Below are 144,179 nucleotides of genomic sequence, written 5' to 3'. Positions count from 1 at the left end.
CGGAAGGTACCCCAAATAATCCCGAAATAGTCCCGAAATGGCCCTGATTGGATCCCGGACGGATCCCGCAAACCATCTAGCAATGATGCCGGAAGCTACCCCAAATGATCCCGTATTAGTCGAGAAAAAGTCCAGAAATGACCCCGACGGGATCCCGAACGGATCCCGAAAACCATACAGAAATGATGCCGGAAAGGTCCCTAAATGATCCGGTATTAGTCGAGAAAAAGTCCCGAAATGACCGCGACGGGATGCCGGACGAATCCCAAAAACCATCCAGAAATTATGCCGGAAGGGACCCCAAATGATCCCGAAAAAGTCCCGCAATTATTCCGACGGGATCCTGAACGGATACCGAAAACCATGCAGAAGTGATGCCGGAAAGGTCCTCAAATGATCACCTAATAGTCCCAAAATGATTCTGACGGCATCCCGGACAGATCCCGAAATCCATCCAGAAATGATCTTGGGCTGGTCCCAAAATGATCCCGAAATAGTCTCGAAAAAGTCCAGAAATTACCCTGACGGGATCCCGGACGAATCCTGAAAACCAATCTTAAATGTTGCCGAAAAAGTCCCGAAATGACCCTGATAGGACCCCGAAAGGATCCCGAAAACTATCCAGAAATGATGCCGGAAAGGTGCTCAAAAGATCTCCTAATAGTTCCGAAAAGACCCTGACGGGATCCCGAACGGATCCCGACAACTATCCAGAAATGATACCGAAAGGGCCCGCAAATTATCCCGTATTAGTCGAGAAAAAGTCCCAAAATGGCCCCGACGGGATGCCGGACGAATCCCAAAAACCATCCATAAATGATGCCGGAAGGGACCCCAAATGATCCCGAAAAAGTCCCGCAATTATTCCGACGGGATCCTGAACGGACACCGAAAACCATCCAGAAGTGATGCCGGAAAGATCCTCAAATGATCACCTAATAGTCCCAAAATGACCCTGACGGCATCCCGGACCGATCCCGAAATCCATCCAGAAATGATCTTGGGAAGGTCCCAAAATGATCCCGAAATAGTCTCGGAAAAGTCCAGAAATTACCCTGACGGGTTCCCGGGCGAATCCTGAACGCCATCCTTAAATGATCCGAAAAAGTCCCAAAATGACCCTGACGGGATCCCGAAAGGATTCCGAAAACAATCCAGAAATGATGCCGGAAAGGTCCTCAAATGATCTCCTAATAGTCCCGAAATGACCGTGACGGGATCCCGACAACTATCCATTCCGAAAGGGTCCGCAAATGATCCCGTATTAGTCGAGAAAAAGTCCCGAAATGACCACGACGGGATCCCGGACGAATCCCAAAAACCATCCAGAAATGATGCCGGTAGGTATCCCAAATGATCCCGAAATAGTCCCGAAATGACCTCGTCGGCATCCCGGACGGATCCCGAAAATTATCCAGAAATGATGCCGGAAAGGTTCCCAAATGATCCCCTAATAGTCCCGAAATTACCCTGATGGGATCCCGGACGGATCCCGAAAACCATCCAGAAATGATGCCGAAAGGGTTCCCAAATGATCCCGTATTAGTCGCGAAAAAGTCCCGAAAAGACCCCGACGGGATCCTGGACGGATCCCGAAAACCACCCAGAAATGATGCCGAAAGGGATCCCAAATGATCCCGTATTAGTTGCGTAAAAGTCCCGAAATGACTCCAACGGGATCCCGGACGGATCCCGAAAACCATCCAGAAATGATGCCGGAAGAGCCCCAAAATGATCCCGAAAAAGTCTCCAAATGACCCCGACGAGATCCCGGACGGATCCCGAAAACCATCCAGAAATGATGCCGGAAGAGCCCCCAAATGATCCCGAAAAAGTCCCCAAATGACCCCGACGGATCCCGAAAACCATCCAGAAATGATGCCGGAAGAGCCCCCAAATGATCCCGAAAAAGCCCCCAAATGATCCCGAAAAAGTCCCCAAATGACCCCGACGAGATCCCGGACGGATCCCGAAACACATCCAGAAATGATGCCGGAAGAGCCCCCAAATGATCCCGAAAAAGTCCCAAAATTAACCCGACGAGATCCCGGACGGATCCCGAAAACCATCCAGAAATGATGCCGGAAGGGTCCCCAAATGATCGCGAAATAGTCCCGAAATGATTCCGGAATAGTCCCGAAAATGTCCCAAAATAACCCCGACGGGATCCCGGACGGATCCCGAGAACTATACAGAAATGATCCCGGAAGGGTCCCAAAATGATCCCGAAATAGTCCGGAAAAAGTCCCGAAATTACCCCGGCGTAATCCCGGACCGATCCCGAAAACCATCCGGAAATGATCCCGGAAGGGTCTCGATATGACCCTTACGGGATTACAAATAAGGTGAAGCTAATTATAAAACCATGTTAATAAGGCAGCAGGCGCATTGGAGCGAATAAAAAGTTACATAGAAACATACAGGTAAAGCTAATAAAAGCGTGCTAATAAAAGCAATTGATGGAGGGCGGATGGCGGGAGTAGAGGAGAGGACCACTGATCGTTCCTCCAAGATTGTCTAGATCTCGTTCTGTATGTACCAGATACCAAAAACTATTGATTTAGGAGAAAATTTATATTGAGTTATAACAATTTATAGATTTTACACCAGAGGGGGAGATAAAGGGGGCGGGCGGAGGGTGTCACTGCTTACTTTGTAAGCCCTCGACTTATTTGACCCCTTGAGTCTGTGATATTGGTGAAGGCCAGTATACGTAAAGTTATAATGTGTAAAAATTATTGAAAAATAATTTCTCGAAGGGGTCATGGGACCCCCACCCCTCTTTCCATGTTCGAAAAAAATTTCGCTAGTAGACTACTGTCCGTGTCCCAAATTTCATCAAAATCCGTGTAGCCATTCTGGAGTGACTCAGTCGCAAAGACGAAAAAATATAATAATTAAATTATAACTGTTCCTAGGGGGCGGAGACCACGCCCCTTTTGAAAAATATATAGCTAGTAGATCCTTCTAGACTATTAGCTATATGTGTGCAAAATTTCATCCAAATCGGTCCAGCCGTTCTTGCGTGATTGAGTCACAAAGACAAACGTCTGGACAAACATCCAAACATCCAAACATCTAAACATCCAAACATCTTCACATCCAAACTTTGCCATTTATAATATATATATTAGATATTAGATAAGATATTCTTCAAGACAAGAAATAATGCGAATACTGCTTGTAAGCGAAGATGTCCCCAACCATTTCTCCACCTTAGACTTCACAGAAAATACAAATCCAACCATTAGACAATACAAAGGTTGTGAACTATTTCCGCCCCAGGTAAGTGAAACTCTCTTGGTATATATATGTACCTGGATATGTCTTCAACATCACGTACCGTATCGTATTTTAATATATTGTAACGAATTTATTTGCAAATCCTCTTATTTGCAATCTTCTGTTGAGTTCGAATCACTAAACTGTTGAAAAAATAACTCCAATATTGAATAATGGAAAAATGGCCTTTATTAAAGTACTTCACAATAACACTCAAACTTTGCAACGAATAACTTGCTTAATAACCAAACTGATTGAAACTCTACTATCAAAATAATACTGCTATTGCTCGCTAGATATCGCTTAATCGAAACTGCTTGACAGCTCAAATCAAACTGAATTACTTCTTACTCGCCTGCCCCGCTTTTATAGTTTACGCTGCATACTTCTAGGCTCTTCCATTTCCAGAACTTACCAACTATATTCGTGTGTGTATAGTTCTCATATAGTTTCTACTTGTTTACAATTGTCTACTTTCTAGCGCTTCTCAGATGTACATATGTGAGTTTGTAGTTTACAGTCTCCCGCACACACGTAAGCGTATAAGTAAATTAATCTGTGTGTGACATCTCATCTCTCGCTGCCTTGTATGTAAATGTTGCTCGTCGGAATGTGTACATATGTGTAGACGCAATTGTTGATTCGTTTATGTAGATACATAATGATTGAATTATTGATGTGAATTCACGTCACTGCTTAGCATCGGCCTGGAGATGGCAGCACTCCTTAGTTTTGCTAATATTCGTAACACTGCCCTCCACCTAAGTCTGATCGTCCCGATCAGACAAATCTCCCAATCTAAACGCCGCTAGCATCCCCAAATGTACCACCCTTCTAATCCGTGGTTTCCCAGTGGTTTGTATGCGGTATATTGTATCACTGATCTTCTTCACAACTTTGTACGGGCCTTCCCAACTGCACCGAAATTGGGCTGGAACACCTTTCCGCCGGTGAGGGTTGTTTAACAGTACCAAATCTCCATTCCGGAAACCTTCCGAATTATTTTCCCTGTCGTACCTGTGTTCCATCTTACTACTCATTATTCTGGATCGTTCTCTCGCACTCTGTTGCTTGGCCAATGAAGAACTACTTTGTAGAGCTTGCTCTTGACGGAATGGCTTCACATACTCAGTATCGTTCCGACGTTTCCCAACAAAAGTGCGCGCTGGCTTGAAGCCATCCTTGCATTCTTTCTGAAAAATTCTTTCAGTCATTTTAGTGCGTCCATTAGGGTTTGTTGATGCCGGTCTTTTCCTCGCAGGTACTTTTAATTTCGCTTTATTTGGCACATTCGATCCATCAACCTTTGCTCGATCTACTTTCCTTGACTTTCGTGGTCTCTGTCGAATCTCCTCCACCAGCACTCGCTTACTGCTGAACCCTTTTTCCAAACTGAAGTTAAGTGGCACATCTTGGTTCTCATAATGCATCACCCTTCTCTGCATATCGATCTTGATGTCATGGTCAACCAAGAAATCCACTCCCAATATAACTTCATCAACGATCTCCGCCACAACGAATTTGTGTAGAACCATGACCTTCCCAATTAGGACTTCACATATTACTTCTCCCTGGACTTGGTTATATTCGCCTGTGACCGTACGCAACCTCGCTCCAGGTAATGACTTTACTCTCTTGTAGACCAAATCAGATCGAATCAAGCAATGAGATGCGCCCGTATCTACAGTCAGTACACGCTCCTTGCCATCCACATTCCCTCTGACGGTAAGACTGCTTGATTTCCTTCCAATTTGCGACACAGATATCACAGGACATTCAATAGCCGGGGCAAGTTTTCGTTCTTTATCTCTTACTCGCTCTTGCTCATCTCCTCCAGCTTTGCGTTTACGGCCACCCACATTGTTGGAACTATTAGGACCAAGATCGCAATGACGTGCAATGTGACCGGACTTCCCGTATTTGAAGCATTTGATAACTTTTTCACTCCGCTTTTGCGATCCTTTCAGCACCTCCAATATTGCGTCTACCCACTCTGGCCTTTCTACTTCCACACGGCGTGCTTTGAAAACTGGCTTACACAGAAGCGACGCTGTTTCCTGCATCAGAGCTTGTGACACCGTTTCTGCGAATGTTGGCTTTGGGTTTGCGTATGTACCTCGCTTCGTTTCCACGTCTCGTATGCCATTTATAAAACTCTGGATTTTTACCCTCTCGGTGTATTCCACGGGTGCGTCCGCATTTGCGAGATGAGCCAACCTTTCAACATCTGAAGCAAACTCCTGCAAAGTCTCGTTAGCTTTTTGGTAGCGGTTTTGCAATTCTATTTGAAATATCTGTTTTCTGTGTTCGCTTCCGTATCGCCTCTCTAGAGCGCTCATCAATGTTTCGTAGTTGTTCCGCTCTCCCTCGGGAATAGTCTGTAGGATTTCAGCAGCAGATCCTTTCAATGCCACGAATAGTGCATCAACTTTATCTTCCGCACTCCAGTTGTTCACTGCTGCGGTCTTCTCAAACTGAATCTTAAACACCTGGAAAGGAACAGAGCCGTCAAAAGTTGGAGTTTTTACCTGCGTATTGCTTGCTGAAACAACTGGGCGAATTAGTTGCAATTCCTGTATACGACCTCTCAAAGCATCCACCTCTGCCTCGAATTTTTCTTCAAACTGCGTTATTTTCTCGTCCATACGCGCTTCGAGTTTTGATGATATACGTGCCTCTTGCTCTTTCAGTTGTGTTTCCATCTTTGATGTAATCTGTGTCGACATTTCTGAAATACGTGTGTCATGTGATTCCAGCTGGGATGCCATATATATCTTCTGCTCTTCCAGTTGAGATGACATTTGCGACGACATTTCGGATATACGTGTCTCCTGTGCTTCCATCTTGGATGTTATACGTGTCTCCTGCGATTCCAATTGTGATGACATATACGTTTTCTGTTCTTCTAGTTGTGATGACATATTTGTGGATATTTGTGATGACATTTCTGTTATACGTGCCTCTTGTGCTTCCAGTTGGGATGCCAATTGCGACGACATTGATGCTACTGTCGATGTTTGTGCAGATATTGCAGCCAATATCATGTTCAAGTCTGTGCTCGTAACTGTCTGCGATGTTTCGTTTTTCTCTTCAATTTTTGTTGTTGTTTCGTCCTCATCAGGATAAAAAACATACTCGTCCACATCAATTCCTTCTGCTTCCATTGCCTCTCGTAGCCGTGCCTGAAGTTCGAGTTTAACGCCGCTTGTATTCAATCCACGGGCTTCCAACTCCTTCTTTAGTTGCTGGATCTTCAATTCACTGAACTTTTCCATGTCCTTGTTGTCCTCTGGAATTTATTCAACAACTCCTCTTCTGACACCAATTGTAACGAATTTATTTGCAAATCCTCTTATTTGCAATCTTCTGTTGAGTTCGAATCACTAAACTGTTGAATAAATAACTCCAATATTGAATAATGGAAAAATGGCCTTTATTAAAGTACTTCACAATAACACTCAAACTTTGCAACGAATAACTTGCTTAATAACCAAACTGATTGAAACTCTACTATCTAAATAATACTGCTATTGCTCGCTAGATATCGCTTAATCGAAACTGCTTGACAGCTCAAATCAAACTGAATTACTTCTTACTCGCCTGCCCCGCTTTTATAGTTTACGCTGCATACTTCTAGGCTCTTCCATTTCCAGAACTTACCAACTATATTCGTGTGTGTATAGTTCTCATATAGTTTCTACTTGTTTACAATTGTCTACTTTTTAGCGCTTCTCAGATGTACATATGTGAGTTTGTAGTTTACAGTCTCCCGCACACACGTAAGCGTATAAGTAAATTCATCTGTGTGTGACATCTCATCTCTCGCTGCCTTGTATGTAAATGTTGCTCGTCGGAATGTGTACATATGTGTAGACGCAATTATTGATTCGTTTATGTAGATACATAATGATTGAATTATTGATGTGAATTCACGTCACTGCTTAGCATCGGCCTGGAGATGGCAGCACTCCTTAGTTTTGCTAATATTCGTAACAATATTGACGATCACAGCTGATGTTGAATGTTGTAGTCGCAGGTGTATATCGGTCAAGTTTGTTTGCGATTTACCTGTGGTTCAAATAGCTCACTTCCGCATGCTTTCCTCACCTGATGAAATAAGATTACTATGAAGTATCTTATTTTGAATGAGATATGAAGAATAAATGCATCATAATCGCATTCAAGAATGATTCAGAAATCCCAATCAAAACGATTGAAATATGATTAGAAAATGACTCTGAAAAGCATTCAAATATTACTCTAAAACAATTAAAGCTCAATTTTACAATGATGTCAAATATGACCAAAAAGCGTTTCGAAATATGAATCATAAATGATTATTCAAGAATAATCACATTTACTTACTTACTTAATTGGCGCTTAACCGTCTAAACGGTTATGGCCGTCCAACAAGGCGCGCCAGTCGCTCCTTTGCTCCGCCAACCGGCGCCAATTGGTCACACCAAGGGAGTTTAAATCGTTTTCCACCTGGTCCTTCCAGCGGAGTGAGGGCCGCCCTCTACCTCTGCTTCCATAGGCGGGTTCCGATTAGAAACACTTTCTTGGCCGGAGCATCATCTTTCATTCGCATAACATGGCTTAGCCAGCGCAGCCGCTGAAGAAGAACTTTTCTCTCGAATACTCCCAAAATATAATAATCACATTTATGTTACATTTTTTCTCCCGACGATACATTAATTTTCGAACAGAAAATGCTTTTAAATTTGAACGTTTTTAATCATCTTGGGGTATGATATTTGAATATTTTTTGATCAAAATTTTCAAAAAATGCTTGCTGGGCTACATTTGTATTTGAAAAATATTTCAGCAACAGAAAAAAGCAAAGCAAACAAAAATTTTTTTTTTTTTCATTTTACTCCAAAGCTGGTCCGATAGCCAGACAAAATTCTCGTTTGTTGAAATTGAGCCATGTACATTGAAATGCCATGCTTTGGTCCCGGAAAGAACCCCGAATGACTCCAGTACATATACCAACTACCGGTGGAAGTGCAGACTTTGTACGTACGTATTTGTCTTTTTTTTCAGTAGAAGCATGTGTATATATTGTAACGAATTTTCTTGCAAATCCTCTTATTTGCAACCCTCTGCTAAGTTCGTATCGCTAAACTGTTGAATAAATAACTCCAATATGTAATAATGCAAAATGGCCTTTATTCAAGTACTTCACAATAACACTTATACTTTGCAACGAATATCTTGCTTATTAACCAAACTGATTTACAGCTCAAATGAAACTCTACTATTCAAAATAATACTGCTATAGCTCGCTAGATATCGTCTTACTCGTAACTGCTTGACAATTCAAATCAAACTGAATTACTTCTTACTCGCCTGCACTGCTTTTATAGTTTACGCTGCATACTTCTAGGCTCTTCGATTTCCAGAAGTTACTAGTTGTTTCGGCTACAAAATCGCCAGCCACAACTACGTGCACAAATTATTGCTCTCTCTTGTGACAACTCAGATAAGGTATATGCATGTGTTTGTAGTTTACAGTCTCCCGCACACACATAAGCGTATAAGTAAATTCATCGGTGTGTGACATCTCATCTCTCGCTGCCTTGTATGTAAATGTTGCTCGTCGGAATGTGTACATATGTGTAGACGCAATTATTGATTCGTTTATGTAGATACATAATGATTGAATTATTGATGTGCATTCACGTCACTGCTTAGATCGGCTTAGAGCTGGCAGCACTCCTTAGTTTTGCTAATATTCGTAACACTGCCCTCCACCTAAGTCTGATCGTCCCGATCAGACAAATCTCCCAATCTAAACGCCGCTAGCATCTCCAAATGTACCACCCTTCTAATCCGTGGTTTCCCAGTGGTTTGTATGCGGTAGATGGTATCACTGATCTTCTTCACAACTTTGTACGGGCCTTCCCAACTGCACCGAAATTGGGCTGGGACACCTTTCCGCCGGTGAGGGTTGTTTAACAGTACCAAATCTCCATTCCGGAAACCTTCCGAATTATTTTCCCTGTCGTACCTGTGTTCCATCTTACTACTCATTATTCTGGATCGTTCTCTCGCACTCTGTTGCTTGGCCAATGAAGAACTGCTTTGTAGAGCTTGTTCTTGACGGATTGGCTTCACATACTCAGTATCGTTCCGACATTTCCCAACAAAAGTGCGCGCTGGCTTGAAATCATCCTTGCATTCTTTCTGAAAAATTCTTTCAGTGAATTTAGTGCGTCCATTAGAGTTTGTTGATGCCGGTCTTTTCCTCGCAGGTACTTTTAATTTCGCTTTATTTGGCACATTCGATCCATCAACCTTTGCTCGATCTACTTTCCTTGACTTTCTGAACCCTTTTTCCAAACTGAAGTTAAGTGGCACATCTTGGTTCTCATAATGCATCACCCTTCTCTGCATATCGATCTTGATGTCATGGTCAACCAAGAAATCCACTCCCAATATAACTTCATCAACGATCTCCGCCACAACGAATTTGTGTAGAACCATGACCTTCCCAATTAGGACTTCACATATTACTTCTCCCTGAACTTGGTTATATTCGCCTGTGACCGTACGCAACCTCGCTCCAGGTAATGACTTTATTCCCCTGTAGACCAAATCAGATCGAATCAAGGAATGAGATGCCCCCGTATCTACAGTCAGTACACGCTCTTTACCATCCACATTCCCTCTGATGGTAAGACTGCTTGATTTCCTTCCAATCTGCGACACAGATATCACAGGACATTCAACAGCCGGGGCAAGTTTTCGTTCTTTACTTTCGACACGCTCTTGCTCATTTCCGCCAGCTTTGCGTTTACGGCCACCCACATTGTTGGAACTATTAGGACCAAGATCGCAATGACGTGCAATGTGACCTGGGTTGCCGCACTTGAAACATTTAATAACTCCGGCATTCTTCTGTTGAGATCCCCTTAGTGCTTCCAAAATTGTGTCTACCCACTCCGGCCTTTCTACTTCCACACGATGAGCTTTGTATGCTGGTTTACTCAATAATGACGCCGTTTCCTGAGTCAATGCATGGGATACCGTTTCAGAAAATGTTTGCTTTGGGTTCGCGTATGTGGCTCGCTTCGTTTCGACGTCCCGTATGCCATTTATAAAGCTTTGAATCTTCACTCTTTCCGTGTATTCCACGGGTGCGTCCGCATTTGCAAGATGAGCCAATCTTTCAATATCTGAAGCAAACTCCTGCAATGTCTCATTTGCTTTTTGGTAGCGGTTTTGCAACTCAATTTGGAATATCTGTTTCCTATGCTCGCTTCCGTAACGTCTCTCGACAGCGGCCATCAATGCTTCATAGTTGTTCCGCTCTCCTTCGGGAATCGTCTGTAGGATTTCGGCTGCTGGCCCCTTCAATGCCACGAACAGTGCAGCAACTTTATCTTCAGCATTCCATTGGTTCACTGCTGCGGTCTTCTCAAACTGTAGCTTAAAGACCTGAAAAGGAACAGAACCGTCAAAGGATGGTGTTTTTACCTTTGGATTACTTGCTGAAACAGCTGGGCGATTTAGTTGTAACTGCTCCATACGACCCTTCAAATCATCGACTTCTGCCTGAAATTGCGCGATTTTTGTATCCTGTGCTTCCAGCTTTGATGATATACGGACTTCCTGCTCTTCAAGTTGTGTAGAGATCTGAGATGATATCTGCGCTGAAATTTGTGCCGAGATTTCTGAAATACGCGTTTCTTGTGCTTCAATCTTTGATGTTATTTCTGACGACATTTCTGCAATATGTGTCTTCTGTTCTTCCAGTTGATTTTCCATCTTGGATGTTATACGTGTCTCCTGTGATTCTAATTGTGATGACATGTTGGTAGATATTTGTGATGACATTTCGGACATTTGTGCCGATATTGCAGCCAATATCATGTTCAGGTCTGTGTTCGCCATTGTCTGCGGTGTTTCATTTTTCTCTTCAATTTTTGCTGTTGTCTCCTCCTCATCAGGATAAAATACATACTCGTCCACATCAATTCCTTCTGCTTCCATTGCCTCTCGTAGCCGTGCCTGAAGTTCAAGTTTAACGCCGCTTGTATTCAATCCACGGCTCTCCAACTCCCTCTTCAGTTGCTGGATCTTCAATTCACTGAACTTTGCCATGTCCTTGTTGTCCTCTGGAATTTATTCAACAATTCCTCTTCTGACACCAATTGTAACGAATTTTCTTGCAAATCCTCTTATTTGCAACCCTCTGCTAAGTTCGTATCGCTAAACTGTTGAATAAATAACTCCAATATGTAATAATGCAAAATGGCCTTTATTCAAGTACTTCACAATAACACTTATACTTTGCAACGAATATCTTGCTTATTAACCAAACTGATTTACAGCTCAAATGAAACTCTACTATTCAAAATAATACTGCTATAGCTCGCTAGATATCGTCTTACTCGTAACTGCTTGACAATTCAAATCAAACTGAATTACTTCTTACTCGCCTGCACTGCTTTTATAGTTTACGCTGCATACTTCTAGGCTCTTCGATTTCCAGAAGTTACTAGTTGTTTCGGCTACAAAACCGCCAGCCACAGCTACGTGCACAAATTATTGCTCTCTCTTGTGACAACTCAGATAAGGTATATGCATGTGTTTGTAGTTTACAGTCTCCCGCACACACATAAGCGTATAAGTAAATTCATCGGTGTGTGACATCTCATCTCTCGCTGCCTTGTATGTAAATGTTGCTCGTCGGAATGTGTACATATGTGTAGACGCAATTATTGATTCGTTTATGTAGATACATAATGATTGAATTATTGATGTGCATTCACGTCACTGCTTAGATCGGCTTAGAGCTGGCAGCACTCCTTAGTTTTGCTAATATTCGTAACAATATGTTTGTCGGGTGTTAAAACAATATAAAAACAAGAAATACCTACTCGTAGATGAAGTCTATTACGATCAATACATCGTACAATTGTTTGTATGTTCCTTTGAAAATCAAATATTTCTGCTGAAATAGTAAACAAAATTTACTTTTACTTATTTTCAGCAAGTAATTCCAAACCAGAATTTCGGCTATTAAAAACTGAAAAATGTTTACTTAAAAATAATTCATCATGAAATACTTATAGCCATGGTATAAATATTACAAGGTAAACCCATGAACCAATAAACAGATCCCGCATTAAAAAATGAGAGAGCACAAAATCATAGTTAGCTGTGAAATAAATTTTCTCGTCGTGACGTCACGCTTTTGACAACATGTTTTATTGCTGACCCAGTGTTCAGAATTTATTCCAATCGGAGTATTTTGCTCCGCTCTTACCTCCTACTAAATTTTTTATCTCAAAGGTTTATTTGGGTCGAGTTGAAAACTAAATAGTATTTCTACCTAATTTCTTTTGGTTGAAGTTTTTATTATATACGTATGAAAAGCTGATTGTTTACAAGTGACGATTGGATGAAATGACGTGAATTCATTTTTCGTGTCTTAAGACATGTTTCTTTACATTCTACTCACAGTTTTTGTACTTTTTTTCGTACGGAATGAGAATAGAAGGAGTAAAATGTAAGCAAAAAATGTGTCCGAGCGCGATCTGTAAATCCTGCCAAAATTCAACGTGCTGTATGTTCTTGAAGTTTTATATAAAAATTAAGTACGTTGAGTCAGTGAGGCCAGATAACCCAGTTTTGCGATAACAGTCGCTAATTGGGGGCACCAAGCGAGGTCAAATCATCCTCCAACTACCTCTCCCAACTCAGTGAAGGTCTTCTCTTTCCTCTGTTTACAAACTGCCGGAGCGCGTTCGTTCATCCGCATAACATGCCCCAACTAACGAAGCCTTTGGATTTTCAGTCGCTGCACTATCGTCATGTCTGCGTAAAGATCATATAGCTCATCATTATACCTCCTTCGATACTCGCCGTCGACATCACACATAGGACTATAAACCTTCAGGAGAACTTTTCTCTCGAATACTCCAAGAGCCGTCTCATCTTCTCTCGACACCTTCCATGATTCCGAGCCATACATCAGGACAGGTATGATGAGTGACTTGTAGAGCGAGAATTTTGTTCGTCGAGAGAGGACTTTACTTTTCAATTGCCTAAAGAAGCACTTGTTGGCAAGAGTTATTCTCCGTTTGATTTCTAGGCCGACATTGTTTTTCCTTTTGATGCTGCTTCCAAAATGAACGAAATCCTTCACAACTCGAATTTATATCCGTTAACAGTGAGCTACAAAGGCCGCAATGACAGCAAGTACTTCATCTTGTCCAAATTTACTGCAAGACCCACTTTTTTTTGCTCCTTTTTCTTACACCAACTCTTCGCCTCCCTGTTTGAACAGCCCGGCGGGTATCCCGCCATTACTTGGCACCTTGTGATTTTTTAGCCGTGATATTGGATGCCGGGAAGTGTTTTTCATGATCGGCGATCAGGGTATCGGGTTCGTCTTCCCCCACACTCGGTACATCAGTTACCAGGTCGCCATTGTCGTTCCTACAGGAATCTGACCCGGTCTTCAAACCCTAGGTCATTAAAATAGCATGAAATATGTATGCTAAACCGAAAATATAATAATAATATTTTTTCGCGATAAATATCCGGGGGGATAGAATGTGGTGTGTTAATGGGAGCATTAATTGGTCCTCCTACACGTTTTAGGCCGACTCCATGTGCATCTGATAAGGCAGATAACTTTTTTGCTGAGATACATTTCATGGCAAAAATTCGAAAGGTTTGCCAAGCCACCAAATCAATTTGATGTTAGTTGTTCGCCCGCTTTCAAAAAGGAAGAAAAAATATACTCCGAAAATTAAATTTTTACTCCGGCGTAGTCGTTTACTCAGGTAACAGTTTTAAATACTCCGAACACTGGTAGCGAAACATGAGAGAAATGTAATAAATCGAAAAATTTCAAAAGCGCTACGTCATCAAACTTTTTTTTCAAATTCGATTACAAATACAACAATTCCGGAATGCGGGATCTTAGCTCATTCGATTATGAGGTAAACCGGTGAGAGCCGAAATGACGTTTAAAAAAATTTTAAAGTTCTCACTGCTCTCACATTTTTATTTTTTATTTTGTGTTTTGTTATGGAAAACAAAATAACAAATTGTAACATATTTGGTAATTCTATACTACAGCATGACACTCTTAATACACGTACATATCAAGAGGGGTATCAAAAGACGCGTTTTGGATCCAGGATCGCGAATCCGAAAGTGGAGGTAAAAAATTTTGGGTCTGTCAAGAGATATTTGCAAAAGAAACTTTGAAAATTTTCATGTGGTTGTTGTAATTTTGATGATTTTATGGTACCCACAAAAAAAAATTGTGAACATAAGTGTTTTCCGCGGATATAGTTTTGGTCTCCAAACCGGTGTTGGACCCGCCCAAGGTAATTTTTAAGAAGCGCGGGCAATGGCCCCCAATGCAGAAATGTGTTCTGTGCAAAAATACTATGGATCCCACCCTCGGTTTCGGAGCACTCCGGGGTCATTTTTCGGTTTTTCGTTAATATCCTTTGAAGGGTCTAAAATTTTTATTTTCCACCTCGGATTATTGTTGTCGAGGTCAATACGAGTCTTTTGAAACCTCTCTCGGTATTTTTGGACGCGTATTACCAGTGTCATGCTATCGTATAGAATTACCATATATTTTCGCGTTCTAACATTAATATTGTAACGAATTTACTTGCAAATCCTCTTATTTGCCCTTTTGCTAAGTTCGAATCACTAAACTGTTGAATAAATAACTTCAATATGTAATAATGCAAAATGGCCTTTATTAAAGTACTTCACAATAACACTCAAACTGTGCAACGAATAGCTTGCTTAATAACCAACTGATTGATAGCTCAAATGAAACTCTACTATTTAAAATAATACTGCTCTTGCTCGCTAGATAGCGTCTTAATCGAAATCTCAAATCAAACTGAATTCCAGCGCCTCTACAATTGCCGCCTTTTATACTCTTTGATTTCAACCTTCGCATCTTCTAGGCGCTTCCAGAATCTACTAGTCCAGCAGCTCTCAAACTTCTCAGCTGTAAATACAATTGCACAATTTTATAGTTTTTCTCATTGCATTCTTAAAGGAGTATCTCCGATATATGCATGTGTTTGTGAATTGACTCTCCGCTGCTCGTATACGTACATGGTACATATGTGTAGACGCAATTATTGTTTCGTTTATGTAGATACATAATGATTGATCTATGGATGTGAATTCACGTCACTGCTTAGCATCGGCTTAGAGACTATAGCATCGCTCAGTGCCGCCAACATTCGTTACACTACCCTCCACCTAAGTCTGATCGTCCCGATCAGACAAATCTCTCGATCTATACGCTGCCAGCCTTTCCAAATGAACCACTCTTCTAATCCGTGGTTTCCCAGTGGTTTGTATGCGATGGATGGTATCACTGATCTTCTTCACAACTTTGTACGGGCCTTCTCAACTGCACCGAATCTTGGATGGAACACCTTTCCGCCGGTGAGGGTTGTATAACAGTACCAAATCTCTCTCCAAGAAACCTTCCGAATTTTTGTTCTCATTTGTGACGCAAACTCCTGCAAAGTCTCATTTGCTTTTTGGTAGCGGTTTTGCAACTCAATTTGGAATATCTGTTTTCTATGCTCGCTTCCATAACGTCGTTCTACAGCAGCCATCAATGCTTCATAACTGTTCCGTTCGTACTCTGGAATCGTCTGTAAGATTTCGGCAGCTGGTCCTTTCAATGCTACGTAGAGTGCAGCAACTTTATCTTCAGCATTCCAGTTGTTCACTGTTGCGGTCTTCTCAAATTGTAGCTTAAAGACCTGGAAAGGAACAGAACCGTCAAAGGATGGTGTTTTTACCTTTGGATTACTCGCTGAAACTGCTGGACGATTTAGTTGTAACTGCTCGATACGTCCTCTCAAAGCATCCACCTCGGCCTCGATTTTATCCTGTCGACCACTGAAGCCTTCATGAAACTGGGTTAGTTTTTCTTCCATATTCGCTTCCAGTTTAGATGATATACGGACTTCCTGCTCTTCTAGTTGTGTGGAGATCTGAGATGATATCTGTGCTGAAATTTGTGCCGCCATTTCTGAAATACGCGTTTCTTGTGCTTCAATCTTTGATGTTATACGTGTCTCTTGGGATTCCATCTGCGATGTAATCTGTGTCGACATTTCTGACATACGCGTTTCTTGTGCTTCTAGTTGTGATGCTATATATGTCTTCTGCTCTTCCAGTTGAGATGACACTGTCGATGTTTGAGCAGATATTGGAGCTAAAATCATGTTCAAGTCTGTGCTGGTAACCGTCTGCGATGTTTCGTTTTTCTCTTCAATTTTTGTTGTCTCCTCGCCATCAAGATGAAAGACATACTCTTCCACATCAATTCCTTCTGCTTCCATTGCCTCACGTGGCCGTGCCTGAAGTTCAAGTTTAACGCCGCTTGTATTCAATCCACGGCTCTCCAACTCCTTCTTTAGTTGCTGGATCTTCAATTCACTGAACTTTGCCATGTCCTTGTTGTCCTCTGGAATTTATTCATCAATTCCTCTTCTGACACCAATTGTAACGAATTTACTTGCAAATCCTCTTATTTGCCCTTTTGCTAAGTTCGAATCACTAAACTGTTGAATAAATAACTCCAATATTGAATAATGGAAAAATGGCCTTTATTAAAGTACTTCACAATAACACTCAAACTGTGCAACGAATAGCTTGCTTAATAACCAACTGATTGATAGCTCAAATGAAACTCTATTATTTAAAATAATACTGCTCTTGCTCGCTAGATAGCGTCTTAATCGAAATCTCAAATCAAACTGAATTCCAGCGCCTCTACAATTGCCGCCTTTTATACTCTTTGATTTCAACCTTCGCATCTTCTAGGCGCTTCTAGAATCTACTAGTCCAGCAGCTCTCAAACTTCTCAGCTGTAAATACAATTGCACAATTTTATAGTTTTTCTCATTGCATACTTATAGGAGTATCGCCGATATATGCATGTGTTTGTGCATTGACTCACCGCTGCTCGTATACGTACATGGTACATATGTGTAGACGCAATTGTTTCGTTTATGTAGATACATAATGATTGATCTATGGATGTGAATTCACGTCACTGCTTAGCATCGGCTTGGAGACGATAGCATCGCTCAGTGCCGCTAACATTCGTTACAATATTATGATATTTTATCCAAAACCGAATTTTTTATTGGTGGAAATAAGTTTTTTGGTGGGAAAGAAATCTCAACGGTCAACCGCATTCCAGAATTTTCAATTCAAGAATAGTATTGTGGTTTCCCGCAAAAGGAAGCATCAGGCCACGATCCTCTTCTGAGGAATTTTCTTCAACAAATTGTTTAGAAATTTATCTGCGTCTGCGCGACGGAAAGAAAAACCCGACTTACCGCCGAGTTGTACAGAAGAGATACATATCTACTAATAATAACAATTTGGTGTGATATATATCTGAGGAGATTAAGGTCTAGCTTTCCATCCAATTCGAAGGCTACGTATCGTGTATTCGTTTTTCTACGAACTGACTCACCTAAATACATGTTTTATGCCGACCCAAAAATTTATCTGCTAATTCGGACGAACGTTTGGTGCCAAGGAAATGCCGAGGGACAATCAATACCATTTATAAAAATTTTCGTAAATAGTTTTGATGGATAGGCCAACACACTAGCTCTACACCACGGCGGCAAACTTTGACGTGCAGCCGGTAAATTCAGCCTCCACGAACTATCATACTCCAACTGGACGATGATGTTTAGCTAAGCTGCGAAGATCTACAGCGTTTTTGCTGGCGTGTGCAAGTTATGGGAAGATCTCCACTGGGTTCGGAGAATCAGGTGGGGGAAGACTTTGATCTATCTTGGTGCCCCCTGTTGGCGTCAGTTGTCGCGAAACAGGGTTAGCTGGAGTGACTTGTTACGCAACGCCCAGCATCTCCTAAACGGTTAAGCGCCAATTAAAAAATGTAGCTTCCAACCGCGAGGAAAGGGACCAAAACAAACCAAAGAATACCTCCAAGATCATTTTTTTCCACAGTAGCGAGGACACTTGAGATTGGTGATCTCTTATAAAGTAAAGTTTCAGCATATTTTAGGGTTAAAGAAGTATCAACCAAGTAAAGAAGGATGAATGAAAAATCAGTAGGGGTGGTCTCCAACATTCGCTTCTTAATTAGAAGAGGTTAAGAAGCAAGGCATTTTCTTTTGTCCCTTTGCAAAAATAGGACGTGTTGAGGCATCCATTATATTGCTAACTCATTTTTTTGTCATATATGTACATAAAAACCGATTTAAAAAATATTTGAAATATTTTTTCACTTATTTCATAAGCATTTTATTTTTCTGGCATTTAAAAAAAGTGAAAAATGTCAAACCAACAATTTTTTTGTGTTTACTTTGGTTTGGCATTTCCACAAAGTTTAAGAGAGTGATTTTAAAATTTTTTTAAAAATCAAAAAACCAATATGGCCGCCAAGAAGAGTAAATGGTTTTACCTGGTAATATTTATACCATGCTTATAGCTTCAAAGCACAGTAAAATATTCAAGTTTTTTTTCTGCTGACGACGACAGCTCGCATTCATTCAAGTTACATCTGAAGTAAAATGACAAAAAAAAAAAATTGTTTGCTTTGCTTTTTTCTGTTGCTGAAATATTTTCCAAATTTAAATTCAAGCAATTTTGTAATACTGAAAATTAGCTCCACATTTTCAAATCCTGATTTGAACGTTTGAAATCATCAGGGTTAGGATTTTAAGGTATTTGCCTATTTTGTCTGCTTGGTCCTATCTGTAAATGAAATCAAGAATTACGCGTTTGACATGTTTTTTATTAAAAATATAAATTTTTATTTTGCCTTTTTATATTCACCATGCATTGTCTTACGGACTATTTATACAAAATCGTTTTTAATTCAATATTTTCAAGTGCAGAACACATTTTTATTTCATGACGATTTTAAATTACTTAAAAGTTGGATTTTAGAACGTAGATTTATACCGATTTTCTCCTTTAAATAAAAAATGCATTTTTTTACCTTTTTTGAAAACTCATTTTGCCTATTTGCAAATTTTTGTTGCCTTTAAATCCTAACCCTGGTAATCATCTTGGGGTATGATATATGAATATTTTTTGATCAAAATTTTCAAAAAATGCTGGCTGGGATGTATATCGACTGCTGAGTGGAATATCACCCTATCTCGGTTGCCGACTCAGAAATTAGGGTACTTAGGAAATTTTTCGAAACCAAAAAAAGAGGCACAACTTCCCGAAAAGAGCCTGAAGCACAATATTATGGACCAAAATACCGTAAGAAAAACGGAGCAGGCGAATGTAGATGCGGAGATCGCAATATCATTGATACCACAGGAAGAACAGGAGAATGCAAGACACATGTGCACGGAAATCATAAAAAGGAGGTGAAAGCACAGGAAGGACAAAAATCTAATACAGAGGAGAAAACAATAAAGAATCTACGGCATAAACTAAGGAAAAACAATATTGTCACAACGAAAGCGGACAAAGGAAACACCACTGTGCTAATCGAAAAAGAGAAATATATATCCAAAACAGAAGATCTCATAGAGGAAATGAAATGTCGTAGAATAAGAGAGGATCCCACAGATGAATACCAAAAACAAATCAAAGTTGCTATAAAAAATGCAACAAGCATAGTAGATTCCAACATGGCACATATATTGGTCCAAATGAACCCTTCGGCTCCTCCACTGATTCCGCTACCAAAAATTCACGAGCCGGACACGCTAATGACGCCCATCATTAATTTTAAATCGGCACCATGTTACAAACTGTCCGAATATTTAAAAACGATATTGAAAGATACTCTGGAGCTAAGGAACGAATATGCAATAGCTAACACAACAGAGCTAATAGAGAAACTTGAGACCGTAGAGCTAACAAAGAACAGCAAATTGGTATCTTTTGACCTAAAAGATTTATACCCATCAATACCACTATCGGAGACTTTGGACATAGTTAGCCCAATAATAGTAAAGTGAAAAGTATGCAAATCACAAATACGCTAAGAACTACTTTGCGTCAAAACTATTTTCAATTCAACAATAAAATATATAGACAAACAAACAGTCTTGGAGTGGGAAGCCCCACATCCCCAATTCTTATGGAAGTGTTCATGTAAAATCTGGAAGAAAAGTACATACAGGAGATGAAGTCCAAATTAGGCGTGTCATTTTATGCTAGATACGTGGATGACATAATATGCGGATATGTGGATGACATAATATGCGTTTTAACTACTAATAACGAAGAGCTTGTACTGGAGTACCTCAACAAGCAGCACGGAAATATAAAATTTACAATGGAAACCGAAAAAAACGGAGGAATCAACTATCTAGACCTCACGATAAATATTGATAAAGAAGCCAAAAGATTTAACTGTGACATACATAGAAAGCCAACGGCCACCGACACAATAATACATAATACCTCAAATCACCCCCAACATCATAAAAGTGCAGCATTAAGGCACTTGGTACATAGACTTGAAAGAACACCTCTTACACACGAGGCATATAAGAGAGAACTTGACGTCACATATAATATCGCTGCAAACAACGGATATAAAATAGCACTAGTAGATAAGCTCAGAAGGACAAATGGAGAACCAAAAAGAAATAATGAAAAGGAAAATAAGAACTGGACGACTATGACATATACTGGAAAAGCAAAATATAATTGGCAAACTTCTTTAAAAAATACAACTTTAACACAGCATTCAAAACATCGAACAATCTAGGGCGAAAACTAAGAACTAACACTAACTCAGAGGATCCTTTTAGCAGCCACGGCGTATACAAGCTTACCTGCGGATGCCAACGTAGTTACACAGGACAAACAGGACGGCAAATAACAACGAGGTTCAGAGAACCTATTAGAGATTACCGAGTCTAAAGGGCCCATTACTGATACTTAGCATAGACTTGACTTGACTTGAGAACTGTCACTTACAGTTCTGTTCAATGAACATTGCATATTAGTGATTACTCAAAACTTAGCAACACTTAACTTGACTTAGAAGTCTGTTGAATTTTGATTTGCTATGTAAGTTCTAAGTGACGTTTGCATTTTGAGATGCCATTTGGTTGTTTCCCTTTCATTTTGACATTTTGTCATACAAATTGACATTTATTGATTATGAGGCCTGATTGTATGCGCTAAGTGGAGTATAATCGTGGCTAAGTTGCCAAGTTTACGCCAAGTTAAGTCAAGTCTATGCTAAGTATCAGTACTGGGCCCTTAACTTCGCGAATCACATAGCCAAGGATGAATGTTCCACAGCCAACATCAATAAAACAGTTAGGGTTCTTCTCATACAAGCAAAAGGCCGACGTTTCAACGTACTAGAAAACTTGGAAATCTACAAACTGAAAACATTCGACAGTAGAATAATAAACAAACAGATAAACACAATTTCTCACACAATATTCGAGCCTTTAAAACCTGTTTACAAGAAACAAAGTAATCACACAGGTACAACAGACAAACACACAGCAACAAATAAACACAAAACAATTAACGCACCAAAACAACAAACCCACAAAGAAGGTCAATCGACTAAAATTACGGATTTTTACCTGCCACACAAATCGATCAGTAAAAACCACCCTCGGTTCTGAATGAACACACAGCACATACACATAACTAAATATACACAAGCATCAATTCTGACAATACCTGCTCATGTACCTACGAACTATAGATACAGGACAAACGATAACAGATCCGAACGAAAATCGACACTGCTGATGGCACAACGCCGAAACCGGTTTGCCTCAAACCCAAATTTGACAAGGGATGATGGAAAATCGTTCCAATATACATCAAGAAAGAGACCTTTAATTCCGAAACATGGTTCAGCTGATGATTTTCATGATATATGATACATACTCCTTCCTCGTAATGATGCCAGATGAATTGCTGCAAGCTTTAACCTGGGATTCTCATTAAGTTTCCAAAACATATTTCTATCAAATATCATCCAAGGTTTTATATCATTTTTATCAGGATTATTGACCGCGCTGGCCGCATAAAATAAATTTCTTTTTAAGCCTAAATAATTTTTATTTACATACCACACGTGGGTTCTAGTCCCAGGCAAGGCAGCAACGAAAATTAGGGAACAAGTTTTTGTTCAATTACAAAAGTAACTCTAAGCAGGGCATTTGGCAAACACTCGAAGCGCATTTCTGCCATGAGAAGCTTCTCATTGAAAGATCAACTGCCCAGCAGATGCCTTTCGGCATAAAACATGTAGTTCCCGTCCTAGTGGGACGCAAATTGCAAGAGAAGCTCGGCCTTAATTTTTTCGGAGGTAAATCGTGACAAGTATTTATTTTATTTATGTTTGCCTTCCCTTTTTTATCATTGGATCGTCTTACCTCGCTTATTTATTTGAAGCTAACTGTGCCATTTATGCTAAAGAAGAGCAGGATTTTTACCCAGGTTGGGGGGGGGCAAGGACGTGGAAATATCGAAAGATTGGATACACATACACGCCGATGGTACAGTAGGGCCTCTAGTATAGTGTGCCGATACGGCTAAAGTGCCTTTCAGACTCAGTCTTGACCAAAGTATCAGAGATGCTGGAAGAAAACTACGTAAACTGCAGGTGCTTTAGCTTTTATATAGTCATTAAGACGATAATATCGCATAACAACTCAACTTCTGGTAACATTCAGTGATTGAGGTTCTTACGGACCAGTTAGTTCAACCACACCTAACTTCAAGGCAGTTCAATTTTATTCACATAAAAACGATACTAATGCGGCAGTTACTCACGAACGTACGTACCAAAAACGTGTCAGCTGACACGACCTATCTTATGAGTGTGCAATGTAAACGAAAATTCACCGACGTGCAACGCCCGTACGTACGTAGCCCGGAACGTAGAAATCATTGTTTACTATATAGTTTGGCAGCTTAAGTAGAGGTTATGTTGCGAATAGAGTGGAAGGCAGTGGACTAGGCAGTCGAATGTCATATAATGAAGGAATGGTGTTCGGAGTTTTGTCAAAGTTAAAAAAACACAATGATAAAAGCTTTAATATAAATAAAACTATTGTTTTAATAACAGCAAAAACGCCATATATATTCTGTATACATAAATTTGTAAGGATTATCTCACTTTAAAATTTGAATTAAATTATCTAAAGTTTTTTTTTTGAAACTGAGTCGAGAACTGTGCGTGTGAATGTGCGAATTTTCACCGATCAGCTGTTAGTTGCGCTACTTGGTAAAATTTACAATGGTAGAAATCAAAACTATTTTGATTTTTCCCGTAAGAACGTGTCAGCTGATCGCTCTCTCACTAGACAGAGTTGCCTAGTAAACTTTTGTACGCTAATTTTTGACCGTTTGCAATTTTATGCAAAAACGCCTAATTAAAGTTTGAAAAATTGTGAAAATAATTCGAAATAATTATGTAAAAGTGCTGATTATAAATATTTTATCTATTTATACTTATTTAATATGTATTCCGGCCTTTTACAATATCAAAAATTAAATTGGAAAAAGTTGATGTTTCCATAAGCATACATGCAAAATGGTCAATGGCAACAGTGCTTATCTGTTAACAAAACACACACAAATATGTTATGTACATGTACACAGACGCACACATTGATTCCTACGGGCTTGAGAGTTCGGTCAAACGTGCTTCGTACGACAAACGTCCTTACGTACGGCACGACTGTCCTACACCCCAAAATCTTGGGTGTGCCGTTTGATCAGGATCTACATTTTAGTGAGCACGCAGCCGCAATTGTTCCGAGAATTCAGAGCCGTAACAAAATCCTGAAATCCCTCGCTGGCAGTACCTGGGGAAAAGATAAAGAAACGCTCATGACTACATACAAAGCAATTAGCCAGCCGATTACGTGCTACGCCTCACCCATATGGTCGCCAAGCCTAAAAACTACCCACTGGAAGAAACTACAGGCCTGCCAAAATACTGCTCTCAGAATCGCCACGGGCTGTCTTCTTATGTCCCCAGAACACCATGTGCATAATGAGGCGAGAATACTCTCCAACAGGGAGAGAAATGAGATGCTGACCAAACAGTTCCTGTTGAATACCCAGAAACCTGGGCATCCCAACAGACATCTGATTGATAAACCAGCACCGCCTAGGGGCTTAAGGAGTCATCTCCGTAAGCATTTTGAGGAAATACGGCACCTGAGAACCCAGTCGTATGAAGTGAAAAAAAACAAGCAGGTCCTTGGTGAACTCCATAAACAGGCGTCGGACCTTTATGCCGGGAATTGCCCGGTGAATCCAGTACTTAAAGAAAATTATCCAAAACTCGCGGAAGAGGAACGCATACTCCCTAGGGAAACGCGTGTCACTCTTGCTCAACTTCGATCTGGATACTGTAACAGGTTAAACTCTTACCTATCCAGAATCAACCCCGACATACTAAATGTATGCCCCGCTTGCAATGTGTCCCCACATGACACCAACCATCTCTTTAATTGTAGTGTGGAACCAACGCCTCTAACACCCCTTTCCTTATGGTCCACCCCTGTTGAAACGGCAAGTTTCCTTGGACTGCCGTTAGAGGATATTGATGACAATTTGTGATCGGTCGCGGCAATTAGGTGGGGCGAGCATTGCTACAACAACAACAACAACATCACACTTTGTCCTCTTACAAGGAGTTTGCGTCTTTCCAAGAGAGGTTTTTGACTGATTTGTTATTACAGTAGGTAGAGGTTTTTCGACCAATTTAATAGCATGCAGGTGACCGCGTCCGCCTAAAGGAGGGTAATTTGTTCTAAAAGTTTTACTTAAAACATGGTGCACGAAAAAGAAGAAGAGAAGTTTCTCTGTGTAAAAAACATATTGTTACGAATATTAGCAAAACTAAGGAGTGCTGCCAGCTCTAAGCCGATCTAAGCAGTGACGTGAATGCACATCAATAATTCAATCATTATGTATCTACATAAACGAATAAATAATTGCGTCTACACATATGTACACATTCCGACGAGCAACATTTACATACAAGGCAGCAAGAGATGAGATGTCACACACCGATGAATTTACTTATACGCTTATGTGTGTGCGGGAGACTGTAAACTACAAACACATGCATATACCTTATCTGAGTTGTCACAAGAGAGAGCAATAATTTGTGCACGTAGTTGTGGCTGGCGATTTTGTAGCCGAAACAACTAGTAACTTCCGGAAATCGAAGAGCCTAGAAGTATGCAGCGTAAACTATAAAAGCGGCGCCAGCGAGTAAGAAGTAATTCAGTTTGATTTGAATTGTCAAGCAGTTACGAGTAAGACGATATCTAGCGAGCAATAGCACTATTATTTTGAAAGTCAGTTTCCTTTAAGATATCAGTTTGGTTATTAAGCTATTCGTTGCACAGTTTGAGTGTTATTGTGAAGTACTTAATAAAGGCCATTTTTCCATCATTCAATATTGGAGTTATTTATTCAACAGTTTAGTGATTCGAACTTAGCAGAGGATTGCAAATAAGAGGATTTGCAAGTAAATTCGTTACAATTGGTGTCAGAAGAGGAATTGTTGAATAAATTCCGAAGATTGGGAATACAACTTGGACATGGCAAAGTTCAGTGAATTGAAGATCCAGCAACTGAAAAAGGAGTTGGAAAACCGGGGATTAAATACAACTGGAATAAGATCGAACTTCAAGCACGGCTACGAGAGGTAATGGAATCGCAAGGAATTGATGTGGACGAGTTTGTCTTTTATCCTGATGGGGACGAAACAACAACAAAAATTGAAGAGAAAAACGAAACATCGCAGACAGTTACGAGCACAGACTTGAACATGATATTGGCTGCAATAACTGCTCAAACATCGACAGTGGCATCTCAGCTGGAATCGCAGGAGACACGTTTAACATCCAAGATGGAAGAACAGAAAACGTATATGTCATCTCAACTAGAAGAACAGAAAACGTATATGTCATCTCAACTAGAAGAACAGAAAACGTATATGTCATCACAGATGAAATCCCAAGAGACACGAATAACATCGAAGATTGAAGCACAGGAAACACAAATTTCTTCACAACTTGACGAACAGAAGACGTATATGGTATCCCAACTGGAATCGCAGGAAACCCGTATAACATCACAATTGGAAGAACAGAAGACACATTTGGCGTCTCAACTGGAAGCGCAAGAGGCACGTATATCTGCAATGTCGGCACAAATTTCGGAACAGGTATCATCGCAGCTCTTTGTGAAACTGGAAGAACAGGATGCAAAAATTTTACAACTCGAGGACAAAATTGATGCCGAAATAGAAGCGTTAAAAGGTCGTATGGAGCAGTTACAACTAAACCGCCCAGCTGTTTCAGCGAGTAATCCAAAGGTAAAGACACCATCCTTTGACGGTTCTGTTCCTTTTCAGGTCTTTAAGCTACAGTTTGAGAAGACCGCAGCAGTGAACCAATGGAATGCTGAAGATAAAGTTGCAGCTCTGTTCGTGGCACTGAAAGGGCCTGCCGCGGAAATCTTACAGACCATCCCAGAGTACGAGCGGAACCACTACGAAACATTGATGAGCGCTTTAGAGAGACGTTACGGAAGCGAGCATAGGAAACAGATATTCCAAATTGAGTTGCAAAACCGCTACCAAAAAGCAAATGAGACATTGCAGGAGTTTGCTTCAGATATTGAAAGATTGGCTCATCTTGCAAATGCAGACGCACCCGTGGAATACACTGAAAGGGTAAAAATCCAGAGTTTCATAAATGGCATACGAGATGTGGAAACGAAGCGGGCTACATATGCGAATCCAAAACTAACGTTTGCTGAAACGGTATCGCATGCACTGACTCAGGAAACAGCCTCACTTTTGAGTAAGCCAGCGTACAAAGCTCATCGCGTGGAAGTGGAAAAGCCAGACTGGGTAGACGCAATTTTGGAAGCATTGAAGGGTACGCAGCAGAAGAATAATGATGCAGTCAAATGCTTCAAGTGCGGCAACCCAGGTCACATTGCACGTCATTGCGATCTTGGTCCTAATAGTTCCAACAATGTGGGTGGCCGTAAACGCAAAGCTGGCGGAAATGAGCAAGTGCGTGTCGAAAGTAAAGAACGAAAACTTGCCCCGGCTGTTGAATGTCCTGTGATATCTGTATCGCAGATTGGAAGGAAATCAAGCAGTCTTACCATCAGAGGGAATGTGGATGGTAAAGAGCGTGTACTGACTGTAGATACGGGGGCATCTCATTCCTTGATTCGATCTGATTTGGTCTACAGGGGAATAAAGTCATTACCTGGAGCGAGGTTGCGTACGGTCACAGGCGAATATAACCAAGTTCAGGGAGAAGTAATATGTGAAGTCCTAATTGGGAAGGTCATGGTTCTACACAAATTCGTTGTGGCGGAGATCGTTGATGAAGTTATATTGGGAGTGGATTTCTTGGTTGACCATGACATCAAGATCGATATGCAGAGAAGGGTGATGCATTATGAGAACCAAGATGTGCCACTTAACTTCAGTTTGGAAAAAGGGTTCAGCAGTAAGCGAGTGCTGGTCGAGGAGATTCGACAGAGACCACGAAAGTCAAGGAAAGTAGATCGAGCAAAGGTTGATGGATCGAATGTGCCAAATAAAGCGAAATTAAAAGTACCTGCGAGGAAAAGACCGGCATCAACAAACCCTAATGGACGCACTAAATTCACTGAAAGAATTTTTCAGAAAGAATGCAAGGATGATTTCAAGCCAGCGCGCACTTTTGTTGGGAAACGTCGGAACGATACTGAGTATGTGAAGCCAATCGGTCAAGAACAAGCTCTACAAAGTAGTTCTTCATTGGCCAAGCAACAGAGTGCGAGAGAACGATCCAGAATAATGAGTAGTAAGATGGAACACAGGTACGACAGGGAAAATAATTCGGAAGGTTTCCGGAATGGAGATTTGGTACTGTTAAACAACCCTCACCGGCGGAAAGGTGTCCCAGCCCAATTTCGGTGCAGTTGGGAAGGCCCGTACAAGATTGTGAAGAAGCTCAGTGATACCATCTACCGCATACAAAGCATTGAGAAACCACGGAGTAGAAGAGTGGTACATTTGGCGATGCTAGCAGCGTTTAGATCGAGAGATTTGTCTGATCGGGACGATCAGACTTAGGTGGAGGGCAGTGTTACGAATATTAGCAAAACTAAGGAGTGCTGCCAGCTCTAAGCCGATCTAAGCAGTGACGTGAATGCACATCAATAATTCAATCATTATGTATCTACATAAACGAATAAATAATTGCGTCTACACATATGTACACATTCCGACGAGCAACATTTGCATACAAGGCAGCAAGAGATGAGATGTCACACACCGATGAATTTACTTATACGCTTATGTGTGTGCGGGAGACTGTAAACTACAAACACATGCATATACCTTATCTGAGTTGTCACAAGAGAGAGCAATAATTTGTGCACGTAGTTGTGGCTGGCGATTTTGTAGCCGAAACAACTAGTAACTTCTGGAAATCGAAGAGCCTAGAAGTATGCAGCGTAAACTATAAAAGCGGCGCCAGCGAGTAAGAAGTAATTCAGTTTGATTTGAATTGTCAAGCAGTTACGAGTAAGACGATATCTAGCGAGCAATAGCACTATTATTTTGAAAGTCAGTTTCCTTTAAGATATCAGTTTGGTTATTAAGCTATTCGTTGCACAGTTTGAGTGTTATTGTGAAGTACTTAATAAAGGCCATTTTTCCATCATTCAATATTGGAGTTATTTATTCAACAGTTTAGTGATTCGAACTTAGCAGAGGATTGCATATAAGAGGATTTGCAAGTAAATTCGTTACAATATATTTTTATCTGATCACCTAAGCGTGCTTGTGTAAATCACCCCATTTGAACGCAATTTATGTACATATATTAAAAAATTTATTTACAGCTTTCAAAAAATCGTATCTACTAACGGCTCATTTACGTGTCCATTCAGGGGAGCGGCCATATGTGTGTCCCGAATGCGGTAAAGCATTCAAAACAGCAGAGTACTTATATACATTTAAAATATCATTAATTGCACAGAAAAAGTTTATATATTTATTATCTAATTGTCTTTGTATTAAATACAGCCAAATGAGAGCGCATCATTTGCGTCACAGTGGCGTTAAGGCTTACGAATGTCCCCATTGTCCGTTAAAATTCCGTAGCAGCGGCGATGTTAGCAAACACAAGGTAATACATAGAGCAATCAAACGACATGTTTGCGATTTATGTGGTGATCGTTTTGCGAAGTCAAATCAATTAACGGTACACAAAATTTCATAACGGTGAAAAGCCATTTAAATGCGATTATTTTGAAATGCGGTAAGTATCTTTAAGGCACTCATCCTTGAATATTATTTATTTTATTTTAATTACTCGTCCCCGATATATTCAAAACAAAAGTTTTGTTCGTAGTGGCGCTCTGCAACGCCACGTACGCACCCACACAGGTGAAAAACCCTATAAATGTAAATACTGCACACGCGCCTTCGCTCAAAGTAACGATCATGTAAAACATCTACGTATTCATGTCGGTGACAATGTCTATAGATGCGAATTATGCCCTTCGGCTTTTCGTTTAGCAACAGAACTGCGCGAACACATTGTTGTACGTAAAAACGGGGACGAGGAAACACGTGAGCGAAACATAAAGGCATTAAAGGAAGAACTGGCAAAATTGGAATTCAAATTGACCGGAAAGCAGGTGTCAGTGTAGTTGTGACTAGAAAAAATTTAGAAGAAATTCACAACAAAAGAATTGGATTGAAAAAGGGGATACAGTCAGAAACGATAAAATACGATTTAAACCAATTCAAACTCCATCTACTAAGGATGCTGATAAGCTAAATTAATTTAAGAAAAATGAAACCATTTTCCTATTGAGCCTAACGCAACAACAGATTCGTCTCTTTCAAACCCGGATTGGGTTCGTAAACAACCACGTACGCACCTCCTCTATAAAACATGCCCATAACAACAAATCTATCCCAAGATAAACAGCATTCTTACTTCACCTACCGTTAGTTGGTCATACTTCCACTTAAAAGGTGTAAAAGTGCGATGTTAAATACTGAAACAACAAGGAAGTTAAGAATAAACCAAGAATGTGTATCATTTAAAAAACAAAAAGATGAAGAACGGCTGTAAATTAATTTAAGTTAAAACAAGTTAAGGTACAACCAAAGTACGTATGATCCTAAATAATAGGGGATTAGCCTTCGTCATGCAAACGGTGCAAGAATAAGGTTAGGCTATGTTGAAAGGTCTCACATAGGCTGAATCTTTCCATGTTGTTGTTGTTGTAGCAGTGCTTCGCTCCATCCAATAGGTGCGACCGATCACAAATTGTCATCAATGTCCTAACGGGAGACCAAGGAAACTTGCTGTTTCAACAGGGGTGGACCATAATGAGAGGGGTGTTAGAGGCGTTGGTTCCACATTACAATTAAAGCAAGCGGGGCATACATTTTGTTACAGTATCCAGATCGAAGTTGAGCTAGACTAACTCGTGTTTCCCTAGGGAGTGTGCGTTCCTCTTCCGCAAGTTTTGCGTACTGTTCTTTGAGTACTGGATTCACCGGGCAATTCCCGGCATAAAGGTCCGGCGCCTGTTTGTGGAGTTCACTGAGAACCTGCTTGTATTTTTTGGCTTCATACGGCTGAGTTCTCAGGTGCCGTATTTCCTCATAATGCTTACGGAGATGACTCCTTAAGCCCCTGGGCGGTGTTGGCTCATCAATCACATACCTGTTGGGATGCCCAGGTTTCTGGGTATACAACAGGAACTGTTTGGTTAGAATCTCATTTCTCTCCCTGATAGGGAGTATTCTCACCTCATTATGAAGGTGGTGTTCTGGGGACATAAGAAGACAGCCTGTGGCGATTCTGAGATCAGTATTTTGGCAGGCCTGTAGCTTGAGCAGTGAGTAGTTTAGAGGCTTGGTGACCATATAGGGGACGCGTAGCTTGCAATCGGCTGGCACATTGCTTTGTAAGTAGTAATGAGCGTTTCTTTATCTTTTCCCCAAGTACTGCCAGCAAGAGATTTGAGGATTTTATTACTGCTCTGGATTTAGGGTACAATTGCGGCTGCATGCTCACCAAAACGTAGATCTTGATCAAACGTCACACCCAAGTTTTTGGGGTGTAGGACAGTCGGTAGGGTAGTGCCAACGACGTGGATGTTGGAAATGATCGACATTTGGGACGTCCATGTTGCAAGTAAGGTCGCGGATGATTTAGTCGGTGATGATGCCAGGTTTCGCGAGGCGAAAAAACTGGAGAGATCAGGGAGATAGCTGTTTATTCTGTTGCAAAGCTCATAGATCTGTGGGCCCGGGACTGTGGCCTTTATTGTGCAGTCATCGGCGTAAGAAACGATAGTAACTCCTTCTGGTGGCGAAGGTAGTTTTTATATGTAGAAATTAAACAAAATTAGGGATAGGACACCACCCTGTTATACCCCTTGCTTAATTCTTCTTGGCTTTGATGTTTCGTTTCTGAATTGTACCGATACTGAATCTTTCCATAGTGTTTGTTTGTTTGACGACCAAAGGCAAAACCCCCAATTAGGTACCAGGACTTATGTTATAAAAAACTCCGTATTTTTATACTCCTAGTAAAGGACCTAGCTAATTGCTGCGTCGAGATCTGGCAACTCTACTCCCCTAGTAGCTGCAGGTTTACTTATTATTTGTTATATTTAATGTAATTAAATTTATTAGTCATGACTAGCACTGTAAAGTAATTTGTCAAATTGTTCTAGGAAAAAATTTTCAAATAAATACAAATACCGCAGCAACAAACACATAACCAGAGTTTCCATCCTTGCAAAACTACACAATTCAATTGTGTAGTATTCAAATTTAAGATGCATCCTTCCAAACAAAAAATAATCAAATATTTGGCGAAGCTCGAGTTTTTTTTGTACCAATTCCAAAAAAAAATTTATTTATTGAGCGATTTTCTTGAATTTTGGTACATAGGTAGCTTTTCGCTTAGGTTTAAAACAGAAAACTTTTTTCCTAGAAGTGGATAGGAGCCGACATATTCCAAAAACAAATAAAAGTTTATTGAGCGATTTGCTTCAAATTCGGTACACAGGTAGCTTATTGCCTAGATTAATATTAAGGAAATTTTTTTTCGGATAGTGGACCGACCTATTCCATAAAATTTTGCCTGCAATCTGCCTAAGCCATCTAAACCAAAATTCTAGCGCTGTTGGCCGTGTCCAATGAAATGTCTCATGTTCATGAGTTTTGTTACAAAAGCGAACATCATCACAGTCTGGCTAAGTCATGTTATGCGAATGGATGAAGAATGGGAGACCTCCACTAAGTTGGGCAGGTGAATTCAGTACGGGTTTCACGAATTTAGGTATGGATTCGCCTTGCAAGGCGGCTAAACGCCAAGTAATGATGACTGTTGATCATAAAATCTCGATATAGTTTCGTGGTCGCAAGTGCTATCACCTCTAAGAGTCAGAAGCTATAGGTCCTTGGGCCGTATATATCCATACCTTATGCGGCAGTTACTCACGAACGTGTCAGCTCACACGACCTATCTTATGAGTGTGCAATGTAAACGAAAAATCACCGACGTGCAACGCCCGTACGTACGTAGCCCGGAACGTATAAATCAAAACAATTTTGATTTTTTCCGTAAGAACGTGTCAGCTGATCGCTCTCTCACTAGACAGAGTTGCCTAGTAAACTTTTGTGCGCTAATTTTTGACCGTTTGCAGTTTTATGCAAAAACACCTAATTAAAGTTTGCAAAATTGTGAAAATAATTCCAAATAATTATGTAAAAGTGCAGATTATAAATATGTAATCTATTTATATTTATTTAATATTAATTCCAGCCTTTTACAACATCAAAAACTAAATTGGAAAAAGTTGATGTTGTATGCATGCAAACTGGTTGTTGTTGTTGTTGTAGCAATGCTTCGCCCCACCTAATAGCCGCGACCGATCACAAATTGTCATCAATATCCTCTAACGGGAGTCCAAGGAAACTTGCCGTTTCGACAGGGGTGGACCATAAGGAAAGGGGTGTTAGAGGCGTTGGTTCCACATTACAATTAAAGAGATGGGTGGTGTCATGTGGGGACACATTGCAAGCGGGGCATACATTTTGTATGTCGGGGTTGATTCTGGATAGGTAAGAGTTTAACCTGTTACCGTATCCAGAACGAAGTTGAGCAAGAGTGACACGCGTTTCCCTGGGGAGTATTTCCTCTTCCGCGAGTTTTGGATACTTTTCTTTAAGTACTGGATTCACCGGGCAATTCCCGGCATAAAGGTCCGACGCCTGTTTATGGAGTTCACCAAGGACCTGCTTGTGTTTTTTCGCTTCATACGGCTGTGTTCTCAGGTGCCGTATTTCCTCAAAATGCTTACGGAGATGACTCCTTAAGCCCCTAGGCGGTGCTGGTTCATCAATCAGATGTCTGTTGGGATGCCCAGGTTTCTGGGTATTCAACAGGAACTGTTTGCTCAGCATCTCATTTCTCTCCCTGATGAGGAGTATTCTCGCCTCATTATGCAGATGGTGTTCTGGGGACATAAGAAGACACCCGTGTCGATTCTGAGAGCAGTATTTTGGCAGGCCTGTAGTTTCTTCCAGTGGGTATTTTTTAGGCTTGGCGACGTAATCGGCTGGCCTAGCACGTAATCGGCTGGCTGATTGCTTTGTATGTAGTCATGAGCGTTTCTTTATCTTTTCCCCAGGTACTGCCAGCGAGGGATTTGAGGATTTTGTTACGGCTCTGAATTCTCGGAACAATTGCGGCTGCGTGCTCACCAAAATGTAGATCCTGATCAAACGTCACACCCAAGATTTTGGGGTTTAGGACAGTCGGTAGCGTAGTGCCATCGACGTGGATGTTCAAAATGGTCGACATTTGGGACGTCCATGTTGTAAATAAGGTCGCGGAAGATTTAGTCGGTGATAATGCCAGGTTTCGCGAGGCGAAAAAACTGGAGAGATCAGGGAGGTAGCCGTTTATTTTATTGCATAGCGCATCGATCTTTGGGCCTGGGCCTGTGGCCATTATTGTGCAGTCATCGGCGTAGGAAACGATTGTGACTCCTTCCGGTGGTGAAGGTAGCTTAGATATGTAGAAATTAAACAAAAGTGGGGATAGGACACCACCCTGTGGCACCCCTTGTTTAATTCTCCTTGGTTTTGATGTTTCGTTTCTAAATTGCACCGATGCCTGCCGACCACCCAGATAATTTGCGGTCCACCTTTTAAGACATTGGGGAAGGGTAGACCCTTCCAGGTCTTGCAGTAACGAGCCATGGTTGACCGTATCAAAAGCTTTTGATAGGTCTAGCGCTACGAGTACTGTTCTATGGGGGGGGGGGGGGGGGGGGGGGGGGTGTATTGATTTAAACCGCAATTTATCTGGGTGCTAATGGCATTTAGCGCGGTGGTAGTGCTATGGAGTTTTCTGAAGCCATGCTGATGAGAGGCTAGCTGCAAATTTGCTTGGAAATAAGGGAGCAAAATGGCTTCAAGCGTCTTTGCCACTGGCGATAGGAGAGATATCGAACGATACGACTCACCTATGTTAGCTGGTTTCCCAGGCTTTAGTAGCGGGACCACCTTGGCCATTTTCCATTTCTCCGGTATGACAAAGGTGGAAAGAGACAGGTTGAAGACATGCGCTAAATATTTGAAACCCTCTTTCCCTAGGATTTTAAGCATCGGCATGGCTACGCCGTCTGGGCCCACTGCTTTGGATGGTTTAGCGCGACCAATGGCGTCCTCAACCTCTTTACCGGTGATGGTGATTGGTGACGCGCTGAATTTGTGTTTATGCGGGTGTCTATTGGCTCTCCGTCTATATTTGTCGACCGTAGGATGCATTATATATTGTCGACAGAAAGCGCTTGCGCATTTTTCGCATCCGACAGCCCTTTGTCGCCAAAGGCGATGGAAACTTTTTCTTTGTGCTTAGTCGGATTCGATAGGGACTTTACGGTGGACCAAAGTTTACCCACACCGGTAGAGAGGTTACAACCTCTTAGGTGCTCCTCCCATTTCGCCCGCTTGTGTTCGTCCACAAGCAATCTGATGCGTTGGTTTATATCCCTTATTTGGGGGTCGCCTGGATCAAGCTGTCTTATAAGGTCACGTTCTCTCGCTAACTTTGCGGCCTCCGCCGGGAAGTGGGGCCGGATTTCGGGAATTCTCCCGGCGGGGAATGAAACGTACCGAGGCGGATTCAATGACCTTACGGAAGGCACGCTCCCCTTGGCGGGCATCAGTCGGGATAGGGAGGGCAGCAAAGCGGTTGTCTGTAAAAGATTTATATTCTTCCACTTTCCTTTTTTTGAAGTTTATGAAAGTGCTTTTTTCGGTGACGATGACGCGGTACGCTCGAGCGAAATAAGTATGGGCAGGTGGTCGGATGCCAATGTTACCATCGGCTGCCAGTTGACGTAGTTTACGAGTTCTGCGCTCACGATTGAGATATCTGGCGAACTGTGACAGCTTCCTACCATACGTGTGGGGGTGTCTCCGTTTATTGTGCAGAACTTCGTTTCTTCTATTTGATCTGCCAACATCTCACCCCTACTGTCCGCCCGCAAGTTTGAATGCCATAGATCATGATGTGCATTGAAATCGCCTAAGATAATGCGATTGTTGCCAGTTGCCAGTGAGTAAGGCTGTGATATTAGGGCGGTATCCACTGGGGCAACAGGTGGCAGGAAGGATGTAGATGTTGATTATTTCTAGGTTTGCATCGCCTGACCGGACAGATAGGCCTTGACGTTCTAAGACATTGTCCCTGCGGTCGATGCCAGGATCAAATATATAATATTGCACAGAGTGGTGTATGATAAACGCGAGGCCGCCTCCATTTCCGCTCTCGCGGTACCCGGATGATTTGGGTTTGCGACCTGGCAACATGGCGCGATGAAACCCGTCGGGGTTGCCGTCGCGGAGACCAGAACATCTAGGAAAGTGGCACCACCCAAGGCAGGAGCTGCATTGGGCGGATGTCGCAAACCTATATATTCTGTGCTGGCAAACGGTGCAAACGGAGGTAGGGACTAAGAGTCTGTTTCCCTGACCTGCACGATTGCTGCCGGAAAAGAGGGGGGGGGGGGGGGGGAGAAGACGGGGGCAGGGGCTGATGCTCAGCATTGCTACCGACTCTACTACGAAGGTAGTAGTTATGAGTGGTAGCAGCTGTTTGAGTTCCCTGCAAAAATCGTTGGATCATATGGTCCACTGGAGTACTTACCTTTATAATCCTCTGTAATGCAGCAATGGACCAACTCATGTTTCTACACGAACACATTGTAAGCCGATCATTGCTCGTTTTTAACGATTGTTATCACTACACGCTGTTTATTGGACTGTGGGTACTCCATGGATTACTCTGATGTAATGCGGAGCTGGAGTATATGGTCCAGTCCTAGGACATCGCAATGTTAATTGGACCATATTTTTTGTATGAATTGTGGTTAATTTTGGAGTACTCGGTTGGTCCATAGCGAGTACTCCATACATGCATGCATGGAGTACTCGCGATTTTTGCAGGGTTGTTGGCGTCGTGGGGCGCGAGCAGCAGCGGGATCTACATTTTGGTGAGCACGCAGCCGCAATTGTTCCGAGAATTCAAAGCCGTAACAAAATCCTCAAATCCCTCGCTGGCATTACCTGGGGAAAAGATAAAGAAACGCTCATGACTACATACAAAGCAATTAGCCAGCCGATTACGTGCTACGCGTCACCCATATGGTCGCCAAGCCTAAAAATTACCCACTGGAAGAAACTACAGGCCTGCCAAAATACTGCTCTCAGAATCGCCACGGGCTGTCTTCTTATGTCCCCAGAACACCATCTGCATAATGAGGCGAGAATACTCCCCATCAGGGAGAGAAATGAGATGCTGACCAAACAGTTCCTGTTGAATACCCAAAAACCTGGGCATCACAACAGACATCTGATTGATGAACATCACCGCCTAGGGGCTTAAGGAGTCACCTCCGTAAGCATTTTTGAGGAAATACGGCACCCGAGAACCCAGCCGTATGAAGTGAAAAAATACAAGCAGGTCCTTGGTGAGCTCCATAAACAGGCGTCGGACCTTTATGCCGGGAATTGCCCGGTGAATCCAGTACTTAAAGAAAAGTATCCAAAACTCGCGAAAGAGGAACGCATACTCCCCAGGGAAACGCGTGTCACTCTTGCTCAACTTCGTTTTGGATACTGTAACAGGTTAAACTCTTACCTATCCACAATCAACCCCGACATACAAAATGTATGCCCCGCTTGCAATGTGGTCCCCACATGACACCAACCATCTCTTTAATTGTAATGTGGAACCAACGCCTCTAACACCCCTTTCCTTATGGTCCACCCCTGTTGAAACGGCAAGTTTCCTTGGACTCCCGTTAGAGGATATTGATGACAATTTGTGATCGGTCGCGGCTATTAGGTGGGGCAAGCATTGCTACAACAACAACAACAAGCAGCAGCGGGTACTTGTTGTGGCTCGCTGAGCAGCGGGGCTGCTGGAAGGTAGTGGGGGCGCTTAGGCGTAGACTACGGGGACGCCCTTGGGCGTGAACAGCAAGGAGCCACAAAAGATTTATAAAAGTTACGTGGACGTCGGGTTTTGGGATTAAGCCCAGAACAACCTTTCCGATGCAACCATCCCTTGCACGAGACACACTGAACAGAGTATGACCGTCCTAAAAAGATTCTTTTCTGGCAGATGCAGCAAAACCATTTCTCAGGACCGGGGTCAGGAGACGGACCCGGATTGGATTCGATGCCTTCCCGGAGTAAGAGAATATGGAGCAGTCCTGCTGCAAGGAGCTGCTGGGAGGATGACAATTTGTGGGAGGGACGCAACAAATTAAATGGGGTCACACTGAAATGACAGTCCTTGGTCGGGAAAAATCCCGAGTCGCTCCGGTACATAGAACCGACTGCCCTGGGAAGCGTACAAGCGCATGCAAACTGGTCAATGCAACAGTTCTTATCTGTAAACTATACACACACAAATATGTTATGTACATGTAGACAGACGCACACATTGATTCCTACGGGCTCGAGGGTTCGGTCAAACGTGTTTCGTACGACAAAGGTCCGTACGTACGGCACACGTCGTTGGGTAATTGCCGCTTTAGAGCTGGATTCGATTCGATTTTTTGGAGAATCGTTTCTTTCGATTCGATTCTCAAAAAAAATCGATTTAATCGATTAATTCGAGCTGAAAATAGTTGAATGCTGCTCAATTGTTTACCAAGGTTGTACCGCTAAAAAAGCTTGCCAATTTCTTTCTCGTTTCGTTGACTGAGGCTCCTTGGCAACATCAAGGAGTACCACAGGGTTATTCACTTGTTCCTTCCATCGGAGTGAGATTTATAGTGTATTCGATACCTAAATATCATTCTTTCTGTGTTTTTTCCAGATACATATTCCAATTTTGTGCGCAGTTAGTTCTGCCTTCTTAGCAATGTTAGCTTAGAAATTACAGGAGCAACTTTTGGCTATAACACTCAATTAATATCTCATCATAGCTGCGGTATCGAGAGTCGATGGCATGGCCCTTTGAAGAGAAAAGTCATGCCGATGAATTATGGTCATCTCCGTCGAACCAGCCGATAGGTCTTGTAATGGCAGTTCATGAAAAAGTTTCGGCACAGCAAGTGTTCCTATCGGCATCCGTATTTGGAAACAGACGAAGCGGAAGACCTCAGCCAAGAAGACTTGATCTCCCTTGGTGCTCGCAATTGGTGTCAGTTATGTTGAAGCCGGGTTAGCTAGGCTGACCCGGTGCCACCATCATAAGGGCGTATTGTCATAGTTCATGGTTTAAAAAAAAGTCGTTTTTTGAAAATTTCAACACTATTTTACTTGGTCTGTGAATACGCGCCAATAAAGCTAAATTTATAAAAAATTAAAACAAAAAAAATTGAACGATTCTAAAAATAAAATCGATTCATTTCTTAAAAAAATATCGATTAAAAATCGATTCGAAATCCAACTCTACCATACCTGTTATCATTGTTTAAGATTTACAACGCCTGTTATTTGTATTTGTAGTAAATCAATTGTAATAAATTGTACTTTTAACCGCTCAATTTAGCATAATGAATAGATCCAGTGAGCAAGTTTTCGATTCCATGTGTCGGACTTGTATGCATGACGTAGTTGAAGTGCTGTCATATGACCCCAACAGTGGCCCTCAGAAACAGTGGTGCTCTATTTTGAACACAATTGAGGAATATGGATCTTTACGTATCGATGAACTGCTGTCCAGAGCAGTGCCGCAAATAGAAATATGTGGAGTTGACGACCTGCCAAAGAAGATTTGTAGCAAATGTCTGCAACAGTTGCAGAATGTTTATCGGTTCCAACAAATGTGCGTACAATCCGACCAACAGATGCGTAAATTAATTTCTAGAACAAATTATGTTATAAAAAAAGACTTAACAGATGCAGAAGGGGAACATAAAATAAGCGAAACAACTATTTTTCTGCCAGAACCCTCTTCCGTGGGAGGCAAAGAGCAGATAATTGAATTTGAGTCTGTAAACACTTTACCGGAAGCAATAATGACTGGTGCTATTGATCCTTTAAAAGGCAATGGCGAAGTTAAAGTTGACATTTTTCCATATTCAGAAGCTGACTGTGAATCGAATGTTGAATACAGCGATAGTGAAACAGGGCTGTTAACGGTCACAGTTAAATATGAAGAAGAAAAAGAAGGGCAACAAAAAGAATGTTCGTAAGTGTGGTTATTTTAAAGTTACGATTTTAAACTGAATTTTACGCTTTCTAGAATGTCCACAAATTCCTGCAAGTCTTTTAAAAATGCACGGTACTTGGAATATCATTTGCAACGTAATAAACAATGGCATGGAGCAAAGGAAATGACAAAAGAACATTATTCCTTCAAATGTGATCGTTCATTCCATAAGCCTGAAGCTCTACAAAACCATCGTTTGACTAATGATACGAAAGCTGATAAAAATGTACGAGTCTATACATGTGAACCATGTAATAAGACATGGAGATCACGGAACTCATTTCGACTTCATAAACAGTGTTTACATTCAGAAAACTCAAAGAAACCCCTTAAACAATATCCATGTGACATTTGCGGCAGGAGTATGTTAAATCGGTTCGAAATGGACATATGACATAAACGAAATGGAATTATTTATTTACAGATTTTAAAACTTCTAATGCGCTTAAAGAGCATCTATCCACGCATACGGGTAAACGACCACACCTATGTCCAGATTGTGGCAAATCATTCAACAGGTTAAGGTACTCAAAGATGGTGCGTACAAGAGTACAGACAAAAGTTCGCTAAAAAAAAAAACCGATTGGTAAAAAGCACTAAATCTCGGTATAATTCAGGAACATAACATCCAAACCAAGAAGAATTAAACAAGGGATTCCACAGGGTGGTATCCTATCCCCACTTTTGTTTCACTTCTACATAGCAAAGCTACCTTCACCACCAGGAGTCACTATCGTTTCCTACGACGATGACTGTTCAATAATGGCCACAGGCCCAGGCCCACAGATCGACGAGCTTTGTAACAAAATAAACAGTTATCCGAGTTTCTTCGCCATGTGAAACCTGACATTGTCACCGACTAAATCATCGGCGACCTTATTTACATGGACGCACCAAATGTCGACCATATTGAACATCCACGTCGATGGCACCACGCTACCGACTGTCTTACACCCCAAAATCTTGGGTGTGACGTTGGATAAGCATCTACATTTTTGAGAGCATGCAGCCGCAATTGTACCGAAAATCCAGAGCCGTAATAAAATCCTCAAATCTCCAGCCGGCAGTACTTGGGGAAAGGATAAAGAAACGCTCTTTACCACATTCAAAGCAATCGGCTAGCCGATTGAATGCTGCTCGTCCCCGATATGGTCGCCAAGCCAAAAGGCTACTCACTAGAAGAAATTACAGGCCTGTCAAAATTCCGCCCTCAGAACACCATCTACATAATGAGGCGAGAATATTCCCCATTAGGGAGAGAAATGAAATGCTAACCAAGCAGTTTATTTTGAATACCCAGAAATCTGGGAATCCCAACAGACATCTGATTGATGAGGTTACACCGCCCAGGGGCTTAAGGGGTCACCTCCGTACACATTATGAGGAAATACGGCACCTGAGAACACAGCCGTGTGAAGCTTAAAAGCACAAGCAGCTCCCCAGTGATATCCACAAACAGGCGTCGGAGCTCTATGCATGGAATTGCCCGGCGAATCCAGTACTTAAAGAACAATACCCAAACCTAGTAGAGGAGGAACGCAATCTCCCTAGGAAAAACACGCGTCAATCTACACAACTTTGATCTGGGTACTGTAACAGGTTAAACTCTTACCTATCCAGAATCCACCCGGACATACAAAACGTATGTCCTACCTGTAATGTGTCGCCACATGACACCAACCATCTCTTTAACTGTATTGTGGAACCAACGCCTCTAACACCCCTCTCCTTATGGTCCACCCCTGTTGAAACAGCAAGTTTCCTTGGACTACCGGTAGAGGGACATTGATGATAATTTGTGATTGGTCGCACCTAACAACAACAACTAAATCTCCTTACCAACGCAAACTGAAAAGCGTTACAAAGTTTTCTCCGGCTTCGTTGAAAGTAAAACTACTACAAATATCCAATGACTACGAAATTTACTATAGTAGTTCAGATTATTACTAAGTGTGTGCCAAGATTTCATTCAGTATATTTTTTTCTGTACACGAGTTTCGCGGAGGTCAGCAAAACCTTCAACCGATGATAGCTGATAAAATATATTTAATGATCTGGAATACACGGAAAATCGAGTGAATGTGCCGCACAAACTTTAACATAGACAAAAAAAATGTGTGTATATACATATCTGATATTTTCCCCCTTGAATTTCAAAATGGGCAAGTTAGCAAATTCAGTAACGGGCCATTATCTATGGATAGTTTGTACCTAAGTGATTGCTTCAAAAGTAGTTGTTGTTGTTGTAGCGAAAAAGATACCCCCGAAAGCTTTGGGGAGTGTTATCTATCTTGAAGGTGCAGCCTTTTCTTTGTTTTGTTTTAATTCAGTAGCAAGGGTGAGACATTTGATGAAACTAGTATTGAACTTGATAAGCATCATGTCAAGATTTTAAAGTCGAAAAATTAGATATGTTTTTTTTCTAACCAGCTTAACGAACTTTTGTCAGTCTTCTGGTACTACTTCCCCTAAAAAACAGTTACACATATAAATTTCTTGTCTCGGAATAATCCGTAGCAACCTAACACAGCATCGTTTTCGCCACAGTGATATTTTGGCGTTTGAGTGTCCCCATTGTCCCAAAAAGTTCCGCACCAAGAATGATGTGTCTAAACACAAAGTAATACATCAAGAAATTAAAAAACACGTTTGTGACTTATGTGGTGATCGCTTTGTCAAAAACGCACCAGTTAACGGTACATAAAAGGCGTCATAATGGTGTTAAGCCTCATAAATGCGATTATTGTGATATGCGGTAATTAATTGTTAAAACACTGAAATAAGTATGAAAATGGCATACTGATTTCTCAAACACTTTGCTGAAATACTGTTTACAGCTTCTTGAATAGGAATGGCAAACGTACCCACATGCGCACGCATACCGGAGAAAAGCCATACAAATGCAAATACTGTGAACGCGCCTTCTCCCAAAGTGGGGATCATATCAAACACTTACGCACTCACATTGGTGAAAATGTTTATAGATGCGAACTGTGCCCGTCTGCGTTTCGTTTAGCGTCAGAGTTACGTGTGCACTTCGCAACGCATAAAAACGATGATGAAGAGACATGTGAGCGAAATATGAAAGCTTTGAAGAAAGAAGAGGCTGAATGGCAAATACAATTGGCTCAAAAAGCAGACACCGGTAAAGTCATCGTCGTAGAGAGTATACAGGAAACACAGAACTAAAGAATATCCTTTTGAAGTTAATTTAAGTGTAAGTCTGGAGGTCCACACCAAAACTAAACATATTTATATGAAGATCATATACAAATGTTTCGATTTGTTGTGGACCACCACAACTCCTAAATAACTTTCATACGAAAAGGCTGAAAGGTCTTTAAAGCTACCAAAAATTTTGTTGAAAAGAAAAATTGTAAAGCTTATGTTTAGTCATAAGGATTACCTTAATTACACAATTTTGAATATAATAAAGAGAACCGAGTCGAAACCAGACTCGTTAAATAATGATTACCAATGGTAATGATCATTGTTTTGATCGATTATTTTCTTGGGGAACCATTTAATGTTTACTTGCCACTACTTTCCATTTTTAATGACTACCATTAATCAAAAATAATCAAAACCGCCTTGCTTGATTCATTTTGATAATTTTTAATTTTTTTTAATATTTGGCCGCTTTGTTGGAAGGAACATTACTGTGGATAAGTACGTACCCACAAACAAATCACTCTTTTAAACTGTGTAAAATTTATTCATTTCCCTTTAACCCTAGTGAGATAACGTACGTCTGTGAGACGTACGTCATTTTAATTTTGCTCTCAGTCTCCTACAATCGTAAAGAGAGAACATTCGCATTCTCAGTTACCATTACCAGCTTGTAAGTGGGGAGAGGGTGTTTTTCAATACTAACTTTTTTGTTTGCTGAAATATATAAGATTGTTTTTCAAACATACGTCTAAGAGACGTATCGTTATCTTTTACGTGACTACAAATTTTATATGTAATTTTTGCCTAAAATGGCAATTTTAGCTAATATTTTTTTAAGTATAGTTTAAAACAGTTAATTCATTCAATTGAAGTACCAAAAAATGTATTTATTGTAGTTTTTTGTATTTTATTTTAATGTATTTTATTTTAATTTACGAGTGAATATATATCAAATAAATGATTAAAAAAACAAAAAAAAAAATTTAAGTTTTTTTTATATCTTTGGGGTCCTTAAAATTGAACACGTCCCTCAGACGTACGTTATCGTTCTAGGGTAAAAAAATAACGTTATCTTTCTAGGGTTAACAGTGTCGGGTGACCCCCGAACTGTCCGCTGTTGCTCGCGCCAAATGGCGCTTGCACCGAACGCGGCCGCTGCAACTCATCACTACAATCTACGTAGCATGGACAGTAGCAATGCCGAGCACCAGCTTTTACCACCGTCCCTCATCTCCTTTTACGACACACGCACTCGGGTAAGGAGTCATCAACTCATAGGCCCCACACCGTGTGTTCCGTATGCCAGCTTAGAATAATTACGATCGCGACATCGGTCCAACATGCCTTGCCACCTTCATAGATGCTCTGGGCTTGAAAACGGCAACCGTCCGACCAGTACATTCGTGGCACCTTGCTGCCAAAACACTAATACCAACTTATCGACACCAGGTAATCCAGCAGCAGTGGGACAGAACACTCGACAAAACCTATGGACACGAGTGTCTCATGCAGCATTTTGGCTTTCTTGCTTTGATAAGCTCTGTTTTAGGCCACCAATTTTTGTTTCCGATGCGGTCAAACGCAAATATAATGGCGGGACTCCGAGACGGCGAAATGGCTCGGGAGTCCCGATACTCGCTGTCTTAGTTTTGAAACCGTCTTCGGTTTTCCAAGGAAAAATCGCAATAAGCAATGTTGTTGTTGTTGAATCAGCTAAGAAATCGATAATGTTAATTTCGATTACTTAATTCGATTCGAGATTAATGCGATTAAGAGCCATATCACCATCACTATTGCTTTCAGTTTATAGAATTTATGTATGTATACAAAAAAATTTAAATGAGAAAACAGCAAAAATGGACACAAAAACAAATGATAAATTTGGTAATAGTCTAGTTGAGGGGTCGACTGCTAATACGCTACCAAAAATATCGAGAGAGGTGTCAAACGACGCGTCTTGACATCAGTATTAATAATCCGATGGGGGAAAATAAAAATTTTAACGCGTTCAAAAGATATTAACGAAAAACCGAAAAAAGACCCACGGGTACCTCCGAAACCGGGGGTCGGATCCATAGTATTTTTGCGCAGAACACCTTTCTGCGTTGGCGGCCTTCGGCCGCGCTTATAAAAAATAACCCTGGGCTACGCCATGCCAAGTCCGGGTGTGTGGTATAACCGTGGCTACCGCCACGGTGATACACAATTTTTTTTGTGGGTATGAACACAACAACAACAACATGGAAATCGCCAACTTCAACTGCAAATATCTTCGGACAGGGATAAAATTTTTCTTTTCCGCCTTCGGATTATTGTTCTCGAGATTAATACGCGTCTTTTGACACCACACTCGATATTTTTGGAGCGTATTAGCAGTCGACCCCTCAACTAGACTATTACCAAATATCGAGTGTGGTGTCAAAAGACGAGTATTAATCTCGAGAACAATAATCCGAAGGCGGAAAAGAAAAATTTTATCCCTGTCCGGATATATTTGCAGTTGAAGTTGGCGATTTCCATGTTGTTGTTGTTGTGTTCATACCCACAAAAAAAATTGTATACCACACACCCGGACTTGGCATGGCGTAGCCCAGGGTTATTTTTTATAAGCGCGGCCGAAGGCCGCCAACGCAGAAAGGTGTTCTGCGCAAAAATACTATGGATCCGACCCCCGGTTTCGGAGGTACCCGTGGGTCTTTTTTCGGTTTTTCGTTAATATCTTTTGAACGCGTTAAAATTTTTATTTTCCCCCATCGGATTATTAATACTGATGTCAAGACGCGTCGTTTGACACCTCTCTCGATATTTTTGGTAGCGTATTAGCAGTCGACCCCTCAACTAGACTATTACCATAAATTTTATTATTTTTTGTGCCGTACTTGTATGCATGAAGTGTTTTCAGATGACGCAGACTCTGAGCCACAGAAAGATTGGCATTCTATGTTTGAAAAAATTGAAGAATGTGAATTTTTATCTATTGCTGTTCATCACGGTACCCGAAATAGAAGTGCATTTAAATGACGAGTTACCAAAGAAAATTTATCCCAAATGTTTGGAACATGTGCAAAGCATTTTTCGGTTTCAACAGATGTGCCTTCAATCCGACCAAAAGATGCGTAAACTAATCACTATTAATGCAAATTTAGATGTGAAAGTAACAATATCTGAAAAGTCGTTGGAACATGGAATTAAAGCGAACGACTTTTCAGAACAAGACTGTTTATCAGAAGCAACAGAACAGAGAATTGATATGGAAGCCGTTAACGATATGTCGGCAGCAATAATTTCGGATACTGCTACTGATCCTGGTCAAAGTATAGACGTCCAAGCTGATGTTAGCATGGATGAAATTAGCGAACCATTCGATGCGCAGCGTAGGCATAAAAAGATGATACATTGCACAGAAAAAAAAAGAAGAAAACCCCAAAAAGAAATCTGAAAATAAAACAAAGAAACCACCAAGAAGACATATATGCGAAATCTGCGATAAAAGTACGATTTTATAATCGAAACAAAATATTGAGTACTTATGTAAAATGAGCTTTTTTTAGTTAAAACGAGTATCTTTTATTTTTGCAGCTTTTACGAGGCCTTATGCGCTCAGAGAACACCTACTCACACATACAAACAGAGAACGGTCGTTCTTATGTTCTGAGTGTGGTAAATCATTTGCCAAAGAAATGTACGTAGAATTAGAGAGTGATTAGTGATAAGAACACAAATTATAGTAATCGTAACTGAGCTTTTTTTAGTTAAAACGAGTATCTTTTATTTTTGCAGCTTTTACGAGGCACATACAAACAGAGAACGGTCGTTCTTATGTTCTGAGTGTGGTAAATCATTTGCCAAAGAAATGTACGTAGAATTAGAGAGTGATTAGTGATAAGAACACAAATAATAGTAATCGTAACTGAGCTATTTTTAGTTAAAACGAGTATCTTTTATTTTTGCAGATTTTACGAGGCCTTATGCGCTCAGAGAACACCTACTCACACATACAAACAGAGAACGGTCGTTCTTATGTTCTGAGTGTGGTAAATCATTTGCCAAAGAAATGTACGTAGAATTAGAGAGTGATTAGTGATAAGAACACAAATTATAGTAATCGTAACCTTTTTTAATACGTTGTGGGTGATGTCTTCCATCCAATGTACTAAACCACTAAATAATTGTCATTGAAATCCTCTAGCAGAAAATATAATTTGTACCATTTGCGGACAGCCTCGGGCTTCCACTAGCTCTGTTTACGGATATGTCCCTTATTCGCCTGGATATGGGCGTTTCCATCAACCAAGAACAAAAAAGTAAGCAAAAGCTTAGGATCATTTCAACGATGTCAGCCGAAAGCCGCACATGTTGCCCTCTACGACACAAAATATTGTTCCAATTATTTTTCGAATATAGAAGATATTAAAGGTTAATCAAATATAATTAGTAATGAAATGAAATATGTAACACTAAAGTTATGTATATTACGAACCGCAATAAAATGTACGGGTTAAAGCTGAGATGGTTATCAAAATACGTATATTTTTGCAAGCGTAGGAAATGTCCTCTTATTTTTTTTATAAATTTCTTTGGACCAATTTTTTCCGTATTTGATGTGTGAAGTTGAAAATTAATTTTGCAAGAATTAATGCAATTTTGGATATAAATTTGAACATTTACAATGAAGTATGAACATGACATTTACTGCATTTAAATTCGCTGCAGATATAAAAAAAAGTTATGCTATTATAATCCTTGTGAATATACATTTATTATTTATTTACCATTCACACAACATTTTACAGCACAACCCATTTCGCTAAATTCTAAGAAAATATTACAATTCCTAAAATATAAGATACGTTTCGGAACTTCCAAACAGCAAAATTAGGTCGCTATAAAGTAGCTGTCTATCGCTTATGAAAAATATTTTTAATTGATTTAGATAGATGTCTATGAATGTCGTTTATAACCAATAATAATTTACTGATCCTATGCTTTTATGCCCAAAAGAGTGTGCCAGGATGCAACGCCCGTAACGTTGGAAACACCCATATCCAATCGTATCTGCTCTCGGAAAAAGCAAGATCAAAATACTTGGAAAAAGCATTTCTAATCGGGGTCGCCCCGACGGTATGCCAAAAACTCCAAGTGTATTTCAATTGTTTTCTTCTTTTTTTTCATGAAAATCTTCCCAGAAATACATCTGCCTTGCCTTGCGTTGGTATACAAAATATAGGTCCTGCCCCGGCAATACACGGGACACATTTAGCCTGGGTGAGGTCTTTATTAAACGGCCAGTTCAACTCGCCAAATGGAAGAAAAGCTTTGCCTGAATTTTATCACATCATAACATGTGCATCAGAGCCCTAAGTGCATGAGTGATTACTCGTTGTAGTAAATATATAGAAATTCGAATAAGTAATGATTGATTTGCAAATTGAAACATTTGATATTACAATTAAAATCATCGTAGATGCAACCACATTTATGTACATGTAATACGTTGCATTTACAATTCCTTTATAGTAATTTGAAATGTTTGTGTATAGCCCGGCTTCGTATTTGTATCAATTTAATTCACAAATTGTTATATATGTTGTAGCCACCTCAAGAATCATTGCTTGCGTCACAGTGATGGCATGGCTTTTGAATGTCTTCATTGTCCGAAGAAGTTCCGTACACAGAACGATGTAACTAAACACAAAGTAATACATCAAGAAATTAAAAAACACGTTTGTGACATATGTGGTGATCGGTTTGTCAAAACGCATCAGCTAACGGTACATAAAAGATATCATACCGGTTTAAAGCCATTTAAATGCGACTATTGTGAGATGCGGTAAGTCAATAAAATTCAAATTACATAACTTTCTAAATACTTTCTTGCTACACAAACTAAACAGCTTTGTATCAAAATATAACAATCGCATACATATGCGCACCCACACAGGCGAAAAACCATACAAATGCAAATATTGTGAATATGCCTTTGCCCAAAGTAACGATCACATGAATCATTTACGCACTCACATCGGCGATAATGTTTATAGGTGTGAATTGTGTCCGTCGAAATTTCGTTTAGCGTCAGAGCTACGGGCACACTTTGCTTCGCACAAAACCGAGGATGAGGAGACACGTAAACAAAATATGAAAGCGTTAAAGGAAGCAGAGAGTAAATTGCAATTGACATTGAATGCAAAGCATCAGAATAACGGGAGTATAATCGGTTCTAAAAAATAGGACCAGTAACGTAGGGCGCCAAATTATCAAAAAGATACACTTGATTCGAAAGTGATTATTTACTGACTATTTGAATATGAAACATGCACAAATAGGCGAAGCTGAAATAATGGTGACTTAGCCATAAACATAATGTAATGGTCATATTAACTCGTTCCCGAGATGTTCGGGCTAGTAACTTAAAGGTGTTTGTTACTGGAACCTACCGGATCTATATCCAGCAAAATAAGATAACACTCCTCATTGCTACAACATCAACAATAGATATAAATAAAGTAAAGTTAGGCTGCATTGCGGAAACATACAACATGACACCATGGTGAAATACATACAGACAAACATAAACATTCCATTTATTTTGCTTTTGGAAGTCTATGATCTGAAGTCAATTCATTCATTTTCCTGCATGGTGATTTTCCTTTATTTTGTCTCCAAAGCTCTCAGCTGAGTATGAAATGTTCGGTTACACCCGAACTTAGCCTCCCTTACTTGTTTTGCTTTTGGAAGTCTATGATCTGATGTCAAAATCGTACTTCGCCAGAAGTTGATACCATCAGAAATCAGATACGTATTTGGTTCCGTCCGTTAGCCTGTTAAAATTATAAATAAAAGTCCAGGACAGCGGTCGACTGTTAATACCGTCCGAAAATGTCGGGAGGGGTGCCAAGAGACGCGTTTTAACCTCAGTATCAATTATTTGAACGTGGAGAAAATGTATTTCTTTCACGAGAAATTTGCAAAAAAAAATTGCAAATTTCCATGTGGTTCTTATAATTTAGATAAGTTTTTAGTATACACACATGCGAAAGGAATGACATAGAAACCACACCAGCAGTACAGTACCTGGGGATTATGATACCCAGAATATCCTAACAAAAAGGTATTAACAACCGTAGAGTCCTTATCGAGGATAATATTAAGTTAAAGAGGGCCAAAGCAACGACGGTTGCTCTATTCTTCAAACAAAAGGTGTCACGAAAGCACGGGGCAATGCTTCAAGGAGTATCTCCACCGTTTCAAACACGAGAATAATAATATATGGGACCATTGTGGAGGTGAAGCAGCAGAAGATGTTTACTCTGTATATAATGAATGCCTAAGGTCCCAAAACCATAGATGGAGACTTTGTAGGATATTTGGTAAAAATTACACTCCTGAGACGTTCGTGGGCTTAAAAGTAAAAAAGATAAAATGACGATATCAGTACGTAAAACAAATAACCTCAGAAATATTAATTGGGTTCCAACCAGGTGTCAATACAATAATCAAGACACACACCAAAGAGTTACCCTCAGCGGGTTAGGGGGCTTACAATATACCCGCGACAGGTATGCCTGTCGGAAGAGGCGACATAAATTCTCAAACGATTTAAGTTGTGTAGCGCAACCACTTCAAAGGGTTGTCAGCGCAATTTATAGCTCCTCCAACCCAATTGTGAAGACTCTGACTACCCCAAGTCCTTCATGGAACTAGGGGGTGAGAGGCGGGAAGCCCTAGAAGGTTCAATGTTGTCACATTAAATCGTTTCCGATATGGTCGGGCTGGTATCTTAATGGCGCTTGTTATGGGAACGTACTGGGTCTATATCCGGCAAAGGACCATCGCCATCGATAGCACTTCTCAAAACCGTCGGGGAGTATCTTTATTGCTACTGTAGGGTTATATTTATATTCAACTTTAAATGTACCTACTTTAAATAAATTGAATTTTTTTGTTCTTGTTAATTTTTATTTTTCAATTGTAAAATATTGTCTTTCAAAAATTTTCATTCGGTTGAAATATTTAAAAACGTTTTGTAACATACTTTTAGGAGCGGTTAAATAAAAATATTTTATAAAAATAAATAGTGCTTATTATTAAATAGTGATTTATATATTAAATACCACATTGGCGATCTAGCCAGCCAAACATAAAAACCGTCCTTCAAAAACAACGAATCAAATTTTAATTCTTGTATGCTGTATGAAATAATAACGCCACCAGTTGATGTTCAGCAAAAATCGATTTATTCTCTTCCTAGTTATATATTATGCGAGTGGAAACCATATTGACTTCCGAAAACGATACCATAGTTCTGTTTACTATATCCAACTTATTACGTTTTTATCAGCAAATTCTTAAACAAATTGTTAAAGGTGGTGCACTTGAACAAACTTTAATTGATTTACAAAAGACCAGCGAAGAGATTTATTTAAATTCACTTTCAAATAAAGTGCGTAACATCTTGCAACGTCCAGCTCTAACTCGCTAAAAGTTTTGTAATTCGTACCTTTAAACTAGTATGAAGTGTCCTCACTACTCGAAGAATTATCTGAAAAACAAGTTGAAAATATATACCAAATATATCGTGAACATCACAAGAGCCCTCTCTAACGCGTATTTGACGTAGACGTGGTGGTCCAAAAACTAGATTCACTTCTATAAAATTAGTTTATTTTCAACTGTACGACGTCGTCTTCGTCGTATTTTTGGATTGTCATTATTTCAGACGTTACCGCTGCATCATTAACATCAGCCTTTCAATCAAACATTGCAAGAGCAACAACAACAAAAGCTACAACTACAAAACAATTAAAGCCATTGCACAATACATTGTCTAATTTCATCAATCAATTTTAAAGCCATTGCACAATACATTATCCAATTTCATCAATCAATTTTAAAGCCATTGCACAATACATTGTCTAAATTCATCAATCAATTTTAAAACCATTGCGACAAATATTTGGTGAGCTGTATCTAGTATTAATATTATTTATATGTATCTGTATATGTATCAAAATAGATTAATAATTTGGGTTTTGTAAACGCTCCTTTCCGGACATTTTTATTTCTTCCTATAATATAATTTTTGTAGTTATTTCTATTAACAATGTTTCATTCACCATCAAATAATATACGTACATCTACACCACGAAATCAAGTAAACGATTCACTTATTGATTTGGATAATGAAAATTATCAAAATGATTTACCAAATCCATATGTGAATCAAAATAATGAAATTTTTGCTACATCGGTAAAACTTCCCCAATTTTGGACTAATTGCCCTGAAGCATGGTTCATCCATGCTGAAATGCAATTTAGTCGAAAGAACATTACTCAGGAAGGGACAAAATATGAATATGTCATAACTGCACTTCCACAGGATGTAATTATGACAATTCTTGATTTTATTCAAAATCCTCCTGAAAATGACAAATTTTCTGCATTAAAGAAAATTTTAATTGAACGGCACTCATTAAGTGAGAATGCCAAATTAGATCGAGTGTTATCCGATTCAGAAATGGGAGATCGTAAACCTTCTGAGTTTTATCGGTCTCTAGTACTACTCTCTGGAAACAATTTTAGCAAAGAAATTCTTAAAAAGCTTTGGATAAGGAAGTTGCCCAAAAATTTAAGTATTGTTCTTACTAGTTCGAATTTGAATGAAATAAGTGAATTAGTTAAATTAGCCGATAATATTTTGGGAAGTTTATAATAAAAATGAAATAGCCTCAGTTAGTAATTTTCCAAATTCTAAAAGCGAAAATGCAATTATTTCAAATTTGGTTCAAACAACTAACATGATGTGCAAAAATTTTGAAAAATTGTCATTAGAGATCAGTGAAATTAAAAATCAGATGAGTCAAAATTATTCAAGGTCCCGATCTTTTAGTAGGAATCGTTTTAGAAGTCCTTCTAGATATCGATCAAAGTCTCAAGACAACCCAAATTGGCTCTGTAGGTATCATTATAAGTTTGGTAATCAGGCTTTGAAGTGCGAACAACCATGCGCTTTTAAAAATAATAGTTCGTCAAACTAAAGTTATCCGTTGTTACGGCGACAAACAACGGACATTTAGACACCTTTACACGTCGCTTATTTATTTTTGATAAAACAAACAAACTTAATTTTTTAATAGATAGTGGAGCAGAAATTTCAGTGCTTCCGGTTTCAAAATCTTCAAGTTCGAAAAAGTCATCAGATATTATTTTAACTGCAGCTAACGGTTCAACGATTTCGACATACGGTAAAAAACTTTTAAATATTAATTTAGGACTGCGTCGCGAATTTCCGTTCACGTTTTTAATAGCGGATATAGCTAAACCAATTATCGGTGCTGATTTTTTATGTAAATATGGTCTCTTAGTTGATGTTAAACGCAAATGCTTAGTAGATCCGATAACAAGTCTTTCAGTTAACACAATTTCATGTGTTTGTAATGTTTCGCTACCAAAAGTTTTCGCTGTTGATAACAAATTTACAAAGTTACTAAAAGAATTTCCTTCTTTATTTTCTGAACCAGATTATTCACAACCAGTTAGACATACAACAGTTCACAGATTAGTCACTGAAGGAAATTTGCCATTTTCTAAACCAAGACGTTTAGACCCCATTAAATTCAAAGTAGCTAAAACTGAATTCGATTTTTTAGTAAAGACAGGGATATGTAGACCTTCTAATTCAGCAGTAGCATCTCCTTTACATCTTGTACCCAAGAAGGAGTTAAATGACTGGCGTCCTTGTGGAGATTTTAGAAGATTAAATGTCGTAACAGTTCCTGACCGTTATCCTTTGCCCCATGTTCATGACTTCAACATGAATCTAAGAAATAAGAAAATATTTTCAAAATTAGATTTGGTAAGAGCTTATCATCAAATTCCAATGGCAGAAGGGGATATCTATAAAACTGCAATCACTACGCCTTTTTGCATGTTTGAATTTGTACGAATGCCTTTCGGGCTTAGGAACTCCGCGCAAACTTTTCAACGATTTATTAATGAAGTAGTTAATGATTTAGACTTTGTTTTTACATATATTGATGATCTCTTAGTGGCAAGCGAAAATGAGGAACAACATTTCAAAGATCTTCGCGTACTATGTCAGCGCCTAACGGAGTACGGTTTAAATATAAAACCAAGTAAATGTACTTTTGGCGTAACAAATGTTGACTTTTTAGGACATAATATTTCTGAAACGGGAATTAGACCCTCAGAAGAAAAAGTTTTAGCCATTCGAAATTTTGATCGTCCAAAATCTATTAAGCAGGCACAAAAATTTATTGGTATGGTTAATTATTACCATCGATATATACCAAAATTAGCAGAGTTTACGACAGTTATCTATGATTTAATTAATAGAACAAATAAGAAGCGAGACAAGATTTTAATTTGGGACGATACATCTAATATACCTTTCGAATGCATTAAAGAAAAGTTTGCATCTGCGATATTGTTAAATCATTTTAACAAAGATGCAAAACTTTCTTTAAATGTAGATGCATCCAATACGGCAATAGGTGGTGTCATACATCAAACGTTTAATAATAAGTCAGAACCACTTGCATTCTTTTCAAAGAAATTGTCTCCATCCGAAATTAAATATAGTGCATTTGATAGGGAACTATTAGCTATTTATTTGAACATTAAACATTTTCGTTACCTTTTAGAAGGACGTTAATTTACAGTTTTCACAGATCACAAGCCTCTTGTATTTGCTTTAAATTCAAAAACAGAACGCAGTCCAAGACAGACTAGACATATGGAATTCATTGCTCAGTTTACGAATGACATTAGGTATATTAAAGGACAAGAAAAAGTTGTAGCTGATACATTATCTCGTGCGTTTGAAGTAGAAGCGATTAATAATTCGGACATTAATTTAAAAATTTTACAAAGTGAACAACAACAAGACAGTGAATTAAGCAAACTTACCTCAGAGCAAACATTTTTAAATTTGAAACTAATAAAAATTCCTGTTCTTAACTTTAATATATGGTGCGAAGTGTCAGGAGAAAAAAATAGGTCTTTCATTCCAAACAATTTAAGAAAAATAATATTTGATATGTTACATGGGATTTCACATCCTGGTAGTAGAGCTACACGTCGTTTGATAATTAAGAAATATTTTTGGCCTAAAATGAATAAAGATATTAATACTTGGTCTAAAGAATGTATAAGTTGTCAAAAATCGAAAGTACATCGTCATACAAAATCTCCAGTTATGAAAATCTAGATTTGAATACATTCACTTAGATATTGTTGGACCCTTACCTGTTTCAAAAGGATATCGTTACATATTAACTATAGTTGATAGATTTACACGTTGGCCAGAGGCATTCGCACTAAGAGATATTTCTGCAGTTACGGTTGTAAATACATTTTTTAAAGAATATATTTCACGTTTTGGAGTTCCATTAGAAATAACAACATATCAGGGATCTCAATTTACTTCAAACTTGTTTTCAGAATTAACGAAACTTCTTGGAAGTCATCAAATAACAACTTCTCCTTATCATCCCCAAGCTAATGGAATGATAGAACGTTTTCATAGACAGCTTAAATCTTCAATAATGGCTAGAAATGGATCCAGAGATTGGTATGAAGAGTTACCAATAGTACTTATGGGTTTGCGATCGATTTTTAAAGAAGATGTTTCAGCAACACCGGCTGAAATGGTTTATGGACAAAATTTAAGATTACCTGGTGAATTATTTGTTTCAACTACAGAGAATATAACTTCAACGGATGTTTTAAGTAGTTTGCGTGAACATTTTAAAAATTTTAAATCAAATTTGGAACATCATCACAATTCTAGTGGTATTTTTGTTCCAAAAGATTTAAAAGATTGTCATTTTGTTTTTGTACGTGTAATAAACAAACATTCCTTGCATTATCCGTATGAAGGTCCTTATAGAGTTATTGAAAAAGATATTAAAAACTTTAAAATTGAAATAAACAATGAAATTAAATCTATTCCTATTGATCGTTTAAAACCAGCAATGATTGATAAAATACAGACACCTAACACAAAAACAAAAAAGAAAGTTACTTTTAATTTATTTAACATTAAATCTCCGGAAGGGGGAGTATTGTAGGGTTATATTTATATTCAACTTTAAATGTACCTACTTTAAATAAATTGAATTTTTTTGTTCTTGTTAATTTTTATTTTTCAATTGTAAAATATTGTCTTTCAAAAATTTTCATTCGGTTGAAATATTTAAAAACGTTTTGTAACATACTTTTAGGAGCGGTTAAATAAAAATATTTTATAAAAATAAATAGTGCTTATTATTAAATAGTGATTTATATATTAAATACCACAGCTACAACAACATAAAGAGTAAAACTAGCATCTAAAGAACCACTCATGGTACAAAACATAATCTAAATTATTAACTTCTAACAGGCAGAAAAAAATCAATGCCCAAGTCACACTCGGCCTGTATCGAATCACATGATTTTTCGCTACCAATCAGAAAAGGCTAAATCGTAAATTTTTATTGTTAAAAAACATACCATCAACATAATGTAACAAAATATCAAAATACAATCTGCGTTATGTTTTTTTATTTTTTCATTTATCCTTCGCCTCCTTTGATCGTCCATTTCAGCTGCTGCTGCCGTTGTCGTCGTCGATGGTTTCTGTTTCTGCACGCTTTGCTGAAATGCTTCAGGCATCTCCAGTCCCATAACGTGATGATGAAATCCCAAGAAGAGGATATTTTTGCCGGCGTTTACGTCCCTGTTCCATGAGATATTCAGCCCTATTCTTGAATCCATCGTAGAAAATCTACGAATACAACCCTCCGCTACGAATACGAAGAATTTGCTATCACTGAACTCATGTGAAACCGAAAAAAGTGCTGCCAACATATAATGTCAAATTTTGGTTATTCGAAGTCAGCTGAGCGATTGTAAATAAAAAATTTCAATTTAAATTTTAGTTTAAAATTGCATTATATCATTTAAAAAAAAGTTTAGTGCTTAAAATGGATTCTATATCATTTGCAGCTTTGTTAGAAGAAAATGAGCAAGAAAGGCGTGATTTAAAAATTGCGAGGAGTCTTGGAATTAGAAGAGGCTATGTATGTGAAACGATCCGTGTTTTAATGAACTTATAAAGGTTTAAAAAAAATTGTGTTTTATAAAAACTTTCCGCCTAAACAAGGCTGCGGTGGGTCATGTTCAATGAGTTCTATAATTCGCTTAGCATCGGTAAAACTTTTTTTTTGCGGAAGGTAGCTATCAGCACGGAGTTGGAAAAGATTTTGACTTTTCGATGTGTCAGACCACATTTTCCAAAGTTTTGAAAGATGCCTTACTAATTTTCCAAACGCGGCTATGTCCACAATAGATATACTTAGATATGACGAACGAAGAGAAACGTAGCGTAAAAAGGGAGTTCTACGAAAAATATAGGTTTCAGGGTGTAATCATATTTTATAGTTTTTGCAATAATTGTCATTATTATAAGACCCTTAAAAATTAAAATAAATATTTTAGTAATTTAATTTTAATTTAATTCTTTTTCCAAATCTGTGAAGCTAAGTTGCCGATATGCATACGTATTACAAAAGCATTACTTTTTTCCAGATAGTTGCATCTTTTGTTGGTGGCGCAATACTATTTGCAATGTTTTCCCAAAATTTGTTAACCTCCTCCGTTGGGCACTTTGTAAACCCTAGCGCCATTTCAGGGTGCTGCTGCAATAGGTCAAGTAAGCAGGAACATTGTTGGCGAGTTGTAACAATTTTTGACCTATTATAACAATACATTGTAATTAAATTAGTATACATATCACTTTTAATAATATACTTATATTTTATTTGTTTAATATCCCTTTTTATTCTGATTTTTTAATGATTTTACTTTTTCCCGCAAACTGATACGCGTCGTAGAAAATGTGTACGAAACTCTACGATTTTAACGTTCGAGTGTGTTCAGTGAAGGCTTTCTACGAATTTCGAACTTACGATGAATTCAGTAAACGTACTTTCGTAGAATTTACGAAAATCGAGTATACGATGGATTCAAGAATAGGGCTGATTACATTTTTGGCAAAACTGATATCGGTGTGGAGAGAGACTTGTTTTGGCTTCGCAGTGACATCGACTTGTGCAGTCGATACGGCGGTACGAAATTCCCCGATTCGCAGTACATCCCCACCAATCGATCGTAAATGTTTGACGATCGTTCGATTGGGTGTTCGAACGTAACCTTTAACAGGTGAATTTCGATTTATTTCCGTGTCTCCAATTAGAATCATTGTACGATGTTTGTGTTTGTGTTTACGATGAGCTGGGCTGCTACTGCTGCTAGTATTATAAATAATCATTTCGGAAACTTTTCGGGCAGCTTTCTCACGACACACGTACGTTTTTCAATCGAGTCACCTTGCGCTGTTCGAAAACGCGCATGTTTCGTCTCAAAATGGCGTAATCGATGCTCCGTGTATTCAATGTACTGAGGTGGTTCCAGTTGCAAAATATTGTCATCCACCACACACTTTTTCCATTTTTGTAATTTTTTTTGTCGCGTATTGAAACCAGCCAGATGATGATACTGTTTACTTGAAATTTTAATCATTCTCGTTGAACCGTCAGCAGTGAGATCTTTAGCATAGCCACCCATGACCAAACGTGCACCCGGATCCAGACCGATCAATTGAGTGTACTTGTTTTGCGACTGTCCGAGACGCAGAGTAATTAAATCTCGAGCTTTCGCTGTAGATTTGGTTTCATTGATCTTTTGCTTTTTCGATTTCGTCGGTGGTTCATCCGCCACTGTCGGTTCATTAGTCCCTGTCGGATGACGAATAAATTCACTGAGAGAAAAAGAGACTGCCACTCCATCGGTTTGCATCGAGTAGCCAAACTTTTTACGTCTAGTCTCCAGTGGTCGTATAGCGAACCTTTTGTACCATTCCTCGTTTGGCATATCGCGCACATGTCCCTTGTACAGTTTCATCGAAGTAAGCAATTGATGCAATGCAAACGAATCGTAATGAACGTGATGCTGACCGTGTTTGAGAAGAGGCACTAGTCGAAAATTTTTCTTTCCATTAGCGTGATTGAAGCGTTGCAAAAGAAAAAACAGTTTGATGTATTTGGCATACTTTGATTTATTTTCAAGGTCGTAGAAATTCAAGCGACCGTCGCAATCGAGATAGAGCTGCATTTGAGACAGTAACATTTCGTTTGCTTGATATTTGCTGCATCGGGTGAATAGAACATCCAGTGTCTGATAGATTAAACGACCATCGGTGGTAAAGTGTTGAAAAAATCTACGTAATCTCGTGTAGGCATGCATAAATAAATTGTTGTGAAACAAAGTGGCATACTGAGCTGCCTGTTTTACGAATAAATTTGATCGAGCTGCTTTGTCGTAAAGACGGCTAGTGTAATGAGTGGCACGAAGACGTCTGTAATCCTGATCCATGTCATATTTTACTTTACTTTTATCGAGTAGTTCGTAAAAGTATGGTAAAAACTCAATGTTTCCTTCACCGCTGTCGTAAAAATGTCCGCTGTTCCATCGTTTATACAGAGAATAATTGATATAGACACTCGCTTCGACAAATAAAGCTGGAGACATTGGTGCTTTATCGGTAACCGTATCGGTAACCTTTTAACAGCTGATTCGACCAACCTTATGAGAATCAATGCAATCGATTATTGGTGCCGCTAAGGTCGTAACCGTATCGTAGCCAACCAATTGGGTTTTGGTTCACCGTCGTAACGATAAACAGCTAATTACGTTAGGGATACGACTACAGCGATACGACAAACGGCACCAATGACTCCAGCTTAAAGCAGACATTTCACATAACATCCGATTGAATTTTCTCGAAAACTCGTTCGTCCAGACAATGTTCATGCAATGCAAATTTTTTGTTGAAATTTTTTCTTCTTCCTCTTTGGATGTAAGGGTTTCTGTTTCAGTTCCTCCTGCTCTTCCACGCTTTCTTCGAGGCGGCAAATAATTGGCACATTTTTTGCTACTCTTACGTGTATGTGTATCCAAACCACACGACTTACAGCAAACGGTTGAGGAGATAGTATCAATGGGATTACTTGCCATCGTCGTTGTCGTAACAATACTAAATGATCGGTATACACAATTAATCCTTTATATAGTATGTTATTGCTCATGTAGCATTATATTTGACGGCAGTGTTCAGTTTACTGTGCATTTGACATTGGAGATACGATGAATGTTCGCGTAAAATACATATAATAGCACAATACACAAACGTAATGAAAAAAAAAAAAACACTTTGTAAAAAGTATAAAAAGAGAAAGAGAAAGATATTTATTGACTGGTGCGTTTAAACTTTGAACGGGGATTACCCATATTAGAATTAGTTGAATTGTGGTTTTCTTGTTATCGACATAAAGTAGCGGTGAGATTGCGACGATAAATTTTGATATTCAGCAACATGGCTACCGACCCTGAAAAAATTGTTGGATTACGTGTTCCATTTTCTTCATGTTGGAGTACTCTAACAATACTCCTTTGTAATGCGTTTGCGGTCCACCATCAGCCAATCACTGCTCGTTTTTTAACGACAGTGATCACGACACGATGACGATCGAACAGAGTTGCCAAAAGTAAAATATTGCATGCAAATAACTAATAATAAAATTTTACTTTGGCAACTCTGATAAAATGCAACAGCGCACTGGCTTTATGTATACATATTATATTAGTTTCTTTATTCACGTATGCGTATTATATTAGTTTCTTTATTCACGCAAATGCTAAATAACATAAGAATATTCGTAGTATAAAATATAAAAGTTGTATTGCCCCTCTTCATTTACTTTCATTTTAAATTAAATTCACTTCGATAATTCTTTCCGACACAATTCCTCTTTAGTACTTTGGCATATGATCCTCTGTGGGTGCTCCATGGAGTACTACAGTGAAAGTACTTTGGAAAGTACTCTAACGTACATATGTACTCTATGGATACTCACAAACAAAGCGAGAGTGGGATCACCTACTCCTCTCCTAGGACATCGCAATGTTAATTGGAGAACATTTTTGGTATGAATACAGGTTAGATTTGGAGCAGTCCTATACTCCCAAAGGAGCATTCCTTACATTATTTATAGAGTACTCGCGTTTTTTGAAGGGGACGTATAAAAACGACGACGATGAAACGCGTGAACGTAATATGAAAGCAATAGCTATCATCCGGTGGCAAAATCCTGAGCCAGATAAATAATTTACACTCGCAAGTATATCGCCGAAGAAGCAACATCGTGTTTTTAAAAATGTCCGTGTAATTATTACATTTTCGTTTTATGTAGTATTGTCGTGCTAAAAAAATATGTTTTGTGGCACTTAAAAGAATTATGTTTTAGATAAATAAACTTTCGTTTAAGAATAAAAAAATGTTGTAATTATATGAAATATTAAAATCAAATTTACTCTAAAGCTATTATCATAATCGTATGATAAAATGGAGATACAAAGCGGTAAAATTATCATAAGTACATGATATAACGGAGCTATAAAACTTTTGTTGTAAAAATTGTGCAAAGTGTGCAAAAAAGTTCTATTGCTATCGGACAAAAACATTAAAATAAAAATACGCAGTTTGTTCAAAAATACATTAATTGCTATCGGGCAAATCAATTTAACATTATAAAGTTTAATACATTCATCATAGAAATTTAATAAAAATTACAAGAAATAAAAGCATATACGTAAAACTTTCGTTTTACACATATACATAACTGTTATGAAATCTAAGTGCAAGTAACGGGGTAGAGATTACCTCATATATAATTTACAAAAATACATATAACACTACTGAGGACAAATAACGGGATGGAAAACATCTTCATATTTTAATGTACAGTCATGTACACATGACGAGTGAATATAAACTCTTTGAAATATTACACTAAATACAAAGACTAATTGAAATTATGTGAAAGATTATACCTTACATATAAATTGTGATAACATACATATAACTCCACAAAGGACAAAAAAATGAATATAAATTCATTAAATTATGAAAATTCATTTAAAAAAAATAAAATTATGTAAATATTAGCAAATAAGCATAGCATAACAACTATAACAAGCGTATTACAATACCTTGTCTAACCTGGTTTCAACTTTACAATTAAACAAATTTCTACAATTGGAATTACAACTTTACAATTAAAAAATTAATAATCTACATAAAGAAAACAAGTCACCACTGGGAATTACCCAAAAAGCTGAATTATTTAACAAATCAACGAAACATGATGACTAAATTAATATTTCTATTACAATGGGAGGATGTCTGAGGCCACTGGCTTGGGCATGATGGGGGTACCACTTGCGGGATGGGAGTGAAATTATAATACCGACATAAAAATATAATTCATGAAGAATTACAAATATTGAAAAAGCACATGGCGACAAGCCATATATTTAAAAATTACAAGGAAAAAATTTGTGCTACGGGTTTTTATTTTGCGACGTGTTAGCTGCTTAGGCACGTATAAATGTTGCAAGTATATTACCCTTATACGTTTGTTAACCTGGCGATTTAAGAGGCAATTTAAGGGTCCTCTTGCCATTTATTGGAATTGAAAGATTCAATTCCCAAAACAGGAAAAAAAAAAGATAAATAATTTTGCATGTAAATGCAACAACAACGATTTGAGCCAGATAAATCCAGATAGAAGTCTGGTCCAATTTGTGAGCCAGATAATTTGTTAATTACTTCTTTTTAGGTTGGCAACGCGGCCTTTAATATACCTACTTTTTCAAAAATAGATGTCGCTGCTTAGCTTTTCGCCGTATGAGTTAAATGAAAAACAGCAGCGACATCTGCCTATCACATTTCACGTGTGCGAAAATTTCACGACATCTGTTTCTCAAGTCTCTCAATGATCCAGAGCATTCCCGTGAGAATTGAGCGTGAGCCGGAGCTATAAAACTCACTGAAAGACGGCAATTATTGGACGAGGAAACAAAAATAGCATTAAAATTCTCCTCAAACAAAACACATTTGCTATCATTGGATCAAACACTGAAGGAAGGGGAGTCGAATGTAATAGTATTTAAAGATTAATTTAAAACTTGTATGTCACTATAAAATAAATGGAAACGTAACATATAGCTTGAGATGTAGAAAATTTAGCGACAATGGGGTATAGGCATAAAATTAGTTAAATCTTTTTTTGATAGTTATCACTTAAAATAAAAATTGCATTAAAATTTCAAGTGATTACCCTGAAAAAAACGCTAACTAGTTGTATGCAATATCCGGTAAGCTTAATAAAAAAAAATAGTGAGAAAAAATGGTAATAGTCTAGTTGAGGGGTCGACTGCTAATACGCTACCAAAAATATCGAGAGAGGTGTCAAAAGACGCGTCTTGACATCAGTATTAATAATCCGAAGGCGGAAAATAAAAATATTAACGCGTTCAAAAGATATTAACGAAAAACCGCCACGGTGATGCACAATTTTTTTGGTGGGTACAAACACAACAACAACCACATGGAAATCGCCAACTTCAACTGCAAATATCTCCGGACAGAGATAAAATTTTTCTTTTCCGCCTTCAGATTATTGTTCTCGAGGTTAATACGCGTCTTTTGACACCTCTCTCGATATTTTTGGTAGCGTATTAGCAGTCGACCCCTCAACTAGACTATTACCGAAAAAATAATAAAATTAATAAAAAAGAATTACTAAAAACAAAATCGGGAAACTGGAAAAACTTCACACATCACAACGCAAACATAAACACTAATGGAAGATCGGCTACCTTCTCGGTCAAAGTCAGTTATAGCAAATCGAAACACATTCATTCGACTACGCACAGAACACATGATTATTACGTGTGAGCAATTTCTTACGGAATGGGCGTGACACAGTGCCCCTTCTGTAACATAGAAACAAACTCTGCGAATCATATTCACGATAGATGTTAACAATTCGCTACAACCAGACCAAACCTGTATGAGAAAATGAGGCCCACCAGCTTGTTAAAAACATCCGGGGTTTCCTTACGCTAACATATCTTTAGAAATTAATCTAGAGTTTATTATCTATAATCTTGAAGTTAATCTAAGTTCCTTTCGAGTATTATTAACTAAAAAAAGAAAGCTAACCGAGGGATTCAAAGGGTTGTGTAGCGAAATATATAGCTTCTCCAACCCCATTGTCAACCTCACCTTCGAGCGGCGAATCCCGTTTCACTAACATACGAGGCTCTGGCGACCCCAAGCTCCTCATGGAACTTGGGCGTGGGGGTGACCTGATGGTTTAATGTGGCCATATAAATCGTTCCCGAGATGGTCGGGCCAGCACCTTAATGGTGCTGTGTTACCGGAGCGTGCCGGATCTGTATCCGGCAAACGACCATCACATCGATAACACTCCCCAAAGCCTTCGGCGAGTAACCTAATCGCTACAACAACAACAACAAAGCTAACCGAAGGTGTTCTTACTAGTGCTTTTTATATTTCGTAAAGAAGGAATCGCCTCTCGCGAAATTTTTTGACGCATATTAGCAGTGAAGCTCTTCTAGACTAATACCATTTAATGCACTATAATTTTAATATTGGACCCATAATTATGACATTTTTTCGGTAACGTTTTACCAACGTTTTACACCACCTAATTTTTATCGGAAATTATCAAAGGTTGTATCAAAAGACGCGCCTTGACCTCCGTTTTTAGAATCCAGAAGCGAAAATTAAAATTTTTATTTCTGTCAAAAGATATAAGCAAAAAATCGGTTCTAATTTTCGTGTGGTTTTGTTGTTTGTCAGATTTGTTGTACACACACACACACTAATGCAGAAAGGTGTTCTGCGCGCATTTAGTTTTGATCACCAAACCGGTGTCGGACCCACCCAGGGTAACGTGTTATAGGCGCGGCCAACGGCCGCCAACGCAGAAAGGTGTTCTATGCAAAAAAAACTAAGGGTAATAGTCTAGTTGAGGGGTCGACTGCTAATACGCTACCAAAAATATCGAGAGAGGTGTCAAAAGACGCGTCTTGACATCAGTATTAATAATCCGAAGGCGGAAAATAAAAATATTAACGCGTTCAAAAGATATTAACGAAAAACCGAAAAAAGACCCGCGGGTACCTCCGAAACCGGGGGTCGGATCCATAGTATTTTTGCGCAGAACACCTTTCGGCGTTGGCGGCCTTCGGCCGCGCTTATAAAAAATAACCCTGGGCTACGCCATGCCACGTCCGGGTGTGTGGTTTAACCGTGGCTACCGCCACGGTGATGCACAATTTTTTTGGTGGGTACAAACACAACAACAACCACATGGAAATCGCCAACTTCAACTGCAAATATCTCCGGACAGAGATAAAATTTTTCTTTTCCGCCTTCAGATTATTGTTCTCGAGGTTAATACGCGTCTTTTGACATCTCTCTCGATATTTTTGGTAGCGTATTAGCAGTCGACCCCTCAACTAGACTATTACCAAACTAAGGATAGGCCATGTTAAATTGATCCCGCGGTAGTCGGGCTTGTACCCTTAAAGCGCATGTTACCGGAACGTGATATATACAGCAAAGGATCATCAACATTGAAAACACAACCCACAACATTCAAGAGTGTCTTATCCCTGCAAGAAGAGTATTGGTGGGTATGTCGATGATGCCACTTATACTAAAGATATGTGTGGTCATCTTTGTGTGTGGCACTGCTACAACAATATATATGAACTATTTATGAAAAACATGTTTTGTAAGAAACTAATTATTACATTTATTAAACTTGCAAAGTTCATATTTACAATTTGTGTCTGTACTCTTTCAATTTCCTGGAATTGTAACTTCTTTTGAAGTTAATTATACATATATATATTAACTTATTTATTCATAACACATTTAAATATACCTACACAAAGCATTGCTGCATACACACCCCCATCTATACTTGTTGGCGTTTTTCGCGGGTGCGAGCAGCAGTGAACAAATTTGCTTGGAAAAAAGGAACAGATGAACAAAAAGAACAACTTGTTCGTTCATCAGAAAAAGAACGAAAGAACCGAATCTCTGAAATGAACGAAAAAGCACAACTCTATCGAATGCCAATTAAATCGATACGCACAGGCAAATCGATTTGTGGTTGAATCGATATAAAACCGGCATCTCTAATGCTTGGCATATAAGTAAATCAAAGTGATTTTTTCCAACTGAAGAGAAACAAATAAAGATGGACACAAGAACAAGGGAGCAATTTTTCGAATGTGTTTGTCGCACTTGTATGCACGACCTAGTGGAAGAGTTTTCATTTAATGTAAACTTTAAACCAGAGCAACGGTGGCATTCTTTATTTGATAAAATTGAAGAATGTGAATTTTTACCTGCAGTTGAATTACTGTCCACCACAGTACCCCAAATAGAAGTACATTTAAATGACGAGTTACCAAAGAAAATTTGCCGTAAATGTCTGGAACGCATGCAGAGTATTTTCCGGTTTCAGCAGATGTGTCTACAGTCTGACAAACATATGCGTAATTTGATCGCTAGTGGAAATGTCGACGTGAAGGTGATGACAACCGATGGATCATTCGAAAATGAAACTAAACCAAACGACTTTTTAGCACAAGAGTATTTTGTTAATGCTACAGAGCAGAGAATTGATGCTGAAACTGTGAACGCATTGCCGGAAACACTGAATTCAAGTGCCGCTGCTGATCCTCTACAAGCTGATGATAGCCGCTGTGAAATAATTGAACCTTGTAATAACGATGAATCAAATGGTAAAGATCGCGAAGATGAAGCACCGCTCACAGCTTTCAGTATAAAACTTGAAGAAGTGAAGAGGGAAACAGATGCGAAACAAAATAACTTGTAAGTATGAAAAAACGGATTTATAAAATGAATTGCATTACATTTGCATGTATATATATCCAACTCGTTACACATAGCTCTGCCACAAATAACTGCTCTCTATGCAACAAGTCTTTCAAAGGACCACGGGCTTTGAAAGCTCATTTGAGATGTCACAAAAAGATGACGGATAACAAGTTGCCTAAATATACATGTGAAATATGTAATAAGACTTATGATGCGCGGCGTTCATTAACAAGGCATACAAATATTAGGCATTCCATAGAAAAACCCACGAAAATACCCAAAAAGCCAGCCGTACCAAAACCAAATAAAACACAAAAAAAACATTTATGCGAGATCTGCGATAAAAGTATGGTTTTATAAACTTTGAATTAAATTATGGATGTAACTTTAACTAAGTCACTTTTTAAGCTTTTACAAGATCTACTACACTAAGAGAGCACCTATTAATACATACAAACACTGAACGGTCATATTTGTGTCCCGAGTGTGGCAAAGCATTTGCTAAGGAAAGGTATTTACATATTTATGTTCATTAGTGAATGATATATCCTTATCTTTGTTCTATTCGCAGCCACTTAAAAAATCATTGCCTACGTCACAGTGATGTTGCTGCTTTTGAATGTCCTCATTGTCCAAAGAGGTTTCGTACCAGGAACGATGTGTCCAAACACAAAGTTATACATCAAGAAATAAAAAAACACATTTGCGATGTATGTGGAGATCGCTTTGTTAAAAGGCATCAGTTAACGGTACATAAAAGATATCATACAGGTATAAAACCGTATAAATGTGACTATTGTGATATGCGGTAAGTCATATCTAGTATATTATCTCAAGTCCTTCAAAATGTTTGTTTTTCGTTTCACTACAAAAAATAGTTTTGTGTCCAAATACAACAATCGCTTGCATATGCGCACACACACTGGCGAAAAACCATACCAGTGCAAATATTGCGAACGCGCCTTTGCCCAAAGCAACGATCACATGAAGCATTTACGCACTCATATCGGTGATAATGTTTATAGATGTGAATTGTGTCCGTCGGCATTTCGTTTAGCGTCAGAGCTGCGTGTGCACTTTGCTACACATAAAAATGAGGATGGAGATACACGTGAACAAAATTTAAAAGCGTTAAAGGAGGCAGAAGCTAGATTGCAATTAAAGTTGGCCAAAAAGCAAACAAATGCATAGACATCGCTGGAGAAAGTGGATAGGATAAACAGGCAATATAAATTATACATGTAAAGGGACAAAAGAACAGCTTAAATATGTCTATACTTATATTAAAACCTATGACTATTTAAATGTACAGAATCTAATCAAAAACATAATAAGGCTTTTAAATTAGGCACCGATAAGGTTGTTATAGACTTCTTAGTGAAATCCAATGTTATGTAGCCGTAAATGTTGAGATTTGTACATCTTACCAGGACTTGAGCACGTTGTATTTTTTTTTTTTTTTCTAAACAATAACTATCGGCAAACTTTTGAAGAAAAATACTTCAATTGAAAACACTTCAATTGCAATATGAGATCCCGACAAAATCCGAAATGCCGGCTTTTTAATAAATATCATCGGAATTTCGGAAATGGAAAATGGCTAGGGAAACCCGGGAACCGATATCTTACAAAGGTTTTGAATCTGGAATATCTTGTGCAATCCAAGGATTTCGGGGATTAAAAATCACAGTCCCGGAATTTTGGGGATTATCCATAAATAATTAATTTCTCGCAACTTTTGGTAGCAGTCTGCATATTAAAATCTATCCTGAAGAATTAAAATCGCGCCCATTTCTTTTAAATTTAAAACGTTTATTTAGAAACAAAAAAGTGTTTAAGTTGACTTTAACAGACTTAAAATGATACTTAATTTACAGCTAATTGTCTCTTGACCGAGAGGTTAGACGAACGCATCGTCTGCTGACGTTTTCGTCTCCAGTTGCGATCGGGTATCTTCATGCGATAAAGACACTTCCCGAAGATATGTTCCGGTAATAATCACCATTAAGGTACAAGCCCGACCATCTCGGGAATAATTTAATATTACCACATTGAACCTTCAAAGTCCATGGAACTAGGGGGAGGCCAGACCCTCGGCTGCTAAAGAAATAGGATTCGCCACGAGTAGGTACGGTTGAGAATTGGGTTGCAGAAGCTATAAATTGCGCTGACAACCTCTTGAAAGAGTTGCTTCTTACGACAGGCCACCTGCCGCGGGTATATTGTAAGTCCCCTACCCGTTTGTCTCTACTTAATGTTTGCGTTTCTTACGTTGCTTTTGTCTCCGTTACGGTAATAACATATGCATATGGTGAAGTTGCCGGATGAATATTTACGTATTTTCGAAGGTTTTATTACTCCTTTTTCTGGTTGATTTTTATTATGAGCTGGCAACTTTTGGATTAAATTTGTTGTGTTGTGATAACATTGTTGTTGATAGGCCTTTCATAGTTTAATTTAAAAAATCAAGTAAATAAAGATTTTATATTGTATATTGCGGAACTATACAAGGAACAGCTGATTATAAACTTTTTTGTTGATTTGATACATCCACTTCCACCGCAGTACGATTTTGACATTAGTCCTTCGAATTTACAAAAACAAAGTACATGGTAGTTTTATATATGTTTGTAGCTATGTCACAATGCCGCCACCTTGTATGGTACCGCCGTGGTATATTGCTTAGAAATCAAATCTTCCAAACAAGTCCTACTTTGGACTGAGTAGGCAATTGAATAGGAGTCTGAAGAAATTGAAAGGCGAATAGAGAAAAGAAGATTGCGCGACTACACCAATGTAATGGAACTACCTGAATAAAAAATAAGCATTTTCTTTTTATTGCTGTAATGTCCAGTTTTTCAGTACAGGTTTAACCCTGCCACTTAGGCCGCTTAAGCTGAGATGAGCACCAAAATTTTATGTTATCGAGCAAAGTGGCATAAGTTGAATTTTTAAGTTTATTTCATACAAATTCTAGTCAAATTTTTTAAATCATCAAGAAAAAGCTTTTGCTTAGATTTTATACACTTCAATTAATAATAATTTATCAGAGCTGCTGAACCCCTATACACTTGTAGCACTTTTGTTTTTGCTTTGCCCTGAATCATACGCACAGATTCAAATTTTTCACACTTTGAATATAAAAAAAATTATTTTCATAGCACTCCCATATGCCCTCACATATAATGCCTTGCAGATGCCGTTCGGGGTCGGCATAAAATCAGTAGTTCCAGTCCCGCCAATTTGTAGAAAAAATTAAAAGGAGCACGACGCAAATTGCTTCTCGGCCTAAAATCTCCTCGGAGGTTATCGCGTCACATTTATTTATTTTAATACTCAGTTGAGCAAAGCTCACAGAGTATATTTACTTTGATCGGATAACGGTTGGTTGTACAGGTATAAAGGAATTGAGATAGATATTTTTATTTATTTATTTATTGAAAGCCATATGGCCTATAATCCGTTTGATTTTATATAATTCGTATTAAATATATGTTTTACAATAATTATATAATAGGTTTTTAAATTTCTTCAAATTATTGCACGTTTTAATATCTACAGGTAACTCATTAAACATTTTCAAGCCTTTATAGTACAGATCTAGCTTTGCATTTTCTGTGTGGCAACGTGGTAATGTGAAATTGTGTCTATCTCTAGTAGGATAGGTGTGTGTATCACTGCTTTAGCTTAAGTTATCTCTCAGGTAGTCCGGAAGTGCTCCTGTCTTAATGTTGTATGTATATTTCATTGTGTGAAAGGAGATTAGTTGCTTTACGTTCAGCCATTTAAGAGTGTTCAGCATTGATGAAATACTAGTGTCGTACCGCGCGTTGAGTATATGTCCCATTGCTCTATTTTGCATTTTTTGCAACTTGTTTATTTGTGAGTCCCATGTGATAAACAAAACACTGGCACAATATATAAAATGGGGTTTTATCGTGGATTTATATACTAATATTTTATATTTCCTTTTTAACTATTTGCATGTTCTTTTCATAAATCCAATTTTCTTTGAGATTTTACTCACTACGTAGTCAACATTATCACAGAATTTTAATTTATTGTCAATTATGACGCCGAGATATTTGCCTTTCTTTACGTCCCTAATGGTTTCGTTTTTTATATTTAAAGTATGTGGTTCTAAATTTAGTTTATTTTATGTGGATATAACCATGTAATTTGTTTTTTCCACATTTACCATTAACTTGTTTTTACACAACCAAATGTAGAGAGAATTCAAGTTCTCCTGCATTTTTTCAAAGGCCACGCCTATATTTTCTTCACTTATTGTCAACAGAGCATCATCTGCAAACAGTTTTATTTTACAGTTCTTTATTGACGAGGCAATATAATTTATGTATACGTTGAACAGGATTGGCGCTAAGACTGAGCCCTGTGGAAGTCCTATGTTAATCGGCACGCTATCTGAAATTGCTTCATCAATCACTGTGTATTGTGCTTTCTATTAGTTAGGAAGCTTTCGAACCACTTCAACTCAATACCTTCAATTCCGATTCGTTTCAATTTCTTTACCATCAGGTTCCGATCAATGGTTTCAAACGCTCTTTTGAAGTCAATGAATACCACTAATATAGTCTTTTTTCTTCGCATATCTTCTTTCCACTGAGAAATAACCCATGTAAGAGCTGTTTTACAAGTGTGTTTGTCACGAAAACCTGATTGCTCTTTAATAAAAATATTGTTTCTTTCAATATATTCAATTAGTTGATTTTTTACCACCTCATAGTGTTTTTAATAACTCCCTCCGTTAACAATTTTTTGCCACCAATCTTGTGGCTAAAGCTTTTCACAATTTCCTCTATATTTTCTGTATTTACTTCAGCAAATTTAAAAGGAGTGTTAGTGTTAAAGTGATTACAGTCGTTGTTCTCAATTATCTCAATGCTTTCATTTTTTTCCACTATACTTTACACAAAGAATATATTCAACACCTCAGCTATACGGTTTTTATCATCAATCCGCTGACCTTCGTGCTGTATCACCGTTATATTCAGCCCAATTCTAAACGAAAACTCCGTGCGAGTTTTTTTCCCTTCTACCATTCCTCGTATTCTAAATAAAAATTCCTTGTGAGTTTTTTCACTTCTCCCTTTCCTCGTATTCTGAACAATGTTCGAAAAAGCGTAAACGCGTTATGGGAGAAAAGTAGGTATTATGAATGTGAGGGAGATTTCTTTACCATTTCATAGGAGTTTTTTCATTAGTTAAAGGGAATGTATAAAAATAGTTAGAGGAAATTGGTTATTTTAAGAAAGAACACTTATTTGTACAAATTTGTGCTAAAATATGTATTTATATTCGACCACAATATTTTCACTGTTAATACAACAACAACAACAACCACAATATTCTTTGAGTCGAAGAGTATATCATAAGCAACGGAAGAGCTCTTCGTATATTTGATGCAACCATCCAGAAATTGCGCAAGGATTTTTAAGAAGGCTTAAATAGGTTTTGGCATATGATGAAAGACTAATTCAACTCGACTTGGCCGCCAGAAAATAGTTTTGCTGAATGAAAGCAGGCAACTCCGCCGGATTTGTGTTATCCCGCCGTCTTCTTCTTTTTATGCTCCTCTGTTGATGTTGCTGTGGCACCAATTCGTTACTCATTTCAGTGAATACCACATGAAATGCAATACTATGCATTGTTTATATTTTATTTCTTAATTTCAAACAAATTGGCAACAATAAATAAACTTTTCTATTTTTAAACAAAATAAGAAATGCGCAACGAAATTTCAATTGAGAAAACAGCTGACTTCGAAAATTCGAAATTCCTATTCTCCAATTATTCTTCTCCCTAGGAGAAAAGAATTGGAGGAATTTTTCCGCGGGAATAAAAAAGTCCGCGAGAACAAAATTCCGCGAGAATATTTAGAATTGGTGTGATTATCTTTCATATCTTGGTAGCATATAGTTTGCTTCAAGTACTTCCACATTAACTTGCTGTCAACACTGTTTGTTGTAATTTTATGCTCTATATATTTAATTTTTTTTTATTTTTATCATTTTTTTTTTATTCTTTTTTGATGCTTGTGAATTCAGACCAGTCTCCAGACTAAGCCAACAGTTTCCTTTTATTTAAATTTATCAGTTCATAATCGTACCACTTGTTTTTTTATTTCAATATTTATTTCTTTAACGCAGGTTAACTGTTGCATACAATTTAATAAGCAAAAGTCTAAGTATGTGACCATGTCATTCCGATTTTGATTCATTATTTCTGAAAAGTTAACGTTTCTTAGTAGTGCTAATATGTTCTCACTACTATATTTTTCCCATGATGTTATTCTAGCCAGCGTTCTATTTGGGATCTCAGTTTTGATATTAATACTGAACATAATTGTCTCGTGGTCTGATATTTTATAAGTATCAAGCCTTTTACACATGGTAGGTTCCTCGTTTGAGTATAGTAAATCGATTTTGGTCTCAGAGCCTTCTGCTATACGCGTGTTAAAGTTAATTTTTTGATGCATGGAAAATGTGTTAAATAGCTCATTTAACCTCAGACTATATGTTGATTCTCTATTCATATTGATATTAAAGTCACCAATGATTGCATTGTTATACGATATAGACTTCCATATATCAAAATCATCAGTATCGAAAAAAAATTTGATTGAGCCATGTCCGTCCGTCCGTTAACACGATAACTTGAGTAAATTTTGAGGTATCTTGATGGAATTTGGTATGTAGGTTCCTGGGCACTCATCTCTGATCGCTATTTAAAATGAACGATATCGGACTATAACCACGCCCACTTTTCGATATCGAAAATTTCGAAAAATCGAAAAAGTGCGATAAATCATTACCAAAGACGGATAAAGCGATGAAACTTGGTAGGTGAGTTGAACTTATGACGCAGAATAGAAAATTTGTAAAAGAGGTAATTTAGAAGTTTTGCAAGCTGTAATTTGGCAGTCGTTGAAGATATCATGATGAATTTTGGCAGGAACTGCTATTTCTATATGTATGATTAATAAAAATTAGCAAAATTGGAGAACGACCACGCCCACTTAAAAAAATGTTTTTAAAGTAAAATTTAAAAAAAAAGTTAATATCTTTACAGTATATAAGTAAATTATGTCAACATTCAACTCCAGTAATGATATGGTGCAACAAAATACAAAAATAAAAGAAATTTTCAAAATGGGCGTGGCTCCGCCCTTTTTAATTTAATTTGTCTAGGATACTTTTAATGCCATAAGTCGAACAAAAATTTACCAATCCTTGTGAAATTTGGTAGGGGCTTAAATTCTAGGATTGTGAAAAGGGGCGAAATCGGTTGAAGCCACGCCCAGTTTTTATACACAGTCGACCGTCTGTCCTTCCGCTCGGCCGTTAACACGATAACTTGAGCAAAAATCGATATATCTTTACTAAACTCAGTTAACGTAATTATCTGAACTCACTTTGAATTGGTATAAAAAATGGCCGAAATCTGACTATGACCACGCCCACGTTTTCGATATCGAAAATTACGAAAAACGAAAAAAAAAATGCCATAATTCTATACCAACTACGAAAAAAGGGATGAAACATGGTAATTGGATTGGTTTATTGACGCAAAATATAACTTTAAAAAAAAACTTTGTAAAATGGGTGTGTCACCTTCCATATTAAGTAAAATAAAATGAAAAAGTTCTGCAGGGCGAGATCAAAAGCCCTTGGAATCTTGGCAGGAATAATGTTCGTGGTATTACATATATAAATAAATTAGCGGTACCCGACAGATGGTGGTCTCGGTCACCCTGGTCCACATTTTGGTCGATATCTCGAAAACGCCTTCACATATACAACTACCACCACTCCCTTTTAAAACCCTCATTAATACATTTAATTTGATACCAATATCGTACAAAAACATTATAGAGTCACCCCTGGTCCACGTTTATGGCGATATCTCGAAAAGACGTCCACCTATAGAACTAAGGCCCACACCCTTTTAAAACACTCATTAACACCTTTCATTTGATACCCATATCGTACAAACAAATTCTAGAGTCAGCCCTGGTCCACCTTTATGGCGATATCCCTAAATGGCGTCCACCTGTAGAACCATGGCGTTCTTAAAATACTCTTTAATACCATCCATTTGATACACAAGTCATACGAACACATTTAAGGGTTACCCTAGGTTCATTTTCCTACATGGTGATTTTCCCTTACTTTGTCTCCATGGCTCTCAAGTGAGTATGTAATGTTCGGTTACACCCGAAATTAGCCTTCCTTGCTTGTTTAAATTATATATACTTCATTTTATTTTCGTGAAAATCTTACATTTGAGTCCAGTTAGAGAACCACAAGTTGTTAATTAAATTTTTTCAACTTCAGTAATAGCATTTTTTTATCGCCCCTCAGCAGTGGGCTCGCAAATACTCAGAGTGTTTTTCCGCTATTAAAAGCTTTTCAGCGAAAATGCATCTTCCTCGCAGATGCCGTGCGGAATGGGTTTAAACAACGCAGATTGAAAGAGAAGCTCGGCCTAAATCGCCTCGAAGGTATATCGCGCTTTATATTAGGTTATGTTGAACTGGCCGGTCAATGAGAACCTCACATAGACTGATTGAGTCCGTAGGGCTACCAGAAGTTTGTTTTAACCACCAAACAGAAAACCCCTATCAAAAACCAGGACCTATGTTATAAAATAACTCCGTCCTCGCAGATGCCGTGCGGAATGGGTTTAAACAACGCAGATTGAAAGAGAAGCTCGGCCTAAATCGCCTCGAAGGTATATCGTGCTTTATGTTAGGTTAGGTTGAACTGGCCGGTCCATGAGATCCTCACATAGACTGATTGAGTCCGTAGGGTTACCAGAAGTTTGTTTTAACGACCAAACAGAAAACCCCTATCAAAAACCAGGACCTATGTTATAAAATAACTCCGTCCTCTTGGCAAATACTAGACGCTTCCTAGGACTTAAGCCACTTGCTGCTTCTAGATCTGATAGCTGTATCACTCCTAATAGCTGGAGTCTTAGCCTGGCAAGTGCAGGGCACGAGCACAGAACGTGCTCGATCCTTTCCTCCTCCAACCCGCACTTCCTACATAAGCTATCACTGACCAAGCCTTATGTTGATTTTTTTTTAATTTTTTTAAGGTACATTGTGTCATCGTCGTCAGAATACGTGCAATAGTATACATGGCCCAATAAGCCGTTGCCACGCCAGTTTTTCAAATTTGTAAAATACGTAATTTAAGTCATCATTACGAGGATGTTCCCCTTAATTTTTAAGATTGCAGCTCTTCGTTATTGCTCCCGACTTGAAGGCAATAGCTCAATTAGGAATTAAAATATCGAAAAGTCAATTTACAGGATATATTTGATATACATATAAAAACTCTGCGTGGATTTATACCGATTACGGCCACTCCTTGTAGGAACCTTATTCGTGTTCGAAAGGAGCGGCCTGACAAATTTCATTAGCAACAAACGAGAATTTTGCTATCAGACCAGCTTTGGTGTTAATAGATGAGGAAGGAACGGAGGTGCGCTTAAACGTGGCGTGAATCGCTCTTGGTTGTGAACAGAAAGGAGCCATACATGTTTTAAAGAAATCGCGTCGACAACAAGTATTAGGGGTTAGCCTAAGACATCACGTTTTACATGTGATATATATGTGCCCGTTTTATAAATATGTATTTCTTCGGTAGATGGGGCAGTGCTAGTCTCTAGGACCGAACGAAGGACAGTCTCTCCACAAGGAGCTACTCATTGTGTGACAAATTTTGAACGATCCGAGAGAAATTGAGCCATGCTATATTGAAATGCCATGCTTTCGTCCCGGAAAAAACCCCGAGTGACTCCAGTACATATACCAAGCTACCGGTGGAGGTGCAGATTTTGTACGTACGTATTTTTCTTTTTTCTTCAGTAGAAGCATGCGTATATATGTGTGTCGGGGGTTAAAACAACATAAAAACAAGAAATACCTACTCGTAGATGAAGGCTATTACGATCAATACATCGTACAATTGTTTGTATGTCCCTTTGAAAATCAAATAGTTCTGCTGAAATAGTAAAAAAAATTGCTTTTACTTATTTTCAGCAAGTAATTCGTAACCAGAATTTCGGCTGTTAAAAAACTGAAAAATGTTTATTTGAAAATAGTTGATCATGAAATACTTATAGCTTCAAAGCACAGTAAAATATTGTCACGGATATTAACAGCACTAAGTTATACCATCACTAAGGCGATGCCAAGGCCACGATAAGCAGTATTTACGTCAATAATCAAATCATGTATACACATATATAAGGCAGCCGAAAGATGTCACACACATATGCATTTACTATGTATGCGCGAGAGACTGTAAACTACAACCATTCACATAAATAATTCAATCATTATGTATCTACATAAACGAATAAATAATTGCGTCTACACATATGTACGTATACGAGCAGCGGAGCGGCAATGCACAAACACATGCATATATCTTATCTGAGTTGTCACAAGAGAGAGCAATAATTTGTGCACGTAGTTGTGGCTGGCGATTTTGTAGCCGAACTAACTAGTAACTTCTGGAAATCGAAGAGCCTAGAAGTATGCAGCGTAAACTATAAAAGCGGAGCAGGCGAGTAAGAAGTAATTCAGTTTGATTTGAGATTTGGATTAAGCGCTATCTAGCGAGCTATAGCAGTATTATTTTGAATAGTAGAGTTTCATTTGAGCTGTAAATCAGTTTGGTTAATAAGCAAGATATTCGTTGCAAAGTATAAGTGTTATTGTGAAGTACTTGAATAAAGGCCATTTTGCATTATTACATATTGGAGTTATTTATTCAACAGTTTAGTGATACGAACTTAGCAGAGGGTTGCAAATAAGAGGATTTGCAAGTAAATTCGTTACAATTGGTGTCAGAAGAGGAATTGTTGAATAAATTCCGAAGAATGGGAATACAACTTGGACATGGCAAAGTTCAGTGAATTAAAGATCCAGCAACTAAAGAAGGAGTTGGAGAGCCGTGGATTGAATACAAGCGGCGTTAAACTTGAACTTCAGGCACGGCTACGAGAGGCAATGGAAGCAGAAGGAATTGATGTGGAAGAGTATGTCTTTCATCTTGATGGCGAGGAGACAACAAAAATTGAAGAGAAAAACGAAACATCGCAAAGGGTTACCAGCACAGACTTGAACGTGATATTGGCTGCAATATCTGCACAAACGTCGACAGTAACATCGAAAATTGAAGCACAAGATACACGTATTTCAGAAATGTCGACACAAATTTCTTCACAATTGGAATCACAGGAGGCACGCATTTCAGAAATGTCGACACAGATAACATCCAAGATGGAAACTCAACTGGAAGAACAGAAGACATATATGGCATCACAATTGGAAGAACAGAAAACACACATGGCGTCACAAATTGCAGAACAATTAAAAGAACAAGAGGCACGCATAACATTACAGCTCGAAGCACAAGAACGTATCTCAACAAAGCTGGAGGCACAGGAAACAAAATTCTCATCGCAGCTGGAGGCTGTTAGTGAACGACAAAATAAAGTGGAGGCCGAGATGGATGCTTTGAAAGATCGGATTCAGGAGTTACAATTGAACCGTCCAATCACTTCAACGTCTACTCTGAAGGTAAAATCCCCAACGTTTGATGGTTCTGTTCCATTCCAGGTATTTAAGCTCCAATTTGAGAAGACGTCGACAGCGAACAACTGGAATGATGAAGATAAAGTTGCAGCTCTGTTCGTGGCATTGAAAGGGCCAGCAGCCGAAATCCTACAGACGATTCCCGAAGGAGAGCGGAACAACTATGAAGCGTTGATGGCCGCTGTCGAGAGACGTTACGGAAGCGAGCATAGGAAACAGATATTCCAAATTGAGTTGCAAAACCGCTACCAAAAAGCAAATGAGACATTGCAGGAGTTTGCTTCAGATGTTGAAAGGTTGGCTCATCTCGCAAATGCGGACGCACCCGTGGAATACACCGAGAGGGTAAAAATCCAGAGTTTTATAAATGGCATACGAGACGTGGAAACGAAGCGAGCTACATACGCGAACCCAAAACTGACATTTGCTGAAACGGTATCACATGCATTGACTCAGGAAACTGCCTCCCTATTAAGTAAACCAGCATATAAGGCTCATCGTGTAGAAGTAGAAAGGCCAGAATGGGTAGACACAATTTTGGAAGCACTGAAGGGATCACAGCAGAAAAATGCCGGAGTTATTAAATGTTTCAAGTGCGGCAACCCAGGTCATATTGCACGACATTGCAGCACCGGTCCCAATAGCTCCAACAATGTGGGTGGCCGTAAACGCAGAGCTGAAGGAGATGAGCAAATCTCCAAGTCCACTCAATCGTTAAACTAAAGCGTGTCAGCCGCAAGGGGCGACAGCTGGCTCCCTCAATTGAATGCCCCATAATCTCTATCTCACAAATTGGAAGAAGGTCAAACAATCTTACTGTCGGAGGACATGTGGATGGAAAGGAACGTTTACTGACTGTAGATATGGGTGCATCTCATTCCATCATTCGAGCGGATTTAGTCAACAAGAAGATAACACCATTGCATGGAGCAAGATTGCGTACAGCCACTGGAGAAGACAGCACGGTTCTAGGAGAAGTATCATGTGAAGTCGCAATTGGGAACGTCACGGTAGTACACAATTTTATAGTGGCAGAGATTGTTGATGAAATCATAATTGGAGTGGACTTCTTAATCGACCAGGGCATCAAGATCGACATGCAAAGCAAGACGATGCGATATAAGAACATGGATGTGCCACTTAATTTCGGCTGCGAGAGAGGCTACAGCAGTAAACGAGTGCTGGTGGAAGAGAGTCAGCAAATACCACCAAAATCAGAAGCAGTCATCTGGGCAAAGGTTGATGGAGATTGTGGGACAAACAAATTGTGGGTTGTCGAAGCAGCAAATAAATCAGCACTGAACATACTTGTAGGAAAAACCCTGGCTATGACAAAACAAGATGGACGTATTCCGGTAAGAGTACTCAATGAGTTCAAGTCACCATTCAATTTGACCAAAGGAGCTATTTTGGGAAGATGCCAAGAGGCCGAAGTAGTTATTAACTGTGAACAGCTCCAGGAATACGTTTCATCTAGTAATACTGATCTTTCAAATGATATCACGGCATGGACGCATGGGCTAGAGGAAGCCTATCAGAGTAAGGCAAAACAACTGCTCATAAAATACGCGAACATATTTGACCAGGATGGTTCCAAACCAGGCCGCACCAATGTTGTGAAACATCAAATTGACACTGGAGATGCGAGGCCGATCCGTCAAGCTCCACGTAGTGTTCCACTGGCGAAGCGGGAAGCTGTGAGTCAAATCATACAAGAAATGAGTGACAGCGGCGTCATCGAACCATCAGCTAGTCCATGGAGCTCACCGGTAGTACTTGTAAAGAAGAAGGATGGAAAAATGAGGTTTTGCGTGGACTACCGAAAGTTGAATGACGTTACGAAAAAGGATAGCTACCCGTTGCCAAGAATTGACGACACTCTGGACTCGCTATCTGGTACGAAATGGTTTTCCACACTGGACTTGAAAAGCGGTTACTGGCAAGTTGAGGTGAAGGAGGAAGATAAAGAAAAAACAGCCTTCAGTGTCGGTGATGGTCTTTGGCAATTTACAGTGATGCCTTTTGGACTTTGTAATGCACCAGCTACTTTTGAGAGACTCATGGACCAGGTACTGAAAGGACTACATTGGAAAACATGCTTGGTGTACCTGGACGACATCATCGTATTGGGCAAGAGTTTTGATGAACATCTTAAAAACTTGGAGAAAGTTTTCCAGAGAATAGCTGGCGCTGGTCTGAAGTTAAGTCCCAAAAAGTGTACGCTGTTTAAAAAGGAAGTAAATTATTTGGGCCACAAGGTAACGACAGAAGGTGTCTGTACAGCGAATGAAAAGATAGAGGCAGTAAAGGATTGGCCAAGACCACAGAATCTGCATGAATTGAGAAGTTTCCTTGGGCTGTGCACATATTACCGCCGATTTGTACCAAATTTTGCCAGCGTAGCCCATAGTCTCCACGAGCTAACAAGGAAAAATAAAGCTTTTGAATGGAAGAAAGACCAAGAAGTAGCTTTCCAAACATTGAAAGAGCGGTTGTGCACTGCCCCAATGTTGGCATACCCGATTCCAGGAGCAACGTTTATTCTAGATACAGATGCGAGCGGATATGCTATAGGAGGCGTTTTATCACAACTGGTCGACGGACAAGAGAAGGTAGTTGCATATTACAGCCGTTCAATTGGAAAACCAGAGAGGAACTATTGCGTTACACGGAGAGAGCTGTTGGCATTGGTAGAGTGCATTAAACATTTTCACAAATACCTCTACGGCCAGCGATTCCGTGCCAGGACAGATCACGCAGCGTTGAAATGGCTTCTGCAGTTCCGTAATCCGGAAGGACAATTGGCACGGTGGATCGAGCGACTACAAAGATATGACTTTTCCATTGAGCATCGAAAAGGTAGTACCCATGGAAATGCTGATGCAATGTCACGAAGACCATGTAGTCTGGAATGCAAACACTGCTCAAAAGCCGAGGCTAAAGAAGACATTATAGATGTACGGCTAATTACTATAACATGTACGGATGAATGGGACAAGGAACAACTAAGAAAGTGTCAGCTAGAAGATACAGATCTGTCACATGTTATGCAAGGGCTCGAACGAAACGAAAGACCAAGCAGAGAGGAGATGTCAGCAGAGAGTCCCATTGCGAAGTCATATTGGGCACAGTGGAACAGTTTAGAATTGATATCCGGTTGCTTGCATCGAGTATGGGAGAGTGAGGATGGTCAATTCAAGAAGAAACTGATAGTTGTTCCCAGGAAGAGGATTCCTGACGTGCTCAGCGAGCTGCACAATGGTCCAAGTGGATGTCATCTTGGAACCACGAAGACACTCGTGAAAATTAAGCAGAGATTCTATTGGGTTGGTTGCCGTCAGTCGGTCACCGAGTGGATTGCCAACTGCGAGGTATGCAACAGAGCGAAAGGGCCCAAAACCCGAAGTCATGGCCAGATGAAGCAGTATATTTCAGGTGCACAATTTTAAAGGATCGCCATGGATGTCGCAGGTCCATTTCCTACTAGCAACCGCGGAAAGAAATACGTACTGGTGGTTATGGATTATTTCAGTAAATGGCCAGAGGTATACCCAATCCCAAACCAAGAAGCAGAAACAGTAGCAGAAGTGGTTAAAAACGAATGGGTTGCAAGGTATGGTGTACAAATGGAGTTACATTCTGACCAAGGCAGAAATTTTGAATCAGCTGTGTTCCAAGAAATGTGCAAGAAGTTGGGCATTCGAAAAACACGGACAACTGCATTGCATCCTCAGTCCGATGGTATGGTGGAACGCTTCAATAGAACATTGGAGGAGCATTTAAGGAAAGTAGTAGACAAGTACCATAAGGACTGGGATACACACATATCATTATTCTTGATGGCCTACCGATCGGCAGTACATGACACAACGGGCCAAACTCCCGCAAAGGTAATTTTTGGCAATGACCTTCGACTGCCAGCTGATTTGAAGTATGGGATAGATGCCTATGCGGAGAGGAATGTCAAGAAATCCACTGGTGTCTTGGAAGAAGAGCTGAGAGAGATACACGATCTGGTAAGGCAACGAGCAAAGATTATGAGTGACAAGATGAAAGCGAGGTACGATAAAGCAATTAATTTGGAAGGGTTTCAGGAAGGAGATTTGGTGCTGCAGTGTAACTGGGAAGGCCCATACAAAGTTGTAAAACGGATCAACGATGTAGTGTACCGCATACAAACCACTACCAAACCACGAACCAAAATGAAAGTGGTTCATTTGGAGAGATTAGCAGCGTTTAGATCGAGAGATTTGTCTGACCGGGACGATCAGACTTAGGTGGAGGGCAGTGTCACGGATATTAACAGCACTAAGTTATACCATCACTAAGGCGATGCCAAGGCCACGATAAGCAGTATTTACGTCAATAATCAAATCATGTATACACATATATAAGGCAGCCGAAAGATGTCACACACATATGCATTTACTATGTATGCGCGAGAGACTGTAAACTACAACCATTCACATAAATAATTCAATCATTATGTATCTACATAAACGAATAAATAATTGCGTCTACACATATGTACGTATACGAGCAGCGGAGCGGCAATGCACAAACACATGCATATATCTTATCTGAGTTGTCACAAGAGAGAGCAATAATTTGTGCACGTAGTTGTGGCTGGCGATTTTGTAGCCGAACTAACTAGTAACTTCTGGAAATCGAAGAGCCTAGAAGTATGCAGCGTAAACTATAAAAGCGGAGCAGGCGAGTAAGAAGTAATTCAGTTTGATTTGAGATTTGGATTAAGCGCTATCTAGCGAGCTATAGCAGTATTATTTTGAATAGTAGAGTTTCATTTGAGCTGTAAATCAGTTTGGTTAATAAGCAAGATATTCGTTGCAAAGTATAAGTGTTATTGTGAAGTACTTGAATAAAGGCCATTTTGCATTATTACATATTGGAGTTATTTATTCAACAGTTTAGCGATACGAACTTAGCAGAGGGTTGCAAATAAGGGGATTTGCAAGTAAATTCGTTACAATATTCAAGTTTTTGTTTCTGCTGACCACGGCAGCTCGCATCCATTCAAGTAATATCTGAAGTAAAATGAAAAAAAAAAATTGTTTGCTTTGCTTTTTTCTGTTGCTGAAATTTTTCCAAATTCAAATTCAAGCAATTTTTTAATACTGAAAATCAGTTCAGCATTTTCAAACCCTGTTTCGAATCATATGAAAATGCTTGAATTTCTTATGAAAGTGCCAAGAAAGTATGATAAAAAAATTTACACTAACAATTTGACAACTAGAAATTATTCAAAAACAATCACCCTTATCGCGAAGTTCACGCGGAAATGTGTTCGCCTTCACTTCTTTTGTTGAACCTTTTCCGCCTATCGGCAATTCGGGCGAACAAAAGTTCACTTCGAAACAGCTGATGCTCTATTGCGAATTGGCAGTGAACAAATAATTTACTTACAATTGTGTAAATTTTGTAACCAAGCATATATTTCCTTAAAATACAACAAAAATAGAAATAAAAGATTTTAAAAATAATGTTTAGTATTGACTTAGGTTGGTATTGATTGAGCGTGAGAATATACATAACTGTGAAAGCGGTTCGGAGGCAATTAAGGGAAAGTTCTAACCCTTTGGAGCTAAATGATTCACTGTAAGCTAAAAATTACTATTTTCAGCACTTTTGAATAACAAGTTAATTTTTTTCAATTAGTTTTCGCCAATATTACAGGCTAAACGAGTCGGCATTCTAATATTTGCTAGTTATTCTTACCACTCCTTGCCACAATTGAAGCAAAAATTTGGAGTTCCACTAATTGTAAAATTGTGTACATGTCTTCGTTTTTTCGCATAGGGAAAAGGCGTCGGGAAGGACCATGAAGTGGGTCAGCCAATCTTGTTTCAGTGATGTGCTCAACATTTTGGAAGCGTTGCTTTGTCTACAATGGATAACTTGGCCAACTGATACGTTGTCATAAAAAATAGAATTTACAGCAATACAGGAATTTCACTTCTTCCACTCAGCTTCCGATTGTGGATTATATATTGATTTATTTCTAATAATAAAATAACATATAATAGAGTATCAAATTTCAAAAAAAATATTGCTTAAATTTTGTTTTCCTCTCGTTCGCCTGTAAAATATAAGTGAACAAATTTGGGTGTTCATTTCGCCCGAACAAAGAGCTGCCGATAAGGTGAAATCTTTTTCGAACACGAAACATTTTTTCGCCACCCTCTGCGATAGGGTGAACAAAAACTGTGAATATTTTCGGGTGAAAATAAAACTCGCGATAAGGGTGATTATAGCACTGAAAATAATTTGTAATCAAAATTGATTCGTAAATAAAAATAAAATAGATAATTGACCGCGGAGCTGAAATATGTATATGGGGCATATGACCAAAGAATGTAAGCAAAACTGTACCAAACCTAGAGGAGCCTATTCTAACTTGATATATTAGTTAATTACCCTCAAGGGAAATCAGTAACTAGTGGTACAAAATTATGGTTCAGAACTAGACCTAGAGTGCAAAATAAGTATTAGTTCGTTAATAACTAGATTTTTAGTTATAAAATCGACAAAAAAACTGATACCAGCTTTAACGAGCTGCGGCTACATATGCCTCTTTCTCAACACTATTACCAAAAAAAATTTGTATACAGTTAAGAACTAATGAAAAGTTAAAGCAGCGGGGACAATTTCCACCGCCTAGGACATCGCCATGTTAAATTCGCCAATTGAAAACATGTAAAAGAGATAGATGGCGAACTATTGGTGGTTCAGAATACAGTAGCAATGGACTCATTTTGAACTAGAGACTCTCCTTACGGGGTAGTTTCTGTGACTTTTTGTTTCAATTCGGTATATTATTTGTCTTGGCTATGAGACATTTTTTGATTGGAAGTAGGGGGAACCGTAAAGTAACCATGCCTATCTCATTTACTTGTTAAACATTTTATTAAATTCAAATGGTTTTTCAGCACCTCAGTAGTCTCTGTTGCTAATATATTGTGATGAATATTAGCATCACTAAGCTGTTAGTAAATAATCACGCAACAACAAACATGAACCAGTTACTCTTATGTACATATATATTCGCTTCCCAAGGCAGTCGGTTCTATGTACCGGAGCGACTCGGGATTTTTCCCGACCAAGGACTGTCATTTCAGTGTGACCCCATTTAATTTGTTTCGGCCCTCCCACAAATTGTCATCCTCCCAGCAGCTCCTTGCAGCAGGACTGCTACATATTCTCTTACTCCGGGAAGGTATCGAACCCAATCCGGGTCCGTCTCCTGACCCCTGTCCTGAGAAATGGTCTTGCTGCATTTGCCAGAAAAGAATCTTTTTAGGACGGTCATACTCTGTTCAGTGTGTCTCGTGCAAGGGATGGTTGCATCGGACAGGTTGTTCTGGGCTTGATCCCAAAACCCGACGTTAACGTAACTTTTATAAATCTTTTGTGGCTCCTTGCTGCTCACGCCCAAGGGCATCTCGTAGTCTACGCCTAAGCGTATCCCCACTTCCTTCCAGCAGCTTCGCTGCTCAGCAAGCCACAACAAGTACCCGCTGCTGCTCGCGCCCCACGGCGCCAACAACTCAAACAGCTGATACCACTCATAACTACTACCTTCGTAGTAGAGCTGGTAGCAATGCTGAGCATCAGCCCCTGCCCCCGTCTTCTTCTCCCCCCCTCTTTTCTGGCAGCAATCGTGCAGGTCAGGGAAACAGACTCTTAGTCCCTGCCTCCGTTTGCACCGTCTGCCAGCACAGAATATATAGGTTTGCGACATCCGCTCAATGCAGCTCCTGCCTTGGGTGGTGCCACTTTCCTAGATGTTCTGGTCTCCGCGACGGCAACCCCTCGACGGGTTTCATCGCGCCATGTTGCCAGGTCGCAAACCCAAATCATCCGGGTACTCCAATGCTTGCCCAAGGGCGCCCAGTCCAAAGGCCACAACAGCAATTGCGTCCTGGCCTTCCACAACCTAGGCGTAGTCACCCGTCACTTACCCCTAGAGTGGCGGCGTCACCCCTCATGCACTTCAGAATTCTGCAGTTAAACTGTAATGGACTAACTGGGAAGATTACGGAGATAGTCGATTTCATGAAGCGGCACAACATCCGCATTGCTGCGATTCAAGAGACTAAACTCACAGCAAGATCTGCATTGCAGACCTGCTCTGGTTATAATGTCCACAGGAAAGACCGCGAGAGCGGAAATGGAGGCGGCCTCGCGTTTATTATACACCACTCTGTGCAATATTATATATTTGATCCTGGCATCGACCGCAGGGACAATGTCTTAGAACGTCAAGGCCTATCTGCCCGGTCAGGCGATGCAAATCTAGAAATCATCAACATCTACATCCCTCCTGTCACCTGTTTCCCCAGTGGATACCGCCCTAATATCGAGGCCTTACTCACTGGCAGCAATCGCATTATCTTAGGCGATTTCAATGCCCATCACGACCTATGGCATTCAAACTTGCGGGCGGACAGTAGGGGTGAGATGTTGGCGGATCAAATAGACGAAACGACGTTCTGCACAATAAACGGAGACGCCCCCACACGTATGGTAGGAAGCTGTCATAGCTCGCCAGATATCTCAATCGTGAGCGCAGAACTCGTAAACTGCGTCAACTGGCAGCCGATGGTAACATTGGCATCCGACCACCTGCCCATACTTATTTCGTTCGAGCGTACCGCCGACTTCATCGTCACCGAAAAACGCACTTTCATAAACTTCAAAAAAGGAAAGTGGGAAGAATATAAATCTGCAACAGACAGCAGCTTTGCTTCCCTCCCTATCCCGACTGATGCCCGCCAAGGGGAGCGTGCCTTCCGTAAGGTCATTGAATCCGCCTCGGCACATTTCATTCCCGCCAGGAGAATTCCCGAAATCCGGCCCCACTTCCCGGCGGAGGCCGCGAGCTTAGCGAGGGAACTCGACCTTATAAGACAGCTTGATCCAGGCGACCCCCAAATAAGGGATATAAACCAACGCATCAGATTGCTTGTGGACGAACACAAGCGGGCGAAATGGGAAGAGCACCTAAGAGGTTGTAACCTCTCTACCGGTGTAGGTAAACTTTGGTCCACCGTAAGGTCCCTATCGAATCCGACTAAGCACAAAGACAAAGTTTCCATCGCCTTTGGCGATAAGGTGCTGTCGGATGCGAAAAAATGCGCGAGCGCTTTCTGCCGACAATATATAATGCATCCTACGGTCGACAAAGATAGACGGAGAGCCAATAGACACGCACATAAACACAAACTCAGCGCGTCACCAATTACCATCACCGCTAGAGAGGTTGAGGACGCCATTGGTCGCGCTAAACCATCCAAAGCAGTGGGCCCAGACGGCATAGCCATGCCGATGCTTAAAAACCTAGGGAAAGAGGGTTTCAAATATTTAGCGCAACGCTTCAACCTGTCTCTTTCCACCTTTGTCATACCCGAGAAATGGAAAATGGCCAAGGTGGTCCCGCTACTAAAGCCTGGGAAACCAGCTAACGTAGGTGAGTCATATCGTCCGATATCTCTCCTATCGCCAGTGGCAAAGACGCTTGAAGCCATTTTTCTCCCTTATTTCCAAGCACATTTGCAGCTAGCCCCTCATCAGCATGGCTTCAGAAAACTCCATAGCACTACCTCCGCGCTAAATTTCATTAGCACCCAGATAAATTGCGGTTTGAATCAATACCCCCACCATAGAACAGTACTCGTAGCGCTAGACCTATCAAAAGCTTTTGATACGGTCAACGATGGCTCGTTACTGCAAGACCTGGAAGGGTCTACCCTTCCCCCATGTCTTAAAAGGTGGACCGCAAATTATCTGGGTGGTCGGCAGGCATCGGTGCAATTCAGAAACGAAACATCAAAACAAAGGAGAATTAAACAAGGGGTGCCACAGGGTGGTGTCCTATCCCCGCTTTTGTTTAATTTCTACATATCTAAGCTACCTTCACCACCGGAAGGAGTCACAATCGTTTCCTACGCCGATGACTGCACAATAATGGCCACGGGCCCAGGCCCAGAGATCGATGAGTTATGCAATAAAATAAACGGCTATCTCCCTGATCTCTCCAGTTTTTTCGCCTCGCGAAACCTGGCATTGTCACCGACTAAATCTTCCGCGACCTTATTTACAACATGGACGCCCCAAATGTCGACCATATTGAACATCCACGTCTATGGCACTACGCTACCGACTGTCCTACACCCCAAAATCTTGGGTGTGACGTTTGATCAGGATCTACATTTTGGTGCGCACGCAATCGCAATTGTTCCAAGAATTCAGAGCCGTAATAAAATCCTCAAATCCCTTGCTGGCAGTACCTGGGGAAAAGATAAAGAAACGCTCTTGACCACATACAAAGCAATTAGCCAGCCGATTACGTGCTACGCGTCACCCATATGGTCGCCAAGCCTAAAAACCACCCACTGGAAGAAACTACAGGCCTGCCAAAATACTGCTCTCAGAATCGCCACGGGCTGTCTTCTTATGTCCCCAGAACACCATCTGCATAATGAGGCGAGAATACTCCCCATCAGGGAGAGAAATGAGATGCTGACCAAACAGTTTCTGTTGACTACCCAGAAACCTGGGCATCCCAACAGACATCTGATTGACGAACCAGCACCGCCTAGGGGCCTAAGGAGTCATCTCCATAAGCATTTTGAGGAAATACGGCACCTGAGAACCCAGCCGTATGAAGCGAAAAAACACAAGCAGGTCCTTGGTGAACTCCATAGACAGGCGTCGGACCTTTATGTCGGGAATTGCCCGGTGAATCCAGTACTTGAAGAAAAATATCCAGAACTCGCGGAAGAGGAACGCATACTCCCCAGGGAAACGCGTGTCACTCTTGCTCAACTTCGTTCTGGATACTGTAACAGGTTAAACTCTTACCTATCCAGAATCAACCCCGACATACAAAATGTATGCCCCGCTTGCAATGTGTCCCCACATGACACCAACCATCTCTTTAATTGTAATGTGGAACCAACGCCTCTAACACCCCTTTCCTTATGGTCCACCCCTGTTGAAACGGTAAGTTTCCTTGGACTCCCGTTAGAGGATATTGATGACAATTTGTGATCGGTCGCGGCTATTAGGTGGGGCGAGCATTGCTACAACAACAACAACATGTACATATATACTTAAAGCTAGCAACACTTATGTAGAAGGCGTCGAAGAGCTCTCACACACACACAGATGTAGTCATCAGCCGAAGTAGTTACTCACACATACACATGCATATGGCTATAAACTACAAATATACATGTACTTATACAGCTGGTAACTAACCAAGCAGGAGATACAAAAGTTCTAGAAGGTGAAACGTCCAGACCTTAGCAAGGTGAGTTATCAGTAGTTCAGTTTGATTAACACACGCTATTGTGAAGTACGTGGATATTAAAGTATAATTGTACTACTCCCAAAGTAATCTAAATAAAGACCAGTTTGCAACACTGAATATTGGAGTGATTTATTCAACAGTTTAGTGATTCGGACGTTAGCAGAAGGGTTGAAATAAGCGGAATTTCACTAAATTCGTTACAATATGTATGTAAGTTTGAATACAAATTTAAAACGAACTACGCGGAACCCTCTAATTAAGCATTTCAAAATTTTTCAAATTCAATTTCCAACGCAACATCCGCGGAAATCTCTACATTCACTTTTAGTATGATTATTGAAAACCAAATTCCGAAGATATATGTATATAGAATATGTTCCCACAAAACTTGAGGCTAGAGGTCAATGTAATTTTTCGCTACTTTCAGAATTAAATTTATCGACTTAAATTTTGGTTAGGCTTTTTTGACCAATGTATTTTAGATGCAAAATAAAAACTTTATTTCATCTTTCTACCCGACGTTTCGCTAGTCTCTCTAGCTTCTTCAGGGGGATATCTGTTTATTTAGGAAAAACAACAAAAAACATTAAAGCAAATTGTTAAAAACCGAAATGAAAACTAATATTACATCATATTTTTATATACACATGAATACATGATAAATATCACAAATCACAAATAAACACGTAACACCCTAATAAAACATTTATCACACTTACATATTTATATTGTTTAAATATTAAATTATTCTAAAAAATATTTGTACCATTCTTTAGTGGTATCCTTGTCATACTAAACTAATAAATTTGACTATAGACATAAAGTGTAGGCAGCGGCGACGTCATCGGTATCTTCCTTTTTATTTATTGTTTTGTCTCTATTTTGTAAAATTCTTAAGCTTTCCAATGCTAGTCTGGTTTTTCCTTGTTTGTTTTTTTGTTTGTTTGTTTGTTTTCCCCGACAATAGCTGACATAATTATGGATGATTTACTTGACAACACACTTAAGGCACTTAAGCAAAATCTTAACATCAGTATTAAATTTCTAGTCAAATATGTGGACGATATCTTCGCGATAGTAAAACAAAATGATTTGGAACAAATTTTAAATGCCCTTAACAGCTACCATAAAAACATTCAATTCACGTACGAAATGGAAAAAGATCGTACCATTCCCTTTCTGGACATAAGAATACATAACAACAAAGGAACCCTAATTTTTGATTGGTATACAAAACCATTATCATCCGGCCGTCTCATTAATTTTCATTCTTCACAGCCCCTAAAATATAAAATTAATACGGCAAAAAATATTATTAACAAGGTGCTAACAATAAGCGACAAACAATTTTGGAACAAAAATATTAGTAAAATGAACGAAATTTTAAGAAATAACAATTATCCGAGCACCCTAATAAAAAGCCTGACTAAACAAAAAGTAATTGAAATAAACAGCCAACAAAGTAAATCAACACGAGAAGAGGCAGAAACAAAACAATATTTCAGTGTAACATACATACCGAAACTCACAGAAAACTTTAGCAAAACACTCACCAACAACAAACTGAAAATATCATTAGCCTACAAATCAAACCAAACATTATCGACGATATTCACAAGAACAAAAAGCCCTATTGAAAAACTACAGCAAAGCAATGTAATCTACGAAATAACATGCAAAGGCAATGAAAACGAAGACTGCAACAAAATATACATCGGTCAGACGAAACGGGCGTTACAAGTTCGACTAACCGAACATACAGCTGATATAAAGAAAAAGAAGCAAAGCACAGCATTATCACAGCACACAACAGAAAACGACCATACAGCTGATTTAGCGAATATACGGATACTTGATAAAAACAAACAAGGAAAAACCAGACTAACATTGGAAAGCTTAAGAATTTTACAAAATAGAGACAAAACAATAAATAAAAAGGAAGATACCGATGACGTCGCCGCTGCCTACACTTTATGTCTATAGTCAAATTTATTAGTTTAGTATGACAAGGATACCACTAAAGAATGGTACAAATATTTTTTAGAATAATTTAATATTTAAACAATATAAATATGTAAGTGTGATAAATGTTTTATTAGGGTGTTACGTGTTTATTTGTGATTTGTGATATTTATCATGTATTCATGTGTATATAAAAATGTGATGTAATATTAGTTTTCATTTCGGTTTTTAACAATTTGCTTTAATGTTTTTTGTTGTTTTTCCTAAATAAACAGATATCCCCCTGAAGAAGCTAGAGAGACTAGCGAAACGTCGGGTAGAAAGATGAAATAAAGTTTTTATTTTGCATCTAAAATACATTGGTCAAAAAAGCCTAACCAAAATTTAATTCCATAAATAAATTGACCGGAAAGTCATTATTAATTACCTCGGAAGGCCTGCCGAATAATAATTAACAAATTAACAACAACAACAAAAGGCTCATAAACGGTGAAAAATCAAAAATGAAGGACTATTTTAAACACATGAAATATAAGTATGGCGAACACACATGCATGCGACTAAAATATTACAGCAAGCAATTAGCAAAACTAGCTAAACAAGTTGAGCGCCTAAAATTCTTATTAGAATGCAAAAGATACGATCTAACACCAAACCACCTCAAAAATTCTGTGAAAAGTATCACATTAACAACTACATCACAAAAATTAAAACAGCGACTACAAAAAACCAAACTTGAATTTCTACGCAAAATACTAAAAATGGAAATAACACAAACAAATCTGGATATAAAAACCACAAAAGATTGCATTCATTACACGGAAAAAGAGCTTAAATACAAACTAAGTGAAACAGAGTTCAATACATTTAAAAGCAAACAACACTTCATTAGTCAAAATATAGGAAAAGAAACTGAAGAAACGCACGCATCGAAAATACATACCTTAAAAGAACAACAACTACGCAACCTAGGAATTCGGACAAACAACGATTGGTTCGTCAACAACACAAAAATAAGTTTTCCTGAAGAAGTAAAATGGCTATTATCTCTAGGGAAGAAATTCACATTACCTACAACAAAAACGAATTTCTCACCTATACACATAATAGCTGAAATGGAGCAAGCTATCCAAGCACTGAACGACGATAAGGCAAAAGAAATGGCAAGAAATAAACTGAGCAACCGAATTCTCCAATTCAAAAGGAATATAAAAAACAATGCGATGGAAAAGTTTATTACAACAGCGTACAATAAAAGCAAGTCCTTCCTGAACTTACACAAAAACAAAATTATCATAACGGAGGCAGACAAGGGAAACAAAACAGTGGTAATGTACAAAAGAGAATATATGGAGAAAATGCACACGCTATTAGACGACAAAAAGACATACAAAAAAGTCAGAGCTGACCCAACAGACTCCCTACAAAAGAAAAATAATAAGATAGTGGATGATCTTTATAAACAAAAATACATCAACGCAAGTGAAAAGTTTAAATTATTCTGCTCCGCAGCCATTGCACCCAGGCTTTATGGGCTGCCAAAAATCCATAAACCCGATATGCCCCTACGTCCAATATCGTCCTCCGTAAATGTACCCTGCTACCAATTTTCTAAATATATAGGAGAAAAAATTCAAAATGTAACGTCAGAAGAATACAATATCAAGAATGTATTCAGATTAAAAGAAAGACTTCAAGATATACATGTAGATGAAGATGAAGTGTTAGTGTCCTTTGATGTAGTATCCCTGTTCACAAACATTCCCACCAATCTAGCCATAAACATAATCATGAGCAAATGGGACCAAATTAAGCCCACAACTAATATACCAAAGAACAAGTTTCATGACATACTAAAATTTTGTCTATTAGAAAATAACTATTTTATACACAATAATACAAACTACACACAAACTTTTGGTATGCCAATGGGCAACCCACTTTCCCCGACAATAGCTGACATAATTATGGATGATTTACTTGACAACACACTTAAGGCACTTAAGCAAAATCTTAACATCAGTATTAAATTTCTAGTCAAATATGTGGACGATATCTTCGCGATAGTAAAACAAAATGATTTGGAACAAATTTTAAATGCCCTTAACAGCTACCATAAAAACATTCAATTCACGTACGAAATGGAAAAAGATCGTACCATTCCCTTTCTGGACATAAGAATACATAACAACAAAGGAACCCTAATTTTTGATTGGTATACAAAACCATTATCATCCGGCCGTCTCATTAATTTTCATTCTTCACAGCCCCTAAAATATAAAATTAATACGGCAAAAAATATTATTAACAAGGTGCTAACAATAAGCGACAAACAATTTTGGAACAAAAATATTAGTAAAATGAACGAAATTTTAAGAAATAACAATTATCCGAGCACCCTAATAAAAAGCCTGACTGAACAAAAAGTAATTGAAATAAACAGCCAACAAAGTAAATCAACACGAGAAGAGGCAGAAACAAAACAATATTTCAGTGTAACATACATACCGAAACTCACAGAAAACTTTAGCAAAACACTCACCAACAACAAACTGAAAATATCATTAGCCTACAAATCAAACCAAACATTATCGACGATATTCACAAGAACAAAAAGCCCTATTGAAAAACTACAGCAAAGCAATGTAATCTACGAAATAACATGCAAAGGCAATGAAAACGAAGACTGCAACAAAATATACATCGGTCAGACGAAACGGGCGTTACAAGTTCGACTAACCGAACATACAGCTGATATAAAGAAAAAGAAGCAAAGCACAGCATTATCACAGCACACAACAGAAAACGACCATACAGCTGATTTAGCGAATATACGGATACTTGATAAAAACAAACAAGGAAAAACCAGACTAACATTGGAAAGCTTAAGAATTTTACAAAATAGAGACAAAACAATAAATAAAAAGGAAGATACCGATGACGTCGCCGCTGCCTACACTTTATGTCTATAGTCAAATTTATTAGTTTAGTATGACAAGGATACCACTAAAGAATGGTACAAATATTTTTTAGAATAATTTAATATTTAAACAATATAAATATGTAAGTGTGATAAATGTTTTATTAGGGTGTTACGTGTTTATTTGTGATTTGTGATATTTATCATGTATTCATGTGTATATAAAAATGTGATGTAATATTAGTTTTCATTTCGGTTTTTAACAATTTGCTTTAATGTTTTTTGTTGTTTTTCCTAAATAAACAGATATCCCCCTGAAGAAGCTAGAGAGACTAGCGAAACGTCGGGTAGAAAGATGAAATAAAGTTTTTATTTTGCATCTAAAATACATTGGTCAAAAAAGCCTAACCAAAATTTAATTCCATAAATAAATTGACCGGAAAGTCATTATTAATTACCTCGGAAGGCCTGCCGAATAATAATTAACAAATTAACAACAACAACAAAAGGCTCATAAACGGTGAAAAATCAAAAATGAAGGACTATTTTAAACACATGAAATATAAGTATGGCGAACACACATGCATGCGACTAAAATATTACAGCAAGCAATTAGCAAAACTAGCTAAACAAGTTGAGCGCCTAAAATTCTTATTAGAATGCAAAAGATACGATCTAACACCAAACCACCTCAAAAATTCTGTGAAAAGTATCACATTAACAACTACATCACAAAAATTAAAACAGCGACTACAAAAAACCAAACTTGAATTTCTACGCAAAATACTAAAAATGGAAATAACACAAACAAATCTGGATATAAAAACCACAAAAGATTGCATTCATTACACGGAAAAAGAGCTTAAATACAAACTAAGTGAAACAGAGTTCAATACATTTAAAAGCAAACAACACTTCATTAGTCAAAATATAGGAAAAGAAACTGAAGAAACGCACGCATCGAAAATACATACCTTAAAAGAACAACAACTACGCAACCTAGGAATTCGGACAAACAACGATTGGTTCGTCAACAACACAAAAATAAGTTTTCCTGAAGAAGTAAAATGGCTACTATCTCTAGGGAAGAAATTCACATTACCTACAACAAAAACGAATTTCTCACCTATACACATAATAGCTGAAATGGAGCAAGCTATCCAAGCACTGAACGACGATAAGGCAAAAGAAATGGCAAGAAATAAACTGAGCAACCGAATTCTCCAATTCAAAAGGAATATTAAAAACAATGCGATGGAAAAGTTTATTACAACAGCGTACAATAAAAGCAAGTCCTTCCTGAACTTACACAAAAACAAAATCATCATAACGGAGGCAGACAAGGGAAACAAAACAGTGGTAATGTACAAAAGAGAATATATGGAGAAAATGCACACGCTATTAGACGACAAAAAGACATACAAAAAAGTCAGAGCTGACCCAACAGACTCCCTACAAAAGAAAAATAATAAGATAGTGGATGATCTTTATAAACAAAAATACATCAACGCAAGTGAAAAGTTTAAATTATTCTGCTCCGCAGCCATTGCACCCAGGCTTTATGGGCTGCCAAAAATCCATAAACCCGATATGCCCCTACGTCCAATATCGTCCTCCGTAAATGTACCCTGCTACCAATTTTCTAAATATATAGGAGAAAAAATTCAAAATGTAACGTCAGAAGAATACAATATCAAGAATGTATTCAGATTAAAAGAAAGACTTCAAGATATACATGTAGATGAAGATGAAGTGTTAGTGTCCTTTGATGTAGTATCCCTGTTCACAAACATTCCCACCAATCTAGCCATAAACATAATCATGAGCAAATGGGACCAAATTAAGCCCACAACTAATATACCAAAGAACAAGTTTCATGACATACTAAAATTTTGTCTATTAGAAAATAACTATTTTATACACAATAATACAAACTACACACAAACTTTTGGTATGCCAATGGGCAACCCACTTTCCCCGACAATAGCTGACATAATTATGGATGATTTACTTGACAACACACTTAAGGCACTTAAGCAAAATCTTAACATCAGTATTAAATTTCTAGTCAAATATGTGGACGATATCTTCGCGATAGTAAAACAAAATGATTTGGAACAAATTTTAAATGCCCTTAACAGCTACCATAAAAACATTCAATTCACGTACGAAATGGAAAAAGATCGTACCATTCCCTTTCTGGACATAAGAATACATAACAACAAAGGAACCCTAATTTTTGATTGGTATACAAAACCATTATCATCCGGCCGTCTCATTAATTTTCATTCTTCACAGCCCCTAAAATATAAAATTAATACGGCAAAAAATATTATTAACAAGGTGCTAACAATAAGCGACAAACAATTTTGGAACAAAAATATTAGTAAAATGAACGAAATTTTAAGAAATAACAATTATCCGAGCACCCTAATAAAAAGCCTGACTGAACAAAAAGTAATTGAAATAAACAGCCAACAAAGTAAATCAACACGAGAAGAGGCAGAAACAAAACAATATTTCAGTGTAACATACATACCGAAACTCACAGAAAACTTTAGCAAAACACTCACCAACAACAAACTGAAAATATCATTAGCCTACAAATCAAACCAAACATTATCGACGATATTCACAAGAACAAAAAGCCCTATTGAAAAACTACAGCAAAGCAATGTAATCTACGAAATAACATGCAAAGGCAATGAAAACGAAGACTGCAACAAAATATACATCGGTCAGACGAAACGGGCGTTACAAGTTCGACTAACCGAACATACAGCTGATATAAAGAAAAAGAAGCAAAGCACAGCATTATCACAGCACACAACAGAAAACGACCATACAGCTGATTTAGCGAATATACGGATACTTGATAAAAACAAACAAGGAAAAACCAGACTAACATTGGAAAGCTTAAGAATTTTACAAAATAGAGACAAAACAATAAATAAAAAGGAAGATACCGATGACGTCGCCGCTGCCTACACTTTATGTCTATAGTCAAATTTATTAGTTTAGTATGACAAGGATACCACTAAAGAATGGTACAAATATTTTTTAGAATAATTTAATATTTAAACAATATTGTAACGAATTTGCTGCAAATCCTCTTATTTGCCCCTTTTGCTAGGTTCGTATCGCTAAACTGTTGAATAAATAACTCCAATATTGAATAATGCAAAAATGGCCTTTATTAAAATGCTTCACAATAACACTCAAACTGTGCAACGAATAGCTTAATAACCAAACTGATAGCTCAAATGAAACTCCACTATTCAAAATAATACTGCTATTGCTCGCTAGATATCGTGTTAATCAAACTGCTTGACAACTCAAATCAAACTGAATTTCAGTTTACTCGCTTGTGCCGCTTTTATAGTTTACGCTGCATACATCTAGGCTCTTCTATTTCCAGAACTTACCAACTATTTCGAGTGTTTATAGTTCTCATATAGTTTCTACTTGTTTACAATTTTCTACTTTTCAGCGTCTCTCAGATGTATGTGAGTTTGTAGTTTACAGTCTCTCGCACACACATAGGCGTATAAGTAAATGCATCTGTGTGTGACATCTCTCGGCTGCCTTATATATGTGTATACATGATTTGATTATTGACGTGAACATCGCTTAGCATCGCCTTAGTGATGGTATAGCTTAGGGATGCTAATATCCGTGACACTGCCCTCCACCTAAGTCTGATCGTCCCGATCAGACAAATCTCTCGATCTAAACGCTGCTAGCATCGCCAAATGTACCACTCTTCTACTCCGCGGTTTCTCAATGCTTTGTATGCGGTAGATGGTATCACTGATCTTCTTCACAACCTTGTACGGGCCTTCCCAACTGCACCGAAATTTGGATGGAACACCTTTCCGCCGGTGAGGGTTGTATAACAGTACCAAATCTCCACCTTCCGAATTATTTTCCCTGTCGTACCTGTGTTCCATCTTACTACTCATTATTCTGGATCGTTCCCTCGCAATCTGTTTCTTGGCCAATGAAGAATTACTTCGCAGAGCTTGCGCTGGACGGATTTCCTTTGCATAATCAGTATCGTTCCGACGCTTCACAACAGTAGTGTGCCTTGGCTTGAAACCACCATTGCATTCTTTCTTGGTTTTAGTACGTCCGTTAGGGCTTTTCAATGCCAGTGTTTCTCTCGCAGGTACTTTTGATTTTGATTTATTTGGCCCATTCGATCTATCAACCTTTACCTTTGAATTTCGTGGCCTTCGTTGAGTATTCTCCACCAGTACCCGATTACTGCTGAACCCTTTTTCCAAACTAAAGTTAAGTGGCACATCTTGGTTCTCATAACGCATCACCCTTCTCTGCATATCGATCTTGATGTCATGGTCAACCAAGAAATCCACTCCCAATATAACTTCATCAACAATCTCCGCCACAACAAATTTGTGTAGGACCATGACCTTCCCAATCAATACTTCACATATCACTTCTCCCTGAACTTGGTTATACTCGCCAGTGACTGTACGCAACTTTGCTCCAGGTAACGGTTTTACTCTCCTGTTGACCAAGTCAGATCGGATCAAGGAATGAGATGCGCCCGTATCTACAGTCAGTATTCGTTCTTTGCCATCCACATTCCCTCTGACGGTAAGACTGCTCGATTTTCTACCAATTTGCGACACAGATATCACAGGGCATTCAATAGCTGGATCTAGCTCTCTACCTCTTACTCGCTCTTGCTCATCTCCTCCAGCTTTGCGTTTACGGCCACCCACATTGTTGGAACTATTGGAATTGCTACTGCAATGACGTGCAATGTGACCTGGGTTACCGCACTTGAAACATTTCATAACTCCGGCATTTTTCTGTTGTGATCCCTTCAGAGCTTCCAAAATTGTATCTACCCACTCCGGCCTTTCTACTTCCACACGATGAGCTTTGTATGCTGGTTTACTCAATAATGACGCCGTTTCCTGGGTCAATGCATGGGATACCGTTTCAGAAAATGTTTGCTTTGGGTTCGCGTATGTGGCTCGCTTCGTTTCGACGTCCCGTATGCCATTTATAAAGCTCTGAATCTTCACTCTTTCCGTGTATTCCACGGGTGCATCCGCATTTGCAAGATGAGCCAATCTTTCAATGTCCGAAGCAAACTCCTGCAAAGTCTCGTTAGCTTTTTGGTAGCGGTTTTGCAATTCTATTTGAAATATCTGTTTCCTGTGTTCGCTTCCGTATCGCCGTTCTACAGCAGCCATCAATGCGTCATAACTGTTCCGTTCGTACTCTGGAATAGTCTGTAGGATTTCCGCGGCAGGCCCTTTCAGTGCCACGAACAGAGCTGCAACTTTATCTTCAGCATTCCATTGGTTCACTGCTGCGGTCTTCTCAAACTGTAGCTTAAAGACCTGAAAAGGAACAGAACCGTCAAAGGATGGTGTCTTTACCTTTGGATTACTCGTTGAAACTGCTGGGCGATTTAGTTGCAACTGCTCGATACGTCCTCTCAAAGCATCCACCTCGGCCTCGATTTTATCCTGTCGACCACTGAAGCCTTCATGAAACTGGGTTAGTTTTTCTTCCATATGCGCTTCCAGTTTAGATGATATACGGACTTCCTGCTCTTCTAGTTGTGTGGAGATCTGAGATGATATCTGTGCTGAAATTTGTGAAATACGCGTTTCTTGTGCTTCAATTTTCGATGTTATTTCTGACGACATTTCTGCAATACGTGTCTTCTGTTCTTCCATCATGGATGTTATATCTGTCTTTTGCGATTCCAGTTGAGAAGCCACTGTCGATGTTTGAGCAGATATTGCAGCCAAAATCATGTTCAAGTCTGTGCTCGTAACTGTCTGCGATGTTTCGTTTTTCTCTTCAATTTTTGTTACTTCCTCGCCATCAAGATGAAAGTCATACTCTTCCACATCAATTCCTTCCGCTTCCATTGCCTCTCGTAGCCGTGCCTGAAGTTCAAGTTTAACGCCGCTTGTATTCAATCCACGGCTCTCCAACTCCTTCTTTAGTTGCTGGATCTTCAATTCACTGAACTTTGCCATGTCCTTGTTGTCCTCCGGAATTTATTCAACAATTCCTCTTCTGACACCAATTGTAACGAATTTGCTGCAAATCCTCTTATTTGCCCCTTTTGCTAGGTTCGTATCGCTAAACTGTTGAATAAATAACTCCAATATTGAATAATGCAAAAATGGCCTTTATTAAAATGCTTCACAATAACACTCAAACTGTGCAACGAATAGCTTAATAACCAAACTGATAGCTCAAATGAAACTCCACTATTCAAAATAATACTGCTATTGCTCGCTAGATATCGTGTTAATCAAACTGCTTGACAACTCAAATCAAACTGAATTTCAGTTTACTCGCTTGTGCCGCTTTTATAGTTTACGCTGCATACATCTAGGCTCTTCTATTTCCAGAACTTACCAACTATTTCGAGTGTTTATAGTTCTCATATAGTTTCTACTTGTTTACAATTTTCTACTTTTCAGCGTCTCTCAGATGTATGTGAGTTTGTAGTTTACAGTCTCTCGCACACACATAGGCGTATAAGTAAATGCATCTGTGTGTGACATCTCTCGGCTGCCTTATATATGTGTATACATGATTTGATTATTGACGTGAACATCGCTTAGCATCGCCTTAGTGATGGTATAGCTTAGGGATGCTAATATCCGTGACAATATAAATATGTAAGTGTGATAAATGTTTTATTAGGGTGTTACGTGTTTATGTGTGATTTGTGATATTTATCATGTATTCATGTGTATATAAAAATGTGATGTAATATTAGTTTTCATTTCGGTTTTTAACAATTTGCTTTAATGTTTTTTGTTGTTTTTCCTAAATAAACAGATATCCCCCTGAAGAAGCTAGAGAGACTAGCGAAACGTCGGGTAGAAAGATGAAATAAAGTTTTTATTTTGCATCTAAAATACATTGGTCAAAAAAGCCTAACCAAAATTTAATTCTATAAATAAATTGACCGGAAAAAGTCATTATAAATTTATCGACTCTTGTATATTGGTTAGTTAGTTAGTTAGTTTCTTCTTTATTTAGCTTTTATTTGCTATTTAAAAATATAAAAAAATTCAGGTACAATTATTAGATAGTAATTTGCTTATTAGTAATTGTGAGCTAAAATACTGCTCTAACGTAATATATTAGCAGTCTTTTAAATACATTAATGATTCATTTTTGATATTACTTGGTAATTCATTAAATAGTTTTAGGCCTTTGTACATTAAAATATTTTGTGCCTTATTAGACTTATAAAAGTTAATTCTAAAATCATTTTTGTTCCTTAAAGTGTAGGGTTGCACATCTCAAACATACACAATTTGGCTTGTTAAATACTTTGGTAGCAGATTATACTTCATTTTAAATACAAAAAATAAAACATTCATGATAGTTCTTTGGTTTATGTTAAGCCATTTCAAGGTATCGAGCATGTGTGAGGTTTGTGTCAATCTATTACAAATAAGAATACACCCCATTCCCTTATTCTGCAATTTTTGGAGTCTGCTTTTCATTTGGTTGGATCCCAGGAACAGTATAGTTGAGCAATATTCAAAATGTGGCTTTATCATGACATTATATATCTTTATGGCACTATTTGCAGAAACTTTTTTGCGCATTCTCTGGAAATATCCAATTTTTTTGGAAATTTTACTGCAAACATAATCTATATGCTTGTCGAAATTTAATTTTTTATCGATGATAATGCCTAAATACTTAATTTCATCAACTTTGTCGATTATTTCACAATTGACTGTAATGTTTTCATTTGACTCGCCATTGATTATCATTGCCTTTGTTTTATTCACATTAAGTATTAGTTTGCTCATTTCCAGATATTTACATATATTTTTCAGATTATCATTCAGCCGCGCAATACATTCCTGACTAGAACTTCCGGTCATATATAGTGTAACGAATTTACTGCAAATCCTCTTATTTGCCCTTTTGCTAAGTTCGATCACTAAACTGTTGAATAAATAACTCCAATATTTAATAATGCACATACAATTTTGTACATGTATTGTGATTCGCACTTCCATATAAAAAATTTTGAGCAGCCCTGATCAGTGTTGCCAGGTGATGCAAAAAAAAGAAGCTAGACTGGCAAAAAAAAAGGTTAGAAAAGGCTAAATTTAGTAAAAAAGAAGCTAAAAAAAGGCCAGAAATTTTTTGGTTAATTCATAAAATTTTTTATATTTTAGTTTACACATTTGTAAATAAAAACTTATAAACATAACTTAAGCATAACTTCCTGTTTCAAAACATATCAGGCACATTTTCCTTGACTAGCACATGGAATTACTTTAAATGATTGCATATGTGTATATACATAAAAAAATATTACAAACTAATTATTTATATAAAATATTCCCCGTGTGAAGAATCAGAAGAGCTTAAGTCTGGGTATAAAGTTTGGCTATTTACCATAGATATGAGATCATCGGTAATTTCAAAGTCATTACAACATTTAGATAAGCGTTTTAACGAGCATCTGTTGTTGTTGTTGTTGTAGCGATTAGGTTACTCCCCGAAGGCTTTGGGGAGTGTTATCGATGTGATGGTCCTTTGTCGGATACAGATCCGATACGCTCCGGTAACACAGCACCATTAAGGTGCTGGCCCGACCATCTCGGGAACGATTTATGTGGCCACATTGAACCTTCAGGCCTCCCCACCCCCAAGTTCCATGAGGAGCTTGGGGTCGCCAGAGCCTCGTCTGTTAGTGAAACGGGATTCGCCGCTCGAAGGTGAGGTTGACAATTGGGTTGGAGAAGCTATATGTTGCGCTACACAACCCCTTGAATCCCTTAACGAGCATCTAATATTAAGCAGCGCATTAAGCATTTTAATTTTTATTTTGTTCCTTAATTTAGTTTTCAGAATTTTCATGCCACCAACTTCCGCGTTACTGAGTGGTAATACTAAAAAACTAAATATTAATTCGACAAGTTCTAAAAAAGGGGGTTCGTTTAATGCATTTTTATGTTCTCGGACTTCCGACCAAAATTCCATGGTGGATTGTACATTTTTTCATTGTATAGTTATAAGTTTTCGCCACTGCAGCTCTATTAATGCTATTTGACTTGAAGAATAACTGTACTTCTCTTTTTCAAAGTAAGAAAATACATCTGGCTTTGAAATGTTCAACGAATTTTCAGCAGAAAAAGAATTAATCTTTTGTAGAGAACTCATATTATTAGGTATTAGGTGTTCACAGGAACTATTGAAATTATTTTATTTTAGAAATTTTTAAAAATACATTCGGAGTAAAAAAGGCTAGAAAAAAGTCAAGAAGCTAAACCCAAAATTTCGAGGCTAAAGGCAAAAACAAAAGGCTAAATCTAGCCTCGAAAAGGCTAACCTGGCAACACTGGCCCTGATAATAATGGTATGCTGCTAAAAAGTGTGCCTTTTTAGACTCGTAGCGATTTTCAGAGTAAAGCGCCAAATACACGACACGAACATTTCCGCGAACATTCCGCAATCTTGTTCGCAGCTTTGGCCATACACCATACGAACTTTTGGCCGAACATTAGTTCTCTTTCAGACAGCGATGAATACGGACAACAATTGTGCTGCAGCAATATTGCTCGCTGTGGCAATTAAGCGTAAAAAAAGAGAGAAGATCGCAAAAAAAGAATTTGGTGCAAAGAATGGTTTAAAAAACGAGCAGTTCTTGGACAAAGTGAGCTTATTAAAGAACTGGAATTCACGTCACAAAATGATTTTAAAAATTACGTTCGTATGAGCAAGGCAACATTTGACCAACTTTTACAAACAATTTTTTTATAACTGTATCCTTTGTGGCATCAGGATCTACTTCTTTTAATTTTTCGATTAAAGTCGCATAATCATTATTCTTTTTAATTCTATTACAATAATCTTTGCTTTTTACTTGCCACAATAATGGCAAAGATTTATACATTTCAATAAATTCACTCAGACATTTTTTATTGTCCATTTTACTTTTCCGCGCACGTCTGTTCCGTTCAGAAATATGTTCGCCAAAAATTAAAATCATTGTAAATTTTACCAAGTAGCGCAACTAACAGCTGATCGGTGAAAATTCGCACATTCACACGAACAGTTCTCGACTCAGTTTCAAAACAAAACTTTAGATTATTTAACTCAAATTTTTGTTTTGTTTTGTTGTTATTAAAACAGTAGTTTTATTTTTATTAAAGCTTTTATCAATTTTTTTTTTAATTTTGAAAAAACTCCGAACACCATTCCTTCATTTTATGACATTCGACTGCCTAGTCCACTGCCTTCCACTCTATTCGCAACATAACCTCTGTTTAAGTTGCCAAACTATATAGTAAACAATGATTAAAATATTTTGATTTTTGGCGAACATTTGCGCGAACTGGCAAACACCACCATACACGACAGAAAAGGTCGCAGAAACATGACATAACGGGAATGTTCGCGGAAATGTTCGTGTCGTGTATTTGGCGCTTAAAAAACAAGACGAAACGACGTTCTGCACAATAAACGGAGACGCCCCCACACGTATGGTAGGAAGCTGTCATAGCTCGCCAGATATCTCAATCGTGAGCGCAGAACTCGTAAACTGCGTCAACTGGCAGCCGATGGTAACATTGGCATCCGACCACCTGCCCATACTTATTTCGTTCGAGCGTACCGCCGACTTCATCGTCACCGAAAAACGCACTTTCATAAACTTCAAAAAAGGAAAGTGGGAAGAATATAAATCTGCAAAAGACAGCAGCTTTGCTTCCCTCCCTATCCCGACTGATGCCCGCCAAGGGGAGCGTGCCTTCCGTAAGGTCATTGAATCCGCCTCGGCACATTTCATTCCCGCCAGGAGAATTCCCGAAATCCGGCCCCACTTCCCGGCGGAGGCCGCGAGCTTAGCGAGGGAACTCGACCTTATAAGACAGCTTGATCCAGGCGACCCCCAAATAAGGGATATAAACCAACGCATCAGATTGCTTGTGGACGAACACAAGCGGGCGAAATGGGAAGAGCACCTAAGAGGTTGTAACCTCTCTACCGGTGTAGGTAAACTTTGGTCCACCGTAAAGTCCCTATCGAATCCGACTAAGCACAAAGACAAAGTTTCCATCGCCTTTGGCGATAAGGTGCTGTCGGATGCGAAAAAATGCGCGAGCGCTTTCTGCCGACAATATATAATGCATCCTACGGTCGACAAAGATAGACGGAGAGCCAATAGACACGCACATAAACACAAACTCAGCGCGTCACCAATTACCATCACCGCTAGAGAGGTTGAGGACGCCATTGGTCGCGCTAAACCATCCAAAGCAGTGGGCCCAGACGGCATAGCCATGCCGATGCTTAAAAACCTAGGGAAAGAGGGTTTCAAATATTTAGCGCATATCTTCAACCTGTCTCTTTCCACCTTTGTCATAGACGAGAAATGGAAAATGGCCAAGGTGGTCCCGCTACTAAAGCCTGGGAAACCAGCTAACGTAGGTGAGTCATATCGTCCGATATCTCTCCTATCGCCAGTGGCAAAGACGCTTGAAGCCATTTTGCTCCCTTATTTCCAAGCACATTTGCAGCTAGCCCTTCATCAGCATGGCTTCAGAAAACTCCATAGCACTACCTCCGCGCTAAATTTCATTAGCACCCAGATAAATTGCGGTTTGAATCAATACCCCCACCATAGAACAGTACTCGTAGCGCTAGACCTATCAAAAGCTTTTGATACGGTCAACGATGGCTCGTTACTGCAAGACCTGGAAGGGTCTACCCTTCCCCCATGTCTTAAAAGGTGGACCGCAAATTATCTGGGTGGTCGGCAGGCATCGGTGCAATTCAGAAACGAAACATCAAAACAAAGGAGAATTAAACAAGGGGTGCCACAGGGTGGTGTCCTATCCCCGCTTTTGTTTAATTTCTACATATCTAAGCTACCTTCACCACCGGAAGGAGTCACAATCGTTTCCTACGCCGATGACTGCACAATAATGGCCACGGGCCCAGGCCCAGAGATCGATGAGTTATGCAATAAAATAAACGGCTATCTCCCTGATCTCTCCAGTTTTTTCGCCTCGCGAAACCTGGCATTGTCACCGACTAAATCTTCCGCGACCTTATTTACAACATGGACGCCCCAAATGTCGACCATATTGAACATCCACGTCGATGGCACTACGCTACCGACTGTCCTACACCCCAAAATCTTGGGTGTGACGTTGGATCAGGATCTACATTTTGGTGCGCACGCAACCGCAATTGTTCCAAGAATTCAGAGCCGTAATAAAATCCTCAAATCCCTTGCTGGCAGTACCTGGGGAAAAGATAAAGAAACGCTCTTGACCACATACAAAGCAATTAGCCAGCCGATTACGTGCTACGCGTCACCCATATGGTCGCCAAGCCTAAAAACCACCCACTGGAAGAAACTACAGGCCTGCCAAAATACTGCTCTCAGAATCGCCACGGGCTGTCTTCTTATGTCCCCAGAACACCATCTGCATAATGAGGCGAGAATACTCCCCATCAGGGAGAGAAATGAGATGCTGACCAAACAGTTTCTGTTGACTACCCAGAAACCTGGGCATCCCAACAGACATCTGATTGACGAACCAGCACCGCCTAGGGGCCTAAGGAGTCATCTCCATAAGCATTTTGAGGAAATACGGCACCTGAGAACTCAGCCGTATGAAGCGAAAAAACACAAGCAGGTCCTTGGTGAACTCCATAGACAGGCGTCGGACCTTTATGTCGGGAATTGCCCGGTGAATCCAGTACTTGAAGAAAAATATCCAGAACTCGCGGAAGAGGAACGCATACTCCCCAGGGAAAGGCGTGTCTCTCTTGCTCAACTTCGTTCTGGATACTGTAACAGGTTAAACTCTTACCTATCCAGAATCAACCCCGACATACAAAATGTATGCCCCGCTTGCAATGTGTCCCCACATGACACCAACCATCTCTTTAATTGTAATGTGGAACCAACGCCTCTAACACCCCTTTCCTTATGGTCCACCCCTGTTGAAACGGTAAGTTTCCTTGGACTCCCGTTAGAGGATATTGATGACAATTTGTGATCGGTCGCGGCTATTAGGTGGGGCGAGCATTGCTACAACAACAACAACATGTACATATATACTTAAAGCTAGCAACACTTATGTAGAAGGCGTCGAAGAGCTCTCACACACACACAGATGTAGTCATCAGCCGAAGTAGTTACTCACACATACACATGCATATGGCTATAAACTACAAATATACATGTACTTATACAGCTGGTAACTAACCAAGCAGGAGATACAAAAGTTCTAGAAGGTGAAACGTCCAGACCTTAGCAAGGTGAGTTATCAGTAGTTCAGTTTGATTAACACACGCTATTGTGAAGTACGTGGATATTAAAGTATAATTGTACTACTCCCAAAGTAATCTAAATAAAGACCAGTTTGCAACACTGAATATTGGAGTGATTTATTCAACAGTTTAGTGATTCGGACGTTAGCAGAAGGGTTGAAATAAGCGGAATTTCACTAAATTCGTTACAATATGTATGTAAGTTTGAATACAAATTTAAAACGAACTACGCGGAACCCTCTAATTAAGCATTTCAAAATTTTTCAAATTCAATTTCCAACGCAACATCCGCGGAAATCTCTACATTCACTTTTAGTATGATTATTGAAAACCAAATTCCGAAGATATATGTATATAGAATATGTTCCCACAAAACTTGAGGCTAGAGGTCAATGTAATTTTTCGCTACTTTCAGAATTAAATTTATCGACTCTTGTATATTGGTTAGTTAGTTAGTTAGTTTCTTCTTTATTTAGCTTTTATTTGCTATTTAAAAATATAAAAAAATTCAGGTACAATTATTAGATAGTAATTTGCTTATTAGTAATTGTGAGCTAAAATACTGCTCTAACGTAATATATTAGCAGTCTTTTAAATACATTAATGATTCATTTTTGATATTACTTGGTAATTCATTAAATAGTTTTAGGCCTTTGTACATTAAAATATTTTGTGCCTTATTAGACTTATAAAAGTTAATTCTAAAATCATTTTTGTTCCTTAAAGTGTAGGGTTGCACATCTCAAACATACACAATTTGGCTTGTTAAATACTTTGGTAGCAGATTATACTTCATTTTAAATACAAAAAATAAAACATTCATGATAGTTCTTTGGTTTATGTTAAGCCATTTCAAGGTATCGAGCATGTGTGAGGTTGGTGTCAATCTATTACAAATAAGAATACACCCCATTCCCTTATTCTGCAATTTTTGGAGTCTGCTTTTCATTTGGTTGGATCCCAGGAACAGTATAGTTGAGCAATATTCAAAATGTGGCTTTATCATGACATTATATATCTTTATGGCACTATTTGCAGAAACTTTTTTGCGCATTCTCTGGAAATATCCAATTTTTTTGGAAATTTTACTGCAAACATAATCTATATGCTTGTCGAAATTTAATTTTTTATCGATGATAATGCCTAAATACTTAATTTCATCAACTTTGTCGATTATTTCACAATTGACTGTAATGTTTTCATTTGACTCACCATTGATTATCATTGCCTTTGTTTTATTCACATTAAGTATTAGTTTGCTCATTTCCAGATATTTACATATATTTTTCAGATTATCATTCAGCCGCGCAATACATTCCTGACTAGAACTTCCGGTCATATATAGTGTAACGAATTTACTGCAAATCCTCTTATTTGCCCTTTTGCTAAGTTCGATCACTAAACTGTTGAATAAATAACTCCAATATTTAATAATGCACATACAATTTTGTACATGTATTGTGATTCGCACTTCCATATAAAAAATTTTGAGCAGCCCTGATCAGTGTTGCCAGGTGATGCAAAAAAAAGAAGCTAGACTGGCAAAAAAAAGGTTAGAAAAGGCCAAATTTAGTAAAAAAGAAGCTAAAAAAAGGCCAGAAATTTTTTGGTTAATTCATAAAATTTTTTATATTTTAGTTTACACATTTGTAAATAAAAACTTATAAACATAACTTAAGCATAACTTCCTGTTTCAAAACATATCAGGCACATTTTCCTTGACTAGCACATGGAATTACTTTAAATGATTGCATATGTGTATATACATAAAAAAATATTACAAACTAATTATTTATATAAAATATTCCCCGTGTGAAGAATCAGAAGAGCTTAAGTCTGGGTATAAAGTTTGGCTATTTACCATAGATATGAGATCATCGGTAATTTCAAAGTCATTACAACATTTAGATAAGCGTTTTAACGAGCATCTGTTGTTGTTGTTGTTGTAGCGATTAGGTTACTCCCCGAAGGCTTTGGGGAGTGTTATCGATGTGATGGTCCTTTGTCGGATACAGATCCGATACGCTCCGGTAACACAGCACCATTAAGGTGCTGGCCCGACCATCTCGGGAACGATTTATGTGGCCACATTGAACCTTCAGGCCTCCCCACCCCCAAGTTCCATGAGGAGCTTGGGTCGCCAGAGCCTCGTCTGTTAGTGAAACGGGATTCGCCGCTCGAAGGTGAGGTTGACAATTGGGTTGGAGAAGCTATATGTTGCGCTACACAACCCCTTGAATCCCTTAACGAGCATCTAATATTAAGCAGCGCATTAAGCATTTTAATTTTTATTTTGTTCCTTAATTTAGTTTTCAGAATTTTCATGCCACCAACTTCCGCGTTACTGAGTGGTAATACTAAAAAACTAAATATTAATTCGACAAGTTATAAAAAAGGGGGTTCGTTTAATGCATTTTTATGTTCTCGGACTTCCGACCAAAATTCCATGGTGGATTGTACATTTTTTCATTGTATAGTTATAAGTTTTCGCCACTGCAGCTCTATTAATGCTATTTGACTTGAAGAATAACTGTACTTCTCTTTTTCAAAGTAAGAAAATACATCTGGCTTTGAAATGTTCAACGAATTTTCAGCAGAAAAAGAATTAATCTTTTGTAGAGAACTCATATTATTAGGTATTAGGTGTTCACAGGAACTATTGAAATTATTTTATTTTAGAAATTTTTAAAAATACATTCGGAGTAAAAAAGGCTAGAAAAAAGTCAAGAAGCTAAACCCAAAATTTCGAGGCTAAAGGCAAAAACAAAAGGCTAAATCTAGCCTCGAAAAGGCTAACCTGGCAACACTGGCCCTGATAATAATGGTATGCTGCTAAAAAGTGTGCCTTTTTAGACTCGTAGCGATTTTCAGAGTAAAGCGCCAAATACACGACACGAACATTTCCGCGAACATTCCGCAATCTTGTTCGCAGCTTTGGCCATACACCATACGAACTTTTGGCCGAACATTAGTTCTCTTTCAGACAGCGATGAATACGGACAACAATTGTGCTGCAGCAATATTGCTCGCTGTGGCAATTAAGCGTAAAAAAAGAGAGAAGATCACAAAAAAAGAATTTGGTGCAAAGAATGGTTTAAAAAACGAGCAGTTCTTGGACAAAGTGAGCTTATTAAAGAACTGGAATTCACGTCACAAAATGATTTTAAAAATTACGTTCGTATGAGCAAGGCAACATTTGACCAACTTTTACAAAAAATTTTTTTATAACTGTATCCTTTGTGGCATCAGGATCTACTTCTTTTAATTTTTCGATTAAAGTCGCATAATCATTATTCTTTTTAATTCTATTACAATAATATTTGCTTTTTACTTGCCACAATAATGGCAAAGATTTATACATTTCAATAAATTCACTCAGACATTTTTTATTGTCCATTTTACTTTTCCGCGCACGTCTGTTCCGTTCAGAAATATGTTCGCCAAAAATTAAAATATTTTGATTTTTGGCGAACATTTGCGCGAACTGGCAAACACCACCATACACGACAGAAAAGGTCGCAGAAACATGACATAACGGGAATGTTCGCGGAAATGTTCGTGTCGTGTATTTGGCGCTTAAAAAACAAGACTATTAACTTTTTTATATTAAACTGGAATATGCATTTCAATTCTCATCTCTATAAATATTTTCACTGAATCATCTTCTATATATACATATAAAGAAGGATGTATGTTTGTATGCAGTTTATGGACTCCGAAACCAATCCGCCGATTTTATTCAAAATTTGCAGAATAGCTTCACAGCAATGCGGAGAGGCCCCTGTGAAGTTTGTTTTCGGAAATTTTACCAGGGACCGATCCATTCGAACAAATTCTATTCACGGTTCAATTTGCCTGAAATTTGTTGTAGCCCGAAATTTCGTATTAGCCTTTTGCTAGATTAGTATTTACGATATACTTTTTTCTCGTGAAGTGGACCCGGAACCGATCTATTCGAATAAATTCTATTTATGGTTAAATTTCCCTAAAATTTAGTTTATAGGTAGCCCTTTGCCTACATAAGTATTTAAGGCACTTCGGGAAATGGACCAGGAACCGACTGCGTCTGGGACTCGGAATATGGGATTTAGAAAAATAAGACGAACTAGGGAGAAAAGAAAGAGGTAAGGAGAAGGAGGTTGACTTAGATGAAGATAGAGAGATAGGGATATATAGATCGCAATAGAAGTGAGGGGAAAGACGGAGAGGGAGAAATATACACAGAGAAAGGCAGAGGGAGGGCTGAATAAAAGGAGTAGAGAGGGGAGGCAGAGTAAGAGGTAAAAACTGCTTAAAAGTTGCGCAGGTAGACTAAAGTTAGGGCAGAACATCTGCCGGGTCTGCTAGTCTGCCGGGACATAGTTGCCAGAAATACAAAAAAATTAAGCATTACACTGTTTAAGAGCTTCTCCTCAAAATTACGAAAATGATCAACCGCCATCATGACGATCACTAATAACCTTTCGTCTCTTTTGGACGATTGTCGCCAATCTTCTGTCCTGAATTCGAGTTAAAACATTCCTATCCAAACAAAAACAACGTAACGATCAACTGTTAGTGGGGCGAGACTAAGGCATCGAGTTCCGGGAATCCCAAACCCCGGGACTGCCGAACCAAATGCTCATCCCGGGATTATATTTAATAAAATCCCGGTATTTCTTCGGAATCTAATATTACTAATTTAAATTACTTTATTTGGTGAGTGGTAGCCGTGTTTCTTTTTTTCTAAGTTTCAGTTTCAAACCACGGGAAACCTTTTCCTGGTAAAGTATAACCTTATTTAGACGTTACAAATCTCAATGATCCGATTTTCAAATTTTTCTATCCGATGGATCTCATGGTATACATTGTTCAACTGTGGGTTATGTATGTAACAAATTAGAATCTTTAGATAATCTAATAGTTTATGGATAGTTTAGAATGAAGAAGTATTTTGAATTGGCTGAAGTTTAATATGGAGCACATATTTTAAAGTCTACAACACGAATTTTTTGTTTTGAATTCGTTTTAAAACATAGGACTGAAATAAATTTATTTTGGTAAACTCTTCATACTTGTATATGTTACATAATTATTTTTGAACCAAAATTCAAAAGTAAGAGCATGACGCAATAAAACAGGTGAAGTCATTACTACAATATGGAGTCGCATTTGATAATTAATACTCGCCCTCATATTCCAAGTGTTGCTTCTTGACTTATCTGCAGCATTGATTTTTTCAGTATGCATATAAAAATAATACATTAATGCATATATGTAATACTCCTATGAGAGATCTGCTTTGAGTACTAATAAAATTAGTGCACTTAGTCATGAGCCAAAAAATTTTGTCTAAATGTGTACTTAGTCAAGTACAGACAAATACTATGGCCCGGTTTCACCAACTCGACTTAACTTAGTTAAGTCATATTTTTTAATTTTTCTGTTTCACCACCAATGCTTAACTAAGTCGCAAATTAGCCTACCTGTCAGCTGGCTTATTCTCGACTTTCAACAGTGTTGCTGTAGTACAAATTTTGAGTCGAATTAAATGGCACTATTTATACTTATTTCATTATGCAAATATAGCAACCCCGCTATTGTTGACATCTGCAATTTCTTTGAAGTGGGTTATTTTATTATCGGTGGAAAAATTGTAAAAAATTTAATGGATCTTCGAGACTCTGGTGAAAGTGATTGCGACTTTGAAGCTCTGCAGGTAATCGTGCTTCGACGAAAAAGAAAAATTAAAGAGCGTCCTGACTTTTTTCTTTATTATGACGATGTTAACTTTCGCGAACGATTTCGTATGTGCAAAGATGCTGCTTGGTTTGTTTTTTCTTTAATAAAAGACAAAATTTATCTTGGAGCACGGTAAGTTTACATCATATTTTATAAATGTTGCCCTAAATTACTTCTTCGTTTACAGCAACAACGCAATGCAGCCACATCAAATGTTTTTCATCGCACTCCGGTTCTATGCTTCAGGATCTTTTCAGCAAATTGTGGCAGACATTTCCGGAGTTTTAAAAGCAAGTGCCTCACGTGCAATTACGCTAGTTTCCTACCATCTAGCATCCTTGCGACCAGATTTTGTGTTATTTCCTCAAACGGAACAGGAGAGCTTGGAAACACAGGCTGCTTTTAAAGAAAAGGCAAATTTTCCGCGTGTAATTGGGGCAATGGACTGCAGCCATATTAAAATCAATTCCCCAGGTGAATATGCGTGAATAGTAATTGGTAAACAATATCTCTATATTAATTTATAAACTCTTCCCAAGGCAGCCGGTTCTGTCCGGCTTCATTTCATGTTGAGTCCGTTTCACAAATTGTCATTCTCCCAGCAGATCCTTGCAGCGGGGTAAAAGTTAAGTTGAGGGGTCGACTGCTAATACGCTACCAAAAATATCGAGAGAGGTATCAAAAGACGCGAATAATCTCGAAAATAATAATCCGAAGGCGGAAAATAAAAATTGTATCTCAGTTATCAGATATTTGCAGTGGAAGTGGGCGATTTCCATGTGGTTGTTGTAATATTGCGTACCCACAAAAAAAATTGTGAACATAAGTGTTTTGCGAGGAAACCCCAAACTGATACCATCCGCATTTGATGCACGTATTGTTGGTTGCATCTGTGAGTGAAGAATAAATAGCACAAGAGAATAAAAACTATTTTTTAACATACTAAACATTTATTTTATATTATTTCCAGGCGAAGAAGATCAAACTTATGTGCAATGGATGTGGCTACAAAATGGTACATTAAAACGCTGCTAGTGCGGTCATTGGTTAAAATTGGTTGAGCTCCTGTCTAAATTTATTACTTTTAAATAAATGCAAATATATTTTTATTAAGAAAAAAGTAACCAAATAAATTCACAAAATTTAAATTTAAAACGAATATAATTGCTTACAAGTAAACAACAAATGGAATAGAAAACGTACATTTGACGAGAGCTGCTTTCAGTTTAGCCAACAAACAACTACTGGCATAATATTATTAATATAAATAATAATAATTTAATACTTTATAAACACTGTAATTAATTTATGTTGATTATATTTAGTGACTGCTTTCCAAGGCAGTCGGTTCTATGTACCGGAGCGACTCGGGATTTTTCCCGACCAAGGACTTTAATTTCAGTGTAACCCCATTTAATTTGTTGCGTCCCTCCCACAAATTGTCATCCTCCCAGCAGCTCCTTGCAGCGGGACTGCTCCATATTCTCTTGCTCCGGGAAGGTATCCATTTCAATCCGGGTTCGTCTCCTGACCCCGGTCCTGAGAAATGGTTTTGCTGCATCTGCCGGAAAAGAATATTTTTAGGACGGTCATACTCTGTTCAGTGTGTCTTGTGTAAGGGATGGTTGCATCGGACAGGTTGTTCTGGGCTTGATCCCAAAACCCGACGTCCACGTAACTTTTATAAATATTTTGTGGCTCCTTGCTGTTCACGTCCAAGGGCGTCCCGTAGTCTACGCCTAAGCGCCCCCCCCCCCCTACTACCTTCCAGCAGCCAAGCTGCTCAGCAAGCCACAACTAGTACCCGCTGCTGCTCGCGCCCAGCGGCGCCAACAACTCACCGTTTGCACCATTTGCCAGCACAGAATATATATGTTTGCGACATCCGCCCAAAGAAGCTCCTGCCTTGGGCGGTGCCACTTTCCTAGATGTTCTGCTCTCCGCGACGGCAACTCCCCGACGGGTTTCATTGCGTCATGTTGCCAGGTCGCAAACCCCAATCTACCGAGTACCCCAATGCTTGCCCAAGGACCCCCAGTCCCAGGGCCACAATAGCAGTTGCGTCCTGGCCTTCCTCAACCCAGCGGTAGTCACCCGTCACTTACTCCCAGAGTGGCGACGTCTCCCGCTATGCACTTCAGTATTCTGCAGTTAAACTGTAATGAACTAACTGGGAAGATTACAGAGATAGTCGATTTCATGAAGCGGCACAATATTCGCATTGCTGCGATTCAAGAGACTAAACTCACAGCAAGATCTGCATTGCAAACCTGTTCTGGGTATAATGTCCACAGAAAAGATCGCATGAGCGGAAATGGAGGCGGCCTCGCGTTTATCATACACCACTCTGTGCAATATCTATATATATTATATTATATTATATATATATATATATATATGTGATCCTGGCATCGACCGCAGGGACAATGTCTTAGAACGTCAAGGCCTATCTGTCCGGTCAGGCGATGCAAACCTAGAAATCATCACCATCTACATCTACCGCCCTAATATTAGCGCCCTACTCACTGGCAACAATCGCATTATCTTAGGTGATTTCAATGCCCATCACGATCTATGGCGGGCGGACAGTAGGGGTGAGATGTTGGCGGATCAAATAGAAGAAACGACGTTCAGCACAATAAACGGAGACGCACCCACACGTATGGTAGGAAGCTGTCACAGTTCGCCGAATATTTCAATCGTGAGCGCAGAACTCGTAAACTGGCAGCCGATGGTAACATTGGCATCCGACCACCCGCCTATACTTATTTCGTCCGAGCAAACCGCCGACTTCATCGTTACAGATAAACGCACTTTCAAAAAATTTAAAAAAGGAAAGTGGGAGGAATACAATTCTTTTACATGCAACCTCTTTGCTGCCCTCCCTATCCCGACTGATGCCCGCCAAGGGGAGCGTGCTTTCCGCAAGGTCATTGAATCCGCCTCGGCACGTTTCATTCCCGCCGGGAGAATTCCCGAAATTCGGCCCCACTTCCCGGCGGAGGCCGCAAATTTAGCGAGAGAACGTGACCTTATAAGACAGCTCGACCCAGGCGATCCCCAAATAAGGGATATAAACCAACGCATCAGATTGCTTGTGGATGAACACAAGCGGGCGAAATGGGAGGAGCACCTAAGAGGTTGAGGTTGTGGATTTTATTTCCAATTAAAGGAAGTAAAACCAATTTAAAAGTAATTACAGCAAAAGTAAACTTAAAACCGTGGTATATATTCGTCCGATATATTATTAATTTGAATATAATTGTTTGCACACTCTAAATAAACTAAGAATATTAGCCTATGGTATAACCAGTCAAGAGGTAACCACTATTACCATTCATATTTACTTCAGGATGTGTGCGATTGGGCAATATTTGATAGTAACGTAGCCAATTTCAAGTCAAATACAAATTTGTGACATTAGAGTTGGTTTTCAGCTCTACATACAAGTCCGTTAACAATTCCATGCTAAGACTGTACAACACTATTGGGCGTGAATGTTTTACAAAGCGTAATAAAGCTTGCACGATGTTACTTGGGTGTTCCTTTCCTGCTATGACAAGTGCATCGAACTTGACGCGCATTAACTCACATGCACGCCGGTTTTCTATCTGTAATTTCTACGCCGGCGCTGCTGCAACTGTTGCAGATGGGTTATTTGTTTCGCTATAATCGCTGGTGCTGTCGCTATTAGGGGACGCTGCTGTTGTTGTAACAGTGCTTGATGTTGCGCCCGAAGTTGCTGCAGAAAAAAAAGAGTTACGTTATTACAGCTAGCAAGGTTTTATTGTGCTGCAATGGCGAAAACCTGTCCGAGGTTTTTGATCATACAAATTTAGGTCTTCTGTAAACAAGACCAGAAGGGCTTTGGAGAATTCTCCAAGTGAGTTTTTGGCAATATTTTTATACAGATCAAGCCTGTCTAATCGATTATTCAATGTTACTTACCCACATCATCTTCGCTTAGTTTCTGCTTTTTACTGCTTGGCTCTCTTTCTTCAATGGGTGTACTTGGCTCAGTCGCGACCTCGGGCACCTGTTGATCCTTCCCTTGGTATTATTCTCGCAGCACCGAATATAAATTTATCGAGATACAACGTTGTAGTTGCTCTTGCATTGCTTGCTTCTGTGGCACATTACCTGGATGCATGTGCACAAGTGTCGCCTCAGTGTTAGCGCCAATTGAATTCAGAGAGCTTGCAGGTAGCAGACCACTTGTACCACTCTCATACATTAAATAACTACCAAAACCGCTTACACCCGCATATGAGATGTTATTATTTTTATTATAATTTTATTAAAAGTTGTGCAGCTGACAGCCGTAACTGACAATACTTCAAATGGATTGGGTTGCGTGAAATTAAAGAGTAGCAAAAAATACTACTATGTATAAAACAGTTGATAGGGTTGTTGTATGTCAATTTCGTTAAGTAACTAAGTTGGTGAAACCGAAAAAAAACTAAGCCGCAAATCTGGACTAACTTAAGTCACAACTAAGTTTTAGCCTAAGTCGAGTTGGTGAAATCGGCCCTATGAGTAACTAGCACATAAAATAGAAAATACGTACGAGTGACTCGCAACACATATGTCCCATACATATATGACATTGTTGAGTATAAACCGTGTACATCGCTGTGTTGCTAGCGTCCGAAGGCTGATATGCATTGTTTACTATATAGTTTGGCAGCTTAAATGGAGATTATGTTGCGAATAGTCGAATGACATATAATGAAGGAATGATGTTCGGAGTTTTTTCAAAGTTAAACAAAATGATAAAAGCTTTAATATAAATAAAAATATTGTTTTAATAATAACAACAAAAACACCTTATATATTCTATATACATAAATTCGAAAGGATTAAAATTTGAACTAAATAATCTAAAGTTTATTTTTGAAACTGAGTCGAGAACTGTGCGTGTGAATGTGCGAATTTTCACTGATCAGCTGTTAGTTGCGCTACTTGGTAAGATTTACAATGCTGATATGACCATTGTAAATCTCATAGTACAGGTTTACAAGTATGATATCGCACACTAACTACAAAAGAGTCACAACTTAAAATTTTTCAAAATCGGTTTTTTTCCATAAAAATTCACAGTAAACATCTCTAACTGCCCCTTAAATTTCGTTTTCATTATTTGCTTCTTTAATTGGAAAATTACCGTTATGCCAGTTTTGGTGTTGATTGCATCGCTTGCGCTCTATCAACTAAAGAGTATTATTTTTAGTTGTGTCAATGTGCTTAAGAACAAGTGAACAGTTTTTTTACGCAAAAAGTGTATTATTTTAAATTCTATCTTCTTGCAAAAAACTTTTAACTTTGTTGTGTATTAATTAAAATTGTGTACTTTTATACGTAAAGAGTGAGTAAAGTTGCTTGTATTATTGTGAAAAGTGCCTTTTTTGATGAAATAATTGTGAATGTACGAGTAGTAAGTTTTCTTAGAAATAGTCATAATTCAAAATTGTTATATACATATTTTGTCCGTAAACAAATAATTACAATAAAAATTCGTTTATTCATTTTATAATAAAGGTATCCTTCTTTGTAAAACTGGATTTCAGTATAACATTACAGACGTTTTCACATAAACCGTTTTTCTTCACTCCTGAACATTTACATTTTTTCAAGTTGTGACTCTTATACGATATGTATGAGAAGGAAACAATTCCTTTCTCTTTCTAACACACTGCCGTTTGACATTTCGGTCAGAGTCAAACTATTGTCGAACTTGCGTGGAACATGCGTTTGGCACTGAACGAAGTGTCAAAATTACCAGAGTTGCTGTCGTAAAAAGCGACTCAGGGAAACAAAAAAAGGAGCGGAATATCAGATATGGGTTGTTGTGATGGTAAATTTTTTTGAACGAATTTAGTATGAAAATGTACAGCACGTATATGGGTCCTACAGAAAGTTATACAAAAGTCTTGAATTTGGGTATCCGAGGACGCGTAGTTATTCCAGTATTAAGAATACAAACACGGGTGCTAAGTTTTTCTACCCGTTCAAAAGTTCTCCGCGAAAAACTGTTTGAAACCGAGGTCGACTGCAATGACCCATCCAAAAATGTGTAAAGAGAAATGAAAAGACGCGTTTTGTTCTGTTATCAATAGTCCAAAGGCGAAAAAGTATTCGAATTATTGGAAGCGAGGTAAAAACGCGTCTATTAATACCTCCCTCGACGGTTTTGGTCGTGTTTTAGCAATGGTCCCCGGTAATAAAGTATCACAATTGGTTAATTAAAATTTTCCAAAACATATGGATTTTAAAGAGAGATGTAATTAAGTGCTGGTTTGAAAGTAAATACTGATATTTATTTGTATTTCTACGATAAAAATTTTACGCAGTTTCCGTTAGCAGCTATTACACTTTTCTTGGACCTAAGAAGTACAATAGTGCCAAATAGCACCCACAAAAAAAACGAACAAGAACAAGCATTTTATTAGGTGAGCGTGGCTGTGTATGTGCGTGCTGCTTCATATCCTACTTGTAGACCTGTACTGTGGTAAATCTTACCAAGTAGCGCAACTAACAGCTGATCGGTGAATATTCGCACATTCACACGCACAGTTCTCGACTCAGTTTCAAAAAAAAAATTTAGATTATTTAGTTCAAATTTTAAAGTGAGATAATCCTTACGAATTTATGTATATAGAATATATAAGGCGTTTTTGTTGTTATTAAATCAATATTTTTATTTATATTAAAGCTTTTCTCATTTTTTTTAACTTTGAAAAAACTCCGAACATCATTCCTTCATTATATGTCATTCGACTGCCTACTTCACTGCCTTCCACTCATTCGCAACATAACCTCCATTTAAGCTGCCAAACTATATAGTAAACAATGGATATGACTATATTCATTTTATTGCACTATTAGTCTTACTGATTACAATTAGTGTTTTCGTATAATACAGTTGACTTTCTTGCTCAATAAGACAATTGAGTACTGAACTGCTTAGTGGCTTATGAGCGGTTATTCATTTTAGGAAGCATGACTATGTAAATGTGTTTTAGTGGATATAAGTGCTTGATATTCTTTGTTTGTGTACGCACTAATACTAATTTTTTGGTTAGTCCAATAATAACCTTAAAGGATGAATAATTGCAGCTTACTGACTCCTATATTGCTACAAAAGGCTGGGTACATTCCCAAACATCAGAGTGCCGATATATTGCTGTTTAAACGTTTTTGTTTTTGTATTCAATAATCGAATGTACCCAAATTAAAATTTTTTCTTTTCACACTAATGCTGCTACATTCACAAAAAATTGTATAGGCTGCCTTGTTTTGATTTCGAATTCAAAACACATTGCGAGCATTTTCTATTAGCAATATAGGAGTATTACATATATGCATTAATGCCTTTCTGGAATATGAAGTACCTCACGTTACTTAACGCATGCGGTCTGTATTTCCCTTTTGTGGGAGGGTTTTTTTTTTTTTTACTTGAGTGTAAATGGAAAAGTTTTTGTCATCGCAAACGAATAGCTGGTTCTTCAAAGTATCGCATTGTCCACAACTAGCGAATATGGGAACAAACTTTTTGACGACAATAAGATGATTGACGACCTGGAATATTGTCGTCAAATCGCGGATGAGTATCTGGGAGGCTTGTAATACGAAATCTAGGGATCGGCGGTACAGGAAATGTTAACTGGCGTAAAAATATAAAGCGGTAGATATTTTACAGCAACGATGCTTCAAAAAATAAGAGCTTATAGAAGTTCATTGATAGCAAAAAAAAAATGTGGCTTATCAAGACTTTATTTTAAACAGCTCTGACTGACCCTGGAAACGTTAAGACATACATGAAATAGCCGAATGATCAAACCCGACAGACATGGTTCCTACTTTCTCTATCCACCTACCTCTTTTCTGGCTAACCCTTGTCATCCTCTCTCATTTCCTCTCCACTCTGTATTTTCTAGTTTACCTTAATCGGCCCATTAAACTCCCCTATTTTGTTGCTGTATTACTGAGATCACCTGTCTGGGTTTATTGCCTCATGGTTAAGCACAAATCAAATGGTTTGTGATGGATAAGTCTCTGAATGCTCCCGAAATATTACGGGACTGTCTTTTTCAAATCCCGAGATTACACAATCTTCGGGATTCGATGCTTTATGCCTCGAAAGAATAAAATACAAATACAGGAACCTATACCCCAGCGGGTTAGGGGGTCAGAATATACCCGCGGTAGGTATGCCTGTCGTAAGAGGCGACTAAAATACCAGATTCAAGGGGCTGTGTAGCGCAACCCTTCAGGTTTCCAGCGCAATATATAGCTTCTACAAACCCAATTGTCAACCTCACCTATCCGCGCGAATCCTGTTTCACTAACAGACGAGGCTCTGGCGACCCCAAGCTCCTCATGGAACTTGGGGGTGGGGAGGGAGGGGATGGCCTGAAGGTTTAATGCGGCCACATAAATCGTTCCCGAGATGGTCGGGCTAGCACATTAATGATGCTGTGGTACCGGAGCGTACCGGATCTGTCTCCGGTAAAAGACCATCACATCGATAACACTCCCCAAAGCCTTCGGGGAGCAACCTTATCACTACAACAACTACAGGAACCTATAGTCTGGAAGAGGAAACGATCGTTCGCTTCGAGATATACGAATTTTAATATAACTATGTTTACGGGCCATGCTTTTCTATGTTTCTGTTAGTCGCAGTTTTTGAGCGCAGCGGCAATTACGTTAGGTAGGTAGGTTGAACTGGCCGGTCCATGAGGACCTCACATAGACTGATTGAGTCCGTAGTGTTACCAGAAGTTTGTTTTAACGACCAAACTGAAAAACCCTATCAAAAACCAGGACCTATGTTATAAAATAACTCCGTCCTCTTGGCAAATACTAGAAGCTTCCTAGGACTTAAGCCACTTGCTGCTTCTAGATCTGACAGCTGTATCACTCCTAATAGCTGGAGTCTTAGCCTGGCAAGTGCAGGGCACGAGCACAGAACGTGCTCGATCGTTTCCTCCTCCAACCCGCACTTCCTACACCTGCTATCACTGACCAAGCCTAATTTAAAGGCATGTGACGCCAGAAGGCAGTGTCCAGTCAGAGTACCCGTCATGAGTCTACAGTCCTCTCTTTTTAATGATAGAAGCAACTGTGTTAGTCTAAGGTTGTAAGACCTACACATAATCTTCGACACTTTACAGCCCCGCGCTTGAACCCACGCCTTTTCTGCTTGGTCGATCATGTGCACCTCTCGCCTTCGCTTAATCTCGCCCAATCTAATTGGGACGTCTACGGAGCAAGCTTCAAGGGATGCGTCCTTTTTAGCTAATTCGTCCGCTTTTTCATTCCCATCTATTCCCATATGCCCTGGGACCCAATATAGATGTATGCTTCTCCCTGTCCCGATTCTCTCCAGAGACTGCTTACACTCTAACACGCATTTAGATGCTGTGCTATGCGAGATTATTGCCTTAATTGCTGCTTGACTGTCAATATAAAAGTTAACACGGTTGCAGCTTAAGCTATTCTCTTCCAAGGTTTCTACTGCTTTGGTTACGGCTAATATTTCCGCTTGGAAAACGCTACAGTAATCCGGCAGCCTGTAGGATCTGCTTAATTCCGGATCAGCGCAGTATACCGCAGACCCTACTCCTTCCACTATTTTGGAACCATCGGTGTACACATGTATCGCCTCGTCCGCCATTTGCGCACCCTTGCGCCAACCGTCCACCTCTATTGTGGCCTTAAGATCTCCCTCAAAGTGCAGGTAGGGAATCATGTAGTCTGTTCGTCTTGTGACTGAGGACGCTATACTACTATGGCCATATGGTCGGCGCTCAAGCTGCCCCGAAGCACCGAGCCTGGTTGCGGTCGTTAATGCTTTGTTCTTTGCTACCAGGTCTACAGGTGGAATGTGCAGAATGGCATACAGTGCAGCCGTCGGGGTTGTTTTCAGGGCTCCCGTAATGCAAAGCATCGATAGTCTGCATACCCCCTCTAATTTTTTGAGGTATGTTGTTTTTTGTGTGGCTTTCCACCAAACAAGAACTCCATAGTATAGAATAGGGCTTACAGTCGCTGTAAAAACCCAATGAGAAAGAGAGGGCGATAGGCCCCACGTACACCCCAGCATTCTTTTACATGCATAGAGTGCCGTTGAGGCCTTCTTGACCCTCTGCTCCACGTTGAGCTTCCATGACAGCTTACTGTCTAGGATGATTCCTAGATATTTTGTGCAAGGTTTCTTCTGTAAGGTCACCGCTCCTAACTTAGGCCTGGTCCAATTTGGGACCTTGTACCTCTTTGTAAACAAGACCATATCCGTCTTCTCCGCATTGACTTTCAGCCCGACATTAGATGCCCAGGTATGAATATCCCGAAGCGCCCGATCCATCAAAGAACTAATCGTTGGAAGGCATTTTCCACTTATGACAATTGCAACGTCATCTGCGTAAGCCGTAAGTTTTACGGGTCCCTCATCGAATTGCCTGAGCAGTTGGTTGATGACCAGTGTCCACAGCAGAGGTGATAGCACCCCTCCCTGCGGCGTGCCCCTGTCCACTGATTTCGTGGCCTCGTACAATCCCCATTGTGATGTAATCTTTCTGCAATTTAACATGCAGCCGATCCATCTGATTAAGGCAGGATGTACTTTAATGTAATTAAGACCATCCATAATCGCCCATTTTGCAACATTATTGAAAGCCCCGGCAATGTCCAAGAAGACTCCTAGAGCATACTCCTTATATTCCAGGGATTTCTCTATGCTTATTACCACCCTATGCAATGCGGTGTCTACCGACTTGCCTTTGGTGTACGCATGCTGTGTTGTGGAGAGCAGCTTTCCATCCACGTTGGACTTTATGTACACATCTATCAGCCTCTCAAAGGTTTTGAGCAGAAATGATGTTAAGCTAATGGGTCTATAGTCTTTGGGATACACGTGACCGATCTTCCCCGCCTTTGGTAGAAAAGCTACACGAGCAGTTCTCCAAGAGTGCGGAACATGATTCAGTCTTATGTACCCATCGAATATTATTTTAAGCCATTCCACGACCGCCCTGCTTGAGAATTGTAGCATGGCCGGGAATATACCATCTGGGCCCGGCGATTTAAACTTAGAAAACGTCTTAACTGCCCACTCGATCTTGGTATCGGTCACCAAGCCCGGCACCACTAGCTCCGTGATCGAAGTGTGAGTGATGTCTGCTGGTTCTTCTAAACCGTCTCCCGATGGGAAATGTGTATCGAGAAGCACCTCAAGGGATTCCTCACTATCACGTGACCATTCCCCGTTCTCTTTCTTTATTAGTCCCTGGACTATGTTTCCCTTTGCTAGGACTTTTTTCAACCGTGCTGTTTCACTGGAGCACTCTATGTCCGTACAGAAACTTTTCCATGAGTTTCTCTTCGCCCTGGTAATTTCACGCTTGTAGATCCTCAGTAGATCCCTGTACTCGTCCCGACACGCTTCGCTTTCCGCGGTCTTTGCGAGTTTAAACATTTCTTTTACCTGTCTTCTTAGAAGACTCAGCTCATTGCTCCACCATGGCGGCTTTGCTTTTCCTCTGAATCTTCTTAGAGGGCAAGCTTTGTTATACGCAGTCATAAGCGTCCTTGTTAGGAATTCATTCGACTCCTCCAGTTCCTCTACATTAGCAACCTCTTTGGGTTGTCCCAGTTTCGTTTCTACATGTTTCTGGAATTTAGTCCAATTCGTTGCCCTAGGGTTTCTAAAGGTTCCTCCCTTCTCTACCCTCTTTAGTGGGATGCTGAAGCTTATATACGCATGGTCGGAGAAGGATGGTCTATCGAGAACCATCCAATCATACCTTGATATATCACGCTCGGAGCTCAATGTAATATCCAGAACATTGCGGGATGTTGGACCAATGTATGTAGGAACATTTCCCCTGTTGGCTATCTGCAAATTGGTTTGCAGGATGTAACAAAATAGAGATTCGCCTCTCTCGTTCGTATCTGCTCCTCCCCACGCATTGTGGTGCGCATTTGCATCTGCGCCTATGACCAACCGCCCTTTGCGCCCTTCCTCCTGTACTAGCCTTTTGCACTCCATCGGTGGAACCTCCGCAGCATGGGCCATGTAGCAGGACGCCAGGATAAATGCCTGCTTATTCTTTTGCTCAACGGCCACCGCTACGAGATCCTCGGTGGTGTAATTAGGCAGCATATATGAATGCAGCTGTTTCCTTACCATTACTACAGCTCGCACCCGTCCTTCCGTTTGTGCGTAGTAAACGCCAAACCCGCGCGCGCTAAGTCCAGAAACCTTTCCTCCCGATGAGAGCCACGGCTCCTGGATCAGCGCCACGTCAAACGAACCCTCCTCAAGGGTTAGGAGGAGTTCGCTCGACGCCACTTTACTGTGTTGGAGGTTTATCTGTAGGACTCGCAGCACCATTGGGCTGTTTGTCCCCCTCCAGCACCTTCGTCTTGACGTCGTCGTCCTCCTCTTGCCCTTTTGGTTTAGAGTATTCGAGGCCCCCTTCAGCCCCTCGTGAATGTTGTGCCGTGTGTTCCTCTGTGCGAGTCACAGCACCATTTAGCGGTTGGTCCTCTTCTAGCACGTTCGTGGTGACGTCGGGGACCTCCACCTGTCTTTTTTCCCTTAGGCTTCTGAGGTCCTTTTCGACTTCGCCCACTTCCAGCGTGTTAGGATTTTTATCCTCGGGACTTCTTTTCCTGAGTCGCATGTAAATTTTGCCAGTGCCAAAGGACATTTTGCCAAGCTGCGTGTACAAAATATCCTCCGCCTGCTTGTTTATTTGGAAGATGTAGAACTGACCATCCTCGGTAGGCCGAGATACAGTAAGTACCTTCCAATCCTGTGTCGGTATGTTCGGATTCTGATTCTGCAGAAGTCGCAGTGTATCCTCCGACTTCATCACGCATGGTATCCATACCTTAACTTTTGGTACCGTGGGGATTTGCGCTTTATACACCACCTCAAACCGCGCGTTCGTGCCTTGCCTTTGGAGGTTTGGAACGACTTCCTCCAGCCACCGCAAGCTCGCGATGTTGTCGCACGCTATCATCTTCACACCATTATACCATCCCCCCGAATCAAAGGTTGGAAGGGGCTTACTTGGTTGTTCCCGCATCATCTTAAGCATTAAGCTAATAAGCTCCCTTTCCACAGATCTCCACCTTTCAGTAGTCATTTGTCCGAACGGACTGCTACGATCAACCAGCGCCACAGTCAGTGACTGCTTTGCCACATCACTCATCTTCTCGGGAAAAGCAGGAGTCTTAGTGTTATCTCCCTTTAGAACCTCCGAGAACACCGGAGTCTTCGCGTTAACTCCCTTTAGCGCCTCCGAGAAAGCCGGAGTCTTAGCGTTATCTCCCTTTGGCTTATCTCCTACTTCCGTAGTTGGAACTTCCCTCTGACTGACAGCTTTCGAGGTAGTTGCTACCTCGCTATTGGAACCCATCTGTCTTACAGCTTTGGGCCTACTTGTCTTGTCTATGCGACTGCCCTGCCTCGCGGCTCTAGGACTGGGTCCTTTCTGCCTCTTGAAAGCAGGCTTGTCGCCTTCTGCCGAACGTTGCCTCTTCATTCTGCCATTCGACGCTTCTCCCTCCTCGTACCGGTTAAAGAACCGAGGGTTTCTCGCAGCAAACCTTTTGAACTGCCTTCGACCTACTTCTACCGCTTCATGGGCCCATTCCAAGCGCTCGATCTCCACTTCTGTTGGGTCGACCACTGCTCCCAAGCGTTGTACAATTCTTAGTGCTGCACGGTACTGCGAGAGAGCTCTTTTACTTCCTCTGCTCCGTACCCTTCTCCACTCTTCTACTCCGTTTTCATTTGTGTGCTTCTCCAACACGGAGTTCATTGAATCAGCACTACTCTCGCTCCCCGAGTCCGACGCATCGCTTAATTCGTATTTGTCGTCCTTGGATTGCGACTCAGTCCTCCTCTTTACATCCTCCTTATTACATTCAGGTAATGAGTTGTTCATCTTGGTCGTACGACCACCTGCCCGACAAGGCGGGCTCAGCGGTCCAGTATTATATACGGGGAAAGAACCGTCCGCCACAGCAGCGCCCCTTACTGCGGTAAGGCCATAAATACTTCCCGAGATGGCCCGGTATCGGGAAGGCTCCGTTCGAATACAGCCGAATTTATCCCCTGGCTGCAAATCGTCCAATAGGCACGGTCCGCATAACACCCTGGATTAGGGGGTTGGCAGTTCTTGGTCACCGACATCCCGCCGCCCTCCTATGAGGCGAAACGGCGTAGATGTCAGTCCTAAACAGCTCCGCCTCATAGTCGGGCGCTATGGAGTTCGGCTAAGCCCTCACACCAACGACAAGGTGCCTACCCTAGTGAGGGGGCAATTACGTTAAAGTCGATTACTTTTGTCACGAAATCGATTGCTGATTTAAATCACCTTCCTATTTTTTTACAGCTGTTCGGTCCTGGTTTGGTTCGGCCAGCAAACAGTTTTACAAAAAAATCTGCAGAAATCGTGCTAGAATTCCTGGCCAGATATCATATGTATTTTTGTTTACACCTGATAGAAAATTAAGTCAGGAAATATGGACACAAATCAGGAAATTTGGACACAAGTCTTCGATTGCATGTGCCGCGCTTGTATGCATGAATTAGTGGAAACAGAGCAACAGTGGCATTCTATCTTTGACACGATTGAAAAATGTGGTTCTTTACATATCTATGAATTGCTAGTCAGCGCAGTGCCGCAAATAGAAATGAAACAGCAAGATGAGTTGCCAAAGAAAATTTGTTGTAAATGCCTGGAGCAATTGCAGAACATATATAGTTTCCAACAGATGTGCGTACAATCCGATAAGCAGATTCATGAATTGATTGCTAACCGAAACTTTGATCAAAAAATGAAGATAACACGGGAGACAGTGGGAAAGAAAATTTGCACTCAACCATCTTCATTGAAAGGCAAAACAGAGGAAATTGAAAATTATAGGGTCAACACATTTCCTGAAGTATCACAAACAGTTGCTGCTGATCCTCTACAAAGCAATGATATTGGTGAGTATGTAAAAGAAGAGCCAAGTGATAATGACGAGCGCAATAATAGCGACGGCGAATCATTACACACTATAAAGAACGAACTAGTGACAATAGATACAGATGAAGAACCGGAAAGCATGTCGTAAGTATTTTTATATTACAAGTGAGTTTTGTATTTTTTTTGCGTATCTCTATTTGCAGCCCACTCACACATATCTGCTCTCTTTGCAATGAATCTTTTAAGAAACTTTGTCATTTACAACGGCATTTGAAGAGCCACGAAAAAGATAATGAAAGAAGCGATATGACCAAGCGCCACGAAAAAAATAATGAACAAAGCGATATGACCAAGCGCCACGAAAAACATAATGAACAAAGCGATATGACCAAGAGCCAGGAAAAAAATAATGAACAAAGCGATATGACCAAGCGCCACACGAAGTTTCAGCGATGTCGTTTTAAGTGTGATGTTTGCAATCGCTATTTCCACAAAGCCGAATCACTATATAAGCATCGTTTGGCACATGACGGTAAAGGGCAGATACCTAAATATCCTTGTGAACAATGTGAAACAGTATTGAGCTCAAAACAATCGTTAACTAAACACAAACAGTATAAACATTCAGAAAAGTCGAGAAAACCAAAAAAATATATATGCGAAATATGTGATAGGGGTAAGATGTCAATGGAAGTATGGTTTATCAACCAAAATGATATTTTTATTTACAGCTCTAGTTAATTCTTCTGCGTTAAAATGCCACTTAGCTACACATTCAAAAGATCGACCATTCCTGTGTCCCGAATGTGGCAAAGCATTTGCCCAGCAAGGGTATTCATATATATGAGTTGGTTGAGTGCAAGATCGCGCTAACGCAGCAGTGTGCGGTAGCACATCCAAAAGTCTTCGGGTTGTAGTTTTGTTATTACAAAAAACAGAAGCGATTTTTCACTCAGCCCGCAATATAAAATAAGTATTGCTCGAACGAGAATCGATTTTTGACAAACTTATTTGCAAAGTCGAATATTTTCCATGTCTAGTTAAACTGATATCTTTTTTTTTCGTCCATATATCGTCCACAGCAATCTCAGACAGCATCGTTTACGCCACCTTGACACAGAGGCTTTCGAGTGTCCACATTGCCCGAAAAAATTTCGTACAAAGGGCTATCTCTCCAAACATATATTAATACATAAAGATAATAAAAAACACGTTTGCGATATATGCGGCTATGGTTTTATCAAAGCGCATCAGTTAACGACACATAAAAGATATCATAATGGTATAAAACCACATAAATGCGATTGCTGTGAAATGCGGTAAGTCATCGTCAAGTAGCTCAAACACAAGAAACCAATTATTTTTCTTTCTTGGTATTCGGTAACAGATTTGTGACCCACTATGCAAAACGTCGACATATGCGCATTCATACAGGCGAAAAACCTTACAAATGCAAATATTGCGAACGCGCCTATGCTCAAAGTAACGATCATATTAAACATCTACGTAGTCACATCGGTGACAACGTATACAGATGTGAATTTTGCCCATCAGCTTTTCGTTTAGCTTCAGAGCTACGGGCACACTTTGCTTCGCACAAAAATGATGATGAAGAAATAAGAGCACAGAACATGCAAGCATTAAAAGAAGCAGACGAAAAATTGAAATTAAAATTGATGAAAAAGAAACGGCAGTGAAGGAAACGATGCACAAGGTGTCACTGCTACAACAACAACATGTACAAGGTGAAGCCAATAATAGAAACTGTTAAAAGTCTAGTTGAGGGGTCGACTGCTAATACGCTACCAAAAATATCGAGAGGTGTCAAACGACGCGTACTGACATCAGTATTAAATAATAAAATAAAAATTTTAATTCGTTCAAAAGATATTAACGAAAACCTATAAAAACTTATAAAAAATGATCCTGGGTGGGTCCAACACCGGTTTGGAGACTAAAACTATGCCCCAGCGGGTTAGGGGCTCAGAATATACCCGCGGTAGGTACGCCTGTCGTAAGAGGCGACTAAAATACCAGATTCAAGGCGCTGTGTAGCGCAACCCTTCAGGTTCCCACCGCAATATACAGCATCTCCAAACCCAATTGTCAACCTCACCTATCCGCGGCGAATCCTGTTTCACTAACAGACGAGGCTCTGGTGACTCAAGCTCCTCATGGAACTTCGGGGTGGGGAGGGATGGCCTGAAGGTTTAATGTGGCCATATAGATCGTTCCCGAGATGGTCGGGCTAGCACCTTAATAGTGCTGTGTTACCGGAGCGTACCGGATCTGTATCCGGCAAAAGACCATCACATCGATAACACTCCCCAGCGCCTTCGGGGAGCAACCTTATCGCTACAACAACAACAACAGACCAAAACTATATCCGCACAAAACACTTATGGTCACAATTTTTTTTTTTGTGGGTACAACAACCACATGAAAAACGCCATCTTCAACTGCAAATATCTCCCGACAGAGATAAAATTTTTATTTTCCGCCTTCGGATTATTGTTCCCGAGATTAATACGCGTCTTTTCACACCTCTCGATATTTTTTGACGCGTATTAGCAGTCGACCCCTCAACTAGACTTTTACCTTGAAACTTAAGTATTTGATGTATTACAAGTACGTACTTTTTTTTTAAGTACCCCCGTACCCTTAATTATATGTGCAAACTTTTATTAAAATTAGATTAATAAATGATAAAATGGGAAGACTACATATATACATACATACATACTACATTTTTGCATATAGCCGCTCAAATTTCGTTGTTCAATATAAAACCTTGGCCTAAACGATTCAATATGGTCGTATTAAATAGTTCCCTATATGGTCGGGCTAGTACCTGAAGGGTGCTTGTTACCGGAACTTACCAGATGTATGTCCGGCAAAAAACCTTCAGAATCGATAAGACTCCCCAAGATTTACGTTCTCTGCCTTAAATTTATATCTCTGTGGTAGATTTACGTCTCTGGTGACTTATAACCATAACCAGATAAAACAGCTGATAGGGCGAATTAATGGTGACTTATAACCATAAAGCCATAACCAGATAAATCAGCTGATTGAACCTACCTTATGGAAAGGAATGTAATCGATTAATGGTGCCATACCATAACGCTAACGCCATAGCCATTCAATTGGTTTTTGGTTTCTCGCCATATCCATAACCTAAAAATATTTGAGTTGGTGAATTTAATAACTTTTTTTAGATTTGCTTCATTGTTTTGGATACGTTATGACTAAGATACTTATTTTTTGTGGAATATGTTTGTAATTTTTTCCGTTTTCATCATTGTTATGAAATTTTCACGATTTTTAGGTTAAGGCACCATTAATCGATCACATTGAGATGGTTATGGTTACGACTATGGCGTTAGGGTTAATGAAGTTTCATTTGGCTTGATCGAACTTACCTTAAGCGCCAAATACACGATACGAACATTTCCGCGAACATTCCCGTTATGTCATGTTTCTGCGACCTTTTCTGTCGTGTATGGTGATGTTTTGGCAAACATCAAAATATTTTAATTTTTGGCGAACATTTGCGCGAACTGTTCGTGCGTGTATGGCGAAATAGCTCATAATCGTAGTATTTTCTGAACGGAACAGACGTGCGCGGAAAAGTAAAATGGACAATAAAAAATTTCTGAGTGAATTTATTGAAATGTATAAATCTTTGCCATCATTGTGGCAAGTAAAAAGCAAAGATTATTGTAATAGAATTAAAAAGAATAATGATTATGCGACTTTAATCGCAGCACAATTGTCCGTATTCATCGCTGTCTGAAAGAGAACTAATGTTCGGCCAAAAGTTCGTATGGTGTATAGCCAAAGCTGCGAACAAGATTGTGGAATGTTCGCGGAAATGTTCGTGTCGTGTATTTGGCGCTTTATGAAAATCAATGTAATCGATTTATGGTGCCATACCATAATTCCATAACCATACATAGCCAACCAATTGGTTTTTGGTTTCTCGCCATATCCATAACCTATAAATATTTGAGTTGGTGAATTTAATAACTTTTCGTAGATTTTATTCATTGTTTTGGATACGTTATGACTAACAGACTTATTTTTTGTGGAATATTTGTATTTGTATTTGTAAAGCCAAAAAAGCAAAATTAAACTTTCTTAAGCTGGAGTCATTGGTGCCGTATGTCGTATCGCTGTATCCGTATCCCTAACGTAATCAGCTGTTTATCGTTACGACGGTAAACCAAAACCCAATTGGTTGGCTACGATACGGTTACGACTTTAGCGGCACCAATAATCGATTGCATTCTCATAAGGTTGGTCGAATCAGCTGTTAAAAGGTTACCGATAAAGCACCAATGTCTCCAGCTTTAACCCTAACGCCATAGTCGTAACCATACCCATATCCATAACCATCTCCAATGTGATCGATTAATGGTGCCTTAACCTAAAAATCGTGAAAATTTAATAAGAATCTACAAAAAGTTATTAAATTCACCAACTCAAATATTTTTTGGTTATGGATATGGCGAGAAACCAAAAACCAATTGGTTGGCTATGGTATACTTATGGCGTTAGCGTTATGGTATGGCACCATTAATGGATTACATTGATTTCCATAAGGTAAGTTCGATCAGCTGTTTTATCTGGTATCCGGTCTTTAAGGAAGTTTAATTGGCACTTAAGGTTTACAGTAGTACTCATCCGGTGGCCAAATCCTGAGCCAGATAAATAATTTTGCATGTAAATGCAACAAACTCCAGATAGAGGGGTTCAATTTGTGAGCCAGATAATCTGTTACTTCTATTTAGTTTGGCAACGCTGCCTTTAATAAACCTACTTTTTCAAAAATAGATGTCGCTGCTAGCCTTTCGCCGTATGAGTTAAATGAAAAACAGCGGCGACATCTGCCTATCACATTTCACGTGTGCGAAAATTTCACATCTGCTTCTCAAGTCTCTTAATGATCCAGAGCATTCCCGTAAGAAGCGTGAACCGGAGTTGTAAAACTCACTGGAAGACAGCAAATGAGGTATACTTTCTTCCGATAAGCCATCGAGTATATCGATTGCCTTAGCAGTGCTTGGAAAGAAATCAGCTGTCCTACTTTAGTTCATGCACGCAATTATTTTCACCCTTGCATTGTATTAATTCGAACTGGATATACAAATAAATGCAGTAATTAAAAAAATTAAAGTGCTAAACAAAAATGGACACAACATCAAGTGAGCAATTTTTCGATTGTATGTGCCGGACTTGCATGCATGAACTAGTGGAAGTATTTTCGAATGACTCCTCTAAACCTGAACAACAATGGCAATCTGTGTGGGACAAAGCCGAGGAATTCGGATCCTTACGTATCTTTGAATTGCTGGTTAGAGCGATACCCCATATAGAAGTGCATACAAATGACAAGCTTCCAAAGAAAATTTGTCGTGCATGCCTGGAACAATTGCAGACTATATATCGGTTTCAAAAGATGTGCGTAGAATCAGATAAGAGGATGCGTCAATTGATTATCGATGGAAAGGCTGATTTAGAAGTGTCGATAACAGCGGCAGCTGTTCAGTATGCAACAAAAACTAACGAAATTCCAGCTCAAGACTCAATCGACCAGGAAATATCACAATCAAATGTTGCAGATCCACTTCACGGCATTGCAGAAGAAATAGATCGAGTTAATGCTAGCGACCATGTAAAGAATGAAGCAGTTGCTGGCAATGAATCCAATGTTGACTATAGTGATGATGAAACACTACTTTCGCCGGTCACTATAATACCCGAAGAAGTAATGATGGTAAAAGCAGAAAAGGATCAAAAAAGTTTGCTGTAAGCAGAAATATTTCATTTTATAACATTAAAGCATAACCGATACACAATAGTATTAAAGCATAACACTTGTTCATTACTCCTTATAGCTCCTCCATCTGTCCCATATGCAATAAATCTTTTGCTGAGCTTCGCTATATGAAAAGCCATTTGAAACGTCATAAAGATTATGATGAACTGAATGACAAGCACAAGCGAAAATTGGATTACTTCAGTTTTAAATGTGATATTTGTAATCGTTATTTCCACGAAGCAGAATTCCTGCATAAACATCGTTTAGATCACAATGAGAAAACAGATAACAAAAAGGATACATATACTTGTGAACTATGTAATAAGTCGTACAACACTCAGTTTACTTTAGCGCAGCATAAAAGGAATAAACATTCGGTAGAAAACGAACAGAAAGCGCCAAAAAAGCGCAAAAATGCAAAACAACATCCATGCGAAATCTGCAATAAAAGTACAGTATCAAATTTAAAAAGATACGTGATTTTTCAATCAGTATTTATTTGCAGATTTTAACAATTCTACAAAGCTAAAGGAGCATCTTAACACGCATACAGGCGAGCGACCATTCTTGTGTCCAGAGTGTGGTAAAGCTTTTAGCAAGGGAAGGTATTTAAAGTTTCATCGGGACGAATATTAGTAGTATTAATTATTTATGTATATATTTTACACAGCTATCTTAAGCAGCATCGTATACGTCACGGTGCCGCAGATGCGTTCGAGTGTCCTCTTTGCCCTAGGAAATTCCGTTGTATGAACGATGTCTCGAAGCACAAAGTGATACATCTACAAAACAAAAAGCACGTTTGCGATATTTGTGGTGTTGGTTTTATCAAAACGCATCAGCTGGCGGCACATAAAAGGTATCATAATCCTATAAAACCGTATAAATGTGATTATTGTGATATGCGGTAAGTTTTGCTTAGAGATCTCGAATTTGAAAATTATATATAATTTTAATATACTTTTTTGCAACACAACACGGAAACAGTTTTGTCTCGAAGTACAACAATCGCTCCCATATGCGTACACATACCGGGGAAAAACCATGGAAATGCAAATACTGTGAAGGCACTTTTGCACGTAGCAGCGATCTTATGCAGCATTTACGTAAACACATTGGTAAAAATGTTTATAGATGCGAGTTTTGCCCGTCTGCCTTTCGTTTAGCAACAGAGCTGCGTGAACACATTGTTATACATAAAAACGAAGATGAAGAAACCCGTGAACGGAATATGAAAGCATTGAAGGAAGAAGACCTTAAGTTGCAATTAAAATTAGAGAAGGAGCGAGCTCAAGAGAACGGCGAATCTGATGTTTAGCTTGGTACTAGAATATTGGTAGACAAACGTGATAGGAAGAGGAGAAAATTATCTGAAAGTGCTCTGAATGAAACATATCATTATATCACAAAAGACGACCTACAAATTCAAAGATTTATGTCTATAAGGCATACTGATTGTACAAACACCCAATTGAGAATGGGTTATAAAAATCGGAACTTTCAACATATATCTCGTTAAAGGGAAGAAAGGAGGGTTTATGAAAGAAAATATATTAAACTTTGAAAAAAACAAATCATATTATATAAAACATGTGTATGTGATTAGGAATTAATTAAGCTAACAAACATATGACGTTTGAAATAAATTATTTAAAATAAGAACTCAAAAAACTGAAAAGTGGGATTCATTAAGGAAGACAAAATCTTAATGAGAATACTCTTATGAACCAGTTGAACGTTTGTCTGCTAAACTAATCCAATCTGGTACGCGATCTGTTTTCACGTATGCCTCTTTGGTTAATGAATGACTTTGTATGAGATCAGTTCCACCACAAAGTGAGCCACCCAACCAAGCCGTGAAATTTTCGCGTCCGATTGTTTTGTGAAATTTAAATTTAATATCACCACACAATTTTACTTTATACTCCTCGTCTTTTTCAGCTAAAAACTGCATTTCGCTTTTAAGACGTGCCAGTAAACCCATTATGATAGCACTACCGCCAACCACAAAAATATTTTCAATTAACGAACGTCGAACATCCACTGGACAGTTAAGTATAGAACGAAATATCAAATGTGGTAAACTATCGCGATCATTACTCTCTTCAAACATTATTTCAAAAGCAGTTTCACGTAAGCGGCCTGGTATAGTTACAATCTCTTCACCATTAATTGGATATTCGATACTGGGTGGAGCTACGGGTGCCTGTCCCTTTCGATATAGTTTAGCACGTTCAAAAGTAGTTACAAAACATGTGCGAACTTTGATATCTTCTAGTATGAATTCTGTCAGATATTTCTCTTTTACGCCCACTTCCAATAGTTGTCGCTTTATTTCAGCGTGTACAGCACGTCCACCATACGATTGATCTTGAAAAGCTCGAAGTATTTGAACACGACTATAAACTGGCATTACAGTGGTTTCGGTGTAGCCCATATCAACTACAACGCCTGTAGGAACAGCAAGCGTAGCCAAAGCTATCATATGCAAAGGCACAAACATAATAGATGACACCTCATAGTGGCGAAATAGGGCACGCGCAAGTGTCTCTCGTATAATTGTTTGTCCAACCACATTTTCAACAATTACAATTTTACGCTCTTTGGGAATAACAAGCAAGTGTCTGGGGTAGTTAGACAAAACAGAAGAAAATGTAAGGAATAAAGTTTGAACTTTGATTAATCGTACTCACTTAAAGAAAATCATTTGCAAAAAATCCACTAATTGGTCATATAAATCATTCGCGTTTTTATATTCCAGTACATTTTTTGTTCGGCCATTGCTAGATAGTATTACCTCAGAGGATATTATTTTGCGTGGATATGCCTCCGCCGCGAAACCAAGCCTAGTTTGTTAAATAACGTCACCTTAAATTTACGATAAAATCAATTTAATACATACTTGGTATATGCTGTACCAATATCCAGCACGACTGGTGGTTTCTCCTGCATCACTGTCTCGTAGAGAGGCATTGTTTAAGTAGGAAGTATTACAGGACAAGGTTGTTTACCGACACGAATTTCGATATACTTTACCATATCGATTGTTAATACACCAACAACCATACCGATAGCAGTTGATACTGATATTTTAAACTCGATACTTTTTGGCACCAAGTATTTCCACCGCAGGATCGTACCGAGTTTTTAATAAAAAGACGGCTGGAAAAGAACTAATCGACCAAATAGATTGTTCTGGGTCCGAATCATAACGTACGACCACGGGTCGAAAACGATAAAAATGAGGCTTCAAACTATGCTGGGTAGAGCTTTTATGGTCGTTCAAACTATTTACAAAATAAAAATATATTATGGATCTAGTGAGAACGCGTTTTTACTAGTTAAACCGATACACCATTTCTACCTAATTTCAGTTAGATTATTTAGAAAAAGCTGGCAACTGCAAAATCAAAATTGCCATGAATCATTCCTGAGCCGGATTTACATAAGGGGGACTCATGAAAGCATATAAACTTATAAGGTGTAAAATTAAATCCATTTACACACGCGGTTATATGAACGCACCTAGTAATATTCTTGATAAACTTGATTGTTTATCAGCTGTATTATTGCCAAACACAAGTTTTTTGATTGTTATACAAATTAAAAAATGCCAAGATTAAGTGAAAAATCAAAACTAAAATGCCTTTACTTGCTTAATAACTTAAGGTTGCATTCCTTTGAGTTTACCGCGTTTACACAATAGGGGGACTCATGTAACCGTATAAATGCCTTATAAAGTGTGTAAACGTATACATTTATCTAGTGCGTAAACGAGCTGTCAAATTTTGTATGAAAAATCATTTACACAATTTGTATAAATTTACGCGCGCATTTCATTGTGTAAACGCGGTAAACTCAAAGGAATGCAACCTTCCAGACATTACAGCAGACATTTTCATCAGAAATCTCCAACATCAGCAAGTAAATGCGTTTTAGTTTTGATTTCTCACTTAATATTGGCATTTTTTAATTTGCATAACAATCAAAAAAATTTTGTTCAGCAATAATACAGCTGATAAACAATCAAGTTTATCAAGAGTATTACTAGGTGCGTTCATATAACCGCGTGTGTAAATGGATATAATTTTACACCTTATAAGTTTATATGCTTTCATGAGTCCCCCTAACGAAATGTGCGCGTAAATTTATACAAAATAGGGGGACTCATGTAACCGTATAAATGCCTTATAAAGTGTGTAAACGTATAAATTTATCTAGTTTACGCACGAGCTGTCAAATTTTGTATGAAAAATCATTTACACAATTTGTATAAATTTACGCGCACATTTCATTGTGTAAACGCCGTAAACTCAAAGGATGCAACCTTGCAGACATTACAGACGGCATTTTCATCAAAAATCTCCAACATCAGCAAGTAAAGGCGTTTTAGTTTTGATATTTCACTTAATCTTGGTATTTTTTAATTTGTATAACAATCAAAAAAATTTTTTTGGAAATAATACAGCTGAAAAACAATCAAGTTTATCAAGAGTATTACTAGGTGCGTTCATATAACCGCGCGTGTAAATGGATATAATTTTACACCTTATAAGTTTATATGTTATCATGAGTCCCCCTATTGTGTAAATGATTTTTCATACGAAATTTGACAGCTCGTTTACGCACTAGATAAATTTATACGTTTACACACTTTATAAGGCAATTATACGGTTACATGAGTTTCCCTATAGATACATTGCTTCACTTTGACGCATTGAAAACGCAATGCGTTAAGAGCTCTTTTGGCAAAGTGGCAAAATTTAAGCTCTTGGCAGAGCGTTCTTTATAAACCGGCTTTAGTGCAACTTGTATTTTATACTGTTTTCACACAGAAACTTAATGATCTCATTTCACCTTCTAATGAAATCGTAAATTTTTTGCTTTCACAAAGAAGTAACTGCTCGATTAGTATGAAGGATGAAATGTCAAGCGAATAAAATGACAATGCTATATGACAGACAATCATGGAGGAACGATACAAGGTGGCAGCATGGTGACATACCTACAAACATAAAAAAATTCCATGTACTTATAAATTCGATGGACAAATGTCAAAATCGTACTGCGCCGGTAGTTGATGTATCAAATCAAATAAAAAAGGTTATAATCAGCTGTTCGATGCGGCCACCTTGTATCGTTCCGCCATGTAGACCATAGTGTACAAGTACAAGTGTGTTGACTTATCTGTCAAGCATTCTGACAGGCACTCGCTGGATTCGGAATGACAGCAAATTCAAAATGGATACCATTACCGAGTGCGCCGAATGATTGAAAAATTGAAAAAGTCGATACGATTGGTAGTCAAAAATGTTGTCGTTGAGACCAAAAATGCGACTCTAGACCTGAGAATTCCATCAGGTGAGCGAGGCTGTTTGTAGTTTTGACGTTTATCGCTTAGTGAACACATTTGTATATGTACACTATGATGTAGACAATGACATTTACTTTGACAAATGACATTTTTAAGCACTGAACACACCAAAAATTAAGAAGCGGAAACGAAAGCGGAACGCTGCCAACAGAGTTGCATTGTGCTTTTGATTTCATTAGGCATTCGATTAGCTACTAATGAAATAATTATAGATTCGAATTTTGTAGGGAAGATTGAGCTCAATAAGCGTCTTAATGTAGAAAACTGCCTTTATTATTCAATAAGCCGTCTGTGTGAAAACAGTATTACACATCCGAAAATATATTGAATCGCACTCAAGTTATTTCTGATCCGAATGCTTGTTTTAAAAAGCCGGCATCTTAAAAATGTGTAGAAGGCAACTTTCTAATACCCGCCAAGTAGGTACGAACTGATGTCTCTTATACCTATATGACACTACTTTCTCTATATTTTTCTTGTATTTTCTCGTTTTTTGTCGCCCTCCCTCCTAATACGGTTTCAGTACTGGTGTGTGTAAACTATATTTCAAAAAACTAACGATATACAAGAAAAATATAACCTAGTTCATTAAAAACAAACGAGCCAGTTTGTATTTCGATAGGTTTCTTGACATTCGGCCGTTTTTTTTTAATTTTTTCTGACAAATTAAAATTTTTTTTACATATATGTAGTTTGAAAATTTTGTGAATAAAAACCATTGTGAATTCATACAAGGGAAAAATCTTTCTATTCCTCCATTGCCATACCTACCTGTCAAATAATAGCTGACAGGGAGAGCGGCTGTCGCGAGTGGCCAGAGAATAATATATGTAAATAAAGCAAAATACCCTTCAAAAAACGCGAGTACTCCATAAATAATGTAAGGAATAATCCTTTGGGAGTATAGGAGTATTCCAAAACGAATATGTATTCATACAAAAAATGTGCACCAATTAACATTGCGATGTCCTAGGAGAGGAGTAGGTGATCCCACTCTCGCTTTGTTTATGAGTATTCCATAGAGTACATACGTGAGAGTACTTTACAAAGTACTTTCACTGTAGTACTCCATGGAGCACCCACAGAGGATCATATGCCAAAGTACTAAAGAGGAATTGTGCCGGAAAGAATAATCGGAGTGAATTTAATTTAAAATGAAAGTAAATGAAGAGGAGCAATACAACTTTTATATTTTGTTATGGAAACGCATCTACGGTGGAAGCAGTAAGGAAGGCGGTCGGCATGATGTTGTGGTGCACAGTGGCTAGTCATTGTCGGCTGGGGCGGGTCCTTGCCAACCTTACTGTTCTTGCGCCATAAACAGACAAAAGTTCCTATCATGCCTATCAAACTAGCAGCTGTCAAATTTAAAATAAACTGACAGAAGCGCAGAGACGACTCAAAACGCTTATAATTCAAAATAAAACAACATCCGGCCGAACCGGATGTCACGGACAGACCGTTAACATTCAAAAAATTTAAACTTCAAAAAAAACTAACGCAAAAAAAAATTACCGAACCGGACATGGCCGGTTACTAACGCTGAAATTAAAAAAAACGCTGAAAAATTAAAATAGAAAAAGGAAAGGGCCGGATATATCTTGGGGGCGCCGCGGGTGTTGTTGCGACGCCCGGTGCTATGTCCCACCCTCAAATCCATGGCCACCGACGCACCTATTTTTCGGTGGCCCCTTACCTGAAATACCCAAGTGCCTTCTAAATCAACAAGACGGTCAGCATTCTCATTTTATACAACATTTATTGACAATTCATTTAGTTAAAAAAAAGGACTTTAAATGAAACAAAATTGCCAACTTACGCATAAGTTTTGGCGGTAATTGTGCTTGGGAAACTTACATATATGTAATTAGATGGTAGGCTAGCTAAATACTTATCGTATCTATTTTAATTTTAAAAAAAGTTTTCCTTTTTTTATTTTCACCAATGACATTATAAGTTAATGCGTTTTGAATAGCGTTGGGAACTATCGAATGAATTCAACTATCGATAGTTAGTTACTGAATGATTTTAACTATCGAACGAATTTTTTCATTCATTCATTCATTCATTTGATTTGTTCTTTAGCTTGCCAGAAGCCAAAAGAACAATCTCTGGATTGTTTTAGTTACCCCTCGGGGTAGCTAAAGAACAAACCTATATAAGACAAAAAACGTCGTGTTCCAATGAAACGTGATCCAGATACGGCTAGAGATTTAACATGCAAATGCGACAACAATGTGAACCATATGGATCAATTTGTTGTTGCATTTGTATGTTAAATTTCTATCCGTATCTGGATCACGCTACATTGGAACGTAACAAAAACGTTAAATATGACTAAAATGGTGTAAATTTTGCTTCAAGTAAATAATGAAAATATTCAATTTAAATGCCTTTGTTACATGTTATGCAAAGCGCATGAATGATATGCAAATGACCTTGGTTCGCAACCCACTGAGTTTTTTGGTCTCACCCAAACCTGTGGGGAGATTTTATGCGTCTACAACAACAACAACAGGAAAGAGGGTTACTTAAGATGGATTTTTATCTGTATTATTCAAATCTGTTTCAGAGGCATTATTGATTGCCTTAACTTATATAAGCTACTGTTTTTTTTTTTTTTCAAAATTCAGGTCACGTTTAATTAATATAAAAATTGCACATTAAATTTCACTTATAAAAGAAACATAAAACAAATATTTCAAGCACTTAAATACTAAAAGTCGCTATAGTTGTTCTAGCCAAAATCGGATAGTGCATGAGGGTCTATATTAAATTTTCGCCGCAGAGATGGCAACTGATTGCGTTATTAAACCGCTAAAAAAATTGATTGTAAAGTAAATAACACAAGTATGTACATCGAGTTGACATGAAAAATACCTTCAATGTTTAAATTGCTGTTCAAAAATATTATCATGTCTAGTTTATCTCCTTTAAGTCGGTTTCTCCTGTCGTTAATTATTTGCCCTGCTTTCGAGAAAACTCGTTCTGACGGAACCGATGTTGCGGGTATACATAAATATTTTTTCGAAAGCATATATAGTTCCGGAAATGTTGACTGGCTACGATTCCAATAGTCTAGGGGATTATTTGAGCGATCAACAAAATTTTGCCTTAGATATTGCTCCAACTGAATATTTGCATTGACATTGGGCGCGTTTTGCTTCAGCAACTCTTACATCGAGAAGGTCCCAGAGAGATACTTCGCTGTTATCGACCGATGCTTCTCTTGGGGTGTTGGTAGAAACACTTGTGTTTTGTTGCCGTATTAGGGAAGTTACTTCTTCCACTAGCCATTTTGTTGTATTATTTGCATTAATTTCATTACCGAATGCAATTTTTTTAAACCTAGGATCTAGGAATGTTGATTTGGCGCACATTTTGTCAGACTCCAACTGCCCTAATCGTCTCCAAACTACCTCTAACAATCTGCTCTTCAAACTTTCTCCCTCTACAGTTTTCATTTTGCGATTTCGTACTGCGTATTGAAGACCTCTGATCAGGGCGCACTACCAGTGACATCGTGGGATAATTTTCTCCTGACAATTCGGTTGTCATGGCCTCTACGGGCTTGAAAAGATTAGTGTAGTCCAACAATGTTTCCCATTCTGATGAATTGAGGAAATCAGGAGCATTTGGTAAAGAAGTTATTATGGCAGAGAGTGGTTCTTTTACCAAGCATATGCGCTCCATCATTATAAGGGTGGAATTCCACCGGGTAGGGACATCTTGTTTTAACCTCAGTTCAGTAACGTCCATTTGCTTTTGCATATTTTTTAATTTTTCCGTCGCTTGAGAACTATGGTTAAAGTAAGTGACTATGGCACGACACTTGGTTATGAGCACAGTAACTTGTGGAACAGCTTTGATGGCATCAATTACACATAAATTTAATGTGTGCGCTACACATGGGTGGTGGTGCTTCTGTAGCATTTCAATTATAGCCTTTTTAACATTAGCCCCGTTATCACTTACTACAGTAACTATTTTGTCAAAAACGGACCACTCA

At 38.9% G+C, this 144,179-nt stretch overlaps 4 protein-coding genes across 5 annotated transcripts; 3 read left to right on the top strand and 1 right to left on the bottom strand.

Annotated features, from left to right (window-relative positions):
- The first annotated feature begins 42,675 nt into the window (after window positions 1-42,675).
- On the top strand, window positions 42,676-136,474 carry LOC137247551 (uncharacterized). Its single transcript, XM_067778537.1, has 20 exons — window positions 42,676-42,816; window positions 42,899-43,244; window positions 46,321-46,606; window positions 46,812-46,914; window positions 48,826-49,062; window positions 49,127-49,395; window positions 95,591-96,686; window positions 113,830-114,114; window positions 114,170-114,456; window positions 114,953-114,997; window positions 128,519-129,116; window positions 129,176-129,648; window positions 129,704-129,803; window positions 130,055-130,291; window positions 130,360-130,665; window positions 134,163-134,783; window positions 134,873-135,246; window positions 135,302-135,401; window positions 135,467-135,703; window positions 135,784-136,474. Exons 1-20 carry the CDS (start codon window positions 42,812-42,814, stop codon window positions 136,112-136,114), a joined length of 6,336 nt encoding a protein of 2,111 aa, XP_067634638.1. The 5' UTR covers window positions 42,676-42,811; the 3' UTR covers window positions 136,115-136,474.
- Window positions 66,379-71,003, top strand: LOC137249321 (zinc finger protein 429-like). Of its 2 annotated transcripts, none has more exons than XM_067780676.1 (5): window positions 66,379-67,077; window positions 67,332-67,429; window positions 67,492-67,594; window positions 67,655-67,891; window positions 67,962-71,003. In XM_067780676.1, the coding sequence occupies exons 1-5, from the start codon at window positions 66,437-66,439 to the stop codon at window positions 68,272-68,274; spliced, it is 1,392 nt and encodes a 463-aa protein (XP_067636777.1). In that variant the 5' UTR covers window positions 66,379-66,436; the 3' UTR covers window positions 68,275-71,003. The 2 variants fall into 2 exon arrangements, with proteins under 2 accessions (XP_067636777.1, XP_067636776.1); XM_067780675.1 differs by having other exon boundaries at window positions 67,155-67,429; window positions 67,962-70,999.
- Window positions 91,497-128,502, top strand: LOC137249316 (uncharacterized). Its single transcript, XM_067780667.1, has 2 exons — window positions 91,497-95,075; window positions 128,394-128,502. Exon 1 carries the CDS (start codon window positions 92,516-92,518, stop codon window positions 94,982-94,984), a length of 2,469 nt encoding a protein of 822 aa, XP_067636768.1. The 5' UTR covers window positions 91,497-92,515; the 3' UTR covers window positions 94,985-95,075; window positions 128,394-128,502.
- Window positions 134,778-137,840, bottom strand: Arp10 (Actin-related protein 10). Its single transcript, XM_067780677.1, has 3 exons — window positions 137,699-137,840; window positions 137,490-137,642; window positions 134,778-137,420 (listed from the first exon to the last, which is right to left on the bottom strand). The coding sequence occupies exons 1-3, from the start codon at window positions 137,767-137,769 to the stop codon at window positions 136,517-136,519; spliced, it is 1,128 nt and encodes a 375-aa protein (XP_067636778.1). The 5' UTR covers window positions 137,770-137,840; the 3' UTR covers window positions 134,778-136,516.
- Window positions 137,841-144,179: the final 6,339 nt, after the last annotated feature.

This window comes from Eurosta solidaginis, chromosome 4 (assembly GCF_040869045.1).
Source record: "Eurosta solidaginis isolate ZX-2024a chromosome 4, ASM4086904v1, whole genome shotgun sequence".
Classification (NCBI taxonomy): domain Eukaryota; kingdom Metazoa; phylum Arthropoda; class Insecta; order Diptera; family Tephritidae; genus Eurosta; species Eurosta solidaginis.
The sequence above is the reverse complement of the archived record's forward strand: the minus strand, read 5'-3'. Positions and strand labels throughout refer to the sequence as shown.

Coding starts and splice junctions, on each gene's coding strand:
- LOC137247551 (XM_067778537.1), top strand. Junction 129,117..129,175: donor GAAGAACCGGAAAGCATGTC/GTAAGTATTTTT, acceptor CTCTATTTGCAG/CCCACTCACACATATCTGCT. Junction 135,402..135,466: donor AAAGCTTTTAGCAAGGGAAG/GTATTTAAAGTT, acceptor TATTTTACACAG/CTATCTTAAGCAGCATCGTA.
- LOC137249321 (XM_067780675.1), top strand. CDS start 66,437: ATGGACACAAGAACAAGGGAGCAATTTTTCGAATGTGTTTGTCGCACT. Junction 67,078..67,154: donor GATGCGAAACAAAATAACTT/GTAAGTATGAAA, acceptor CGTTACACATAG/CTCTGCCACAAATAACTGCT. Junction 67,892..67,961: donor TGTGACTATTGTGATATGCG/GTAAGTCATATC, acceptor TACAAAAAATAG/TTTTGTGTCCAAATACAACA.
- LOC137249316 (XM_067780667.1), top strand. CDS start 92,516: ATGAAGGACTATTTTAAACACATGAAATATAAGTATGGCGAACACACA.
- Arp10 (XM_067780677.1), bottom strand. CDS start 137,769: ATGCCTCTCTACGAGACAGTGATGCAGGAGAAACCACCAGTCGTGCTG. Junction 137,643..137,698: donor ATTGGTACAGCATATACCAA/GTATGTATTAAA, acceptor TTAACAAACTAG/GCTTGGTTTCGCGGCGGAGG. Junction 137,421..137,489: donor TTGCAAATGATTTTCTTTAA/GTGAGTACGATT, acceptor TAACTACCCCAG/ACACTTGCTTGTTATTCCCA.